The 144,179-nt window shown below is 38.6% G+C and overlaps 3 protein-coding genes and 2 pseudogenes across 4 annotated transcripts; 1 reads left to right on the top strand and 4 right to left on the bottom strand.

Annotated features, from left to right (window-relative positions):
• Window positions 1–9,530: 9,530 nt before the first annotated feature.
• Window positions 9,531–10,781, bottom strand: LOC149196757 (leucine-rich repeat receptor-like serine/threonine-protein kinase BAM1 pseudogene; annotated as a pseudogene).
• Window positions 10,782–14,182: 3,401 nt separating this feature from the next.
• On the bottom strand, window positions 14,183–15,449 carry LOC149196756 (leucine-rich repeat receptor-like serine/threonine-protein kinase BAM1 pseudogene; annotated as a pseudogene). The gene is made up of 2 exons (XR_016254677.1): window positions 14,987–15,449; window positions 14,183–14,825 (listed from the first exon to the last, which is right to left on the bottom strand). The product of XR_016254677.1 is annotated as a leucine-rich repeat receptor-like serine/threonine-protein kinase BAM1 pseudogene (transcript).
• A 6,656-nt stretch (window positions 15,450–22,105) lies between these two features.
• LOC149196755 (inactive leucine-rich repeat receptor-like serine/threonine-protein kinase At1g60630) lies at window positions 22,106–25,294 on the bottom strand. The gene is made up of 2 exons (XM_089405620.1): window positions 24,640–25,294; window positions 22,106–23,081 (listed from the first exon to the last, which is right to left on the bottom strand). The coding sequence occupies exons 1-2, from the start codon at window positions 25,292–25,294 to the stop codon at window positions 22,516–22,518; spliced, it is 1,221 nt and encodes a 406-aa protein (XP_089261746.1). The 3' UTR covers window positions 22,106–22,515.
• A 33-nt stretch (window positions 25,295–25,327) lies between these two features.
• On the bottom strand, window positions 25,328–25,921 carry LOC149196754 (leucine-rich repeat receptor-like serine/threonine-protein kinase BAM1). Its single transcript, XM_089405621.1, has 2 exons — window positions 25,635–25,921; window positions 25,328–25,473 (listed from the first exon to the last, which is right to left on the bottom strand). The coding sequence occupies exons 1-2, from the start codon at window positions 25,918–25,920 to the stop codon at window positions 25,328–25,330; spliced, it is 432 nt and encodes a 143-aa protein (XP_089261747.1). The 5' UTR covers window position 25,921.
• An 11,695-nt stretch (window positions 25,922–37,616) lies between these two features.
• Window positions 37,617–129,144, top strand: LOC149196753 (SUPPRESSOR OF GAMMA RESPONSE 1-like). The gene is made up of 6 exons (XM_089405619.1): window positions 37,617–37,896; window positions 55,322–55,457; window positions 127,326–127,512; window positions 127,610–128,091; window positions 128,422–128,859; window positions 129,007–129,144. Exons 1-6 carry the CDS (start codon window positions 37,889–37,891, stop codon window positions 129,043–129,045), a joined length of 1,290 nt encoding a protein of 429 aa, XP_089261745.1. The 5' UTR covers window positions 37,617–37,888; the 3' UTR covers window positions 129,046–129,144.
• The last annotated feature ends 15,035 nt before the right edge of the window (window positions 129,145–144,179 follow it).

Genomic DNA, 144,179 nt, shown 5'->3' with positions numbered 1-144,179 from the left:
ATAGTTGTTGTCCCACACGGGAGAAACCAAAAGCAAGAGACAAAATGAGTAGCCTTATTGAACTACAAAGTTTGAGACAACGGGAAAATTAAACTAAGAAAAGAATCAAAGATAAACTTGACTATAGCGCTGAGAACTAGTTGTAATAACAAGAATTGAGATGAAATTGCAAGGAACCGAAGCATCATGATGATAATGAAGTATCCAATAAGTTGTTCTTCAACCTTCCATGACAGAGGAATTGGAGAGCCGAGTGGAGAACACATCTCATGCCTGGCTAACTGACCTTCATGTTAAGCATAAATTCTTTGAGTTCATCTAACCTATATAAGAGACTGACTTAGGATTCTCGCCTATCAACTTGAATTTTACCAAGCAGCAACTTGACATGCCAACATAAATCAATAATATGCAGTTAATGATATTGATGGCTTCATGAATTACCTGTATCAAGAACCCAGGGTGCAATGGTAGTCATGAAGTCTAAATTGAGAGTGACCTACCTTTCATGACAAATTTCTTCGTGAATTCCCCATGAATGTCTGGGGGCATGCTGGCATGGAAGCTATGCGCTGAAGACTTTACTCAGAGGCATGCCCAAGATCCCCTTGAAGCACCGCAACCACTACTGCCACGTCAATAATGAGCTCTTAGATGTATCGTGGCCACTAGAGGTAGCAAGACATCACATGGATTAGGGTTGAGATGAGAGGGGAGTTGCATGAGGTGACATGAAAGAGGGATGCCATAACAATTGCCTAGCTTGGCTGCACCGTCGTTGAACTTGAGACAATACCTTCTTCCTCGAAAGAAACCAACAACAGGGGGGAACTTGGCGATGTGGATGGGAGGCAACCCACCTAAGCAACTAGGCGAGAGTCTGGATGCATGGTGGGAAAAGATAAGAGTAGAAGCAAACGAAAAAGGAGGAAGAAAAGCTCAAGCCACCAGCTAGGGACGAAGGACATGCTGGAGAGTTCATAGATGTCGTGGACACATATACAAGAAGCTTTCCAAGGGGCCTTGACTTCCCTCCTTGAAAGGTAAGGCCCCATAAATGTGCTTTGGGTGGATGACATGATCAAGGGATGGTGGCGGGAGGTGCGTTAAGCTCTGAGCCCATTTAAATTACCACATGACACCCTCATGGGCGCGAGATTGAAAAAAATTAAATTGACAAATGTTTAATAAATTTATATGTATATCGTCAAAATTGGATTTGAGTCATGTTTATTTGTGGGGACGAACCTTGTTGACATGTATTCCAAGAGTGGGAGTTTCTTGGGTTATTTTCTATTTTTGTCGTTAACTCCACCGAACCCAAAACATAATCAACGACTTAGCTTGCAATGTATAGGGTATGACACAAATACAAGTTGGGGGGAATAAAAGATGATTACCCTAAATATGATCAGATATCAACAACCAATTATCTCTGAAGACCTTAATCTCGCTTTGGTGCAGCGATTGGGGATGAATAGGAAGTCGATGAGGATCGATCTGCTGCCCTTTTCAAGCATACGTTGGGTTTTCAAGTATTGCAAATGCAGGAGAGACCCAAGAAAAATCATGGAACCCAATTAATCAAACACAACAGGGGTTGGAACTGAGAAGAAAACAAATGCCAACGTAAAAATAAACATGTTCACTGCTGATCCGACACAACAAGAAATGTAAATTGATGGAGGATTAAACAATTGATCGTGCATCGTGGAATTCAATGCGCAAACTAGAATTCGGTTGATGATTTTGCCAGGGTTGTCTAGAGTTGCATACAGACAAAAAAAATGTGTTCTACCAGCATAGATTCCCCTGTGAAGAAAGGAAAAGAAACACGAGGCATGGTTGCGTGACTACTTGGTACCCCGTAGAGAAAGGAAATGAAACATGAGGTGTGCAAGGAGTTCCTCTGTTCACACGGATTGTATGGTGATGGGGATGTTGATAGAGGAAAAGTGTTGTTGTCATACCACAAGACAAATGTCAGCGCAATACAAAGATTAGCTTAACCATTTTCAAGAAAAAAACATCTATCAACATAAAAATATAATTGTATTAATTATATAACTATATATATATATATATATATATATATATATATATATATATATATATATATATATATATATTTAAATATTATTATTTATTGTATAAATAATTAAATATATTTGTAAGAAGAGCTTCGGCGTAAATCACATATAGAAAGAGATCTTTGTCGACGCGTTTCGAGCCAGCAAGTGTGGCTCATCGTCAGGACAAGTTGAAGAAACAGATCCAGCTTTGCAAGTTAAATAGTCTGAGCAGGGCCTCCAACAGCTATCTAGATCAAATCTAGCCGTTGATCTAGATAGCTGTTGGAGGCCCTGCTCAGACTATTTAACTTGCAAAGCTGGATCTGTTTCTTCAACTTGTCCTGACGATGAGCCACACTTGCTGGCTCGAAACGTGTCGACAAAGATCTCTTTCTATATCTCTTTCTATATGTGATTTACGCCGAAGCTCTTCTTACAACTGTTATGGATCACAGAAGTCTCAATTTAACAATTAAATATATTTATAACATATTAGAATAATAATATAAATAAATATAATATAAAAATTAACATAAATAAAATGTACGAAATAAATAAAATGTACGAAATATGATATATTAATATTTTTATAAATAATTATAATGCAAATATTAATAATATATATATCATATAAAATATAACCATTTACAAATAAATAATGTCACAAATAATATTTTATAACATGTACTAATTTATAAATTAGCACTTCATTATAATATCGATTTTTATTTTCATTGTTTGAATTTTTTTTGAAAATAATTTTTGAAAGGATAAAAATAGAACTTTTAGACTGGCTTGTACAAGAATATGGTAATAAAAGAAATCCAAAGCTTCCAGCAAAATTGAAAACTTCTCACTTCTCCAAATATAGCTAATTAATAAATCATTTAAAGTGACCATTTTCTTTATAATAATCATAAGCTAATCTATATTAGCTAGTAAAATTAAATTATGATAAATATTATCATTTTTAAATGTATATTTTCGGCGTTTATCTAGGTGAAGGAATTGTAGGGACAGTTAAAAGTGACTGGAATCTGGGCAAAAAAATTTCAAAAACTCTTGTAGAAGCAGTGTTTGAATAGTGTTTTTGATGGTGGAAATAGATTCAGCACCATCAAAAACTTCTAAGACATCTAAAATTTTAAATTTTAAAATTTAACAACTATAATTTGGATTTGCAAAAATCCTTACCAAATTTTCTCTAAATATAACTAGAATTTCCATAACTTTTCAAACAACTCTTCGGCATCATTAGACTACGGTCATATTTTCACCTTCTTCCGTCAATGCTAACCATCATTAGACTACGGTCATATTTTCACCTTCTTCCGTCAATGCTAACCATGAACAGGATGAGAATCAATTGTGCATCATGCCTAGAAGAAAGAAGAGAAAAGGAACGAAAACGAACTGGGTCAAAGCGCCCAGTAGCGGTCACTTGCAGAGATTTGGCGTGTTCTATGTGCATGGTTCTCGTACCCCAACTCCGGTTAAAAATCCCCGTGAAAATTACGATAATGGAATTCAGTACGACTGTTCTTGTTTCAGGGAGCAGAAATGGCGGGGAGGACATGTGGAACGTCGGTGTCGCTGAGCGATGAGAAGGCAATCCCCGAGCACCTCATAATCATGGTGAATGACATCACTAGAAAGTAAGTTTGGGTTGAATTTCTAAATTATTTGTTCAAAAACCTTAAGAATTTTGTTGAAGGACACAAAATTTATACAATGCAAGGTTTGAAAAATGAAGAATTAATGGAATGCAAGTGTTGTAATGTTGAAGTTTTCAATAATAATAATTATTATTATATAACATGTTATTTATAAAAAAATTAATTTATAAATTTTTATAAATAGATTTTATTATAGTATTATAGTTTATTAATAACATATGCCCAAAATCTATAACTTATTTCCAAAAGATATTTTTATATAATTATGGATTTTCTTGTGGAGAATTTGAGCTTTTTATTTGTATGACATTTTTTTTTTACTTAAGTAATTTAATAAAAATGGTAGAAAGAACATAACTATTTTTAAGATAAATCTCAACCTTTGATTTGTGACTTCTATTAAGAATATTCTAGAATATTCTATGGAGACTAAATCCATACCATTCACCTAATAATTATTGAAAATTAGATTATAATTTTGGAAGCCAGTGTAAAAATAATAACAATGGTAATAAACTATTTTTGTATAGAAATGTGATTGCTATAAGTAATAATTATTATTGTTAGTCATATTTGATTATGTTTATTTAGATCATTCATCATCTTTTATAATGGTTGATTGCATTTGAGAATGATACATAATAGTTGACTATGGTTAACCATGTTTAACCATGATTGACTATGGTTTAATATGTATGATTGTGATAGTTGACCATGTTTGACGATTCCTAACCATGGTTGATATAACCACCCTTCCACCCTTTAAGGATCTCGAGTTGTGGAAGGTGTTACTCATTTGACCAAATGGTGCAGCGTGGCATTGCCTCTTCTTTTCTTTAAAAAAAAACCCAAAAAAAAGCTCAGAAATTTTTTTCCTTCTCACTTCCTGTACCAAAATCCCTTTTTGACCTTTACTTTTCTTTTTTTATGAATTAAAATAAATGTTAATTAAACGTCTACATTCCTATGAGCATGTCTTTACACTTTTAGTACAAATGCTAATATTATTAATACTAAAATTTTAAATATATAATATAAAAATTGCTAATAAATATTAAAGTGATAAAGTGGAAACCATTAAAACAAATATTAATTAAAATAATATTACACTCATATCCACATATCTTTACACTTTTTAGTGTGAATGCTAATATTATTAATACAAAAATTTTAAATATATAATATAAAAATTGCTAATAAATATTAAAGTGATAAAGTGGAAACCACTGGAAAATGATAAAGTGAAAACTGACACATTAATGAAATATATTTATCTACTAAAAATATAAAATATGTTTTATATTTTTAAATATATATTTCAATAGTTATCATCTAATATAATTTTTTAAACAATTTTAACATTAAATGGTTATTATTCTTTTTATTAATCATATATATAAGTAAAATAATAAAATTATTATTACTTAATTAATTTATAATGACATATTTATCAGTCATAAGAGTGAATAATCATATTTATTAAGATCATATTTATGGATTTTGAAAGTCATTATGATAGTATATTTTAATCTAATATATTAATAATGGGAATTAAGGTTGATGAAAAAGATACAAATTTAGATCATTTAAATTTAATTTAATTAACCATATCTATAAATTAATACAAATGCATTAGAATATAAAAATATATTCTAAATAATTATAGATAAACTAATATAAAGTAAGTGAAATTTTGGAATAACCCATTCACATTATCTATAACTATATATAAATTAATATAAACTTATTTACAAATTTGAATTTATTATACATTTAAAGGGAAAATATAAATAATTACATATAGATTAATATAAAATTATCTAAGTTTTGGAAAAATATTGAGATTGAATTTTAATTGTTTTTCTTTTAAGTTGTTTTTGCATTGTAATAACAAATATTTACATAAGATAAGATGATATAATTGTTTTTGGCTTTGCCATCTTGGAAACTAGACCAAAGAGAGCTAAGCAAAAAGTCAAGAACTAACAAAATTAACGGAGTGTCCACAACTAGCAAGACCTGAAATAGTTGTTGTCCCACACGGGAGAAACCAAAAGCAAGAGACAAAATGAGTAGTCTTATTGAACTACAAAGTTTGAGACAACGAGAAAATTAAACTAAGCAGAGAATCAAAGATAAACTTGACTATAGCCCTGAGAACTAGTTGGAATAACAAGAATTGAGATGAAATTGCAAGGAACCGAAACATCAGGATGATAATGAAGTATCTGATAAATTGTTCTTCAATCTTCCATGACAGAGGAATTGGAGAGCCGAGTGGAGAACCCATCTCATGCTTGGATAACTGACCTTCCATGTTAAGCATAAATTCTTTGAGTTCATCTAACCTATATAAGAGACTGACTTAGGATTCTCACCTATCAACTTGAATTTTACCAAGCAGCAACTTGACATGCCAACATAAATCAATAATATGCAGTTAATGATATTGATGGCTTCATGAATTACCTGTATCAGGAACCCAGGGTGCAATGGTAGTCATGAAGTCTAAATTGAGAGTGACCTTCCTTTCATGACAAATTTCTTCGTGAATTCCCCATGAATGTCTGGGGGCATGCTGGCATGGAAGCTATGCGCTGAAGACTTTACTCAGAGGCATGCCCAAGATCCCCTTGAAGCACCACAACCACTACTGCCACGTCAATAATGAGCTCTTAGATGTATCGTGGCCACTAGAGGTAGCAAGACATCACATGGATTAGGGTTGAGATGAGAGGGGAGTTGCATGAGGTGACATGAAAGAGGGATGCCATAACAATTTCCTAGCTTGGCTGCACCGTCGTTGAACTTGAGACAATACCTTCTTCCTTGAAAGAATCCGACAACGAGGGGGGGGGGTGGGGGAACTTGGCGATGTGGATGGGAGGTGACCCACCTAAGCAACCAGGCGAGAGTCCGGATGCATGGTGGGAAAAGATAAGAGTAGAAGCAAATGAAAAAGGAGGAAGAAAAGCTCAAGCCACCAGCTAGGGACGAAGGACATGCTGGAGAGTTCATAGATGTCGTTGACACATATACAATAAGCTTTCCAAGGGGCCTCGACTTCCCTCCTTGAAAGGTAAGGCCCCATAAATGTGCTTTGGGTGGATGACATGATCAAGGGATGGTGGCGGGAGGTGCGTTAAGCTCTGAGCCCATTTAAATCACCACATGACACCCTCATGGGCGCGAGATTGAAAAAAATTAAATTTACAAATGTTTAATAAATTTATGTGTATATCATCAAAATTGGATTTGAGTCATGTTTATTTGTGGGGACGAAAATTGTTGACATTTATTCCAAGAGTGGGAGTTGGATTATTTTCTATTTTTGTCGTTAACTCCACCGAACCCAAAACATAATCAATGACTTAGCTTGTAATGTATAGGGTATGAAACAAATACAAGTTGGGGGAAATAAAAGATGATTACCCTAAATATGATCAGATATCAACAACCAATGATCTCTGAAGACCTTAATCTCGCTTTGGTGCAACGATTGGGGATGAATAGGAAGTCGATGAGGATCGATCTGGTGCCCTTTTCAAGCATACGTTGGGGTTTCAAGTATTGCAAATGCAGGAGAGACCCAAGAAAAATCATGGAACCCAATGAATCAAACACAACAGGGGTTGGAATTGAGAAGAAAAGAAATGCCAACGTAAAAATACACATGTTCACTCTTGATCCGACACAACAGGAAATGTAAATTGATGGAGGACTAAACAATTGATCGTGCATCATGGAATTCAATGCGCAGACTAGAATTCGGTTGATGATTTTGCCAGGGTTGTCTAGAGTTTCTTACAGAGAAAAAAAGGTGTTCTACCGGCATAGATTCCCCTGTGAAGAAAGGAAAAGAAACACGAGGCATGGTTACGTGACTACTTGGTACCCCGTGGAGAAAGGAAATGAAACATGAGGTGTGCAAGGAGTTCCTTTGTTCACACGAATTATGTGGTGATGGGGATGTTGATAGAAAAAAAGTGTTGTTGTCATACCACAATGTTAGTGCAATACAAAGATTAACTTAACCATTTTCAAGAAAAAACATTTATCAACATAAAAATATTATTGTATTAATTATATAACAAAATATATATATTATTATTATTATTTATTGTATAAATAATTAAATATATTTATAAAATATTAAAATAATAATATAAATATAATTAAATATAAAAGTTAACATAAATAAAATGTAGAAATATGATACTATATTAATATTTTTACAAATAATTATAATGCAGATATTAATAATAACCATTTACAAATATTTTTAAAATATAACCATTTACAAATAAATAATGTCACAAATAATATTTTATAACATGTACTAATTTATAAATTAGTACTTCATTATAATATCGATTTTTATTTTCATTGTTTGAATTTTTTTCGAAAATAATTTTTGAAAGGATAAAAATAGAACTTTTAGACTGGCTTGTACAAGAATATGGTAATAAAAGAAATCCAAAGCTTCCAGCAAAATTGAAAACTTCTCCAAATATAGCTAACTAGCAATTGTCCCAAAAGGTACAAAAAGATGCCGATAGGATTATTAAATTGAAATTGTTGAATTTTTCTAGAAGAGATAATTGGTTTGTGGAAAACCTTGTTATCTTGCATTGAATCATTGTGCGATTACTTTTCTTTAAATCTTTTGTTTATATCTAGATTACAAGGTACACATTGAATGTCTTATTTCATTTTAGAGTAAGTTAATTACCCAAAATGAAGAGGTTAAGTTAATACCCAAAATCAAGAAACCTCTATAGATGGCCAAGCATATACGAAGAATACATCTCATTCATATGCAATACCAAATCCATCTTTTCTTTTCTCTGAGTAAAATTTCAAAAGCATGAACACATGCCATTTCATATGCACAATAAACCCAACTTCTGAAATTTCAATGCTTGGATGCATCCCATTCATATGCTACAATAAACCCATATTTTCCTTAAATTTCAATCCATAAACGCATCCATTCATGAGCCATAACAGAACCACAAAAAACAAAACCCCCTGACCCGTTAATACATTATCTACTCAGAGAGAGGTAAGATGAAAGGACAGCACTGTCTACGGATCCTCCATGTCTCTGAAGGAGATGAGGAGCGTCCCGTGACCCATTGATGCATTGTCTTCTCAGGACTGCGAGGTAAGACTAAAGAAAATCACTAGCTACGGATGTTTCATGTCTCCATAAGGCCTTTGATAAATCTTCGTTTATTTTGTAAATACAATAATTTGATTGCATTTTAACACTGTAAATACTAAAAATAAGCTTATAAAGAGCAGATAATCAAGAAGGAAATGCTTCAATCACAAACTGGAAATCAGGGATGATGATTATTTTATAACGACCGAATCCACCTAATAAAATCTTCTTCCATTCTTTCTATGTTCTTTCCTTCCCACCAGAGCAGTGCGCCACCATTCCTAGATCAAATACTAGAACTAAATTAGGATCCACAACCGGCTTCTGTTTCTGGCCACCATTATTATTATCACCACCTCTGTGATTAGAGTCCACCTCTGTGATTAGAGTCCAGCGCCACTACGTCAACAATAATGAGCTTCCCCGTCTCCGGGATCGCCTTCCTGCATCTCTTCAGTATCTTGATACAGTCTTTGTCGCCCCAGGCATGCATGATCCACTGATGATATCGCACAAACAAATTGTATAGTCAAAACGTGCTCTCAGCTCATTCTAATTGAATTACATGACAGCTCAGCAAGTTCAAGACTTACCTTCATGAATATGGCGTCTGCAGAGGGCATGGTTTAAATGGTGTCTCACTAGAGGAAAATGAGTGAATAAATTTCACTCCCACAACAAACAACAGGACTCACAGAATGCATCTGAGTAAAGTAATCACCCTCCTGAAAGGAATTTTGAGGTGGCGATTGCTAACTGATATTCTGTGTATGAATTTTGACAACATTAACTGGCACTGACCATGTATCCTAACAATGAAAATTTGAAAATGGATTCAAATAGAGAGGAGATCAGGAGGGTGGGCAGCACCGGCTTGTTGGGGGGATTCATCTCCTTCTGAAGCAGGTAGGGGATTTTCAGAAGGTTTGATCTTTGGAATTTCACTGGGCATCTGAACAACCTCTCTCATGGTAGCCTCTCTACGCTATTTTCTTCAACACATGCCATTGCCACACAGAAAACGTGGATAACGTCGTGCAAAGGAACTGAAGACAGCCTCTCGTCCAAAATGTTTGAAACTCCTTCCTTGGTTGAGTTAAGTCATCTTGTTTACCCATTGAACAATATCTACACCATCTCCAAACTCCCCCACCGGCCTTCTACCAGTGACTAGTTCCAGCAGCACTACTCCAAAGCTATAAACATCACTCTTTTCATCCACTTTCAGCGTGTATGCATATTCTGAAAAAATAACAAAAGAAAAATACTGTATGAGAACTTACATATAAGCATTCGATCCATCAGCAGCCTTCATATAATTGATTCTCTTCAGAGAAACAAAGGGCATGGAAATTTCACATTGAAATAATATTAAAGGCAAGGAGATAAGCTTGATTGTTTACCTGGAGCAATGCAACCATAGGAACCTGCAATGGAAGACATACATTCCGAAGCCCCAGAATCCTGCAAAAACTTTGCAAGGCCGAAATCGGCTACATGGGCCTCAAAATTGGAATCCAAGAGAATGTTGTTGGACTTTACATCATGGTGTATTATAATCGGGCTGCAATCATGGTGTAAATAGCAGAGCCCTTTAGCTCCCTCAACAGCAATCTTGTATCTGGTAGCCCATTGTAAATGCCCACCTTTCTTCCCATGCAGTAACTCTCCCAGGCTTCCGTTTGGCATGTACTCGTAAACAAGCAGATTGATTTCTTGATTTGAGCAAAACCCCAACAGTCTCACTATATGGCGATGTCGAATCTTGCCCAAAGTCTGAATCTCTACAGCAAAACCATGGTCGTGAGAAGACCCTCTTCCAATCCCAGGCAACCTCTTCACTGCAAATTCCTCACCGCTCCGCATCGAACCCTTGTACACTGTTAGGATATTCCGACACATAGGATATAGTTAAGTTCAACTTGGTCTAGTATAGAGTTAGGTAAAGTGTGTTTCTTTACCGTTGTACATTTTGTAACTTACAATCCGACGGTCACGATATGTAGTGATCCGACGGTTCACTCTCACCTCGGTATTACCGACACTTGATCCGTGGCTTGACACCCGATTGGTCCATGAGTTCTATTTAAAGCGCATGGAGGGTCATTGTTCGGGTAATCCGTGCATGAGAGAAGCTTATGTAAATTTTCATTCTTTGATTAATAAATTGCCTGTAGTACCCACGTTGGGACAGGCCGTGGACTGTTTCCCTCCTTGCACTCTGAGGGTTTTAACCACGTCAAAAATACTGGTGTATTGATTTTAGATCTGGTTGTGAGCGGTGTCCTTTGGTATTCTTTCTGTGGAACTTACCCTGTAAATTCCTACATGGTATCAGAGCTATTTGAGGGCCGCGTCCGTTGGTGATCCAAATCTAAAGCTGGTAGAACTGCATGCGGCTGTCGTTTCCTAGATCTGCTGTTTCTGACTGCTTTCGGGCCGAGAGGACTGCTTTGTTGCGTTCAGAGCATCTGTTCTAGTGAGGAACCCCTTTCGTTTCACGCGAAAAGGTTTCCGGTAGCCCTAGCTGCATCATTTTTCAGATCGGGAGGTATATAGTGTTTTTTTTTGCAGATTACTGTTATTTTATCTCTGCTTATTTCGGTCTCAGTTTATTTAGCCTTTTTTTTAACCGGATCTATACGTTTCATTTCTGCGTATGCTCTTTGCCCTGCGACTCTGTGCGATCTGGGCAAATCAGAAACAGAAAGGAAGGATTTTTCTCATGCATATGCTCTTTTCCCTGCACCTTAGTGTGATATCGGAAAATCAGAAACATTGAGAAAAATATTTAGTTTTTCGGCTAAAGCTAACTTTGAGATTTTTTTTTTAAATTTCTAGTTTTTTGGCTAAAGCTAACTTCGAGCCGCAAGGTTCGTTTTTCTTTGCATATTCGTGTTGGGTTTTGTGTTTTGTGTTTTGTAGGGAAAAAGAGCTTTCTCAAGGCAAGCTCAACAACCAATGATCTCTGAAGACCTTAATCTCGCTTTGGTGCAACGATTGGGGATGAATAGGAAGTCGATGAGGATCGATCTGGTGCCCTTTTCAAGCATACGTTGGGGTTTCAAGTATTGCAAATGCAGGAGAGACCCAAGAAAAATCATGGAACCCAATGAATCAAACACAACAGGGGTTGGAATTGAGAAGAAAAGAAATGCCAACGTAAAAATACACATGTTCACTCTTGATCCGACACAACAGGAAATGTAAATTGATGGAGGACTAAACAATTGATCGTGCATCATGGAATTCAATGCGCAGACTAGAATTCGGTTGATGATTTTGCCAGGGTTGTCTAGAGTTTCTTACAGAGAAAAAAAGGTGTTCTACCGGCATAGATTCCCCTGTGAAGAAAGGAAAAGAAACACGAGGCATGGTTGCGTGACTACTTGGTACCCCGTGGAGAAAGGAAATGAAACATGAGGTGTGCAAGGAGTTCCTTTGTTCACACGAATTATGTGGTGATGGGGATGTTGATAGAAAAAAAGTGTTGTTGTCATACCACAATGTTAGTGCAATACAAAGATTAACTTAACCATTTTCAAGAAAAAACATTTATCAACATAAAAATATTATTGTATTAATTATATAACAAAATATATATATTATTATTATTATTTATTGTATAAATAATTAAATATATTTATAAAATATTAAAATAATAATATAAATATAATTAAATATAAAAGTTAACATAAATAAAATGTAGAAATATGATACTATATTAATATTTTTACAAATAATTATAATGCAGATATTAATAATAACCATTTACAAATATTTTTAAAATATAACCATTTACAAATAAATAATGTCACAAATAATATTTTATAACATGTACTAATTTATAAATTAGTACTTCATTATAATATCGATTTTTATTTTCATTGTTTGAATTTTTTTCGAAAATAATTTTTGAAAGGATAAAAATAGAACTTTTAGACTGGCTTGTACAAGAATATGGTAATAAAAGAAATCCAAAGCTTCCAGCAAAATTGAAAACTTCTCCAAATATAGCTAACTAGCAATTGTCCCAAAAGGTACAAAGAGAGGCCGATAGGATTATTAAATTGAAATTGTTGAATTTTTCTAGAAGAGATAATTGGTTTGTGGAAAACCTTGTTATCTTGCACTGAATCATTGTGCGATTACTTTTCTTTAGATGTTTTGTTTATATCTAGATTACAAGGTACACATTGAATGTCTTATTTCATTTTAGAGTAAGTTAATTACCCAAAATGAAGAGGTTAAGTTAATACCCAAAATCAAGAAACCTCTATAGATGGCCAAGCATATACGAAGAATACATCTCATTCATATGCAATACCAAATCCATCTTTTCTTTTCTCTGAGTAAAATTTCAAAAGCATGAACACATGCCATTTCATATGCACAATAAACCCAACTTCTGAAATTTCAATGCTTGGATGCATCCCATTCATATGCTACAATAAACCCATATTTTCCTTAAATTTCAATCCATAAACGCATCCATTCATGAGCCATAACAGAACCACAAAAAACAAAACCCCCTGACCCGTTAATACATTATCTACTCAGAGAGAGGTAAGATGAAAGGACAGCACTGTCTACGGATCCTCCATGTCTCTGAAGGAGATGAGGAGCGTCCTGTAACCCATTGATGCATTGTCTTCTCAGGACTGCGAGGTAAGACTAAAGAAAATCACTAGCTACGGATGTTTCATGTCTCCATAAGGCCTTTGATAAATCTTCGTTTATTTTGTAAATACAATAATTTGATTGCATTTTAGCACTGTAAATACTAAAAATAAGCTTATAAAGAGCAGATAATCAAGAAAGAAATGCTTCAATCACAAACTGGAAATCATGGATGATGATTATTTTATAACGACCGAATCCACCTAATAAAATCTTCTTCCATTCTTTCTATGTTCTTTCCTTCCCACCAGAGCAGTGCGCCACCATTCCTAGATCAAATACTAGAACTAAATTAGGATCCACAACCGGCTTCTGTTTCTGGCCACCATTATTATTATCACCACCTCTGTGATTAGAGTCCACCTCTGTGATTAGAGTCCAGCGCCACTACGTCAACAATAATGAGCTTCCCCATCTCCGGGATCGCCTTCCTGCATCTCTTCAGTATCTTGATACAGTCTTTGTCGCCCCAGGCATGCATGATCCACTGATGATATCGCACAAACAAATTGTATAGTCAAAACGTGCTCTCAGCTCATTCTAATTGAATTACATGACAGCTCAGCAAGTTCAAGACTTACCTTCATGAATATGGCGTCTGCAGAGGGCATGGTTTAAATGGTGTCTCACTAGAGGAAAATGAGTGAATAAATTTCACTCCCACAACAAACAACAGGACTCACAGAATGCATCTGAGTAAAGTAATCACCCTCCTGAAAGGAATTTTGAGGTGGCGATTGCTAACTGATATTCTGTGTATGAATTTTGACAACATTAACTGGCACTGACCATGTATCCTAACAATGAAAATTTGAAAATGGATTCAAATAGAGAGGAGATCAGGAGGGTGGGCAGCACCGGCTTGTTGGGGGGATTCATCTCCTTCTGAAGCAGGTAGGGGATTTTCAGAAGGTTTGATCTTTGGAATTTCACTGGGCATCTGAACAACCTCTCTCATGGTAGCCTCTCTACGCTATTTTCTTCAACACATGCCATTGCCACACAGAAAACGTGGATAACGTCGTGCAAAGGAACTGAAGACAGCCTCTCGTCCAAAATGTTTGAAACTCCTTCCTTGGTTGAGTTAAGTCATCTTGTTTACCCATTGAACAATATCTACACCATCTCCAAACTCCCCCACCGGCCTTCTACCAGTGACTAGTTCCAGCAGCACTACTCCAAAGCTATAAACATCACTCTTTTCATCCACTTTCAGCGTGTATGCATATTCTGAAAAAATAACAAAAGAAAAATACTGTATGAGAACTTACATATAAGCATTCGATCCATCAGCAGCCTTCATATAATTGATTCTCTTCAGAGAAACAAAGGGCATGGAAATTTCACATTGAAATAATATTAAAGGCAAGGAGATAAGCTTGATTGTTTACCTGGAGCAATGCAACCATAGGAACCTGCAATGGAAGACATACATTCCGAAGCCCCAGAATCCTGCAAAAACTTTGCAAGGCCGAAATCGGCTACATGGGCCTCAAAATTGGAATCCAAGAGAATGTTGTTGGACTTTACATCATGGTGTATTATAATCGGGCTGCAATCATGGTGTAAATAGCAGAGCCCTTTAGCTCCCTCAACAGCAATCTTGTATCTGGTAGCCCATTGTAAATGCCCACCTTTCTTCCCATGCAGTAACTCTCCCAGGCTTCCGTTTGGCATGTACTCGTAAACAAGCAGATTGATTTCTTGATTTGAGCAAAACCCCAACAGTCTCACTATATGGCGATGTCGAATCTTGCCCAAAGTCTGAATCTCTACAGCAAAACCATGGTCGTGAGAAGACCCTCTTCCAATCCCAGGCAACCTCTTCACTGCAAATTCCTCACCGCTCCGCATCGAACCCTTGTACACTGTTAGGATATTCCGACACATAGGATATAGTTAAGTTCAACTTGGTCTAGTATAGAGTTAGGTAAAGTGTGTTTCTTTACCGTTGTACATTTTGTAACTTACAATCCGACGGTCACGATATGTAGTGATCCGACGGTTCACTCTCACCTCGGTATTACCGACACTTGATCCGTGGCTTGACACCCGATTGGTCCATGAGTTCTATTTAAAGCGCATGGAGGGTCATTGTTCGGGTAATCCGTGCATGAGAGAAGCTTATGTAAATTTTCATTCTTTGATTAATAAATTGCCTGTAGTACCCACGTTGGGACAGGCCGTGGACTGTTTCCCTCCTTGCACTCTGAGGGTTTTAACCACGTCAAAAATACTGGTGTATTGATTTGAGATCTGGTTGTGAGCGGTGTCCTTTGGTATTCTTTCTGTGGAACTTACCCTGTAAATTCCTACATGGTATCAGAGCTATTTGAGGGCCGCGTCCGTTGGTGATCCAAATCTGAAGCTGGTAGAACTGCATGCGGCTGTCGTTTCCTAGATCTGCTGTTTCTGACTGCTTTCGGGCCGAGAGGACTGCTCTGTTGCGTTCGGAGCATCTGTTCTAGTGAGGAACCCCTTTCGTTTCACGCGAAAAGGTTTCCGGTAGCCCTAGCTGCGTCATTTTTCAGATCGGGAGGTATACAGTGTTTTTTTTTGCAGTTTACTGTTATTTTCTCTCTGCTTATTTCGGTCTCAGTTTATTTAGCCTTTTTTTTAACCGGATCTATACCTTTCATTTCTGCGTATGCTCTTTGCCCTGCGACTCTGTGCGATCTGGGCAAATCAGAAACAGAAAGGAAGGATTTTTCTCATGCGTATGCTCTTTTCCCTGCACCTTAGTGTGATCTCGGAAAATCAGAAACATTGAGAAAAATATTTAGTTTTTCGGCTAAAGCTAACTTTGAGATTTTTTTTTTAAATTTCTAGTTTTTTGGCTAAAGCTAACTTCGAGCCGCAAGGTTCGTTTTTCTTTGCATATTCGTGTTGGGTTTTGTGTTTTGTGTTTTGTAGGGAAAAAGAGCTTTCTCAAGGCAAGCACGCAAACCAAGCCCCCCCCCCCCCCCCTCTCTCTCTCTCTCTCTCAAATTTTTTGTATAGATCAATTGGTTCAAAGCTATTTTAAGAGAGTAGAGGTCTTGGGTTCAAGTCTCCATTTTGTGGGGGCGGATTTTTTCATTCCCGCACATTCGCGCACTTTGCCGGCAACGTCAACAATTTTTTTTCAAAAAGCCATAACTTCTTCATCCGGAAGCCTTTTTCAGAGCCGTTTTTTTTTAAAACCGCCTATTTTTTCGAGATCTATCCATTGGAACACTTACTTTCAGCATCTTCAGCTTCAGTTTTTTTAAAAAATGGAAAGTCCATGCCAAGTCATTCTTGACAGCACTAACTACTTCCAATGGGTAGCCTACATGGAAGATTTACTTAGAAGTAAAGGTCTCTTCAGAATAGCCACAGACCAAGAGAAGAAACCAAAAGATGAAGACAAGGTGGCAAAATGGGAAAATAGACAAGATCAAGCACGTGGTTTGATAGGGATGTCTATTTCTCCTGATCTTAGATTCCACATTGCAGAACTTGAGACTCCTCATGAAGCATTAGAAAAACTTGCTAAAGTTTTTGGGATTAAAAATGAAATTAGAGCCCATCAACTTGAAAATGAGCTGCTTACTTTGGATCCTAATAATTTTTCTTGCATTGAAGATTTCTTGTCCAAATTCAAGACCCTTAGATATCTCTTGGAAGGTGTTAAAGTTAAGAAAGAAGATGGTAACCTTATTTATTCCATCCTTACTAAGTTGGGACCAGCCTACTCTGTATTTGTTTCCACTTTCCATTCTACAAGGGAAGCTTTCATTTGTCAAGGACAAGACTACAAGGCCCCTTCCTTTGACTCCTTTTGTGATTCCTTAATAAGAGAACAAGAAAAACTCTTACACCTTGGTCTTCTTAATCTTGGAAACTCTTCCACGAAAGCGTTAGCCGCCCAGCAGCAACCAAATTCAAAGAATCCTAAGAAGTCATATCCTCAAAAGAATGGTCCTAAACCATCTCAGCCTCAAAATGAAAGATCATTTCAGCAAAATGATAAGACCAATAAAAACAAATGGAAGAAGACTGATAGACATTGTAACTTTTGTAATCGAGATGGCCACTTAGAATCTAAATGCTTTAAGAAGATGGAAGCCTTGGAAGCCGCAATGAAGAAACATAACATCCATGTGGAGCCTACTTCAACTTCAACTTCCGGAATGGCACTTTCTGCATGTCATTGTCAATCATCTCAGTCTGGTTATGCATTAAATGTATCTTCTTCTTCTTCTCATTCTCATGAGTGGCTCATTGATTCTGGAGCCTCTTGTCACATGGCCAAAAACCAAGCCATGTTTTCTTCTTTAAATGATTGTAACACCAAAAATATATATATTGGTGATGATAGATCTCTTAATGTTGTAGGGACTGGAACTGTTCATCTAGACAATGGTCAGTTTAATGATGTATTATGTGTTCCAACCTTATCCTGCAACCTTCTATCTGTCTATCAGATAACTCATTCAGGTGAAGGTAAAATTGTTGAATTTTCACCTCATGATGTTGTAATCAAGGATCTAAAAGATCCTAAACAGATTCTAGCTACTGGTCTTGCTGATGATTCCAAAAGGTTGTATAAGTTTCACAACTTTGGGTCATCCAATCTTCCCTCAGTATTTGTTGCTCATAATGATGAAGTGAGCAAACTTTGGCATGAGCGATTTGGTCACTTAAACTATCGCTCCCTTCAGCATCTATGTAAAGAAAATATGGTGACAGGTCTTCCTATGGTATCTTGCAGAGATGGTGTTTGTTCCGGATGTGTACTCGGAAAACATCATCGGGACAGTTTTGACAAACGTGCCTCTTGGCACGCCTCAGCCCCTTTACAGCTTGTGCACAGTGATTTATGTGGTCCTCTTCCTGTTGCTTCATTCTCTGGCTGCAAGTACTTCTTAACTTTCATTGATGATTTCTCCAGACGCACTTGGGTATACTTCTTAAAACTCAAGAGCGAAGTATTTAACACTTTTTTGGCCTTCAAAGCCTTTGTTGAAAAACAATCTGGACATCAAATTCTTAAGCTAAGAACTGATAATGGTGGAGAATATGTTAAAAACACATTCATCAACTTTTGCACCGAAAATGGAATTCAAATGCAACATACTGTTCCATACACTCCACAACAAAATGGTGTAGCTGAAAGGAAAAATCGCACCTTAAAGGAAATGGCTAATTGTATGCTGCAATCTAAAGGACTCAGTCTTAGTTTTTGGGCCGAAGCAATTAATTGTGCAAATTATATAATCAATCGCACTCCTACTAAGGTTCTAGAGAATATCACTCCAGAAGAAGCTTGGAGTTCCATTAAACCAGATGTAAGTCACTTTCGTGTGTTTGGAAGTGAAGCATGGGCCCATATTCCAGATGAAAAGCATAAAGCTTTAGAACCTAAGAGTGAGAAATGTACTTTTGTTGGATATTCTGAAGATGTAAAAGGTTATAGACTTATTCCATTTAAGTCCAAAAATGTTATCATTAGAAGAGATGTAAAATTTGATGAAAATAAATCGGCCTGCGAGCCTAGTCCGGCGGATGTGCCACCTCTTCCTATCTCTTCTACTTTTGAAAACATTTCTTCTTCAGATGATGAAAGCGAGGATGATAATCCTCCCCCACCTTCTCAGGATCCTCAACTTCCAAGATGGGTCCGTGCTACTCGGGATGCAGCAGGTGATCTTGCCGGTGATCCTACAGATCAGCGACGTACACGTTCTCAGTTTGAAAGAGCCTCTTCTTTACTGGCTCAAGCTCCAGTAAATCATGATCCTGACACTTTTGCAGAAGCTTCAGGCCATCCACATTGGGAAGCAGCTATGAATGAAGAATATCATTCATTGATGACAAATGATACATGGGATCTTGTTCCTCTACCAAAGGGACGCAAACTTGTTAGATGTAAATGGGTTTACAGAACCAAGTATGGACCAGATGGGAAAGTTGATAAACATAAAGCTCGTCTCGTTGCTAAGGGCTTTTCACAGGTTGAAGGCATTGACTACACTGAAACCTTCTCCCCTGTTGCCAAAATGAACTCTATCCGCCTTGTTCTTTCCCTTGCTGCCTCTTTAAAATGGGAAGTCCATCAGATGGATGTTAAATCTGCCTTCTTGCATGGGGACTTGCAGGAAGAAATCTATATGGAACAACCCATTGGCTTCATACAAAAAGACTCCAGCCTTGTTTGTCGACTTAAGAAATCCCTTTATGGCCTCAAGCAAGCTCCTCGGGCTTGGTATGCCAAAATGGATAGCTTTCTTTTAGAATCTGGCTTTTCTAGGTGTCATTCTGACAATACTGTCTACACCAAGAAAGTGGGCAACTCTCTTATCATCCTTGTTCTTTATGTTGATGATCTTATTCTTACTGGTAGTGATCCCAACCTTATAAACCATGTGAAGTCCAGCCTTAAAAAGAAATTTGAAATGACAGACTTAGGACACTTACACTATTTTCTCGGTCTTCAAGTCTTGCAATCCCAAGAGGGTATTTTCCTTTCCCAGTCCAAGTATGCTTGTGATATTCTTCGTCATTTTCACATGGAAGACTGTAAGCCAGCCCCTTCTCCCTTTCAGTCTGGAGTCAAACTTTCAGTCTCTTGTACTTCTCCTGAAGTTGATGCTACCTTATACCGTCAACTTGTCGGAAAACTCTTGTATTTAACCCATACTCGTCCTGATCTTTCCTTTGCTGTTGGCCTTGTTTCTCGTTTTATGCAAAACCCCCGTGAAAGTCATTGGAAAGCAGCTAAAAGAATACTTCGTTATGTTCGAGGTACAGTACAGTTTGGGATTCATTACAGTGCCAAAGCAGCTCCTCTGTTAGTTGGTTTCATTGATTCTGATTGGGCTGGTGACCCTGATGATCGGAAGTCTACTGCCGGTTATGTCTTCACTCTTGGTTCAGGACCTATTACATGGGCTTGTAAGAAACATGATGCCATTTCTCTTTCGTCAGCAGAAGCAGAGTATCGTGGTGCCGTGGAAGCTAGTAAGGAAGCCTTGTGGCTTCGTCAGATCCTATCAGAGTTTGGCTTTGAGCAGCAGCATCCAACCACACTTTGGTGTGATAATCAAAGTGCCATTCAGCTATGCAAAGATCCAGTCCAGCATCAGCGCAGCAAACACATTGAACTACACATGCACTTCATCAGAAAGCTCATTCATGACAATGTTCTTGAAGTGCAATATTGTCCAACAGATGATCAGGTTGCAGAAATCTTCACAAAGGCTCTCACAGAGGCGAAGTTCACTAAACTTCGATATATGCTTGGAGTTCAGGAAGTTGTCACTAAGGGGGGATAGGCTCTAGTGCCTCCTTCCTTCTCCTATTGTGTCATATTTGTAAATCCTTCAATCCTATCCCAAGTTGTTCTTAAGGGGGGATGTTAGGATATTCCGACACATAGGATATAGTTAAGTTCAACTTGGTCTAGTATAGAGTTAGGTTAGAGTTAGGTAAAGTGTGTTTCTTTACCGTTGTACATTTTGTAACTTACAATCCGACGGTCACGATATGTAGTGATCTGACGGTTCACTCTCACCTCGGTATTACCGACACTTGATCCGTGGCTTGACACCCGATTGGTCCATGAGTTCTATTTAAAGCGCATGGAGGGTCATTGTTCGGGTAATCCGTGCATGAGAGAAGCTTATGTAAATTTTCATTCTTTGATTAATAAATTGCCTGTAGTACCCACGTTGGGACAGGCCGTGGACTGTTTCCCTCCTTGCACTCTGAGGGTTTTAACCACGTCAAAAATACTGGTGTATTGATTTGAGATCTGGTTGTGAGCGGTGTCCTTTGGTATTCTTTCTGTGGAACTTACCCTGTAAATTCCTACATACACAACCCCTGCTCCTCCCTTTCCAATAATATTTTCCTCTTTCAAACACTCCAAGACATCTTCACAGGTGAAGTCCAGCCTCTGGAATGTTGTTAGCTTCCAGGATCTTGAAGCATTGCTTTTCTTCAAAGCCCTGGCTTTGATGATGGCAGCAGAGGCAAAAACCAGTGAGCATAATAGCAAACCTATGACCAGAACCAGCTTTACAGTGGAAGAAATCAAAGAACCCTTAACATGAGCATGCGGCGAATTGGGCTGAACTGTGCAAGGTCCCAGATACAGCCCACACAATCCAGGGTTCCCAACGAAGGAAGTTGCATTGAAGAAAGTGAATTGGCCACCATTCGGTACAACAGCAGACTATATATGTACATGTTAAAATATATATGTATGTTGAAAAACTATAAAAACATGCATATATCTAACCAATATAAAGTTATAAACCCTTCGGAATTGTATAGCACCTCAAATCATGGTAAGAGAGAGAACAAACAACGATGGCAATTGCACTTTTGTTGGACTTGTACTAGATGGAAATATAGAATTCCATTTTTCAACTTGATACACAGGAAAATCCCATTTATATTTTATTTCTAATTTTGTTTATAAATCAAAGTCTCTATGCCTGTGGTAAGTAGGCTCTATGATCTTCATAGCAAAGCGCTCCTGGTTGTTTGCAAATCAAACTATGCTTTATATAAATATAAATTACTGAAAACCACAAATACAAGTTGATGATATATCCATCATCTTCTGCCAAACCTGCACCAAATACAGTGATTACCAATATAACCACATTTAAAGTTGTGGTTGATGTGATAACCATGTTTGATCAGCCAGACATGGAAGTTTGAAGTCTGTGCACAATACTTCCAACCAGAAATATGAATTGTTCTCAGTGAGTTCAACGGATAAGTTGAATACCTGAAGTCATGATATAATAGAACTTCTATAAGCTAGCCTCAATACATGGCATTCTATAAAGACATTGAGCCATGGATACATAATATACTGGGGATCCACCTCTCTATGAAGAAGCTGAATGTTCCTTGACCTCCTCAATCATCCTCAAAACCTGCCTTATTGTTGGCCTTCTTTGACCTCCTCAATCATCTTCAAAACCTGCCTCATTGTTGGCCTTCTTTCTGGAGCTGGAGCTATACAGGCAACTGTTAGATCTAGAAGTATTATTAACTTATCCTCAGGGCAGTCAGTGGAAGAGACAGAGCCATCAATAACACCCGATTCAAGTTCTTCTGCTCGAACATAATGAACCCATTTTTGTAGATCCATGGCTTCTCCATTGAGGATGGACTGCAATGGGATCTTGCCTGTAAGAAGCTCAAGTAACAGTACTCCAAAACTGTAGACATCTGCTTTGGGTCCCATTCTCTTGTTATATTTGAGGCATTCAGGAGCCTTGTAGACTAATAGGGCTGTGTCCTCAGCTTGCTCGGTGTCAAACACGGTAAGGCCATAGTCTGTAATACAAGCTTCAAAATCCCCTCCTAGTAGAACATTGTTAGATTTGAGGTTACCATGAATTAATCTGGATGCTTGATGCAGGTGGGCCAAGCCACGGGCTACATCTTCAGCAATCTTGAAGCAGGACGTCCAGTGCAGAGGCTTCCCCTTTGATTTTGAGCCTGAGAAACCAGTCAAATTACATAAATCAGACATGGAATTCCACATACAAAGTTGTCTCTTTGAATTAGATGATATTATATAATTATATAAACCCTGTGTAATTCAATGATCCCCGTTAGTTTTGCATGCAATCCTTATTGAAAGGGTAACTCTTCAAAAAGTTGGCCTTGACAAGTCTTACTGGCTTGGTCCTGACTAGAAGTTTAATCCCCCTTAACCAGTTAAGGTTGTGCCAGTGAAGACTTTCTGGGTTGATTGTGACATAACAAGCAGTCCATTTCCTTGGAGAATTGCATATGCTGAGTTTAGACAACCATCTTGGGCCATTATAAACCTCTCTTCTCAGTTCATCACCTCAAATTATGTTTTCTGGTGATTTTCTGGAAACACCTATATTCATTGTAGTTTCATATCAGTTTTCTAAATATGTGGTCTGAAAGTCATGTTATTAGAAAAGGATGACTTATGACAACACCATATAGGGTTTCAGATTTGAGACTTCTGCGAGATGAGTTCTGTTGATAAATTGTCTTGGGATCCATTGCATAGTGTTATTAGTGTTATTCTTTTTTCTTCGACCTTTGGAACCAACATATGTGTCTCATCCTGATGATGATCGAAACATCGAAGAAAGAGAAAAATCCTATGCAATGGATCTGGAAACAATTTATCAACCATATGGGGTTTCAACATATTGGCAACGGTTTAAATCCTGAGAATCAGTATTCAGACTACAAGCAAGCTGAGGGTGGGGGATGATTTTGAGCTTTATTTGATTAACTAGTTACAAACCAATTTTTTTAAATTCACTGCAAGTTTGTATTATTTAATTAAATTGTCTATATACGAAATTGGAATTCTGATATCAGAGACCCCCAGTAACCAAACTAAGTTAATGGGACTGGAATATCTCTGGTAGACTTCTAAGGGAAAAGAAAATAAAATAAACAAGCAAGTCCAAATGATACCCAGAAAGAAAGCCATAGAGAACCCTTCAGGTATAAATGAAACCTAGAAAGAGAGCCATAGAGATTGCCAAATGGTCAAGGGAATGGGATACAAAGAGGTCCAAACCCCAGCTCCTGAGGACAAATAATCTGTTAATATCTGTGATGTGTATTGTGACCTTGAGTTTGTTATGATCTAAGGGTTCTCAGAGCACAGAGGGAGACTCCTAAGGTACTTATTTTTATCCAGAGTCTATTTGTATGCTGGTCTATTCAATGCCGAGCTTGTATATTCAACACAATTGCAACTCGTCAACATGGATTGCAAGCAATAGTAAAGATCTTGGGTTCAAATAGATGAGAGCAATGTTCAAACCCCATGGAAGACATGAGTGGCTATCAGGCTAAGAAACAAAAACCATGGACAAAATAAAAATGCTCTACTTCTATTTTGACAGCTTGAAGAGAAGGCATTTAGAAGGAATTATGCACATACCGTGTATGAGAGAAAACAGGCTTCCATTAGGAAAGTGATCATAGACAAGAAGCCTCTCCTCCTTGTCCTGGAAATAAGCTCTCAGAGAAACTATATTCTGGTGTCGAAGCTTACCCACCATCTCCATATGCCTCTCAAATTCATCCCTAGTCATCTTGTTAGAATTCTTCAATCTCTTCACAGTTACAGTCATTTTGTTCTCCATCAGAGCCTTATAAGTAGTCCCCAGCGTGCCTCTACCCATAATTTCAGCAGATGCGCGGAGCAGATCCTCCAAAGTGTACATCTGAGCTTCCCCACCGCAGAACATAAGAACCCCACTCCGTTGTTGCTCATACTGAAGGCTCTTAGCATCAGTATTAGCATAATACAGATCAGAACCAGTTTCCTCGATCGAAAGCTTCTCACCTGCAACGTTTTCAGCCTCATCCCCAGGCTTCTGCTGTCTGTACCTCTTACCATAAAAGCTAATAAGGAACAACATGACAATCACCCCAACAATGGATCCCGCAACAATTCCTGCTATTTTTCCCCGATTTAGCCTTTCATGCCTCTTAACAGTTGGCCTAAAAGATTGCTCCATTGGCAAGCTTGTAATAATAGGACTTGGAGAAGGGGTCACTACTGCATTAAGCACGCAGGGCCTGGGCAATGGGCTCCCACAGAGCCCAGGATTTCCTGTGAACGAAGAAGCATTGAACATAGCCAGAACTGTAGTAGCCGGTATTCTTCCATAGAGCTGGTTATTAGAGACATTGAATACTTTCATGCCAGACTGATTAAAACTCCTTCTTTGGTTGAGTTAAGTCATCTTGTTTACCCATTGAACAATATCTACACCATCTCCAAACTCCCCCACCGGCCTTCTACCAGTGACTAGTTCCAGCAGCACTACTCCAAAGCTATAAACATCACTCTTTTCATCCACTTTCAGCGTGTATGCATATTCTGAAAAAATAACACAAGAAAAATACTGTATGAGAACTTACATATAAGCATTCGATCCATCAACAACCTTCATCTAATTGATTCTCTTCAGAGAAACATAGGGCATGGAAATTTCACATTGAAATAATATTAAAGGCAAGGAGATAAGCTTGATTGTTTACCTGGAGCAATGCAACCATAGGAACCTGCAATGGAAGACATACATTCCAAAGCCCCAGAATCCTGCAAAAACTTTGCAAGGCCGAAATCGGCTACATGGGCCTCAAAATTGGAATCCAAGAGAATGTTGTTGGACTTTACATCATGGTGTATTATAATCGGGCTGCAATCATGGTGTAAATAGCAGAGCCCTTTAGCTCCCTCAACAACAATCTTGTATCTGGTAGCCCATTGTAAATGCCCACCTTTCTTGCCGTGCAGTAACTCTCCCAGGCTTCCGTTTGGCATGTACTCGTAAACAAGCAGATTGATTTCTTGATTTGAGCAAAACCCCAACAGTCTCACTATATGACGATGTCGAATCTTGCCCAAAGTCTGAATCTCTACAACAAAACCATGGTCGTGCTTCCGGGATTTGTCCAGTCAGCTCATTGAATGAAAGATCCAACGACTTGAGGTTTCTCAGATTGCCGAGCTGGGGAGGAATGGGGCCTGACAGGACGTTCAAGAAGAGGAAGAGCGAGTCGAGCGAGCTCAGATTGCCTAGCTCCGCGGGAATCGAACCCGTGAGCCCGCAGTTAGACATGTTCAGTCGGATGAGCTTCTTTAAGTTCCCAAACTGAGGCGGGATCTCGCAGGAATAATTGTTGTAGTGGCCGATGAAGAGGTATCTCAGCTCGGCGAGTTTGCCGAGCTCTGGCGGCAAGTTACCGGTGAGGCCATTTCCGTTGAGGCCCAGGTAGTGGAGACTCGTCAGGTTTCCGTAGCAAGCGGGAACCGAACCCTAGAAATAATTTCCGCCGAGGTGGAGGTACCGGAGTCTGGCCAGTGACGCAACTTCCAGAGGCAAGGGGGCGGAACCCAAATTTTACGCCACGTGTCAACCTGAATGCGCATTTCGCAGCACCCAAATTTCACGCCACGTGTCGACCCGAGAATGAAAAGGACGACGAAACTTTGTTTCAAAGGAAGGCCTATCGGCCTAACTAATCAATTAATAAAAAATCATTTAAAGTGACCATTTTCTTTATAATAATCATAAGCTAATCTACATTAGCTAGTAAAGATAAATTATGATAAATATTACCACTTTTAAATGTATATTTATGGAGTCGTTTATTGAGTTGAAAGAATTGTTGGGACAGTTAAAAGTGACTGGAATCTGGACAAAAAAATTTCTAAAACTTTTGTAAAAGAAATGTTTGAATAATATTTTTGATAGTGGAAATAGATTTTAAATTTTAAAATTTAACAACTTAACTTGGATTGGCAAAAATCCTTGCAATTTTTTTTCTAAATATACTGAAATTTCTATAACTTTTAAAACAACTCTTATGGAGTACGACCATATTTTCACCTTCCGTCATCATGCCTAGAAGAAAGAAGAGAAAAGGAACGAAAACGAACTGGGTCAAAGCGTCCAGTAGCGGTCAGTTGCAGAGATTTGGCGTGTTCTATATGCATGGTTCTTATACCCCAACTCCGGCTAAAAATCCCCGTGAAAATTACGATAATGGAATTACGACTGTTGTTGTTTCAGGGAGCAGAAGCAGAAATGGCGGGGAGGACGTGTGGAACGTTGGTGTCGCTGAGCGATGAGAAGGCAATCCCAGAGCACCTCATAATCATGGTGAATGACATCACTAGAAAGTAAGTTTGGGTTGAATTTCTATTTTATTTGTTCAAAAACCTTTAGAATTTTGTTGAAGGACACAAAATTTATGCAATGCAAGGTTTGAAAAATGAAGAATTAATGGAATGCAAGTGTTGTAATGTTGAAGTTTTCTTCTTTATTATTAATAATAATAATTATTATTATTATATATATAACATGTTATTTATAAAGATTTTTAATTTATAAATTTTTATAAATAGATTTTATTATAATATCATAGTTTACTAATATGCTCAAAATCTATAACTTATTTTTAAAAGACATTTTCATATAACTATGGATTCTCTTGTGGAGAATTTGAGTTTTTTTATTTGCATGACATTTTCTTTTTAGTTAAGCAATTTAATAAAAATGGTAGAAAGAACATAACTATTTTTAAGATAATCTCAACCTTTGATTTGTGACTTCTATTAAGAATACTCTAGAATATTCTATGGAGACTAAATCTATACCATCCACCTAATAATTATTGAAAATTACATTATAATTTTGGAAACCAGTGTAAAAATAATAACAATAGTAATAAACTATTTTTTGTATAGAAATGTGATTGCTATAAGTAATAATTATTATTGTTAGTCATATTTGATTATGTTTATTTATGTCATTCATCATCTTTTATAATGGTTGATTGCATTTGAGAATGACACATAATAGTTGACTATGGTTAACCATGTTTAACCATGATTGAGTATGGTTTAATATGTATGATTGTGATAGTTGACCATATTTGACCATTCCTAACCATGGTTGATATAACCACCCTTCCACCCTTTAAGGATCTCGAGTTGTGGAAAGTGTTACTCATTTGACCCAATGGTGCAGCGTGGCATTGCCTCTTCTTTTCTTTAAAAAAAACCCAAAAAAAAAACTCAGAGAATTTTTTCCTTACTTAGTGTACCAAAATCCCTTTTTGACCTTTACTTTTCTTTTTTATGAATTAAAATAAATGTTAATTAAATGTCTACATTCCTATGAGCAAGTCTTTACACTTTTTAGTACAACTACTAATATTATTAATACTAAAATTTTAAAGTGGAAACCATTAAAACAAATATTAATTAAATGTTTACACTCTTATCCACATATCTTTACACTTTTTAGTGTAAATGCTAATATTATTAATACAAAAATTTTAAATATATAATATAAAAATTGCTAATAAATATTTAAGTGATAAAGTGGAAACCACTGGAAAATGATAAAGTGAAAACTGACACATTAATGAAATATATTTATCTACTAAAAATATAAAATATATTTTAATAGTTATCATTTAATATAATTTTTTAAACAATTTTAACATTAAATTGTTATTATTCTTTTTATTAATCATATATATAAGTAAAATAATAAAATTATTATTACTTAATTAATTTATAAAGACATATTTATTAGTCATATTTAAAAGAGTGAATAATCATATTTATTAAGATCATATTTATGGATTTTGAAAGTCATTATAATAGTATATTTTAATCTAATATATTAATAATGGGAATTAAGGTTGATGAAAAAAATACAAATTTAGATCATTTAAATTTAATTTAATTAACCATATTTATAAATTAATACAAATGCATTAGAATATAAAAATATATTCTAAATAACTATAGATAAACTAATATAAAGTAAGTGAAACTTTGGAAGAACCCATTCACATTATCTATAACTATATATAAATTAATATAAACTTATTTACAAATTTGAATTTATTATACATTTAAAGGGAAAATATAAATAATTACACATAGATTAATATAAAATTATCTAAGTTTTGGAAAAATATTGAGATTGAATTTTAATTGTTTTTCTTTTAAGTTGTTTTTGCTTTGTAATAACAAATATTTACATAAGATAAGATGATATAATTGTTTTTGGCTTTGCCATCTTGGAAACTAGACCAAAGAGAGCTAAGCAAAAAGTCAAGAACTAACAAAATTAACGGAGTGTCCAAAACTAGCAAGACCTAAAATAGTTGTTGTCCCACACGGGAGAAACCAAAAGCAAGAGACAAAATGAGTAGCCTTATTGAACTACAAAGTTTGAGACAACGAGAAAATTAAACTAAGCAGAGAATCAAAGATAAAATTGACTATAGCCCTGAGAACTAGTTGGAATAACAAGAATTGAGATGAAATTGCAAGGAACCAAAACATCGAGATGATAATGAAGTATCTGATAAATTGTTCTTCAATCTTCCATGACAGAGGAATTGGAGAGCCGAGTGGAGAACCCATCTCATGCTTGGCTAACTGACCTTCCATGTTAAGCATAAATTCTTTGAGTTCATCTAACTTATATAAGAGACCGACTTAGGATTCTCGCCTATCAACTTGAATTTTACCAAGCAACAACTTGACATGCCAACATAAATCAATAATATGCAGTTAATGAACCCATGGTGGCGGGAGGTGCGTTAAGCTCTGAGCCCATTTAAATCACCGTATGACACCCTCATGGGCGCAAGATTGAAAAAAATTAAATTTACAAATGTTTAATAAATTTTAAATTTATATATTATATATATTATTTTTTATTTTTATTTTTATTTTTCCTAAAGAAGAGAATAAGGAAAAACAATTTATATTCCCTTAATCGAAAATATACATTATGAGAACCCTCGAGAGGTCTCTCCACATAATGTTATAACAATTTAGTAATGAAACATTCTATCTAGAAAAAAACTTACAAATACAACACACTACTTCATATTATGAAACTCGGTAACCACAACCTCCAAGGATTCATCATCCAAGAATTATGTGATCTCCAAAGTCTCAGTGTGGATTTGTAAAGCTTCCTTGGACGATAAGCATGTTATTCAACTCTCTCTCTCTATATATATGCTTTACTTCATACCATTAAATTTAAATAAATTTATATTAAATAAAATATAATTTTAAATAAATATAATTTCATTTTTATTTTATAACTATATAATAAACTTAAATAAATATGTATTAAGTAAATTGAAATTTAAATAAATGTATATAATATTGATGAAAAATCACTCATTTAGAAGTGTACTTCATCATAAGTTTAAATTTATCAATTAATATAATGATTATATAATTTATAATTCAATGAAATAGTAATTTAAAAAGTATAATGACTTAAATTTGTTGATATAAAATTATCTATTACATTATTATGTCACTGGTACGTAGTGACATCTAGTATCGTCTTAGATGCATTTTTATGACTGTACTAAAAATCAATTAAGAAATTTTTTGTTTTAGCTAATGTTAACATTAGCCTTTTGGTTTCCCCAAAGCATTGAGGTAATCGCGCCGCCGCATGTCGGGCCATTCTTCGAGGGTTGACGTCAATGGACAATAAGCGTCAGTGGTCACCTGCTTTCCGTTGGTCCTTTGTACGAGAGATTTGTCTCCCTGATCTCTGCTTAAAGGAATTAAGCACACCATGAATGTACACTGCATGTTTACAGTGGGTGTGTTCGTGGAATCATGTAGATCAACCATCATTACTACACTTTATTTATATTTTTATTGGAGTGTCTGATATGAACTTGGAGCTCTAAGCATGTAGAACTACTGCTACCGTGACTGAAACCTTGGTGGATGAAGGGCTGAAATATTGAGGGAGTGCAAGTTACGAGAAGAGATGACAAGCTCTGCCATTTATTTGAGAATGATTTTCTTGGGGTTTGTAGTGAGCGTGATGTTCATTATTTTCGTAGAGAAGGGCAATAGGTTAGAAGGCATCACGTGGTCGAGTCACACAAGTTCCCCTGCCAAGTTAACCTGACTCTCGCTCGCAAAATGCTAGGGCTTAGAAGCTCTTCAGTTGCTCCAGGAGATCCTATTTGGAACCTTCATCTAAAGGCCTTTAAACTCAATGTAGAATTCATTCTTTTGATTGATTCAATAAAATCAAGTTTTAGTTCCTTTTGTTGAAGTCGCTTTCTAGCAAAGACACCTTTCTTTCCTTGTAATTCTAGATATATAAAGCTTTATTCGTTGCCTTTAAGCTCCATACATACTGCATTTGGGTTATTGGGAGTTGGGCATTCTTGCAGAGTGGTACATACATTTGTTGGGCATTCGTGCAAAGAGATTTTACTTTCTTGGGCATTCGAGATGGCTGCATCAACAAACATAGGGATGATGGACAATGCCTATTTTGTAGGCAAGAATGAGATTTTGTCATGAATCATCTCAACTTTGCAACTCAACCTCACGAAAGTGGAGGAGGTATTCCTCACCCCAATTTTAAGTTACTCTTTTTATTTTCTTATTCTATCTGTTAAACCAAGAAATGGGCGAAGGTGGGTTTTGTTTACATTATCATCTCTTTTTTTTTTTTTTCTTTTGTTGAGATTGTACTTTTTTCAGCAAATAGCGAAGAATTAATTTTTATGTTGACGCATTATCAGTCTTGGGATTCTTGTATTCAATGTGAGCTAGATCGAACCTAAGCATTGATGTAGAAAATTTTCATTGTCATGGAGGGTTGCTTACTTGCATTTTTAGGATCATAATTATTGAAATGTTATCCATCATACATGATTGTTATAAACCATTAAATTCCATAAGAAACAGGGGGCTTGTATGGTTACTGATATTATATAATGTGAGTCCTTGGTCTGGTGGGTTTGTTGCTAATTATGAATGAAGGGTTGTGTCCTAAGTGGCCTAGTTTTAGATACCTCACAATGTTGTCTCTGAAAGAATTATTGTGATGATAATGGTAGGGCATATAGGGATGCAGGATATACCAATGTGTCATTCTTTTAAGAGATCTACTCATCCCTAAGAACATTACGATTCTGGATCAATGTGTCTTAATGCTTGAGCTCTGTGATGATACTCTAGCCAATATCAAAATTATGCAAATCTCGATGGGGCAATTATACAATGTATTTTTTCACTCATTATTGATATGGACCCAATTCCAGACACACCTACCATTTACTTTTACAAATATTTCCTTATATTGCTAAAGGGTCATAACAAGCTCAATGTGTGCTTTGTGTGTGATCCAGTACAAAATTATATAGGGTGCGTGAATGTCAAATTGTCAGTTCATTTCCGTCATGGTCTATTGCTCATGTAAGTCTTTCCTTCCCCATGAAGGTTTTTTGGTGGCAATTATGTTTGATTAATGACACTGATATTAGAATCGGAATTTTACACCCTCGAATTTGTTATTGTGACTGTATAGATATGGGTGGTCATGATCCAATTTGATTTAATAACATGACAGACGTGAGATTTTCTAGGTTCAATGAATATGAAGATACATGCTCTGTAATTCATGACTGTATTATCTGTTTTCTTGCATTTCTTCATGTTTTTGGTTAGATGTACAATATTTAGATGTACATGGGTTAGATGTACATGGGTTAGATGTACAATATTTTTGTCTAACCAAGCGTTCATTTCCGGGTGAACTTGATAGAGTCTATACTTGAATACTTTGTCCTATGAGTTCTTATTTTTTTGTAATGTAGTCCTCACAAAATAGTCACTTACTTTAGAAGATCTTGTGGAATTTACCCTACCATTGGTCTTGGGCATAATGCTACTTTGATTTATGTTTCTCTTATTTGATATTTTTAGCTAACTCCCTTATAAGTTTCAATGGTATAAACTTTCTGCATATGATGGTGGCTAAAAGGTGTTAGCATCTAGTATAGCCAATTGTAGTACAATTGATTTGACATTTCCTTTCAATGGAGGTTTATGTGACTCTTAATATTTTTTTTTTCGTTTGAAATTTAATTGGGATTAGGAAGGCTGATTTAGTATCGTACTTCCAACAGGGCTTTAGGAAAGTTGATCCAGATCAATGGAAATTCATAAATGAAGATTTTGTTTGGGGATAAAGGAATTTGTTGAAAAATATTCACAGATGCAAGCCTATGCACACTCATTCTCAAAATATCCAATAAGGAGCATGTAACAATGCTAGAAAATATGAATTAGAGGAGGAAATTCAGAGGCTCAAGAGGGATAAGGGTCTGCTCATGATGGATCTCGTTAGAATTAGGAAGTAACATCAAGGTACCTAGATGCATATGCCGACCTTGGAGGAGTGTTTGCAAACCATGGAACACCGTCAATAACAAATGATGGAATTTATGGCTAAAGTTGTATGAAAGCCTAGATTTTTGGCACAACTTGTGCAACAGAGTGAAAAATAATAAGCTTCTTGAAGTAAATAATAAGAGAATATTACCCAAGCAAGAGAACTATTTAGAGGATGCAAAAATTGAGTTGATAGACAATCATATTGTGAAGTATCAACATGCTTTTGGTGATGAATGTAGTGTAGTTCCATTGAGGATTTTAAACACCAACCCATTCAATAGAATGTAATCATCTTTAAACACTTTAGAAACCTTTTTCCAGGATGTGGGTTAGGCACGTGGTGAAGTGATGGATAGTGGAAATTCATCTTAAGCATGTCTTACAAGGATGCATGGAACATGTTTTCCAAGTATATGTATTTCACCAAAAATTTCAGATATTCAATGATCACGTTTGTTATCTGAGATGCATTCTTCATCTCATGCTTCTCCATAGTTGGTAGAATCAATTACTTGTGAAATTCCTTGTTAGATGAGTTTTGGACTTTCTCTTTCTCAATGTGAAACTTCTAAGGGTGTTGAGACTCTTAACCAGAGTGGAAAAGATGAGAGAGAGGCTTACATGGGATCCAAGACTAGTGGCATAGATGTCAAATCATAACCAATAGCGATGGAGATGTGAAACAATGAGAGGGCTATAGGGAAAGTCACCGCTAGTGGGAAGGTAGCTTCTGGAGTTAATGATTTATTTTGGGAACAATTTCTAACAGAGACTCTAGGCTCGACCATAAATACACAATAAGTTGAACAAAAAATTCAAGATAGTAGAACTAGGGATCGAGATGAAAGGATTCATGAGAATGGGAATTGTTGGATCAACAAGCAAACATTGGATCAACTTACAAAAAAGATGGGCCAACTAGCATCAGGGACACAAACTTGAAATAATATTGTAGAGGCTGCTAGCAGGTGGATATCACTGTCATTTATGCTAAATTTTCTGTTTAGCAATGGTCACTGTTTATGTGTCCTAATGAATTGCTCCAAATAGATTCTCTGTAAGCTGCTATCATTGTCTGCTAAATTGAAAATGTAAAAGGGTTTAACCAGTATTTTTGTAATTCAATGTAATATTTGCACATTCACTGAGAATGAGAGAGCATATGGACATGGATACTAGAAGTACAATATTCTAAGAGTGATATATCCTTCCTCATGTGGTGACAACACTATTGTAGCATATATTTTACAATATTTTGTATTATTATTTTTCACAATTCAAAGATTTTTAGAAGTCCTGCGTCTTCTTAATAACATTTGCCCTAGTTTTACTGGAAAATAGATACATTGGATTTGTCTGCTGCTATACAGAATTTTAAAAAATGTCCAAATTACCTTCTACATGGAATAACAACCAAAGAACACCATGACCAATTAATTGTAGAATTGTACAAGATAACTCAAGAAATAAAATGGTATGCAATTGTTATAAGACTGACAATCCCCTATCATAGATATATTTAACCTGCTGAAAATTGGCACTTACCCATTCTTTCTGAGAAGGAACATCATGTGACCATAATGTAATCTAATCTTCAGTAAGAACCAAGAAGAGTGCAATGTAATGTTGTTAATTGAGTCATCTTTTGCTCTTACATTTTGATTCTTGCTACCGTTATCTCATTCAAATGTGTCTCACCTATTTTATTTTGCTAATTATATTCATTCCAACAATATTATTTGATATATTTCTAATGCCATGTCCAAATCATAATGAATAATTTCAAGAATGCTTTGATGAGATTTTGTAAGCCTCTAATTTCAGTGAAAAAGCTAAACTTTCTGATGGCTATACTAGTGTCACTTGCACTTAAGTAGGAGAGCTTCATTACACTATATATTTAGTAAGATGGTTTCAAATTCGAAAATTAATAGTTCGGAATTCTTAAAAATATTCCTTGTTTGATGATAAGGTATCGATGTCCTCTTCTTTCCATGCAAGCGCTCTAATTTTTCATCCAGAGTCTTTTTAATTAGGTCCTCTACCATGAAGTTCTTAGTTTATCAGAGTGATGTTGGGACAACAATTTACACCTTTATATTTACACATTTGAAAATGGCACACCACATTGGTTGATTTTGAAGTATTGACCACCGTTTTAGATAGACAATGCAATCACTCTAATAATCCAGTCTAAAATTATTTTAGTAGTTGCCATTGTAAAATTTGGTTGTGATAAATTGGTTAAAGAAAGGTTATTATGGAATTAATTACGATGACACTAGCATTTACATAACTTGATGTGCTGGGTTTAGGTGCTTCATACTTTTGATATGTGCTCATCTTACTTCTTCATATTTACATGATAAAAAATGGTGCAATGCCTTTCTTGATTTGAAGTTCTAACCATAATTTTGGAGAAGCAATACAATCTTTCCCATGACTATGATACCTAAGTGAAAATTACTATAGTAGTTGTTAATGTAATAATTAATTATTAAAAAATTGTTAATTAGAGATTATAATAAAATTAAGGAGAAAAATGTTAATCTTCCAATGTATATTATTATTTTCAACTATTTTAATTAGTGTGAATTGTAAGTTTATATAGAAATTTTTATCATCTTAGTTAGAATAATTAGCTCATATACATATGGGATTCTATTATGTATTCAAAGTAATAGAGGGTTTTTAATTTGTTTAATTTGTAGTATTCTTGATTTTTCAGATTTGATAGGAGAGAATTTCAAATTTATTTTACCTCTAAAAATTTGATGACAATTATTCGATTTTCTACTTGTAATTTAAGTGTTATGTATGTTAGTGAGTGTGAAACCTTTTTATTATTATGTCAACCATAGACATAAGGTACTTAAATGATACTTTTAGGGATGTGGAAAATTGCTTATCATTTCAAATTGGACATATCCTAAGTTTTGCAAAAATTGCATTAGTTTTTTATCCCAACATGTTCAAACACATTAATATTTTTGTGTGTTTTGTTTAATATTTTGCAAATTCATAGCATGTTCATGTCCCAAAAATACAATGAAGAACACTTGCAGAAAAATAAATTTATTAATAGACTTGGAATGAACAACTACTTGCTTTGTTAGAAGTTTCCCAACATTTATCTTTTAAAATAAAAAAAAGTTAACCAACATAAAAACGAAAATTAATCAAGTTACAAAATGCAATATAAAAATGCAAATAATGAGATTTGGCTACCACTAATTTAATGTGAAACTACTTATTTAATTTGGAATTTTTAATATATATAAAAATTACAGAGTGTTATTAATTATTTTTATATTTTTAATAATAAATATATAATGGATGTATAATAAATAAATAAATAAATAAACCAATATTCAAGATAATTTTTAGAAAGTTAAAACTTTATTTTTAGAATATAGAAAAAAACTATTAAATATAACTTCATGTAAATTTTTAAATACAAATTTTTATTTCAAATAATATTATGTTAATATATATCATTTCAACCAAAGAAACTAAAAACAATATGCAAACAAAGAAACTAAAAACTATATACATAAAATTCATGTATACAAATACATAGTAATATGCTATGTTGTAGCTCTTATTAAATATAATCATAACTCTGATTAAATATAATATAAATATAAAAATAAAACCAAACCCACTAACACTACTTAAATTTAATAATTCGAGGAAATGTGATTAAAAATATAATATAAATATAAAAATGAAACGAGACCCACTAACACGACTAGAATTCAACCATATAAAATTATATGTTTCATAATTTGAGGAAATGTAGTTAAAAATATATTATAAATATAAAAATGAAACAAACCCACGATGGATAACATTAAAAAAAGACACACATTAATATAATATATGTATAATTTACAGATTAGTGGGTTTCACATGCACTTATAATCCATAATTATAAAGCAAAGCAAGTTAAACTTATAAGAAAAATATTTTCTATTAAAATATTTATTTTTAATATTTTACAGAATTTTGAAATCACTCGGAAATTTTCGAACTTACTTTTAATCCTCTAAAAGTATCTTTTTTCCTGGACTACTCTGAATAGTATCTGGTAAATTTAAAGTAATAAATAAAGCATTAAAGCTGATTCTGTCCCACAAATAAGTCCCACAAATAACTCTGCCCAATCAAGTCTTAATAAAATGACTAGACCATGGTACGTTAGATAAGTTAACTTTAAGCTCTCTCAATAATTTACTTCCTTGAAAATGGAGGAAGGCAGGTGGGTGCTGGGAAGCTCGGTTAAAATATTCAAATTGATGCGACAGCATGGTTTTAGGTTGGATTCTTCCCCAGCCTCAGGCTCGGAGAACCCGACAGTCGATGCAATGATTTCAAATCCATCTTAATCCTTACTTTTTTCGTTTGTCCTATGATGCTCAAGTTGCTGCACTGCCCGTTTTTAAAGTTTCCGTCATTCATCGCGATGTAGTAACGGGAAGAGTGTTGCTGCTGCTCCATTGATTGATTTGCAGATTATTCAGAAATGGCCAGGTATGCTACTGTGCTGATTTCACCTATTCTTTTCCATATGTTCTCTGTTGTATGCCATAAGTTAGTTAAGTAATCCTCTACATTTGTATCTTCTTGCTTATTGTTCTGGCCCTTCCCAGACCCTTCACACGGGTAGGGATGATTTATTGAAAATAAATTTTGAAATCTATGGCGAATCACCGTGCTAAACTGCTTTAGTTTGTAGAACTATAAAGTCTGCTGGGTATAACCGCGAGTCAACTGATTCGATGACATCCTCTAATTACTCCCTTTGGGTTAGCATTTGATATGTACAGTTCGAAATAGAATGCATTCAAATGAGGAATTGCACAAATCACATAAATAAGCAACAGAAAACTACCAAACCAACTGGGCTTTTGCTCACGCTTTATATTGTGTTACGAGCATGACAGTGCATCTGATGGGTACGGCATTACTGCTTTCCTCCCAACTATAGACAATTTTACAGGGAGAGAGCCACATCGAAGTCGAAGTCAGAGCAGGGATACGACGAGTACATACCCATCTGAGCCTGGATTTGACATGCACCTCGATGTGGCATATCTCGAATTTCAATACTTATGCATTGGTCATTTGTATGAAGTTGAGATATGCATTCTTGAGCTCCATGCCCTTGAGGTGTATGTATATATAGTTTGATATGTATTTTCTCCTAAGAGGTAACATGTTCAAATCTAGAGAGAGTAGAGTATGTGTGACTCTGTAGACTTTTAATATATATATATATATATATTTTATCAGAATTTCAATAGTTAATGTATTAGTTATTTGTCTGAAGTTGAGATATACTGTCTTGAGTTTCACACCTTTGAGGTGTATATATATACAGCTGGAGTGGGTCTAATAGTTAAGAGCACGTGTTCCCTCGTAAGAGGTCACAGGTTCAAATCCAGAGGGGGTAGAGTATCTGTGTGCCTCTATAGACCCATTTTTTCTAATATTTAAATCAGGATAATTGTTAGACCTGCTGCCTGTCACTGAGGAGACCCAGGATCGAGTCAGTGGGACTGCCACTATACTCCTTAGCCTAGTGCAACTGCCCAGGTCACAGGTTCAAATCCAGAGGGGGTGGAGTATGTGTGCCTCAGTAGACCTTTTTTATTTTATTTTTTATTTACATCAGGAGAATTGGTAGACCTGCTGCCTGTCACCAAAGAGACCTGGGATCGATTCAGTGGGACTGCCACTATATTCCTGAGCCCAGTGCAACTGCCCCCAAGCCTTGTTAGACAGGTAAACCAAGTTTCAAACCTGTGTAGGGCCCTTATATTGGTTGGCAAACTCCTTCCAGTGCAGGATGTCCACCATGTGCCTCCATAGACTTTAGCAGTGAAATTACTGTATGGAGGTGAGCCCCTTGTCCCACAAACAAGATCTCATACATCAATTTGGTGTTGGACTTGGCCATGACCTTAAAAGTAGATTATAATTATTTTTTTATATCAAAAGATAGATCTCTATTAGTGTTCACATTCAATGCACCCATGCATTCTTTACATTCAGTGCTCAGTTACACACATGGACTGTTGACGGATTCTCCACTCAACCCCAACGTCAACCCACTCTCGCTGTAAAACACTTTATACTCTCATTACATCTTAGATCGGGCAGCCCTTTCAATGCCCAACTCAGGGAAGGTTCATAGATACAGATAGCAACATTGTAACAACATTGTAAATTGCTGGCCAGGATGGGAAACTCCTAAGTATATCAAATAAGCTGTCATCGTCGACAACCACCAGATCAATGGGCTCCTTTGCCGGCCATTACGACATCAATGGGGAGTCTATTCCAAATTTCTAACCAAATTGTCGCTAGTCCATGAGAACATGTTGGCCACTATTGGACCATGGTTTCCTTACTGTTCACCACATGGTTAAGTGAACAATTACTAGATAAAACCCTTATAAATCAGAGTCTTGTATTTGTTGACAATCGTCAATCGCCTTGTCCCTGTTGTCGTATTGACATTCAGCAGAGTATATCTCAAGGGAGAGATCATGATGTGTGTGCTGACCACTATTGGATCATGATCTCCTTTCTGGTCAGTGCTAGATTAAGTGAACAATTATAAGGGTGGAGCAATTACTGGCAACTCTAAAATGAATGCTAGGGATGTTCTCTGACATAAGGCAGTAAGAATTCCTAAAGTATGGTGTGATAACTCATCTTTCCAGAACAATGTGTATGGTTCAGTATTCTTGAAAGAATAACGTATATTATGAACATAATGGGGAGGCGGTTAAGAGATTGATACATCCCCATTACGGAAGAAAGCATATTTTGCCTGTGGTAGAAGTAGAAACCTTCTTGCATTAAGTAAAGTCATGTCAAGCACGGGCATGTTTAATCACTACTCTATCTACTTCAATATATCTTAACAACGGAACTTTAATCTCTCATAAATAAGGATTTTGATATGAGATGTCCATAAGGTCAAGCACTTATAATCCATAAAAGAACTTCATAAAATTAAAACATGATCTAGATATTGAATATATCAAGATTTTGATATGCGATGTCCATAAGGTCAAGTGATTATAATCCATAAAATAATTTCATAAAATTTAAAACATGATCAAAATTTGAATATATAATGCAACTGCAAACTGCAAAATGGAGTCGAATATATGCTTCAAATTTCAAAATTTAAAAAGAAGTCCATAATGTCAAATAATTATAATCTGTGGAATTGTTGCAGAAAATTTAGAAGATGGTCGTAATTTCAATTCTTGTTGCCTACTTGTAAAATCATAAAGCTCTAATTCATCAAAAGAACACATGGGGTAGGAAAGGCCCCAGGGTTAATAACTTATTTATTTATTTTTTAATAAATTATAAAAAATGAAAAGATGAATTAAAAACCCATGTAAGATAAAAATTTGTCTTTTGGGTTTACCATTGGTTTCACCCTTCATGTTTGAATTCACCTTGAGATTTGGCAATGAGGTTCATTGAAACTAATCAAACTGAAATTTCTTAGGTTCGTCAAATTTTGAAACTCAAGTTGAAGTTCAGCAAACCTTGTGACTTAGGTGTTAATTGCTCTATGAGAATAGTGGCTTTTCCCTGTTCCTCTTTCCATGTGAAATGCACAATGTGAAATGATTATTCACTATAAAGCATGGTATTGATACATAGATTTGGACACAACAAACATAAGATGCAAGAAATACATGAGTATCTTAAAATCTTCCATTTGACATAATTAACCTTAGTTTTTAACTTGTATACATGAGTATCTTAAAATCTTCCATTTGACATAATTAACCTTAGTTTTAAACTTATTACTTAATTAACTAGCCTAAATTAGTTTTCGTTTTTACCGGGGCCTAGCACTTAAATTTTATTCATGTACACAAGTCAACATTGGTCATTATATGATATCATCCCGCTCAATGATCAATTTGTTAACTTTTACACCTAATTTGTCATGAACTTTTACAAATTTTTTCCCTTGACAAAACCTTTTGAAACACATCAACTTTGGTCTTGAGAATGACAACACAAAATTTCAGTTTCCTTGTTTGAACTCTCCTGGATAAAGTGGTGGTGAATCTTTATACGATATTGGCAAATTAATTTTTTCACTAGCTTTAGTACTTCCTGATTATCATAAAACAAGGGGGTTTCTCCTCTTTGATGGGCTTTTGTTTCTTCAACGATCCTCCTAAGACATACCGCCTTGTATGTAGCTGTGGATGTTAGTAGAACTACAGCTTGTTTCTTGCTAGTCCATGAAATAGCAGGTAGAGTTGTAAACCCAAATTGAACACATACCTTGAAGTGGACTTCTTGCCATTTAGTGATCTTGCCTAGTCTGAATTTGTAAACCCTGACAAACTGAAATCATCATTCCTGACAAACTCCACACCAAAATTCAATGCCCCTTTTACATACCTTAATATCCTCTTTGCAGCTTTCCAGTACATTACTCTTGATGAAGTCATGAACACAGAAACAAGACCTGCTGCAAATCTTGTATTTGGCTTGGTATTAGTAAGATAGATCAAACTTTTTATCGATTTTCTATAAAAGGCTTCATCTACTTTCCTTGGGTCCTCATTTGCTGCTAGTTTCAATCCTGTCTCGATTGGTGTTGTCTGTGGTTTGCAATCTGTCATCTTAAATCTCTTAAGCATTTCGCTTACATACTTTACTTGAGAGTTAAAGATGCTCTGTTGCTGCCAAACATCAATTCCTACACTTAATATGGAAGCCCTAAATATCCCATATCAAAAGCTTCTTCTAGATCCCACTTCTCTTTAGTAATCATGTTTGCATCACTCCCAATGATTATGAGATTATCTACAGAAACAATAAGGATATCATTGCCCTTACTGCTTCCTTTGATGTATGGATTAATATTGTATGCAATCCTCTGCAAACCCCTTGCTCTTAGATGATTGGCAATCTTCAAATACCATGCTCTCAATGCCTGCTTCAAGCCATACAATGCTTCACCCACTTGCAAAAACTACCTACTTTTTACCTCTCCTCAAACCCTTTTGCCTGTGTTAGTGCTCCTTTTCTTCGACATCTCTGCTCTGCAACACACTCTCCGCATCCATCTGGTGGATGTTCAAAGCAAATTGCCTTGCTAACACTAGCAACAACCTAATTGTTGTTAGTTTTGCTATTAGGGTGAGATCCTCCTCAAACTCCTATCCTTCCCGTTGTGAATACCCCTTCACTACCGGCCTCACCTTACGTCTATCTATGGAGCCATCTTCCTTGTACTTTGTTCAGAAGATCCATTTTCAGCCAATGGGCTTCTTCACCTTAGACAACTTGACCAACTACCAAGTCTTCTTTTTCCACAGTGCTGCATACTCTGCATCCACTGCATCACTACATTCCTGATTATTCCTTGCTTCCTGAACAAAATTGGGCTGAAATGAAGAAGGATTCACTATCTCACTTATAAGTGGAAACTTATCAGAGTTTGTCTCTTTCTACTGCATTTTTGTGTGACAATACTTGCAGATCTCCTAAACATTAAAGACTTATTTGTTCTTCTCCTTGCTGTTGCATTCTCTCATTTGGCTTCTTTTCATCCTCCATTGAATTTTTCTCTCCTCTTGTAGGTGATCATTTGCTTATCCGCAAAAAATTTCAAAGATCTATAGGAAGCTTAGTACCGCTATTTTCCTTGTTGTCTATCTCCTCTGTTGTCGCATCTACAAGTTCATAAAAAAACAACAGCCTCATTGACAAGCACCTTCTTATCAACATGAGCAAACTTGTATGTTTTTGGCATCTCACTATAGCCAATTAAGATGCACTTCTTACATTTGTCCTTCAAATTGTTCCTGTTTTCTTTGAGAACATGCTCAAAGGCATTTCCTCCAAAAATCCTAAAATTTTGAATATTAGGTTTCTTATCTGACCACACGTCTGCAGTAGTCTTCTCTTATGTGCTTTGGTTGCTAATTTGTTCAATCCATACATTGTTGTGTATATTGCTTTCGCCTTAAAACTGTTAGGTGATTCTCTTCTCTTCAATATGGACCTAGCTATTTTGATTATTGTGCACATATTCCTCTCTGCCACCCCATTGTGCTCAGAAGCTGAGTCAACAATTTGCTCCTTCTTAATCCCAGGTGCCTTACGATGCCTTTGAAAATCTGTAGAAGCTTATTGACCATAATACATATTGATCATTGTTGAGAAATCTGTAGGGCTATAATTAGGATGATTTCTCTTAAACTTGATAATTGCTTGTGATGTATTTTTACTTTTTCTTGATTATTAGTTTTTTCACTGATTATTATGTTGTTTTATCATCAAACAACTACCAAAAACATGAAGATCAACAGTACACAAGAACACAGGATGTAGGCTGCAAGACAGGGCCAAAACCTCTCCTCTTGAGAGGAAAACCCACAAAATGACAAATTCCAAGACCTCTAGACCAAGACCAATACCCTTCCAATACCAAGCCATACCTCCTTGATTATGTGTTTTTTCTATCCAAGTCAAACCTAGTCAAATCTCTTCCAGCTGCACAATTGCAAACCCCAACTACAGAATTTCGGCCCCCACTGCAAGTCTGAAATTTTTGGCCCCTGTAATAATTGCTGCTACCACACATATGAGGGAAATTAGGGCTTCCAAGGCTTCCTTGCTCCTTCGCTTGGGTTGTTTCTCTTTCTAGGGCTAGTAGGTGACCTAAAAGTCCTTTCTTCGACCTTCTTTCTGCAGTTTGACAACTTCAACATTGTAGCTGCAAAACCCTAGCCTTATCTTCGCACGTGAGAGAGAGAGATGTTGAGAAATCTAGTGCAGCTAGATTAGGTGATTTCTCTTATACTTAGAGAACTGCTTGTGATGTATTTTTACTTGATTAACTTCTTCTTTCACTTGATTATAATTAGTGTTCTTATTATCAAACAACTACCAAACAGTAAAGAACAATGAGACAAGAAGACACAAGATATAGGCGATCATCTAGGGCCAAAACCTCTCCACTTGAGAGGAAAACCCACAAGAATTCTTTTCTTTTTATAAAATCTTCAAATGACGAATTCCAAGACCTAAGACCCTTGACAGAGACCCCTCCAAGACCAAGTCAATCTTTCTCCTTGATGAGCTTTCTTTCCAGCTATTTCGATACCAACAACTTCTGCAACCTCGACCTAGCAATTTCTTCTGCAACTTCGACCCAGCAGTTTCTTCTGCAACTTCGACCCAACAATTTCTTCTGCAACTTCGACCTAGAAGTTTCTTTTGCAACGTTGGATTCTTCCGCAAATTCAACCCCAACAAGTATCCAACACTACGACTTGTCCAACAACTTTCCACTGTCCAACACTTCGACTTACCCAACAATTTTCCAGCAACTCAACTTACTCAACAACTTTCCAACAACTCGATTTTCCCAACAACTTTCGAAACCTTAACACAGGGGAGAGACAGAGAGAGAGACCCAAAACTTCGATCTTGCTCTTCTTCTTTTTTGTCCTTTTCTAGCTTCTTTTTTGAGGAGATCGAACTTGTGTGTTGTGTGTCCAAATGAGGTTGATTTCCTTCTTATTTATAGGCTTTCCAAGGGTATGAATTGCTTCCTTGAGGCCGACTTGATCTTTCATGTAGGCCAACTTGTTTGAGGCATCATGATTCATGAGAAGGTCTTGGAGGGTCTTTGACTCTACTTTGACTCAAATAATTTTTTCTTTACAATATGTAACATGCCCAAAAGGGTCTTCCATACATGACAATGACTCAATTGACTTGTAGACTCAATGACAAGCCCTCAATTGGTGCTTGACCTATAAAATAAATTTCCCTTGAGCATGAAACCCATGCCTCAAGAATGATAATAATGAATTTATTTTTCTATTTACATAAAATATATAAAATCATGATTACATATGTCATTATGAAGACCAAACCTAGTTACATATTTCAACAAGCAAGAGAGAGAGAGAGAGAGAGAGAGAGAGAGAGAATTAACCCACAAACTTCGTCCTTCTTCCTTCTATCCTTCTTCGCTTTCCTTTCTTCTTTCTCTTCTTCACTTGGATGATGAGAAGTGAGTGAGCATCCATAGGAGGTCGAGTTCTCTCCTATATATAGGCTTCTAAGGAGGACGACATGCCCTAATGAGGTCGACTTGGTCTTGGATGGTCTTTAGATCAATCCTACACCTCTTGATGAGAGGAATCTAGGAAAAATATCGGTAATCACAAATAAGGTGATCCACATGGAGTTTGGCCCTAGTTGCTAATTTTAACAAGATAGGATTGCGATTCTCTTCGCAACAAAAATTACTAGCTTGTTGATTTGTTGTTCTAGCATTGAAATCTCCCACTAAAAGAACTTCTCCTTATTGAGAATATACGACAATATCTTGCTTTAAAGCTGCATATGGGTCTTTGCTATCTAGCCCCTTATTTTTGTAAGTTTTTGAGACTTGAGGTGCGACATAGCATGCTGCAATTCTTATGTGGTTCTCATTCTCTATTATTGTGACGACTTTCTTTTTCTTTCACTAAAACCAGTATTCCTATGCTGCCTCATTCAAACTGGTAATTTCAAATGACCATCAAACATCGGAGTTTTACAACGATCATGTTCATGAGTCTTTGTGAGACAAATTATGTCTCTACTTTCTGTAATAGGCCCTATCCCAAGTCCCCTCCTCCAAAGGTAACCTTTACAGTTCCAACAAACTAGATTTACGTAGACCTGTGTAAGATTTGATTGCTACACGACTTGACACACAAGGCTTAAATTTGAGTCTTCACCTTTTTCATCCATGTTGATCCTGTTTTTCTCCTCCCTATTATAGAATTAACTGTTTTTTCTTTACTGCCAGCTTGTTGCCCGGCAAAAACATTGCAATAACTGTTTTACTATTGTACAGCCACACACTTTTCCCTTCTTTTCTTGCTGCTCTAATTTTCTCCGCTTCTTCTCTTCTCTCCTCTTTTGTTTCCTAGTTATTTCTTTAAGATTTATGCTACAACAAATCTGTAACTAGATTATGAGATTTTCAAAGTTCAAACTTTTGGAAGAGAGGACTGTAAATGATTGTTTCTTTCTCCTTACTAAAATTAATGAACAAGATAAAGAATGCTAGTGCCCTTCTAAATGGTAATGCTTTAGTTCGCGCATATTGTGATGTGATTTTATATTTAGAATGTATAATCATTTGGCACTTGGATTGGCGTATTTCGGCGCATACACATTAGTCTAAACAATATTGCCCTTACATGTGAATCAGTGCTGTGTTTTCTGAATGAATGGTAACGCTTGTGAAAGTGAGAAAACCTGACTAGGAATGCCTATGACCAAACACAATTCATCAGGGTGTAGCCTATTATTCCTTTGAAGTATGAATCCTTGCTCATATAATTTGGGCATTGGGCTGTAGAAATCACCCTCAAAATCATTGTTTATCCTCCTTTACAAGTTTTAAACCTAGTCTGGGCCGTAATTTTTTTGTGTCTTTCCCGGATTTAATAAGTTTAAATCTCTGTTATAGTTTACTCATGAAGTGTTTTGACTGAGCAATGACTCGGCAGTCAATCATTTAAATCTCCTATCAGCACCAGTAAACTCCTTTATCATAGGTGCGTTGATTCCGTCTCCATATCAGTGTGTGGATTCGTCTTTGAATTCGTCCCCCTAGCCTTTGCTATCGGTGAATTGCAAGAAAATGTCTTCGGCGACGAGGCAGATTTTGCCCCAGTGACAATCTACACAAAATTTTCCATTGACGATTGGAAGAATTATGTTCCATCGGCGATCGGTAGGAATTGCTCTTCCCTCGGCGTTGAAATAATCCTCCCATTAGTGCCTGATTAGGCCAACGATGAATTTCGGCACCCCATCTAGTCTTTTAGTAAGCGCCCTAACCTTTTCCTTGCCACGGGCGCTCGAAGAGAACTGTCCCGTGGATGCTCGGTGGGAAACTTTTCCCTTTTGCGCCCTAAGCTATCTCCCCCACCGGCGAACTAGATTTTCCTTGACCATCAGCGATCGAAATGCCATTGGGTTCGATGGCCTTGACTCTTCATTTCATCGAGGCCCTTGATTTTCTGCCATCGACTCTTGCATATGTTTTACCTTGTCGGTGCTAGGAGTTGACCTTTCTTTCAGCACTTTGAATTTTTCTTGGACTTAGGCGATTGAAATACTTTTCACATTGTCGCTCAATACTTATCTTGGGCTTTGGCGATTGAAAATACCTTTCTCCTCGGTGCCTTAAAACTTTCTTTGCATCAATGCTTAGGGTGAACATTCCATTGACGCCATGGAAAACTTGCTTAAAATGGTGCCATGTCAACTAGCATGTGCTGTGCCCTGTAGGCCTGAGTGTCACATAGGGATGTTGAGGTAGATTAGTGGAAAGGGCTTAAGAACTTCAGGGGGTCATAGCTTTTCGCGTTGAGCTTAGAATTCAACAAAAAAGAAATAGACGTTGGAAAGCTCTCGAGGAGTAGAATCAATCCAGGAGCTCAGGAGTAACTAAATAGTGCATCCACGGTAAATAGCTAAATAAATAACAAAAACGCCCAATCCTATTCCCATTGCTTGATGGAGGTGCGACAAACTGGTATCAGAACTGTGTCAATAAAGGGGAAATTGATGAAATTTTCTGATATCCCAGTAGACCAATGGACAGGGGGGGCGATTGGATATGTTACATACACCTTCTCCCATAATTACGAAAGAGGAGGTCTAAACATATCAAAGGCAAGAAATTTGCTTTAAGTCAACCCAATTCGAAAATAACAGATCCTAACCCTGGGACAAATTTGACCCTTGCTCACTCATGAGATCACACCATCTTCTACCTAATTTGAAACTCAACAACCAATCCACAATTGCACATTGGAACTATGGCACTGTTGTTAGAATAGGGAAATAATGAGAAAAGAAACAGTTATATATTGACCAAGAAAAGAAACTGAATTCAAACACACACAAATAGACACACAAGATTTACATGGTAAAACCTTGACAGGGTGTCAAGGAAACATTCACGGGGCAAGGGATTGGAATCTCTATTAATTCAACAATGATTCTCCACGATTACATTTCTCGGGCATTCACTAGTTTTATACCAACCTCCCCATTACATAACTGCTATTTCGGTATACAACTAACTAGTTACATTTTACCCAAAATTACATAATTCGTTGTCAAACTAACAAACTCCACCTTGACAACAATTTTCCTAATCCCTTGCCCATGCCCATTCATCATCTTTTCTGCAAGCCAAGAGAAGCTAAACACCATCGCAGCTTCTCTACTGTAATTGGCTTTGTGAATATGTCTGCACAATTCTCTCGCATATGGACCTTTTGAAGAGCTACTTTTCCGCCATCGATCACATGTCTCAGAAAATGATACCTTACATCAATGTGCTTGGTTCTGCTGTGATACGCAGGGTTTGTAGCCAAGTGAATAGCACTTTGACTGTCACAAAGTACATTCACTTTCTCTTGCGTCCTTCCAATCTCATCGCGTAGACCCTTTAACCAGATTGCTTCTTTACTGGCATCTGAAGCAGTTATATATTCAGCTTCGGTAGTGGACAACGTAATTGTTTCTTGAAGCTTTGACATCCAACTAATTGCTCCACCTGCAAGAGTAAAGACATAACCTGTAGTAGATATTCTTTTGTCCAAATCACCTGCATAGTCAGCATCTACATATCCGCAAACTGATTCTTCACTACCATTAAAGATGATGCAATGGTCACTTGTGCCTCTTAGATATCGAAGCACCCATTTCATTGCTTGCCAATGTTCTTTACCTAGATTTGCCATGAACCTGCTGACAACTCCAACTGCATGTGAAATGATTGTAGCTACCATCGCATACATTAAGTTGCCTACAACATTTGCATATGGTACATGAGACATATACTGCTTTTCTTCATCAACTCTAGGACTCAAAACCAAAGAAAGCTTAAAATTGGAAGCTAGTGGAACATTAACTGGTTTCACATTGTTCATAGAGAACTTTTCAAGTACTTTCTCCACATACTTCTGCTGTGATAACCAAAGCTTACCATTTTTCCTGTCCCTTGTGTATCTCCATGCCCAAGATATGTTTTGCTGCTCCAAGATCCTTCATATCAAACGTCCTAGAGAGTTGAGCCTTTAACTTGTTGATTTCTTCCATGCTTTTTCTTGCAATAAGCATATCGTCAACATACAAAGCTAAGATAATGAATATGCCATTGAAACTTTTGAAGTATACACAATGATCATACTCACTTCATACAGTTCTGGCTCACCATGAAGGAATCAAACTTCTTGTACAATGATTTCCTGAGCTTGCAAACTAATCTTCTGCTGCGACCTTGTACAAAACCTTCTGGTTGTTCCATATATATCTCTTCATTCAAATCACTATGTAGAGAAGCTGTTTTAACATCTAACTGTTCTAACTCAAGATTAAGTAACGCAGTCAGTGCCAACACAGTACGAATAGAAACAAGTTTTACAACTGGAGAAAAAATCTCATGAAAGTCTATACCTTCAACCTGAGAATACCCTTTTGCTACCAGTCTCGCCTTATACCTTTCGATACTTCCATCAACTTTCCGTTTCAGTTTGAAGACCCATTTGCATCCAACAACACTTCTCCCTTCAGGAAGCTCTACAAGATCCCAGGTATTGTTCTTGGCTAAGGAATCCATTTCTTCTTCCATAGCCGTTTTCCATTTTTCGCTATCTGTATCATCTACTGCTTCCTGATAACAAGAAGGTTCCCCATCTTTAGTAATCAAAGCAAAAGATGAAGCAAAATCTTCATACCTTTTGGGAGTTTTTCTTTCCCTTGTAGACCTTCTTAGAGCGACTGGTTGCTGAACTGGTTCAGAAGCTTCAACGGCTTCCTTTGTGTCTTCAACACCTTTTTCTCCAGAAGTCTCTCCTTCCTTTCGACTGTCACTGAAAGGTCTAGCCTCCAACTGAACTCGTTGATTTGGCGATACCTGTTCCTGTTCAATTCTTTCAATATTTGATTTTAAAAGAGAGGATTCATCAAATGTTACATCTCTACTAATGACTATCTTCTGCAATGTAGGATCCCACAACGCTGATTTTTCGGAATAAGAGAATAAACATCACAGCGAAATCTCCTCAAATGTGAATAATCACAAGACTGACCTGTCCAAACTTCTTCAGGAATTTTACAATTAATTGCTACTGAAGGTGATATGTTAACTAAATAACAAGCAATAGATACTGCTTCTGCCCACAACTCCTTTTGCAAGTTAGCATTGCTGATCATGCTTCTGGCTCTTTCCATAAGAGTCCGATTCATACGCTCAACAACACCATTTTGCTGAGGAGTATAAACAACAGTTTTGTGTCTAATAATTCCCTCATCCTTACAGTATTGTTTAAATTCAACTGAAGTGAACTCACCACCATTGTCAGTTCTTAAACATTTAATGGATTTGCCTGTTCTTTTCTCTACCATTGCTTTAAATTGTTTAAAGGCATTGAATACATCAGCTTTCTTTTTTAGCATAAAGACCCAAACTTTATGGGAGAAATCATCAATAAACGTTAAAAAATATAGAGCACCTCCATATGACACAACAGGGGATGGTCCCCATAGATCAGAATGAATATATTCTAAAACATCTTTACTATTATGATTTCCAACTTTAAATCTCTGTTTACACTGTTTTCCATACACAATGTTTATAGAAATCTAACTTCAAGGATTTCAGATCGGGAAGAGATTTACATTTCATCAGTATCTGAAGACCTTTCTTGCTCATATGACCTAATCGCTGATGCCATAGACGAGTACCTGCTTCTTCCTTTTCTGACGCAATTGCTGCTTCGCTGACCTGAGTACTTCCTTTTAACCTGTAAAGATTTCCGACCTTTTCTGCTATCATAACCACTAGGGCTTCTTTAGAGACTTTCAAGACGCCATCCTGACCTGTAAACTTATAACCATTTGAATCCAACACTCCCAAAGAAATCAAGTTTTTCTTCAAATCAGGTACATGTCTAACACTAGTTAATGTTCTAACTGTGTTATCATACATCTTAATCCTAATATTTCCCATCCCAACAGTCTGACATGACACATTATTACCAATAAACACAGAACTACCGTTTACATTTTCATACGAAGTAAACCAATTTCTATGTGGGCACATGTGATGAGAAGCACTAAAGTCTAATAGCTAGCTATCTAAACCCCGAGAGACATTACATTCAGGTGAAGTTTCATCTATCATACATAATTCTTCAGCAGATAAAACTTCGTCTATCATACCTGAATCGACCTGATTCGCTTCCTTCTTCAGGTTGTCAGATTCATTTCGTTTCCAACAGTCTTTCTTCAAGTGTCCAATTTTATTGCATTGCTAACATTTTGCCTTACACTTCTTTCCCTTCGATTTCGATCTGGAAGACCCCCTTGGTTTTTCTCCTCTTTCCTTTGAGCATCCTCTAGCTACCATGGCTTCTGATGCAACTGTTTTAGTACTGGATTTCCTTCGTACTTCTTCAGACAAAAGAGCTCCCACGAGTGATTCAAACTTCAAAGAATCAACAATGCTCAAGCTGATTGAAGTTACGAAGTGATCCCATATTTCGGGCAGAGAACATAACAAGGTTATGGCTTTATCTTCTTCCTGTATTTTAACTTCCATATCTGTTAATTGACATATAAGTGTATTAAAAACATTCAAATGTTCTGCAACGTTTGAACCTTCTTTCATTCGAAAACTGTATAACTGTCTTTTCAGATAAATTTTGTTGGTTAATGACTTTGTCATATAGAGTTTTTCTAGTTTTCCCCACAATCCTGAAGCTGTAGTCTCTTCAACAATATTGAAGAGAACTTCATCCGCTAGGCATAACCGGATGGTACTGAGAGCTCGAGCATCCAAGTCCTCCCAATCTGAAGTAGTCATGGTTGCAGGTTTCTTAGTTGCCCCATCCAATGCCTTGTGCAACCCTTGTTGCACAAGCAGATCCCTAACCTTCAGTTTCCAAAGAGCAAAATTGCTCTTTCCGGTGAATTTCTCCACCTCGAATTTTGCATTCGACATCTTGGCCATTTTCTAGGGTTTCAATCTTCAGTCTAGAGTTTTTCCTTTTCAAAAAATAATCTCAGCCTTTGAACTAGGGTTTATCTGTTTTCTTTCTTCAAAAAACTTAAAAATAATTCCCCAAAACAACCCTTGGACAGATTTTTATTAAAAAAAACCTTTGTTTTCTTTTCTTCAAAACACATCCACCCCTTTATTTTCAGAATTTAAAATCTTTATTTTCACAACTTTTTGAAAAAAAATTCTGAGACAAAATTTCTTTCAAAAAATACCCGGATCCACCTTTGCTGAATAGGTTCTAGCAGCACGCAAGGCAAAGGGTCTTCCTCTTCGCTAGACAACAGCTCTGGCCTCTTCCACACAGGTCTGGCAACTAATTTTCCTTGCACGTAGTCCAGATCAACAACACACAGAACAAAGAGTCTTCCTCTGCGCTGGATAGCAGGTCTGGCCTCTTCCACGCAGGTTTGGCAGCTAATTTTCCTTGTACGTAGACCGGATCAGCAATACGCAGAACAGAGGGTCTTCCTCTTCACGCTGCAGGTCTGATAGTGTCAACAACAGAGGGTTTGGCGGCTCAGCAATGGCCTCACGCTGGTCTGGTAGCGTCCTCTCACGCAGGGTCCACGCAGCTCTTCACGCAGGTTCAGGACAGCCCTTCACGCACCTTGTTTTTGCAGACACGCAGCCACCCTCAATGCTCCTCACGCCAGCAAAGAACTCCACACGCAGAGTTTCTGCTCTCCACAGCAACGTGACAGACTCTGCCAGCCTTCATGCAGCAAAGGACTCCACCTCACCGCAATCGAATGCTGCAAAAGTAGTAGGGGTTCTCAACTCGCACCGCCTTCCAAACCAACGGTTTCATCTCCCTCCACGTCGCCGATCACGCCAAAAACTTATGGCTCTCTCCCCGTCTCGAGAAGCAAGGGTACTGCCAGGTCTATATGCAAGATACCCAAGTTGAAATGCTCAAATGCTCCAACCGCTCGGTCCTCAGATCTCAATGCCCGCTCCACGAAAACATTTGGGCATTTTTAATTGATTCAGGCTTTGATACCATTTGTTGTTTGAATAGGGAAATAATGAGAAAAGAAACAATTATATATTGACCAAGAAAAGAAACTGAATTCAAACACACGCAAATAGACACACAGGATTTACGTGGTAAAACCTCGACAGGGTGTCAAGGAAACATCCACTGGGCAAAGGATTGGAATCTCTATTAATTCAACAATGGTTCTCCACGATTACATTTTCAAGCATTCACTAGTTTCATACCAGCCTCCTCTGTTACATAACTGCTATTTCGGTATAGAACTAACTAGTTACATTTTACCCAAAATTACATAATTTGTTGTCAAACTAACAGGCACTGCACCTGCCAAATAATATAGACCTGCTAAAAATAGCAGCGCCTTGCATGTCAATGAAAAAGGCTCATTGGCATCATAAGCTCACAAGGACCAATGTTATGTAGAAATCTTTGACACGTGCCTCGATTTTTGGCTCTTAAAAGGAAGAACGGCTAAAAATTGTTGTTTCATGGAATCTGATGAAACTGACTCTGTAGCAAGGTTTGATTGCTGTGAAAACTTGGATGTACTTGTAGATGGAACCAGTATGATGGAATCTAGCTGGATCTTAACTCTCAATTTGCTCAGACAATCTGGGGATTAACGGTCTACACAATGACTTGATGGCCTGTGCTACTGTTTGTTTAGTGACCTGTAATTTGCTACCGAAAAACACCCTATTTGTCTATGTGTTTGTTACACTGGCTATGCAACCTGGGTTGGCCACGCTTGATTTTGCTAGGATTAGCCTTGGGCCATGTTGTTTTTTGCTTGCTTTGGTTTCTTTTGGCTTTCAAATCAGCCTTACAAATGGCATGAAGACAGTCTGAAAACGACTGGTACCCATTTGCTTTGAGGCTGTGAGGCAATTTATCTCTACCTGCAACCAAACTGCTTAATATGTAAGGAAAATTTTCTAATCTTAAAATCCAAAAGTATTTGGCCTTGAACAATGACATTGTTGCTTACTCGAATGATGACACTCATGTGTAAATTATGCACAGTAACACATATTTTAGAGAAATATTTCAAATAAGATAAGGAAATGAACGAGTTATTTGAAAACAGTATATGTGTTTTATAAATACACTTGTGCGACATGCTAGCGAGCCTACCTTTATCTGATCTATAGATTTAGTCATAATTACTCAGTTTAGCCTACATAACCTAGCCCCCACATACTGAACTAATGTTCATTACATGAGTTACATAGGTGCGGGATCCCAACAAGCTTTAATGTTGTTGAATTTTATTTTCCATAGGTCTTTTTGACCTCAGTAGACATTAATATATTAACTTGTTCATTTATTTGAATATTTAAGGTTTGAGATGGTTCACTGCTAGTCCCTTAAATTGTTATGGATTTGTTGTTGTGAGGCACTGGTCATGCAATACTTCGTGATATTCCCTAACTAGAGCTGTAGGATTAGTCAACCACTTAAGAGGAGTCAAAACACATCGTCACAAAAATAAGAATAAAATAAAATTAAGCACCACATGGAGTTATGATAGTTCTTTTGCATAGTCAATGATGTGTTGATGTGTTATAAATCATTAGTAACTCCAAATAAATCTTAAGTTCTATTTTCAACAGTGTATCTGAATTATGAATTTTAATTCAATTCCAAAGTTACGGAAAAATATTTAGTTCTTACTATGTTTTTCTTCCAGCTTCAATAAAAACTTATATTTTCTGTTTTTTATTGCATATGTCAAGAGTTTGGCAATTTTGTTTGTTGACTTCGGAGAAAATAACATCTCTTTTGTATGATTGATGATGTAGGGCACCATGGCTTATTGATAGCAGGCGCTTTGCAACAAAAATCAAGAATCCAACATTTGATCCTTCAAAAGAAGATCGAAATGGTGGTCTAGTTAGAAAATGCCCGAATTGCAACTATGAATTTGATAATAGTGATGTAATACTTATACTTCCCTATCATGATTTTGTTGAATGATTGTAAATTTGATTTCTTATAGATGGGATTGTTATCTTTTATCCTCTACCAGTTTATCATAATAACATGCATTAATTCATTTTTATAATCAAATTAACTTATCACATATGAAACATTCTTGTTATTTTCCTTGGCCACAAGGTTCTAAAGCAAGTTTTTTTTTTTCTTGATCCACGATCTGCTTTGTCATTTTAATGGGTTGTCGGCTTGGTTGACAACCCTGTATCAATGGGTTTCTTGTGTTCGGAAACCCCTTCTTCAAGAAGAAGTTTACATTTGGCCTTGTGCTCATGGCTTCTTTGTCGAGGACTTTGATTCCACATTATTCTGGACCTTGGATTTTGGGACATGTTAGCTTATGTGAAACGTTGGTACCCTATCTTTGATGCCTCCATGCATACTATACCTTCAACTCCAATGTGAGTGAGGCTTTCCAACTTGCCTTTTGCAATTTTGGGACATTTAATTCTCTAACCTCCATTGAAAATGCTCTAGGGAAGTTTCATTACTGCTCCTTGAAAATATTAAAAGACATCACAACCTATGCAAGGTTGTGTTTTGAAGTGGATTTCATAAATGGTCTACAGGAAAATATCATATTGAGGAGGTCAATAAGGTCTAGAAAAAAATCTATACGACAAATAGGTTGCCTTTATTTGAATTTCGTGTTGTTCCTATGGACATTTGTTTGCTTCTTGTCTAAAACAATGTGTATAAACTGTTAAAGATCCATATATCATTTGTAAGGAAAAGCAGAAAGTGGAAAAATCACAGGTCCACTGAGTGGAAAGGTACTAAGGAACATCATTCAGTGGAGGTTAAACCTGTTACCTGAATAAGGATGTGGACAAAGAGAAATGACCAATGATAAACCTATGCAAGAGCAGCAATGCTAACAACTTTTCAAGGAAAGTTGAAAGAAAACGTTGGGACATTCATGAATTACAGAAGATTTACTCCGGAAACTTGAAATGGGAAATTGGCTTTGTTACAACAGAAGCTACCACCCAAGGTGTAATAGTCCCAACTGCCAAGGTGAAAGCCTTGTGTAACTCAAGAAAGCTAACCACTGTCACCTCAACAGCTCTTCCCCTCACTTCATGTTGGCTCTTCTCCAACACTGAGGGGGCTTCCTTAAGGTAGGATTGTCAAGGCTATGGAGTGGAGGCATTAGGTGATGTTTGGAGAGTAAGTTTTAAGAAAAGAAAGGGTTGTAGAATAGTATATGGAAATGGAAATGGGGAAAGGAATATGGAAAAGAAATAAATGGGAAAGAGTAAGCAAGGAAATGAACTGGTAGTGAAAGGGGACCAGTGCCTATGAATCTATTGGGCTAATGGAGTAATGAAGTATTGCATAATGGAAAGAGCTATTTACTACATTCACAACTATTTCATGGAAAGTCATTATAATGGAGGAAAAGACTATTTGCCACATTCAACCTTAATGGATGAAAGAACTAGTTTGATACATTCATCATTTTTATTAGATACTCAAGGAAAAAAGGACTAATTTGTTACATTCAACCTTAGAGTGTTTGCTGGAAGTTATTGTGGAAATTAGCTTTGGAGAGTTGGAGGTGCCACTCATCAATGTTAATATGGAGGTGTGGTTTAATTTGGTTATATTATTAATCAAATCAACCACTTATTTGTTAAATGAAGGATAATAATGCAGAAATAAAATGGCAAGGAAGTCAAGAGGGAAAGGTTCCTCACATTGATTTATTCCTAAAATAAAATAAATGGTGTTTTCATTAATAGGCCTTCATATTAGCATGACAACAAGAGATTATAAAAAATTCACAACTAAAGAACATAAAATAAACCTTACAACAAGTAGATGCAATATGTCACTTCTTCATTAAGTCTTCAAGAATGATTAACAATAGAACCCATCAACCTTCAATTTCAAGCTCCTATTTTCTATCTTCCTACCTTCTGAATCACTAGCCGTATCACTTCACTCCCAATTTGGTAATAAATAGAGAGCCATATCACTTCACTCCCAATTTGGTAATAAATAGAGATAAAGCTACTTCATATAGAGAGAGCTTCATCTCTCTTAGAATAAGATACAATATTTGATAACTACATGACAAATCAAACAATAATAAAATAGTGTAGTAGTTAAGAAACCTCCAAAAGAGGGAAAATTTCAAGGACAGAAGTTTATCTTAAAGTTTAGAAACCTTGGCAAATCTCACTAGTCCATAATATGCAAATTTCAAAATGTTTGCCGATATTTTTGTGAAAATATTTAGATTTCTAATTACTTTATTTTAATATGTATAAAATTTTGGTGATTTTTAAGGTCAAAAAAATTATATTATAAAATTTGGGTGAATCATTTAAAAAAAATGGAAATTGCTAAATCTTTTTTTTGGGAAAAAGCATGGAAAATTAGCGCACCTACAAATATTAATACTAAAAATTTTCCTTGCTCCAAAAATAACATAAGAGGTGGGATGCCTCTTCTAAATGAATGGTTGACCATGTCATGTGCTCCATAAAATGATAAATCAATGTCTCAATGGTGTACCCTCTAATACAATGAATAGTCTAGGCAATAATGCATTCCACAATTTATGCAATAAATCATCCAAAGGTGGTTGACCATTTCAACAACATCCAAAAATTAGCAAGTAGCATCCTCTTAGATCTCCTCCAAAGTGGATATGCAATCAGTATATTTACAATAAATGTTGCAACAAATTTCTCAAAGGTAGACACCTTTGTTGATTTGTGGTAGCATCAGATGTGCTCTAGCCATGAAAATTGGTGGAGAGGCTAAGGCACATAAGATCTCCAAGACCCAAAAATGGTTTGGGGAAATTCCACCCGGTTGGAGAGATATTAAAATAATTAATATTTTTAATGGGGTTCCTAAGTCTAAACTTAGGAAAATTAAAATATTAATGAGTATTAATATAAAATTGGGTGAGAATGTTCTAAATGACATGGATCAAGCCAAATCTAATTTTAGCTGCTAATTAGGGACTTAATCTCGACTGTTGAAGACTCAACAAGAAAAGTATAAGAGGAGGCTTGAGGGTCAGTTGGAGATACACCAAATTGATTAGTCAATTCAATTTTCTAGAGCGGGGTTTTGCTGAGAGAATCGAGCTAGTGATCTGTTGCAGCGAGGGGCAGTTCGACACGAGGTCGAGAATACATCGCAGAGAGGCAGAGATAGTGCCAGAGAGACAACATAGAGCCCGGAGAGGCTAATGCAGACGCAACTGGGACTTATGCAGACGCTGAAGAGGCTAGTGTGGGTGACATAGAGGGCCAGAGGGCTGACGCAGAGAGCCAAGAGGCTGATGCAGAGGCTTCAGTAGCTGCGCAAAGGCTAGCGGATCTAACGCTGGGCCAAGAGGCAGTGCTGGAGATTTTTCGTGGCGCAGACTGAGTGCTGGTGAGCTGAGAGGGTGACGTAGTCCCTATTAGAGTGACGCAAAGTAGTGGAGAAGCTTGGAGAAACTTTCGTCGTCCAGTTGGGGAGCTGTTGTAGTTGCTGCAGAATTGTTCATCTGGTGATTGATCAACCAAAATATCTATCTTTGAGGAGAGGTATTACTCGTTGAGGACATTCTCTGTTGGGCGAGCCATTTTTGGCACCCTAGTTGTATTCAGAAACTGCATAATAAAAAAACCCTCATATTTGCTGCACTGGTTTTCCCGCATTGGGTTTTTCCGAGGACAGTTGTCCAAAAATAACAGTGTCCCTTGTGTGTTTGTCTCAGTTATTTCGGTCGCTAATCTATGTATGAGTTAAGGTTGCATTTGTGTTTATTTTAGTATTTATATTTATAAATAACTTGTTAATGGAATGAACAAGTAGGAGAAATTAAACCAGATAATGCAGTAGGGATTTCTAACGTGTCAGACTTAGAAATTTTCAACATGGTGTCAGAGCATTGCAGATCACAGGGGAACTGAGGGCACCAATAGTAAGCTGAAGAATTTGTAGCGATAACAATTGTCCCGAGAGACAATGTCGTTCCAGAGTAGAAGCAACAGAGAAGAAGTGATGTAGAGGGCCCATGTCATCATTTCGAGCCAGGAGGAGGGTCAACACAGAGGTAGAGAGGGGCAGATCAGACCTACGCAGTGCCTGGTCATCTTTCTCAGCCAGGAAGGATCGACGTTGTGTCCAGGGGGAGAAAATCTTGTTGTAGCTGGGATTGCACTGAGCCTGAAAGGCTTAGTTTCTTCAGTTGTCGAGGCTTGGGGAGCTGTGGGCAGATTGTGATTAAGAAGTTGGTGGGGTGTTGGTTCTATCAAAACAGAACAATGCCTAAGGAGACAGAACCAAGGTAGAGGGAGTCACTACCCTAACGAATTTCTAGCCAAGAAATCCAGATCTGAGTTGCAGTTGAAACGAGGATTGGAGAGGAGCCGTTCGACAGTTGGCCAGAGGATTTCCAGGAGGGAAATCAGGATTTAGATGGAGATTTCCAGGAGGGAAGTTGAATCTCAGAGGGAGTCCAGAAGAGGAGTTGAAATGGCAGTGAACGGACTAAGGGATTAGGATAGGTTGGACGGGGCTTCCAACTTTGTCATCTGGAAGGCCAGGATCTTCGCAGTCTTGGATCGACATTGCATCAAGGACTTTGCCTTGAGAGTCGTGGCTATCCCGGTCGACCCAACTGAGAATGAGAAGTATGAGGATGCAATGGCGAGGGCAAAGTGCATGATCCTAGACGGGGTCAAAGATCATGTCATACCACATATTGCTGAAAAGAACACAACAAAGGAGATGTGGGATACTTTGACAACCTTGTATCAGGGCACTTTCGTACAATGGAAGATGTTATTGGAAAATCAACTGCGATTATATCAGATGCAGAAGGGAGAGCAGATAGATCCATTCCTTCTCAGGTTGTAGGAGATTTGTGACTAACTTACTTTCGTAGGGTCTACACCGGATCCAGAATTTATGGTCAGGACTGCCCTAAATGCAGTCTCCGAGGAGTGGGAGACATTTGTCCAAAGTATTCTGAGCAGGGCTACTCTTCCAGGTTGGGAGGAGATGTGGGTAGCTTTTCGCCAAGAAGAGATCAGGAGGTTGACCAAGGCAGGGAGTAGTGGCAAGGGAGGTCGAATCAAGAAAGAGGAGTAGGAGGATGTGGCTCTAGCATTTGTGGGAACAAGGGAAGAGGAAGAATAAGGATATCTCCAAGGTGAAGTGCTTCCATTGTGGGGAGCTGGGACATTATGCATCCCAGTGTCCCAGGAAGAAAAACAAGGGAGAGGCTTCTGATTCTAAGGCAGCTCTAGCTAAGGCGAAGAAAGAGGTCGATACTGATGACGACTGTGCCATGAGTGCTCATGCACCTCTAGAGAAGAGGTGGGGAGACATCGAGTTGTAGTTAGGAGGACTACAAACTAGGGGCAGGATGCTTGAGGTGTCCAAACTCTTAGATCATATCCGGCTATGGGAGCCCTTAACAACAGTAGCAAAATGACAGATTTCGGGTGGAGCAAAGTGTAGTGAAGTAGCAAGGTAGTGCTTGGGTGCAAAATTATGAAGCAGCGCAATGAAGGTTGCAATAGTGCGAGAAGCACAAAGTTGTATGCAGCAACAACAGAGGGAGCACAAAATAGCAGCAAAGGAAGCTTTAGTTTCACGAGGCTTCCAGACTGATTGGGATGTCAGTATTTGGGAGAAGTCAGTTACCTACTGCTCGGAAACTAAGTTTCAATGCAACAGTTAGCAGTGGCAGTGATAGGGGCAACATGGGAAACATATTGAGAGGGAGCTGCAATATAGATGTAGCAGTGGTAGTCGCAGTGTCATGGGCAGCAGTACACGAAGCAACAATGCAGATGATGGTGAGGCAGCAGGCCAAGCATTAGCACAGGTACTGGTGCGGAGGATCAGTGTGATGTTTTCATGGTGAAACATTACTAGAGCACATTCCTCGCTTCTAGCCATGAAAATTGGTGGAGAGGCTAAGGCACATAAGATCTCCAAGACCCAGCAATGGTTTGGGGAAATTCCACCCTGTTGGAGAGATATTAAAATAATTAAAATTTTTAATGGGGTTCCTAAGTCTAAACTTAGGAAAATTAAAATATTAATGGGTATTAATATAAAACTGGGTGAGAATGTTCTGAATGACATGGATCAAGTCAAATCTAATCTTAGCCATTGATTAGGGACTTAATCTCGGCTGTTGAAGACTCAACAAGAAAAGTATAAGAGGAGGCTTGGGGTTAGTTGGAGATACACCAAATTGATCAGTCAGTTCGATTTTCTGGAGCGGGGTTTCGCCGAGAGAATCGAGCTAGTGATCTGTTGCAGCGAGGGGCAGTTCAGCACGAGGCTGAGAATACATAGCAGAGAGGCAAAGATAGTGCTAGAGAGACAACGTAGAACTTGGAGACGCTGATGTAGATGCAGTTGGGACTTACGCAGAGGCTTAAGAGGCCAGCGTGGGTGACGTAGAGGGCCAGAGGGCTGACACAGAGAGCTAAGGGGCTAATGCAGAGGCTAGAAGATCTGATGCTGGGTTAAGAGGCAGCGTTGGAGATTTTTCGTGGGGTAGATTGAGTGCTGGTGAGCTGAGAGGGTGACGCAGTCCCTATCAGAGTGACGCAGAGCAGTGGAGAAGCTTGGAGCAACTTTCGCTGTCCAGCTGAGTCGTTGCTATAGTTGCTGTGGGATTGTTCATTCGGTGATTGATCAGCTAGAATATCTGTCTCCAAGGAGAGGTATTACTTGCTGAGGACATTCTCTGTTGGGTGAGCCATTTCTGGCACCCTAGTTGTATTCAGAAACTGCATAATAATAAAACCCTCATATCTGCTGCACCGACTTTCCTGCATTAGGTTTTTCTGGGTACCATTGTCCAAAAATAACAGTGTCCCTTGTGTGTTTGCCTCAATTATTTCAGTTGTTAATCTGTATATGAGTTAAGGCTGCATTTGTGTTTATTTCAGTATTTATATTTATAAATAACTTGTTAATGGAATGAACAAGTAGGAGAAATTAAACCAGATAATGTAGTAGGGATTTTAAATGTGTCAGGCTTAGAAATTTCAACAATCTCAACATCACATGTGAAATAAAGCCTCAAGAGTGGAGGAATTAGGGTTTTAACCAAGTAAAAGCCTTTCAAGTGGCATGTTCCATCAAAATAATTTGCACGTGTGAATAAATGCTCCATAAGGATGGACATTCCACTAACAAGAGAGGTGGGGAGTTATGATGGTTTGACCATATGTCAAAGATAACAACTAGGGCGAGGGCACAGTCTTATCAAACTCCACAGCATAGCCTCCAAAATTGTATAAAGAAGCAATCAACAACAATATAATAATTATCCACCTGCACAGTCGTAATGATGCTCAGTTAACCTCATATAGGTGTTCCCTAGAAAGGTGTGTCAATGTACACATCCATGTGGTCGACCAAGAAGAATGGTGAATTCCCTCCAATAAATCATAAAATAATGTAACACTATTGGTTGGAAAGCGAAACTAAGGGTAAAAACCACCCACATCTCCCGCATGCCATAGATCCACATGACAAGTCATAATGCAACCCAACAAACTCCAAGAAGAGGAGATGGCCCCAAAATGAGACACCTCAACATGTGTTCTAGTGAAGAGGTGTGCTCCATAAAAGTGTTGTACCATGTAAACATAAGTTGTGCTCTCTAGTAAATCGGCCACATGGTAGCAAGGTTAGAATAAAACATTAAAGCTCAACCTAGGCGTGAACCTAGGGCACACTACCACCAAGGAACTTTACATAATAGAGTATATCATTCAGCCTTAGAAAGGACAGATTGCCATGTAATACACCCTCCCGTGCCATGAAGGTATTGTTGTCGCTCGAATTGTATTGGTGAATTGCGACAATGCTCAGGACACAGCCTGTCACTTTGATCCCCGCCCTCTTGGTTCTAGTTGTCTCCCTACAACAGGGTATGGAGGGTAGTTTCTATGAAATGTGAGGATGAAAGACTTGTCGAGAACCAACAAGTTCGGGAGACACAACTAAATGGCCTAACAACTTGGTTAATGATGATTAACAAGTTTAACTATTAGCATGATTCAATTAGATTATTTGAGAGACCAATGTCTTATGGAGTCAAATCACTTGCACAATATAAATTAGTTATCAAGTTACGGGATAAACAATCGCTGCTTAGGATGCACACTATCCTATATGAGATGTGACACCTAGAACTAAGTGAAATGCAAACTCTTGTTTAATTTAGATTAGATGCCCCCTTTTTCTTAGTTGTTTTGAAGTTAGTCCCAAGTGTAGGTTGTGGAGAGAAACCAAGGGGAAGAAAGCTATGGCTTTATTAATGATACCTCCCCTGGTTTTCTAACCACTTGAATGCCTCTGACGCTGTAGAGACTATGGCTCTGACAATTGCAAGGTCGCTGTGTTAACCACAATTGAGCGTCTAAACTTCGCAAGATGGGTGAGAAAGGTGGTCCTATCCTCTTTCAACCAAGCTTATGCTTGGAGGTAATTTGATTAATGCACAACTAATAACTGGGGTGAAATGCAAGATTATGAGTGAATGCCTTATGTGAGATTACTATATGATCCTCTTTATTACTTTCAAGTTAGATTATTTATGGTTAGATGCTTATGATGTTTAGTTCAAGAGCACAAATAAGTACTTTAAGAGAGCAATTGTACAAACAATCTCAATATAATAAATGCTTCAAATGCTCAAAGGAAATTGATGTGACAAGATTACCACGAGATTCCTCAACAATGCTATCTAAAGACAATAATGCTTCTAATGAAACAACAATAGCAAGACAATGAGCAAAAGATTTACCCAATACACAAGTTATCTTATCAATCACAAGAATGCTCTTAAGTAAATAAACAACAAAATTTTCAATGAGACTAGCAAATTAACTTCACCTTTAACCTTGTTATTTGAGTTGATTAGAGAGAGAAATTTACTTACTCGTGTATTAGGTGAGATTACTAACATCAAAGATGCAAGGATGCAATTATGATATGCAAATGAGACAATCAAGAGATCATGGGATGAGTCCACTTAACACTTTCAAATAAGCTCCAAATGCACAAGAAAGACACCCTTAAGCTAGAGAGATCATTTCTTATGACTTTAAGTGTCTCTTGTGATGATTTCTTACTGCTGTAGCATATATATCAGACCACATAAAATGATTTAAAACACTTTTCCAATAGCATAAGACAATGGAAATGCAATCTCAAAGGTGAGAAATGAACCGTTTTTAATGCCAAGGCTTCTTCGAGTGATTTTTATCGCTGTTATCCTTATGATCAGACTTTTAAATGCTTATATCAGATTTTACATCAGACATATCAGACTTCTGAAATCATCTAGAAAGCCTTCAAATGACAAGTCTATGAATTACTTAGCCTTTAGAGATCAATGAGAAATGTTCTTAAACTTTTGCAGATGTGTTTTCGGGTCTATTTAAAATAATTAGATCAGATTTATGCCACTCTAAATGAAATGCTTCAAATCTGATTTATAAACGGTAAGGAGAATATCAGGAAAGACAGCAAGCCCTAGAGGCCTAGTTTGATGACTAGTCAACCTTCCAATGGAGTGGTACTTATTCAAACACCTGCAACACAATTATTAGCCTTAAGAATGAAGGATTAACCCTCTTCTCACTGAAGCTAGGGCTTCTAGGGCTGGTTGATGGTGTGTTTGGCAACTTTGGCCCTTGAAACCCTTGCCGAAGAGGCTAGATAATCTGCAAAACCAATTGTTAGCACAGAAAGCTCAAAATTTATGATCGCAAATCAATAGAAATTAGTCCTAAATAATTTCCACTGATGCCCCAACCCTGCAACCACAAAATATTAGTCAAATCTTGATACCCAAATCCCACAACTATGCCAAAAATGACTGCGGCTAGGGAAAAAACGCCCAATGAGGCTAGCGGCTAAGAGAAAAGCCCCTCTAGGGGCTGTGGCTAGGGGACAAAGGTTCTCTAAGGCCTGCGACCAAGAGGGAAATCCCTTAGGAGGGTTGTCGCTGACAAGAAAAGGCCTAATAGGCTTGCGGTAAGGAGAGAAGAGGCCTTTAAGACCTATCACAAGCCAAAATAGGGTCGAGGCTTGAAGGAGGGAAGCCCTAAGGGATACAACCAGCTTCAAAGAGGCTCGTGACTTGGAGGAGAAGCCCTAGGAGGGTTGCGACAAGGGAAAGAAGGCCCCTAAGGCTTGTGACCTAGGGAAAAAAATGCCCTAGAGGGTTGCGACTAGCCTCTAGGAGGCTTAGACCCCTACAAAACAAGAGAAAAACCCTCGAAAAAATGATGGAACCCTCTTTTAAGGGCTGTGGCTTCCCTTCTTTAGTTGGACGTTGAGTTTTCGGAAGCTGGAGAGGTAGATCTTACCCTCAAGGGCCTAGATCAGCCTTCCTCTCTTGGATGAATAGCCCATAAAATATTTGCTTCTTCAAACCTTTGAGCTAGCACCTGCACAAATGAAAAGAAGAAAACCCTGGAACCCAATATATACAAAAATTGAAATAAAACCCCAAAACCCCAATAATTATTTACAAAACTTCAAAAATAAACAAGGGTTAGGTTTATTTAAAATATTCACAACATTTACAAAATTAAAATATTTTGCTCTCATTAGCAGATTAAATCTTTATAACATAAAATTACAAAAATAAATTTTGAGATTTTAGAGTAGATAATATGGATGAATAATTTCGAAAAATTACTGGTCAAACCTCTCCTTCAAAATCATTCATCAAAATGAAAGCCCAAAGCTCAAACAAGGTCAATCCTTCCCCATAGTATCTCAACTCGGAGTCCAAGGGCTAGTGTAACTGTAGATCTCTATTTAATCTTGAAAATAATTGTTAGATCATAAGGTGAATCAAATCACCTAAGGCAAGGTAACTCTACCGATAGAATATTCTTATCACCAACAAATAAAGTAACAATTATAAACTTTAGCACAATATAGAGCATGAAAGAACAAAATACTAGCACATACCACAAATCAACAAATAGAACACCATGAACTGAAACCCCAAAGTCTTTCTATTATGTGAAAAATAATTCCAGCAGAGCAAAGTTCAGTACATGCATTGAAGATACAGCAACCAACGATGGAAATAAGAGCTTGATAGCTTCCTCATATGGAGAAAACCCCTCCAAGTGGAAAATAATGGCTAGTTGTCTTGATCCTTGTCAAACTAATTCCTTCTATTGAAAATAACTTGATCTTCTTTTAATCTCCATCATCAATTTTTATTTTTTATTTTTGAGGAAAAATTCGAATTTCTCTTGAAAACCATTTTTATTAATCCAAGAATTAAAATTCTAGATTAATTTTCTCTAAAATTTGATTTTGACTTAACCACAAAGGTCCAAGGAGTCAAATTTTCTTAAAAAATCCATCTTTCCCTTGGTAGAGGACCTCCAAAAACTAATTCTTTTTTGACCCACGAATTTTTGATTATTTTCCACTTGGGGAGAATTTAATTTATTTCAAATTAATTTTTGACTCCAAATTAATTAATTTTCTGGCTCATGATTTTTATTTAATTTTTCCAGAAAAAATAATTAATTGACTTTGGAGGGGATTATTTAACTTTCCACCCTCAAATATTTTAGCCATGGTGTCTAACTATGGATAACCATGCACTAAAGTATTTTTTACATCAAATTATTGCAATATCAATCCATAGAAGGAGAAAACATTTTTAAATACATACCCCCAAGACACTACCCAATTCTGCGACACAATATGATCTAGTGCGAAACCAGTTGTGATTATAATAAAATAATTTAGCCATGGTGTCTAACTGTGAGTTATCATGCACTAAAATTATTCCTAAACACACTTTTACATAGACTCGATAAACACTAGGACTCACCTAAGACCTCGTCAACAAATTCCACTCTAGCTTTGGGGTACATCTAGGAGAAAAACTTTGCTGATTATGCGTGTTTACAAACACACATAATTCGGAAAGGTTAAAAAAAATCCCTAGGATAAAACCCTTTGACAAAAATCATAGGCTTACCTAGGTGTTGTTACATAGATTTATGGTCATACTAGCATCATTTACAATAAACTTTTGCAGAAATTGGGTTTACAATGATAATATTAACAATGATTGATGACTTTGATCTTTGAAAATTTTTATCCACTTCCTTGTACTCGCCTTTTTGGATTGTTGACTAAGTGTGGTCAACAAGTATGAAATGTTGAAATTTCTAAGTCTAACCCATTAGAAATTATTTCTGCACTATCTAGTTTATTTCACCTACTTGTTTAATTTCTTAACAAGTTATTTAACCATATAAACACTGAAAAATAAACACAAATGCAGTCTCAACCATCTACAGATCATCAACTGAAAGAATAGACAAACACACAAGGGACACCATTATTTTTGGACAATCGTTGCTGGAAAAACCCAACTTGGGAAAACCGGTGGAACAGTTCTGAGGGTTTTATTATTAAGCAGCTTTCTTGAGTACAACTGGGTGCCAAATTGGCTCACCCGATTGAGAAATCAATCTAGCAGTGATACCTCTCTTCGAAAGCAGATATTTGGCAAGTCTGCTCCATGAAAAACTCTCAAACGCCTCTCTGAGGCTCTGCGTCAACCCTCTTGGCCTTTGTGTTAGCCTGGAACCCTCTATGTCAACCTTCTGATGCTTTGCGCAGGATCTCTGGCCCTCTACGTCATTGATGCAGGCCCCGGTAGCCTCTGCGCAATATCTCTGGCCCTCTACGTGGCTCCTGCTGGCTCTGCGTAGCCTCCTCTGCCTCTGCGCTGGTCCTTCGGCACTATCTTTGCCTCTCTGCTATGCACTCACTGCCCCTCGCTGCAACTCAGATCACTTGTTCGATTTCTCTCAGCAAACCTCGCTCTAGAAAATTGAACTAACTGATCAATCTTGGTGTGTCTCCAACTGACCCTCAAGCCTCCTCTTATATTTTTTTTCTATTGAGTCTTCAACGGCCGAGATTAAATCTCTAATCAACGGCTAAGATTAGATTTGGCTTGATCCATGTCATTTAGAACCTTCTCACCCAGTTTTATATTAATACCCATTAATATTTTTATTTTCCTAAGTTTAGACTTAGAGACCCATTAAAAATATTAATTATCTTAATATCTCTCTAACTGGGTGGAATTTCCCAAACCATTTCTCGGTCTTGGAGATCTCATGTAATTTACCTCTCCACCAATTTTCACGGCTAGAGCACATCCGATGCTACCCCAAATCAACTCTCCCTCTTAGCGAGGAATGTGCTCTGGTAATGCTCCAACACTGAACATCACCCTGATCATCCGACACCTGTACGTGTGTTGATGCTTGACCTGCTGCCCAACATGCTCTGCACTGCTGCATCCTGTACTACTACCCATGGCTCTGCCACTGCCACTTCTACATCTGTACTGTAGCTCCCTCTGCATCCGTGCTGCTGCTAGTCCTTCCTCCCAACACTGCATCTGCATTGCAACTCTCTCTCATCATGCTGCATCGTGCTGCCCATAGCACTACCACTGCTATTGCTGCACTACAACTCAGTTATTGAGAAGTAAGTAACTGATCTACCCAACTACTGACATCCTTGTCAGGCTAGAAGCCCTCCTGATGCTGAAGCTCCCTTTGCTGCTATCCTGTGCTCCCTCTGCTACCTCTGTGCTACTGCAACAACTCTGTGCCTCTCGCACTACTACAAACACCTTTGTGCCTTTCTGCACTGCTGCAACCTCCTCTGTGCCTCTCGCACTGCTGCAACCCTCACTGCGCTGCTATAGATCCCTGCACTCTAGCGCTGTTCTGCTGCTCCATCTGTATCTTGCTTCTACCGACATCTGTTATCCTGCTACTGTCTCTCGTGGCTCCCGTAGACAGATACTATCCAAGAGTTTGGGTACCTCAAGGATCCTGCCCCACATCTTCTGTAGTCCTCCTGACTACAGCTCGATGTCACCCCACCTCTTCTCTAGAGGTGCATGAGCACTCATGGCACAGTCGTCATCCGTCTCGACTTCTTTCTCCACCTTAGCCGGAGTTGCCTTGGAGTCAGAAGCCTCTCCCTTATTCTTCTTCTTGGGACACTGGGTTGCATAATGAACCAGCTCCCCACAATGGAAGCACTTTACCTTGGAGATGTCCTTCTTCTTCCTCTTTCCCTGCTGTTCCGCAAATGCCAAAGCCGCATCCTCTTCCTCCTCTTTCTTGATTCGACCACTTGTTTAATGTCTTAACAAGTTATTTAACCATATAAACATTGAAAATAAACACAAATGCAGTCTCAACCATCTACAAATCATCAACTGAAAGAATAGACAAACACACAAGGGACACCGTTATTTTTGGACAATTGTCCTCGGAAAGACCCAACTTGGGAAAACCAGTGCAGTAGTTCTGAGGGTTTTATTATTACGCAGCTTTCTTGAGTACAACTGGGTGCCAAGCTGGCTCACCTGACAGAGAAATCAATTTGGCAGTAATACCTCTCTTCGGAAGCATATATTCAGCAAGTATGCTCCACGAACAACTCTCCAACGCCTCTCTAAGGCTCTGCGTTAGCCTTCTTGGCCTCTGCGTCAGCGTTCTGATGCCCTGTGTAGGCTCTCTGGCCCTCTACGTCACTCACGCAGGCCCTGGTAGCCTCTGCGCAATCTCTCTGGCCCTCTGAGTGGCTCCTGCTGGCTCTATGTAGCCTCCTCTGCCTCTGCATTGGTCCTTCGACACTATCTCTGCCTCTTTGCTATGCACTCATTGCCCCTCGCTGCAACTCAGATCACTTGTTCGATTTCTCTCAGCAAACCCTGCTCTAGAAAATCGAACTGACTAATCAATCTTGGTGTGTCTCCAAGTGACCCTTAAGCCTCCTCTTATAATTTTTCTGTTGAGTCTTCAACAGTCGAGATTAAATCTCTAATCAACGACCAAGATTAGATTTGGTTTGATCCATGTCATTTAGAACCTTCTCACCCAATTTTATATTAATACCCATTAATATTTTTATTTTCGTAAGTTTAGACTTAGGAACCCATTAAAAATATTAATTATTTTAATATCTCTCTAACCGGGTGGAATTTCCCCAAACCATTTCTAGGTCTTGGGGATCTCATATGCTTTAGCCTCTTCACCAATTTTCATGGCTAGAGCACATCCGATGCTACCCCAAATCAACATGAAACTCCAAATCCATATAAAATCTCCATTGGTAGTAGTTGCAAACCCCATCAATTGGGATGAAAATCACAATATGAAACTTCATACTACATGAGGTATAACATTAGGCTTCATTTGGGGACATAATGCATGAGAACATGTGCTCTAGGATAGAGTGCATGAGAACTTTAGAAATCTCTACTTGACCTCATATTGTATAAGTTTTGCATTGTGACTTTCATCACATTTGATAGGGTTTGCAACTACAACTAATGGAGATTTTAGATGGATTTGGGGTTTCGTACCTCCAACAATCTTTTGGTGTTTTAATGGAGCATATTCACTTCTCTATGGTGGATGGTCATATACCAATTTGGTGCTACTTTCAGGCCTTTGGTTCACATATATTTCATGTATGCTTGGGCTTCAATTTGTCATGTCCCCAATTAGAAATTTTGTCAAGGAAATTCTCAATTTTGTAATTTTGGTGATCAATATAGTATTAGATAAATACAAATTAAGAGAAATAAATCGTTGAGATGTTAAATAAATTTTGGAGAAAAGGCAATGGTTGGGACTTAGGAATAAAATAAAATTAAAGTGAAGATAAGTTGTGGAGGTTCCCAAAAAGGGAAATCGAACCATGGGAAGAATCAAACCATAGTATCAAAGCATAGTGTGAGAGAAATCGAACCATGGTATGAGGAAGGGAAAACAACAATAAAAGGAAGCCTAGAGCCTCATTTTGATCATCCTATCTTGGCATTTCATTTTTGATTTTGGAGGGTTTGCTTGCGCTGCTGAGCAAGTGTCACCCTAAGAGAGAAATTTGGAGCTGATTGGAGATTTCTTTCTTGAATTTGTGAGCCATTTCATCTTTGCAACAGGTGGTACGAATTTTTCCAGGATGTAGTAGCAGAAATATAGTTGCATGGGCGTGGAAATTGACGGGGATAATTGCCTCAAGAATTTGCAGGAATTTCGCTTGGAGGTGGACTAATTTCCTTGAGAATTTTCGGTGCTGGCAGTGATTGCATTTGTGAGGGGCAAAATTTCCTGTCGGGGGCCTGCACATGGGTTTGACTAGGCCCTTTTGCTGAAGTAGTTGTTGTAGTCTTGTGCTGGGGAAATAGCCGAAATCTCAATCCATTATTTCAATGCTATTTTCTCAGTGGTTTCCTCAGCTATTTTAGTGGAGGATTTTGGATGGAGTAGCTGCAGATTTTTCGGTGGGATGCAGAGCTGGGTAGTGGGTGATTTCACAAAATTTTGGGTAATTCCAGGAGGTCGGAATTAGCCCAAAAGATTTCTGGGTTTTGTTGGTCTGGGCTTGGAGAGCCTTGCCCTAATTTTCCAAATATTTTGGAGCAGATTTGAGGCCTCTAATATTAGTTTGCCTCCAACAGTAGCAACATTGAATTTCTGGGCAAAGTGTACAACTAGTGAACCTATTTCAGTGTGGAGTTTTCCTAATTCTCACTTGGGTTTTTCATGCTTGCTTTAACAAGCCTCGGTGCACTCATTCCACTACATTTTATACTCAGATTTTCATTGGATATTTAATAAAATGGCTCAACTTTGTTGTTTATGCTCAACAATGTTCTAAATTTGTTGTTCTTGTGGAGATTTCAGATTGCATGCGTATTTGTTTGTTGTAGCTAGTTTATGTTTTGATATTTCATTGTATTTCTCTAGTTAGAATATTATAGTGGTATCAGAGCATGTTCTTGGCCAGCTGTGGGCTCAAGAGCATGTCATGACAAGACCGTTTGTTGGAGCTGTGTATCGTCCTAGAGGCAGAGACAGAGGTAGAGGAAGAGGTTGTGGTAGAGAAGATGAGCCTGAGCATTTTTCTAATACAGAGTTAGAGAATGCCAAAGACAACATGGGGGATAATGGTGAAGAGCAGCCTAGGCAGGGTGGGTGTGACTCACTACTGGAGGAGTTGGTAAGATTGAACGAGCAAATGATAGAGATGATGAGGCAGATGATGGCACTATAGATGCATAAAATGCAGGGTGAACCTCAAGCTGGTGGAGGAGGAAACAATGAAGGAGAAGGAGGTTATGGGATAGGGGAAGGGAGCCATATACCCCAACGCGTAAACCATACGTATGGTCAGATTCCTAGGCCTACTATGCCTCACTTTACAAAGGAACCATATTGAGATAGAGGGACTGATTCTTTCACTGAGTTGATCAGATCATTTATAGATAGTGTTGATGACTATGAAGCATTGGATCCTAGAGGCGGGAGGATAATTACTTTGTAGACTATTGCCATTTGAAGGAGAAGTATTGGCTCATATTAGGGACCTCTACTAGAGGAGAATAGGAGAATCATAACTGGGATAATCAGAAACTAGCAAGGAAGGTGACATTGCCCGGGGTTGGTGGGTCAGTTAGGAGTTTTGCGAGGTCATTGGTTTAGAAACTAGACACTCACCTTAATCTAAATCCCATGTGGGAGGCAGATGCCATCAGATTTGCTACATTGTGTTTGGAGGGTGATGCACAAGAGTGGTGGTATCATGGATTAGTTACGCTTGGGCATGCGTCCATCACATTTTATAGTGAGTTTACTCGCAAGTTGGTGGAGAGATTTGATAGGAAGGATCTAGAGTTGCACTCCAGGGAGCTAGCTAACCTGAAGCAAATAGGTAGCGTAGAGGCTTACATAGCAGAGTTTCAGAGACTAGTAGTGATGGTCTCAGATATTTCAGAGGCAAGGTTGATCATGTTGTTTATTGAGAGTTTGGCCAAGCCACTGCGAGGTTGGGTTCAAGCTTATAGACTAACATCATTGCAGGATGCCATTAGTTGAGCACGAGACATGCTAGACGATGTTCCAGAGCCAAGGAATCCAACACCTACTAGACCTTCTCTCCCTCAAAAGGAGTGGATCGAGAGAGGGCAGCTGGATGATGAGACCAGGAGGGAACTTCGGAGGAGGAAATTATGCTTTACTTGTCAGGAGCCATGGGCACCAGGGCATTAGTGTACCAAGGGAAAGGCCCACTACATAGAGGTATTTGCAGATTGGGAGGTAGAGTCAGGTGAGGGTGGACCTCAGGGCTCAGAACGAGGTGGCCCACCGTCCCCACCTAGTGGAGGAGCTTTCTTGCCTACTGGAGGAGTTATTGCTTCACTTCGGGGAGTTCTGAAGTACTTGACACTACGAAATTGGGGTATTGTCTATGGACAACAAGTGTCAATATTGGTGGATAGTAGGGCAACCCACAGTTTTATTGATGTATTGTTGGTGGAGAGGAGAGGCATACAGACAAAGACTTTTGAGGGATTTTCAGTTTTGGTGCCCGGTGATAGGACTATGCAGTGTACGCGAGGTATGTTCCTAGCATGAAGTTGACCATGAGGAACTACTTGGTGATAGATCACTTCTTCGTGGTTGACGTTTCAAACACCAATGTAGTGGTGGGAGGATAGTGGTTGTATTCTTTAGGATGTGTCACTACAGATTGGAAGAAGTTGGAGATGGAGTTCATTGGCCTGGGCAGGAAGATGGTAGTGTTGAGAGGCATGCATTCATGCCCACCTCAGACAATATGAGTGCACGAGATGGAAGCTAACTTGAGGCGTCGTGACATAGAGTTGGCTGTAGAGTTTGAGGATCTCAGAGACAGGGGGTCGAAGCAACAGACACATCTGGACATATTGGCTCTCTTGAAGAGGCATCAGGCAGTGTTTGGAGAGATACCACTAGGCAGGCCACTCGATAGACGGTTCAAGCACACCATTGAGCTAGAGGAGGGGGTACATGCAGTCATCACCACTCCCTTCAAACATCCCAAGGCATATTGGGATGAGATTGAGAGAGCCATACAGGAGTTGTTGAGTTTGAGGCATATTAGGCCTAGCTCGAGTCCTTTCGCTTCTTCTATACTGTTGGTGATGAATAAGAATGAGACCCTTCGCATGTGCATCGACTACATGGCCCTCAACAAGAAGACGTTGAAGAATAGGAATCCCATTTTGTGCATTGATGAGTTAATGGACGAGCTTAGAGGAGCCAATTACTTCTCTAAGATAGATTTGCGCTTCGAGTACCACTAGATTCGGGTGAGGGAGTAGGACATCCCCGGACCCCAATACCATTTTTCGCTGCCATTCTGGATACTTTGAGTTCTTGGTGATGCCCTTTGGGCCAGCCAATGCACTGATCACATTTCAGTCTTGCATGAACCATGTGCTCTGCAAGTAGTTGTGGCGATGTGTCTTGGTATTCTTTGATGACATCTTGATATATAGCAGGACTTGGGAGGAGCACTTCCAACACTTTACGGAGGTCTGTGCATACTAGAGGAGCAACAACTGCATGCAAAAATGTCCAAGTTTGAGTTCGGATTGACGAAGATGTTATATCTTGGGCATGTGATTGGGGAGTATGGGGTATGTGGGCATCAGGAGAAGATTAGGGCCATCCTAGATTGGCCTACGCCTAGGAATGTGATAGAGTTGAGGGGCTTCGTGGGCATCTACACATATTACAGGAGGTTCGTGAAGGTGTTTTCCCAGTTAGCAACACCCCTTACGGATTTAATGAAGAAAGGGGCTTTTGAGTGGACTGATGTGGCGCAGGAGGCTTTTGAGCGCCTCAAGAGGGTGATGAGTAGTTGTCCTGTTTTGGCCTTTCCATATTTTTCACACCCATTTGTCTTGGAGTGCGATGCATCAGGGGAGGGTATTAGAGTAGTTTTGTCATAGAGAGGTCACCCCATAGCATTTGAGAGCCGAAAAATTCAGCCACATGAGATATTATTGTTAACACCCAGGTTGTTCCCTTTGACTCCCAAGGGAATACGACCGGGGTAACCACTAACCAAGCTTTGGATTACAGGTTCTAGCCCGCCTGTAACCAGAGAGGGCTCTCTCTATTAGATTTAGCTTTGTTTTGTGAAGATAATAGGCTAGTTATGATGCAAGTTTTGTTTGAAGTTTTGGTTGTGTACTGTTGTTCTGAGAAGGGCATGAAAGCTTCAAAGAGATGTTAGTCCATTGGGCATATGGAGTCCAAGATTTAAGAAAGCCTTGGTGCCTATGATGAAGAAAGATTTACCGCAGAGCTAGATAGCTATTTATGACACATATTTTGATTTTGGAAAGGGAACAGTAAGAAATACTGAAATAAACCAGGAAAGGCAGCATAGAATTCTTTCACAGTGTAATCAACAAGTTGAATAATCAGATTCCACTCAGTAGCCTACTAGAATTACTGAATAGAAACTGTCATAGATTTAGAGTGAGTTGGAGCATTTAAGAATTCCAACCAAACAAACCAAAAGTTGAAGAAAACATTTATAACAAGAAAGATTGAATTCAGGGTGTCTCCATGGACAAGTCCTGAGCTATTCTTTTTCTTTCTTCCTAAGTTCAGATAACATATATCACATAGAGACTAAACAGAAGATGAAACATAAACACAGTTAGGAAATACTTATTGTATCACGCTATAACACCAGAATTTTGCAGCAGTCAGTAGTTTCAACACAGCACGCATCAGCTAACCCAATTTTAGAAACCAACAGCTTCTTTGTATTATATTTCTCTGAAAAGTGTACAGCCGAGTTCTCTCTTGAATCACTGAAGTAACAACAACCCCCAAAAGAGCTGCGCGGGGGTGAATATATACAAAATATCATAAAAATATCTGAAGTATCAGTTATTGAGCAATAACTGCTTCCTACCAACTTTACAAAAATAGTGGTTACAGATTTTAATGCCTCTGGCATAGGTACACAACAGCTGTCTGCTGTTTATCAGATTTATTTGACTTTTGGGCCCATGGGCCGGCTGAGCTTTTCCCCGACGGTTCCCGCTGGCTTATGCCTTTTTGTTGACACGTCATGGCACGGTCACCTTTCAAATTGCTGATCTGTAGTCTACAGGCCGTGACTGCTGATCTGTAATCTCCTCAACTGCTTGCTGGTTGCTGTGGGATGCCTTTAATCTGAATATTCAATTTAATCAAAGCAGAGTCCTGATCATATTCGTCCACCATTCATCAGTAGGCATTTGGTGTCTCTGCATCTTGTGTAATGTTTCATCAGCATCTGTATATTTGAAGTAATTAGGGGGTACTGCAAACAGATGATTGATTTCATGTTCTATATAAAACAGATTTTCTAGTTTATCATACAATTCTTGTCCTGTAGGTGGCCCAGTTCCCTCTGAAGTGCTAGATGGGGCAATCAACTGATCAGTGATGTAGTTGTTGACTCTTTTTGCATATTGCTCATGAGGCAATAGCCTTCCTGCGCTGTTTACTAAACTGGGGAGTCCCCTGTCATATAATGCTGTGACCTTGGCACCAAAAGTATTTACCTCTGCTTGAATATCCTGACATTTTCTTTCTAGTGCCTGTACATAGTTTCTGAGGGTGAGTACCCTTTTGATCAGTAAAATTGTATCAGTTCTATCTCTGATACCCATTGTTGCTAGCTGTATGCCAGTTCTGTTGTTCAACACATTGATCATTCTAGTAGCTACATCTGGCATACTTCCTAGAGAAGCTCTGGCTTTTTGATTTTCTGCATAAGCCCTGCCCAGCAAATCCATTTGCTCATGGATGGTCTCTATATATTGCCATTGGTCTGTGATTGATTGACCAATCTTTAGCCATATGATTTTCTTGAGCTCCGTTATTGCTTTGCCCATGGTCATCTCTTTCTCAAGCTCTTTGATTTTTCTTTCTAGGGTCTTTGCTTCCCTTGTCTTTTCTGCCACCTGTTGCTTAGATTTATCATATTTTTCTTCTATCTGGGCCAACTTTTCCTTGGCATCCTTCAGCTCATTCATTTGGGCTTCTAGGACTTGAATCTCCTTCATCATCTTCTGCATGTCTAGGCTTGGAGCCTGTTCTGGTGCCGTTGTTGGTGCTGATGTTGATGGAGCTGTTTCAGCTGTTTGCCCTGTGGGAGGAATGATAGTTTGAGGGGACTCCTCAAGGTTTATGACTTGCTGAGGGGGCTGAGATGTCTGGCCTCCCTCTTTCTGCTTTAGTGCCTCCTGCAGTGTCGCCTCTGTTTCTACCAATTTACCTTCTGTTTGGACCAGTTGCTTATGTAGTGTTAGCAGCATGGCTGCTACATCCTGGTCTTTCCTTTGCTGAGCAACCTCTTCTGTTTGAGGGTGAAGGGTTGCTGGGATCTTCACCATCTTTCTCAAAGCTGCAATATCTGCATCTCTTTCTTTTAGCAGTGCCTGCACAGCTTTGGGATCCTTTGGGTCATGCCCAAGCTCTATAATTATATCCTCCAGAGACCTGATCCTGTTGTCTTTAGCCTGGGAGGATGCCTTTTCTAACTCAAGTTGGGCAGTTGTATTATGCAGATTGTTTTGTAATTTGTTTGTTAGGAATGTCTTGTCTGCCAGAGTTGTATAGACCATCTCACCCGTTTGCTTGTGAAGCTCTATTTGGTCCATTGGGTGGATGTCCTTTGCAAATATTTCCAAGTTTGTCCTTATGTAGTCTGCAGCTGACTGTGGCTGTAGCATAGTAGGCATAAAGTGGCTCATGGTCATCTTGCCTTCAGCGATATCATATGCTGACATAAGCCTCTGCTGGTTGGTGGGAGCCATCTTAAGTAAGTGATTGTAGAACTGCAACCTCACTGGTTCATTCCTAGCCTTAATGTCTATGAATTGTTTCTTGATGCTAGATTCTGCTTTTCTTTGCTGTCCTGAGGAGCTGACCTCTCCTCCCAGTGGTCTTTGCTGTTCCTGTTGAAAGGAACTTGCTGATGCCTCAGTACTTGGGGGGTCCATACCCATGGATGGACCAACGGGCATCTCTTCCTCTGAGAAGGGATTAAGCCTTTGTCTTTTCTCCCCTTGCTGGCTTGCTGATGTGGTGGGGGGAGTGTCTTCTTGTCTGTCTCTCTTTTTTCCCCTCTCTTCATTGATGGGAGTTTGGAGCACAGAAGTTTCCACTGCTGTATTTTGTGCTTGGGGCTCCTTTTCTTGAGCCTGTTGCTCTGTAGGACCAGGGGCTTCTGCCATTTCTTCCTGCTGCTCAGGCTGATCCTCTTGCTGTCCTTCAGGGGGTGGCTGCTCCTGCTCTTTTCCTTTTTCTCTAACTGGACTTACTGCTTGTATGGTAGTCTGGGCTACCTTTTGTGGAGCTGTAGATGATGAAGCAGATGCTCCAACTTGAGTGCTGGGGAGAGAGAAGACCTGTGCACAATGTTCCAAGTCAGCCTCTTTTTCAATGTTTTTAGCAGCTCTTTGTGCTAACTCTTCTCTAGTGGTTGCTTCCTCTAGGGTACCTTCTTTCCATATCAACTGATTGGCATATTTTTCAATATGTGGCAACCTGAGGTGATCATAACTAGCCAATCTATATTTGACCCTTCTAAGGCTGATGAAATGATTGGGATCATAGGGTACCCAAAGGAAACTGGTTTGCAATTGGAGGCCCTCTAGGATGCTATCTGCTTCTTTCCATCCTTCTTCCCTTTTGTTATACAGAAAAGGGCCTAGCTGGTTTCTGATTTTGAGCTGTACCTTCTTGTTTTTGCTGTGGAAATGGACCATGTCTGCATTTCCAAACTGCCTGAAGTATTCTAAGGCAAAGAGTCTCATAGGGACATATCTTGGCAGCCTATATGGGGCCAACTCACAGCCATATATTCTGATCACTGTATGGTTTTGGTAAAAGTACCAGTCCCCAATGCTGTAGGCCTTTGAGAGCTGGAGAATCCTTTGCATCTCATCTGTCAATCTTGGAGGAGGGGTACCCAATAGCAAGGACATAGCTGGATGGATAAAGAGGTCTATGAACTCACAGTAGCTGTATGGTGAGTAAGAGGTGTGGTGAAAGACTGAAGTCCAAAATACCACGGACCTTGGGTTTCCCTGAGCATCAAACTTCTTGAGAGGAATAGGGAAGCCATCAGGTTGATAAAATAGAAACAAATGATAGATGTATGAGGTGTATCTGAACACCTTTTCCCTCTCTAGATTCATCAATTGTTCATGAATCTTATTAGCAATGTATGCAGCATAATCATAGTGCACAGCAGGAGGTATTCCAGCGGAGAAGATAGACATCATTGCCAGAATGGTTTCATCAGCATCCTCAACTGATCTGTAACCTAGGACATAACTGATCAAATCCACAAGCCACCTGCCCAACTCATTGAAATATACATTTCCTATAGGAGGGGTCCTCAGAGTTTCAGAGCCTGATTCAATGAATAACTGATTTATCTTTAAGATTTGGGCACTAGACAGCTTGCCTCCTTTCTTTAGTAAGTCCATCATGGAGAGAGGAGTCAATGGCTTTGTAGAGTGAAAGTTCAGCATCTGATTTATAGCCTTAGGGGTGATATGGAACAAAACTGCACCTGAGGTATTGAGGACAGCTCTTTGACATGGGTCATAGTTGGCACTGCATCTGTGAATTAAATCCGGAAGGACATTGACTTGAGGGAGGTTATAAATGGGCAAATTGGAGTCCCAAATCCCTAGAATATCAGTTCCACTGAGGTGCTGGGTCTTCAGCTCATTGAGTACATGGATATTATATTTGGTGTTCATTGAGAGTGTCTCTGTCATCTGGTAATCCCTATCTGCCAGGGCCTGCCATTCCAGCTCTCTGTGCGGGGCATTTAAAGGGGCAACATTCAAAGCCACCGGTGTTTCCATGGTCAGAATGTGTTTTTAACACGATTTATGACCAACTTCGGGCGAATGCAGTTCTGCGCAACAGTTTTAGGTAAACTTGCAGGTTTACGGTCTTTTTAAGGATAATTGAAGTGAAATTGGGCACAATTGGCCGGTGTAAGAGTAATTGACTTGTTTACAAGGCGTTGCAGGTCGAATTCTCCAGCGAAAATGGGCAATTCACAGGTTTCTAGCAAATGCAGGACGGAACAGAATAAGCAGGCGGAGAATATGGTAAGTACCTGGTCGTGGAGCGACAGCAGACCTCGGTTGAAGTCAATTTGGAGGCGGCAGCAACTGTGGAGTGACCTTCAGTAGGTTGGCGGCAGCAATGGACGTAAAATACATGTAGAGGGCAGAGTGTTATTTTGTGAAAAGTGCGAAAAAACGATGAATTTCGGCCAAGTATGGGCAATTTTGGCTTTGGCACGCTTTTTCCGGATGACGTCATCGGGTGGGGTCAAGTACGGAAGGGTGACGTGGCGGTCTGTGAGTGGTCCACGGGGACTGCTGAGGTGGCGGACAGCTCGGATCCATGGCGGGCGGGGCGGCGATGCGATGGTGAGTTGGCATGACGTGGACGTGACGTGGAAGTGACGTTGGCATGACGGGGTAAGCGGTATACGGAAGGCGGTAAGTGGTTTGATCAGACCGCTCTGGATACGGTCGTGGTATTGTCAGAGGGTGGCCCGATCCAATAGTTTTGAGACGCGCGTCCTCGCCCATACGTCAGCCTACGTCAAATTTCGGGACGTAAAGGGGGGACGTTGGGGCCGCTCCGAAATGGCAGAGAGCCGTCGGATGGGAAAGCCCAGATCCGACGGCTGGCGGGAGGCCAAGATAATAGGACGATACGGACGGGCGGCCAGATTAAATAAATAATATTTATTAATATTTGCGCCCGGCGGAACTTTAGGATTTGATGAAAATGTGGGTTTTTCAGCGTTACGGGTAAAAATGGGTTAAAGGGGTTTATTTACAAAATGATGATATGGCTATTAAACCAAGCAGGCCTTGGTTTAATCCCAGGATTTAACCTTTCGGGGCCTTTTAACCGCGCTCTAATGTTTTAGCGCTGAACCACTTAAAACGTTGCATAAAGCTATATGGCTTGGGAAAGGGGGATATATACAAATTTGGGGTTTTTATGTAGGATTAACATAGTAATAGGGGAAATGGGGGTATAGGGAGTTAAATAATAAGAAATTAGGAGTTAATATGAATGGAAGAGGTGGATGAGGGGATAAACACTAAGTTTTATATGAAATCAACTTAGTATAGGGAGTAGATCAGAATGAAAAGATTTTTACACAAGAAATGTGGATATGGCATATAATACAAGTGAAAATAGGATGTTAGCAAGACTTTTGATAGGGAAACTTGGGAAGTTAGACATGCTTCATCCTGATGCTGTAAAATGATGGAGAAGAGGACCCTCTCTATCCAATGATGTCTCCTTTGCCTTAGACCAACAAAATGAAAGAAATAATACTTCTGCAACCCCATCTACCTACCCATCTACTTGCCTAGCATTTTTTGTTTCTTCATAGAGGGTGCACTTGGACTAGCAAACCCTCATGTGCCTTTTCTTTTCCTTTGGTTTTTTCTTTTGATTTTCTATCTAAGGCTACCCTTATCACTTCCAAGGCCCCAGATTACATAGTTGGGAACCTTTCATTCTCTACCTAACTACTAGTCTGCCAAGATTAAACAGTTTGGACAGACTTCTTTCTCTATTCTATAACAAAAAATTGAAACATGGCATGATTCAGCTTAGGCTGTTGGATCACCCATCCAAAATTGGGGCAACATCAAGCTATGTACAAAATGCTTTTTCGTAGAAATATGAGATCTTTGCATCACCAAAGCAGAGCATATTTGGAATTTCCTTGCCAATCATGAAAGATGAAACCTATTGGTATAGGTAGATAACAATTATATCTGATATATGATAAAGAGATGCTAGCAGTCATCAATGTTTTTAAAACCGGAACCGGTGACCGGACCAGTCCCCCTAATGAACCGGTTTACCGACCGGAACCGGTCTAACCGGGACTGGTTTGGTCTAAACGAACTGGTTTTAAAAAAGTACATTAAATAATTAATTTTTAATGAAACAAAACTATTTTTAAGATGTAAAACCATGATTCCAAGCCAATAGAGACAAAATATGCAAAGTTTGCTAATTTATATACCATGTAAAGGTGAATATATCAAAATGGCACCGAGTACAATACATATCATCGACAAAATAACAAAATACATAAGAAATGAGGCTCTAAATGGCCTATAAAGTCCAAGCTGTTGAAACTTGAAGCTTTGGAAATGTGTCTAAATGGATAAACAACAGAGATAGAACGTCATGTTTTTGTCAAATAGGTCTAACTCAGGTGGTTGAGAGAAGAAACTGTTATCTTCCCCACCATAGTTCAAATCCTGCAGATGACATGTTCACTATTTGTGAGGCAATCGACATTGAGGCTCTTCATAAGCTATGAGGAATGCCTCTCGCTTATGGGCTGGAGGGTGGGGTGATAAATTGGATGTAAACAACAACAAAAAATTGTCATTTTTTTGGTAAGGATAAAGAAAGAAAAAAATTATCGGTGGAGAGTTATGAACCCCATGTCCACATTATCTTAGTCCGAGTTCAATGTAGGGAGCTGTCAAATTCAGCCAAAGCATGCTCTGTTCTATGGCTCTATGCCCATCAAGGTATGAACCAGGATCATTTGTGTTAACACCCCATTTTAACCATTGACCACAGCCCAACAGACCAGACATACGATGTCATCTGCTACCTGAGCACATTTCATAATCCTTTCTTGCTATTTATGGTCTAGGTCAAGGTTAAATTTGAGCTTCTTAGTGCAATGGGGGCACAATCAGCTTCCTTGACACTGGGAGATAATCAGAGAGATGTGGCAGAAGCAGGCTCTAAAAGATATTCTGAAGCAGCCAACATATGTGAGGCACTTACCAAAGGGGTCCATGCAGGTTACAGGGAAGGCTAGGCTCTCAATAACTTTGGCAACTATCCCTTTGAAGAATTTTTTTTTGCAACTTTTGTGAAAGAATTCATTTAAAGGGGCATGAAAATTGTTGTACTTTTGACAGAAAATCTCAGATGTGTAGTAGTTAATAACTTAATACCAATACAGGCATTCGAATACAAAAAGGTAAAATGGTTATGCAAGAACAAATATTAAGGATCTTTATCAAACCAAACTACACATAAAAAAAATACTACTGCTTCATTCAAGAACACTTTGGATGGACTTTCAGATACCTGTGTGCCAAATTAACAAGCTTTTCATTCACAAGACCATGGTAGACTCCAATGACCTCTGCCCCTTCCATACGTAGCAAATCACTTTGAATTCCAGTTACAGGATCTTTCATAACAATATATCCCACCTTTACTTCCCACCCAAAACCCCTAAACCATAGTCAAAATCTGCCTTTTTGCATGTTTTAGTGGGTGTGCCTAAAATCGACCGGTTTAGGACAGAACCGGCTGGTTTTCACCGGTTAGGGCTAAAAAATGGCGAAATGACCTATCAAACAGCGTTTTTTGGCCGGTTCGGACCGGCAGCCTTGCTAACCGGCCGGTTTGACCGGTAACCGGTTTTAAAAACACTGGCAGTCATGCATGCGTTGGCTAAGTTTCGACAATACTCAGTGGGGAACAGGTTCAAGGTTAAGATTGATCACAACAGTCTTCAATTTTTCTTGGAGTAGTAGAACCTGGAGGAGAAACAACAAAAATGGTTTAGTAAGATCCAAGCATATGATTTTGAGATTGAGTATGTCAAGTGAAAGCAAAATATAGTTGTTGATGCATTATCACGGAGGCCTGTGACACTCTCTTTGATGGATATCACACAGGTTTAGAAGGCACAACTTTTGGTGGAGTACTCCAAGGATCGATAGGCATGTGAGATCTTGGATGGTACTCATGGGGATGGTAGGTACTGGGTGATGGATGATGTTATCTATTACAAAGACAAGATTTATTTGGTGTCAAGATCACAGTTGAGGGAGAAGATCCTAGGCGCAGCTCATGACTCACCTTTGGCAAGGCATCAGGGATTCTACAAGACTTACAGGGCCATTAGGGAGCGTTTCACTAGGCGGGGTCTTAAGGAGGATGTTTTGAGGCATGTTAGGGAGTGTGATGCATGCCAAAGGAATAAGGGAGAGCACACACATTCGACTGGGTTACTATAACCTCTTCCTATTCTTGAGAGGAAGTGAGAGAGGATATCGATGGAATTTATTACAGGATTGCCGACAATAGAGGGGAGAGATTGCATCTATGTGGTTATTGACAGGCAGACGAAGTTTGCACACTTTTTTGCCATTCCAGCTCGATACTCAACGTCACAGGTGGACGAGTTGTTTTTCCGAGAGTTGTTTAGGTTGCATGGGCTGCTTAAGGCGATTGTCAGTGACATGGATGCCAAATTTATGGGAGGATTTTGGCCGGAGTTATTTTGCCTTGTGGCCATGGAGTTGAGTCCTAGCACTAGCTACCACCCTTAGACAGATGGGCAGCAAGATAGTGAATAAGTGGCTAGACTTTGGAGGGATATCTGCACAACTACGTCACTGGACAGCAAAGAGCGTGGGTGAAGTGACTACACCTTGCGGAGTATTGCTACATGTTGGAAAATATAACTAGGTTTAGTCTTCATTAATGTATTTGAGTCATCATGAAATGTACTTGTCAAAAGAATAAAGAAAAGAATTTTATTATTATATCAATGACTTGATGAAGCATGGATTTCATGCTTGGGTCATCCTTATATTAGTCAAAGCCCCCATTGTGGACTCCTAGGATTCATATTGAGTTTATAGAGTCATTGTACATTCAAAGAGACCCTTCTTGGGCTTTTGAATCATGTAAAAAGGTTTCCTATTGAGTCAAATATAATTTATGTATCCTCCACACCAAGTTGCCCTAAGGACACTAATTCGACCTCACTTGAAGCTTATAAATAGAAGCAAGTTGAATTCATTTGGAGCATCTCATCTCAAGCTAGTACGATATCTCCAAAGAAGTTGGAGAAGTGCGAAGTGGGTCTAAGGAAGTAAAAGGAAGTGCGAGTTGGGTGGAATCTAAGGAGAAGAAGAAAATCAAACTTTTGGTGCCTCTCTCTCTCTTTTTCGTGCCCTAGTTTCGGAGATCGAAGTCTTCCAAGTTCTACAGCCGCGTGATGCTTGAAGCTGCTGCATAGTTGAAGTTGTTGGGAAGGAAGTGTTGTTGGAAAGAGGTCGAAGATTTGGGAGGTTGACTTGGTGTGGAGGGAAGGTTTGGTCTTTGTCTAGGGTGAAGAGTCTCAAAGAATACTATTGAAAGGAAGAGAATTTTTGACTGGGTTTTCCCCTCGAGGGGGGTTTTGCCCTGGCATAGTGCCTACATCTTGTGTCTTTTGTTTTGTGATCTTCATACACACATAATATGGTAATTGCTTGATGAAAGATAAGATAATAAAGAAGTAATAGAAGCCAACATAACTCACAAGTATTTATCAAGTAAGGAGAATTAAACCCTAATGTATTTGCATTGATTTTCCAACATGGTATCAGAGCTAAGGTCAGGTGAAGTCGAAGATCACTTTGTTGGCATGGATTCTCCCTCTTTGATGAACTAGATAAGAATGGGTGTCAACACTATTGGAAGCTGGATCAAGAAAGTCATCTACTACTTATTCAACAAGGTCATAAGTCAAGGATTCTTGGCTGCCCTTACAGGTTCTCTTAATGAGAACAATGCATGGATCATTGATAGTGGAGTATTGAGGCACATGACAGGAGAAAGTAAACAACTTCATACACTATCAAAGGAACCATCTTCTCATGCAGTGGAATTGGGTGACAATAAAAGCTATGTTGTTAGAGGCCTGGGATCAACATCGTTGAAGCTGGAAAATGGATCGAAGCCGCACCTCAACAACATTCTATATGTTCGAGGTTTGAAAAAGAATTTGCTTTCTATTTCTTGTTTAGAAGATAAAGGGGAAAGAGTTGCTTTTGTTGATGGAAAAGTATTTGTTTGGGGAAAGACTCGAGCATGTTGGAAATACTAGGGGGAGGGTGGGTGAATCAATATTCCTTAGCAATTAACACTTTTAAATCTTTTCAAAGCATTAGTTAATCTTCAATTATTATAAATATTTATGCAGTAATAACAGTACATAAAAGAACACAGTAGGCACAAGAATTTTAGGTGGAAAACCCCCTCTGCATCAAAAACCACCGAATGCTTTTCTAATAAATTCTTTAATCTTCAGCCCCAACTGAAATGAAAGCAACGACTTCGTAGAATTCTAGAAAAGCATTATTCTCCAGCTCCCAGTGAATGGACGCCCCAATGCCCTGGTTTCTTTAGTAATCAAATGAATGGATGCCCCAACACCCTAGACCAACCTACCACCCTGAAGTGTTCACAGGTTTCAACCAGTAGGCGACTTCATGCACCTGCCTAGCACCTCTCTGCCACCCTATAATCACTAAAATAAGACAAGACTGTGGATTCCCAAACCGGGGACAACAATCCACGATACAATAAGATGTACAATGATTTTCATGTACTTGACCAAATACTTAATCACTCTATGACCTGCAACCCAATCATGACATCATCCCAACAGTGACTCCTATACCTCCCAACTCTGCCTCTTCGACTCTAGGCAAAATGACTTTCATAAATCACTGTTTTACAATCTTTACAATGATGACCCTTTTACAAATGACTCTTTTACAATGATGACTCTTGGCCTTAACAATACCTCACGATATCTGGATTGCTGTCATGTCTTCAAGGATGTCTCGCTGCAATGCTTCCTTTGATTTGATACCTATGCCCTTGAATTCTTACTTGATGTTGTACTTGAATCTTCTTCTACCTAAAGTGTGCTTGTCACTTTTGTTGTTGACTTTTTGCAGCAGTAGACGAAGAATCCCATTCTTGATATAGGCCTGGACTCTATGCAAGACTATATCCAAAATTGACCTAAAGATATATACAATAAAAACTGATGACAAACCCTAGACTTGTGATGGACCAAGTTCTAAGTACAACAACAAAGACCATTCTATCAACAATGACAAGACAAGTAACATGAATTTACAACACCATATAGATTTAGCAGACTTGGTGTAGCATCAAGAATATGTAGCGTCAAATGTGTAGTATCAAGAATAGGACATCCGAAATGTGGTATCAATACTAATTGTGACATATAGAGACATAGAGATATAACAGAGACCTTGAATATACTTATGTTGTCCTGCAAAAACATATGTCATAGATGATACTCAAAATTCAAATGTAAACACTAATCATACATACCTTGTTGTAGGATACTTACCCTTGACTGTTGATGTGTGGTCCTTACTGCATTGATCCTTGAATGCATGCTTTTTCTTGCCTTCTAAGAGCTCGATATTGAATATATTGTATCTATGTAATTTCAGATCTCCAGGGTTTGAAATTTCGTCCTATGGTAGCCCTCTGAGTCCTCTTTCCAACCCCACAAGTCTGATCAAAATTGGATTCTTCAAGAAAGGGTTATGCCCAATCTCCCACGATGACCTGATTATAGACTGGTTCAGTATAGCGAACTTGTACAAAGTGCCAAGTGTCATTGCTGCGACCTTCGGCCCTGAAAACGATACCCAACAAACTACATTCCATCCTCTTTTTGTCACTATTTACGAAATTTGAATCCAATGCTCAGAGAGAAAGTTATGACGATTTTTCCAACATCACCTGTTTGACATGGAATTCGGGAGCCTGCAAAAACCATGACTTCTTCAGATCATATCTTCGAAAATATAGCGAACCAAGATCTGAAGTTGGTCACGAGGTTCATCAAGATTTCGGCTCCAATGGGTTTTAATTGCAGCTTCTGAAGCTTCGTAGAAAAAAAAAGTTATAGCAAAAATGCCACGATGACCTTGTTTGAAACTATAAAATCCCTACTAGAGGAGGATATGAGGGTCACTATTTATATGAATGTCTTGAGTTGAGAGGGTCCTCAACAAGTGAACGTTGGAGGGATTTTAGGACCAAAAAAAACATTATTAATTATTGACTATTCAATGACCACAACCAATTATGAGGGCCATGACATAACCCCATAGGGTTTTAGCCCGCTAACTGGGGTTACTAACTTCAAACACGAATATCTCTCAAACCGTGAAGACTTACGTGGTGTGTCATATATGAACGGAAACATCTCAACGAGTAGAATCCATCTAGAAGATCCTTGACTCAGACTAGATTAAGTTGTCAAGTCAAAATGCCCATGCAAGATTGGGGTAGCCCCTGGTGCTGCTTGGGTTGACATCAATGACAACCACTGATCAACATAGCATTAATAAAGCTAGGGTTATTGGAGTTCGCGAAGGAAGTCTGTATAGACTCTAGAGTCATTACACCACATCCTCAAGTGTTGGTTCATATGGAAATCAGTCCCATTGAGCTATGGCATAGGTGTTGATTTCTAGTAGCATCATATGTGCTCTAAGTCTCAAATTTTGTAGGGAGGCTTGGGCATATGTATTCCAAAGAACCAATAAAGTGTTTTGAGAAGTTTCACCCGAAGACAGTTTTATTAAAATAATTAATTATTTTTAATGGGTCCCTAAGTCTAAACTTAGGAAATTAAAATAATTAATGGGTATTAATCTCACTGTGGGTGTAACTTCTAGAAGAAGACGAGGATCAAGCATAAATGATCTTAGCCATTGATTAGCTTCTACTTTGGGCCACTGAATGTCAACGAGAAGGTTATTTAAGGAGGCTTGAGGGTCATTTGGAAGACACATAGAGAGTTGATCAATGAGAACGAATTGCTGAAGCTAGAGTCAATGCAGTGATTTCGTAGTGATCACGCAGAGAGGGGCAGAGAGAATTTTGGTTGGAGTATCTTCTCCGGAGCCAAGAATACTCAGCAGAGAGGCAGAGAGACACACATAGGAGGCAACGCAGTGCCCAGAGAGGGTGACATAGAGCCAGGAAGGGCTCACATAGAGCAGCACAGAGCCTCCCACACAGAGGTCCGAAATTTGCTGGAGGGTTTGACATTCTCAATTGGGAGGGCTGGAGTCAACTCCTGAGAGCAAATCGATTCAGCAATAGGTGACGCAGTGCCTTGGAGGCTGTGACTACTTAGGGCCAGCGCAGAAGTAGCTGGGGACTCTTTGGTTCAGTTGCCGAATTAGCCGGGATTTGCAGTGTAGAGTGAGGTAATCTCACTAATTTCTTCTGCCGAGTGATAATTCTCTGTACTGGATTGTCAACAAGGCATCCAGAGGTTGTATTTAGAAATAAATTTTGCTTAATAATAAAAACCCTCAGATTTGCTGCATTGGTTTTTCCGCATTGGGTTTTTTCGGGGACACCTGTCCAAAAATAATTGTCATTTGTGTTGTCTTTCTATTGTTTAGTTTCTTGTTTCAACATATTATTTTAAATGGTGTAGGCTGCAGTGTATGTATTTCAATGTTTGCTGTAGAAAACTGCAAATAACTTGTTCATGTAAATCTAACAAGTAGGAGAAATATCATCAATCGCTGTAGTAGGGATTCTTGTTTAGGAATTTTCACATGGAATTAGAGCACATGTGAAGAAAGAGGGTAGAGCCAGAAGAGCCCAACTCTGAAGAGAAGGAGAGAAGTCGAAGTGCTGCACAGGCAGCAAATTGAATCCCCAGAAGGATTGTGCAGTCTAGGCCAGGAGGGCAAAATTTTCGAGGAAGGTCTCTCTTTGAGTGAGTCGACAAAGTGATAAGACTTCTAGATCGATGTTTGCTAGTGTCAGAGGGAGCAACACAGAAGCTTTAGCGAAGAGGGGGTTTTTGGTGTGATGCAGTTTTTTGCAAGCGATTGTTGGGTAGAAAGACGTCAGAGGGAAGAGAGAGACACGATTGAGGGAATTCTTCCTTAGAGTACTTCCAGCCAAGGAGTCCGAATTCTCACTAGCTGAGTAGCAGCAGGGAGTAATGGATCTACTGATTCCATCAGGGAGTGCGTAGGCTAGTCCAGCAGTTACGTAGAGGAGAGGGAGCAATTCGATATTTTAACAGAGATGATCACAGATGGGCAGGATCCATGGAAGAGAAGCAAATTAGATCCAGTTGCTGCAAATTTCTCACATGAATCAGTATCTTTGCTACAGGAGCCCAAAAAAATTAGTAGCAAGAGGATCACAGTGTCAGGAGACGCAACTAGTCATTCAAATGACAGTTGCATAGCTAGTTGCAGTCAGGTTTTGGAAGATAGTTGCAGTCAGTTTTCGAAAGACAGTTACAGATCTAGTTGCAGTGAAACAGGCAATGTGAATTGCCCAATTGCAGTATGTAGGAGCAGTTCCAGCTAGGAGATTCCTAGCACAGAGCTTCACAGTGCAGTTTCTAGTGCAGGAGGATTGTGAGTTGCCAAGAGAGAGAAGAGAGATTTCCCATAGGGAAATCGAGACTCAGAGGAAGTCTAGTTTCAAAGGGAGTAGCCCTATGGAAGGTAGTACTTCTGGATCTGAAAAGATCGGACTCATTATTGCATTAGTTGCATCAACAATGTATAAGCATTAGCAGAGTAGTAGAAACCGCAGTATGAGTATATCATATTTTTCCATGATAGCCCAAATACCTCTAGGAGGGAGGTGGGGTGATCTAGAGCTGTAGTTCGAAAGAGCTACAGATGGGCAAGATCTCTGAGGAGCCCACCTCTCGGATAAATTCCTTGCTATAGGAGCCTAGATCAGAAGTAGCAGGATGGATCAATGTCGGTGCAGAGGAGTGTTGGAGCTACAGATGTAGTGGCTAGAACGCCAAGTCTGAGCAACGTAGTGAAAAGTAGCGGCAACAACACAGTGGCTTTAGAGGGATGGCGTGGGATTAGCAGCAATCAGATCTTCAGCATTGAGATGCATCTATGTTGAACACTTGTTCAGTAATTTGGGATGTTTTATCCATTTCCGATGCAGTAGCAACAAAAGTTTGTAGTGTAGAGGCAGTTGGCAGTGGCTGTGCCAGTAGCAACACGAATGCAAAAATTCAGAGGAAGCTATAGTATGGATGCAGTGTTGACAGTGGCAGTGTCAGCAATAGTACAATTGTAGCAACAACGCATTAGTTGGTGGATAACATGCCAGACATCAGCAACGCAGAGGATGATGTTATGAAGTCAAGGTGATGCTTTAGTGGGAGGCATTGCTAGAGCACTTTCCTCGCTAAGAGGGAGTGTTGATTTCTGGTAGCATCAAATTTGCTTTAAGTCTCAAATTTTGCAGTGAGGCTTAGGCACATGTATTCCAAAGAACCCAGAAAGCGTTTTGGGAAATTCCACCAGGAGACAGTTTTATTAAAATAATTAATTATTTTTAATGGGTCCCTAAGTCTAAACTTAGGAAATTAAAATAATTAATGGGTATTAATCTAACTGTGGGTGTAACTTCTAAAAGAAGACGAGGATCAAGTAGAAATGATCTTAGCCATTGATTAGTTTCTAATCCAGGCCGTTGAATGTCAATGAGAAGATTATTTAAGGAGGCTTGAGGATCATTTGGAAGACACACAGAGAGTTGATCAGTTAGGATCAAATTGCTAAAGCTAGAGGTAACGTAGTGATTTCGTATTGATCACGTAGAGAGAGGCAGAGAGAATTTTGGTTGGAGTATCTTCTCCAGAGCCAAGAATACTCAGCAGAGAGGCAAACAAACATAGAGGAGGCAACGCAGTGCCCAGAGAGGGTGACGCAGAGCTAGGAAGGGCTCACACATAGTAGCACAGAGCCTCCCACGCAGAGGTCCGAAATTTGTTGGAGGGTTTGACGTTCTGAGCCGGCAGGGCTGGAGTCAGCTCTTGAGAGCAAATCGATTTAGCAAGAGGTGACGCAGTGCCTTAGAGGCTGTGACGCAAGCCAACGCAGTGACCACCTAGGGGCAAAGCAGAAGTAGTCAGGGACTCATTGGTTCAACTCCTGGATTAGTCGGGACTTGCAGTGTAGAGTGAGGTAATCTCACTAATTTCTTTTGTCAAGGGATATTCTCTGTACTGGATTGCCAGCAAGGCATCCAAAGGTTGTATTTAGAAATAACTTTTGCTTAATAATAAAACCCTTAGATCTGCTGCACCGGTTTTCCCGCATTGGGTTTTTCCGGGGACATTTATCCAAAAATAACTGTCATTTGTGTTGTATCTTTCTATTGTTCACTTTCTTGTTTCGACATATTATTTTAAATGGTGTAGGTTGCAATGTATGTACTTCAATGTTTGCCGTAGAAAACTGCAAATAATTTGTTCATGTAAATCTAACAAGTAGGAGAAATATCATCAATTGTTGCAGTAGGGATTCCAGTTTAGGAATTTTCACAATAGGAGGTATGGTCATCTACATTATAAGGTCATCCCTACTCTTAGTCAATTGGTTCATGGTATTCCCAGTATGAAGTTAGATCACGGAGGTGTGTGCAAGGGATTCTCTTTGGGAAAACATACAAGAAAGCCATTTCCGAATAATGAAACTAGGTCTAAAGAGATATTAGACCTCATCAATTCTAATGTGTGTGGGCCCATGTCTGACAAATCACGTGGAGGTCATCTCTACTATGTGACATTCATTGATGACCTTTCTAGAAAGACATGGCTCTACCTTCTCAAAACAAAAGATGAAGTATTTGATAAGTTCAAGGAGTTTAGATCCAAAGTGGAAAACTTAACCGAAGGAAAGATAAAAACTCTAAGGTCTGACAATGGTGAGGACTACGCTTCTAAGGAATTGATTGCATATTGTAAGGAAGCATGTATTAAGAGGGAGCTCATTGTTCCCTATTATCTTGAACAAAATGGATTGGCTGAAAGGAAGAATAGGTCGATTGAAGAAGGCATTCAAGCTATTCTCCTTGATCAAGACCTACCAAAATTCTTATGGGGAGAAGCAACAATGACAGTTATGTACATTCAAAATAGAATTCCTCATAAAAGTCTTGATAATACAACACAATGTTGCTTGGGAGCGGGAGCGGGAGCGACCATTTTCAGAAGCTCCCTGTTTGGGAGCGAATCCGGGAGCGATTTTTTAAAAATATATATATTTTTTATATTTTTTAATTTTTGATACATATATGTCAACAAAAACATGTAGAATGATGAATTAGACATAAAAAAACATAAAAAAACATAGATTGATCATTGAACCATATCACATCAATCATCTAGAAATTATAATCGTCATCAACCATGTCCACAAGTTAGTAAAATACATATTACAACTGCAACATATTGAGTCTCATGAATCATGATTCATCAAATTCAATCTTAAAGTTTCAACTTCAAGCTTTCAAAATTGAAAATTCAATAACATAATACATTTATCATCACTAATCACCAAAGTTGTACTTGTAAGCTAAGTTTAACCATTACAAGAAGTAGTATCTAAGATATTTCTAAGTCCTAACTTCTAACTGTTAACATGATATGAAATGTTATAAATTTATAAAATGAAACATGAATAATGAAATGAAATGAAACAACTTTAGTCTTTCACGAAGCATCATATTCATAATTCACATCATTACCAATGAGTTATAATTGCCAAGGCCTAACTTCAAACTTCAAATTTTCATTGTCACAGTGATATATTGTTTACAAAAAATATCATTATGATATGAAAGAGTCAAGAGTCAAGAGTCAAGGACTCAAAACTCAACAGTTATGAAAACTAAAGTCTAATAGAAACTAAAAAAGACGAGTAAACTGTAAATCTACATGTGGCCCTTGCCACGAGAGTCTCCAGGAGTATAAGCAGGTCGTGGTGGTCTTCTAGGAGTCTCCCGCACAGACCAACGACCAGAACTAGAACCTCCACGTGAGGGTGTAGATGGAGGTGGCGACAGCAAAGGAACAAGACTCGGACCTCGAGCACTATTACCGGATGGTGGAGGTGGAGGTGGAGGTGGCATGGCTACTGCAGCTGCTTCATCTTCATCCCTTACAAGTTCCTCTTCCAGTTCTTCAATATGTACAATGCCATCCTCCAAATTGTCATCCTCTGGGTGATTGTCCCAAATTTTATATGTGGGATCCTCATAAGCCCGATCACAGTAATGACTCAACAACCTCAAGTTGTAGTGCACATAAACCAAGCTTTCTGCTCGGTTTTCATTGAATTTGTTTCTTTTCACATTATGTATATAGCTGTAGGTGCTCCAACACCTCTCTGCAGAAGAAGTATTTACAACTTGTGAAAGAACTTTTTTTGCCAATTTTGGCAAAAGTCTGTGGCAGCCATATGTTTCCCACCATGTGAGAGCATCAAATCTATCTCTGTCGTCCATTGCATGGAAGTTACCATACAAACCAGTGCCATTGAAGTATCTGCCTATTTCATAGCTCACAGTTGCACATTCTCCCTGTGAGGTACCAACTTTTCTAATGCTTCCAAATATCCTCTAGTTACCTCTGGATCTAAATGGGGTTTGTTCCTAACCCCACTGCCTGCTGCAGGTTGGCACAACCAAGATGTAGAGTAGTATTTTGGCGTAAGGATATACGCCAAGCAATGTAGTGGAAGATTAAGTTTATTCCATCGTTCACACACATAATCATGAATTAGTTTGTACAAGTTGGGATCTCTGTTATGAACAGTATCTTTTATTTCCCCCAACATGGTATCCATCTGCTCATACACCTCGCCAATCACTGGTTTGTCTGTATTTGCAAACCGAATCATGTGATAAATGGGTTTGGTGAAATCCAATACTTGCCTCACACTTGTCCAAAACTGACCATCAAGAGCGGCCTCCTCCACCATTTCAAAACCTCCCATGTCAGCTGCATTTGTAGCCCTTTCCTTTAATACCTGCCAATGTGGACTTGATACCATGCTAGCCAATGCCTCTCTTACCTTCAAAAGGCACCTGAAGGTGAGGTAATAGCTACCAAATCTGGTCTTCGCAATCTTCAACAACTCCAATCTCGAGTGACTGCAGAAAAGGCCATGGGTATTGCTATGATTTGTAATAAATTTTATCATTTGTTTGCCTTTCTTGTACAAATCACCAATCCATTGGTATTGTTCATTTTTGTTCTTGACAATATCATGCAACAAAAGGTTCAATGTGTGAACCAAACATCCAGACCAAAATATGTTGGGGTATTTATCCTCAATAATTGCTCCCGCTGCCTTACAATTAGGAGCATTATCAGTGATGACTTGGATGACATTATATGGGCCAATACGCTCAATTGTTTCAAGTAATGCTTCTGCAATGTTGATGGCGGTCTTGAACTTGTCTGAGTAATCATGTGCAGCTAGAAAGATGGGACCACTAACAGACACAGCAAGAACACTTATCAATGGCTTGCCTTTTACATTTGTCCATCTGTCAGATACAATGGACACCCCATGGTCAGTCCAAGAACTTGTCATTCTATTCAAAGAATGTGATATTTTTGCTTTTTCATGATCAAGGCCAACGGTTCTTGCCTTGTCATACCCAGGGCTCTTGTATCCTTTAGGGGCATCATTTATGGTAGAAACCATTTCGTGCCAATAAGGTGAGCGAAGAACATTGAATGGTATGCCACATGCATAGAGAAACCTGTCAACCTTTCAATCCACATCATTCCTACACCCCTCATCAAGGAAATCTGATATGGTTCTACGCCTTAAAGATGATGACCCTGTGCCTCCAAGTCCATATCCACTGCCTTGGGAGGATGTTGAAGGAGTTCTTTGTGATTGTGAGCTTGGTTCAAAGAAACCCCTTGATTTTTTTGATCTGTATTGGGCTTCCTCCTCTTCCCTTATGTATTTGGCTCTATCCGCTGCTGACACTGCTGTACAAGTTTTGATTCCTATTTGTTTGTCTCCATCCCATGGCCTTTTCCCGCAGAGGTGTCTTCTAGCATGGGTGTATGAACCTGTGAAATCAGTGTTGCAATGGGGGAAATGAAATTTAGTGGTTCCACCCCCTCTCCTTGTTTCAGCCCTGTTAACATATTTCCACAATGGAGTTTGGTCTTGTTTAGTTTTTTGAGGGTCATGTTCACCCTCCTCCAGCTCCTCCTCACTGGGGTTTTCATCAATTTGACTTTCTCCACCTTCTTCATCCCCCTCTTTAGTTTGGCCCCTCCGTTTCCTACTCTCCAGCACCATAATAACCATAAAAGGGACCAGGAAGAGGAAAATGCTAAGAAATATAGCCAGGTCCATGGTGTTTGATGTTTGTAAGGTTTTGATTCTTGAATCTGCAAATTAATTTAATTTATTAATTTAATTTAAATTCATGATTTTTAAACTCAATAAACTAAATTAAATTAACTAAATTACTACCTAACTAACTAAACTAACTAAATTACTAAGTTACTTACCTCTGCAGGCTTGCTCCTCGCTCCTCGGCACTTGCTCCTCGCTCCTCAGCACTTGCTCCTCGCTCCTTTGCTCTTGCTCTTGCTCCAAACTCTTGCTCAATGAAGTAACAATGAAATTTTTTTAGGCCCATTGGCCTTTTAAAACCCAAAAAAAATTTTGAAATTTGATTTTTTTTTTGGCGCCTGCAGAAATTTTTTCTGCCGGATTGCTCTCGGTGCCTGTCGAAACGCTCCTGGAGCGATTTTTAACGCCCGGGAGCGATCAGGGAGCAATCGGGGAGTGATCGCTCCCGGGCGTTAAAAATCGCTCCGGGAGCGACGGAGCGATCGCTCCTGTTCGGGAGCGCAAATTTTTTTTAGGGAGCGCGCTCCAGAAAATCGCTCCCGTTCGGGAGCGATTTTGGGAGCGCGCTCCCAAGCCGCTCCCGCCCGGAGCGCGATTCGGGAGCGGGTTCGAGGGGGAGGGGGGTGCTCCCCCGCAACTATGATACAACACCCGAAGAAGTATTCACAGGAAAGAAGCTGAGTGTGGATCACCTCCGAATCTTTGGAAGTCCAACATACATCCATGTTCCAAAGGACAAGCGAAAGAAATTGGACTCTACAAGTATCAGGGGAATATTCATTGGATATGGTCTCTCCTCAAAAGCCTATAGAATCTACATTAAGGAAGGAAGACATATTGAAGTAAGTAGGGATGTCATATTTGATGAAAATCAAGCATACAAGAAATCAAAAGATATTCCTATTGATTCTAATGATGAAGAAGTTTCCATATTTGAAGAAGAAGAAGTTCATCATGAAAACCCTACTACAAATCTGGAAGAAGAAGGACCAAGTGAGCCTATTCAATAGGTGGTCATCCCAACCATAAGGAAATGACCAAATTGGTTAAAAACTACATAAGAAGATGCCGAAAGACATGAAGCTGCGAAAGGAACCTTCAGGGAAAGTAGAAGACTGAAGAGATATTCTAGTTATGTTACATATATGACAAAGTTAATTGAACCTGAACCATCTACATTCAAGGAAGCTGCTCATCAAGAGGTTTGGAAGAAGGCGATGCAGGAAGAATATCAATCCATCATGAAGAATGGGTTTTGGGAAATCGTTCCTAGACCTAGTGACAAATCGATTGTCACCTCCAAATTCAATAAGATCAAACATGCTATTGATGGAAGTATAGACAAGTACAAAGCAAGATTCATTGCAAGGGGTTTTTCTCAAAAGGAAGGCATTGATTATGAAGAAACCTTTGCTCCCACAACAAGGTACATTGCCATTTGATCTTTGGTTTCATTAGATGCTACAATGGGTTGGAATATCCATCAAATGGATGTGAATACTGCATTTATGAATGGGACCATTGATGAGGAAGTGTACATCGAACAACTCGAAGGCTTTGAAGTTAATAATAGGGACTCTCATGTTTGCAGACTTAAGAAGGCCCTATATGGTTTGAAGCAAGAACCTAGGGCATGGTATTCAAGGATGGATGCATATCTACTTAGAATTGGGTTCGTGAAGGGTTTTGTTGATCTGAATCTCTACATCAAGGTCGTGAATGATGAGCCTGTCATTATTCTACTATATGTGGATGATCTATTCATCACAGGTGTGGAGCGAAGAATTCAAGAATGCAAGAAGATGTTGGCAGCTGAATTTGAAATGAAGGATCTAGGACCGATGCACTATTACTTGGGTCTAGAATTATGGCAGATACCTGGGGAGATATATTTGGGTTAAGGAAAGTACATCATCAAGTTGTTCCAAAAATTCAGGATGACGGATTCCAAGCTGATGGCTACTCCTATGATCACCAATCTCAAGAAATTGAGGGACTCTGACTCTAGTCTCGTGGATCCTACCTCTTATCGACAGTTGGTGGGTTCCCTAATGTATCTAGTAAATACTAGGCTAGATATATGTTTTGTAGTAAACATTCTTAGTCAGTTTCAGCTGGAGCCTCGTCATGATCACTGGATAACTGCCAAACATATATTGAGGTATCTTCGTGGCATTATATATCATTGCCTAAAGTATGATAGTAAGGAAGTCAAGCTAATTGGCTTCACAGATTCTGATTGGGGTGGCAGTGAGACTGATGGAAGGAGCACTATCGAAGGATGTTTTAGTCTGGGAGCTGCTATGATCTCATGGATGAGTAGGAAGCAAGATCCTGTTAGTTTAAGTAGTGCTGAGGCAGAATATGTGGTTGCATGTGAAGTAGGAAAAGAGGCTGTTTGGTTAAGGAAGCTTCTGATAGATTTGTTCGAGAAGTCTTTGGGTCCTACTGTGATTAATTGTGACAATCAAAGTTGTATCAAAATGTCTGGAGATCCCGTGTTTCATGCTAGAACGAAACATATCAACAATAAGTTTGACTTTATTAGGAACCTGGGGTAGGATGGGATCGTGAAGTTGGAGTATGTCTTGACAGATGGACATGTAGCAGATATATTAACAAAGGCTCTTCCCAATAAGAAGTTTGAAAATCTGAAGAACCTGCTTGGTTTGGTAGATATTGCTGATTGTATTGATGATAGGAAATTGGAAGAGATTTGTTGAGGCTTTGCGAGTGAAGCATTGCTTGGGAGGACATTTCGTTGACACTTTGTGTTGATGTCTAGGTCCCAAAGTAGCGAAGCCGGCGTGGGTCGTAGAGTTCTAACCATGGATATAGACCTAGGTCCCTGGGTTGGTGGTTAGCAAGTAAGCCTAATGGTACCTATAGAGGCTGAAAGCTTGAGTCCACTGTCCACCTTATTCCCACTTGGATAGATTGCCCTGGTCAGGAATCTAGTCTATGGCATTGCAGTACCTAAATTGATGAGAACAATGGATAGATTGCCCTGGTCAGGAATCTAGTCCATGGCATTGCAGTGCCTAAAGTTCTTTATTGTTTATATAGTTTGAGATCTTCCATTGTATTTGTATATTATGAATACCTCCCTAGTTAAGAGGGAGTGTTGGAAAATGTAACTAGGTTCAATCTTCATTAATGTATTTGAGTCATCATGAAATGTACTTGTCAAAAGAATAAAGAAAATAATTTTTATTATTGTATCAATGACCTATTAAAGCATGGGTTTCATGCTTGGGTCATCATTATATTAGTCAAATTTCTCATTGTGGACTCTTAGGATTAATATTGAGTTTATAGAATCATTGTACATTCAAAGAGACCCTTCTTGGGCTTTTGAATCATGTAAAAAGGTTTACTATTGAGTCAAATATAATTTATGTATCCTCCACACCAAGTCGGCCTAGAAGAGATCAAGTCGGCCTAAGGCCACTAATTCGACCTCACTTGAAGCCTATAAATAGAAGCAAGTTGAATTCATTTGGAGCATCTCATCTCAATCTAGTTCGATATCTCCAAAGAAACTGGAGAAGTGCGAAGTGGGTCTAAGGAAGCAAAAGGAAGTGTGATTTGGGTGGAATCTAAGGAGAAGAAGAAAATCGAACTTTTGGTGCCTCTCCCTCTCTATTTCGTACCCTAGTTTGGGAGATCAAAGTCTTCCAAGTTCTGCTATTGCTTGATGCCAGAAGCTGTTGCATAGTCGAAGTTGCTGGGAAGGAAGTGCTGTTGGAAAGAAGTCGAAGATCTGGGTGGCTGACTTGGTGTGGAGGGAAGGTTTGGTTTTTGTCTAGGGTGAAGAGTCTCAAAGAATACTATTGAAAGGAAGAGAATTTTTGACGGGTTTTTCCCTGGCATAGTGCCTACATCCTGTGTCTCTTGTTTTGTGATCTTATCTTGATGAAAGATAAGATAATAAAGAAGTAAAAGAAGGCAACATAACTCACAATTAATTATCAAGTAAGGAGAATCAAACCCTAATCTATTTGCATTGATTTTCTAACACTACAACACCACATATCACATGTCCATAAGTATTATATGGTTATGATGCACTGACTTTTGTTGATATGGCTTTTGGAGATAACAGGGCCCCGGGGGCCAAAGATTGGATACAAGAAAGCCAAGATATCCTTAGAGCACTCAAGGATAACTTTTAAATGGCACAAAATCAACAGAAGTTGTATGCAGACAGGGGTAGAGTAGAGCGACACTTTGAGGTGGGAGATTTGGTTTTCGTAAGACTGCAACCATACAAGCAGTCCACACTGAAGTAGAAGGGAGTTGAAAAACTCCAACCTCGCTTCTATGGGCCATACAAGGTGATCCAACGAGTTGGAGAGGTAGCTTATGAGTTGGATCTTCCACTAGGAAGCAAAGTGCATAATGTGTTTCATGTCTCTTGCTTAGAAAAGGCTTTGGGACAATGTATGGTGACTGCCACTGAGCTACCACCATTGGATGATGAGGGGCACTTGGTTTTGATACTAGAGACTATTATATAGGAGAGGGAGAGAAAGATGAGAAGCATGACTATTAGAGAATTCCTTGTCAGGTGGAAGGATTTGCCTGAAGAGGATGCCACCTAGGAGGGAGAGCAGATTTTGCAGCATCCAACACTACAGTTGCTTGAGGATAAGCAACATTTGGGAGGGGAGGATTGTCATGTCCCCAATTAGAAATTTTGTCAAGGAAATTCTCAATTTTGTAATTTTGGCGATTAATATAGTATTAGATAAATAAAACTTAGGAGAAATAAGTTTTGGAGATGTTAAATAAATTTTGGAGAAAAGGCAATGTTTGGGACTTAGGAAACAAATAAAAATTAAGGTGAAGATAAGTTGTGGAGGTTACCAAAAAGGGAAATCGAACCATGGGAAGAGTCAAACCATGGTATCAAGGCATAGTGTGAGAGAAATCGAACCATGGTATGAGGAATGGAAAGAAACAATAAAAGGAAGGCTAGAACCTCATTTTGATGATCCTATCTTGGAATTTCATTTATGATTTTGGAGGGTTTGCTTGAGCTGCTGAGCCAAGTCAACCAGTGCTGCTTAGCATAGGGATTTCCAGGTGGAAATTCCAAACTCTCTTTCGGTGAACCAAGAGTGTCACCCTAGGAGAGAAATTTGCAGCTGATTGGAGATTTCTTTCCTGAATTTGTGAGCCATTTCATCTTTGCAACAGGTGGTATGAATTTTTCCAGGAGAACACAGTAGCAGAAATAGAGTTGCTTGTAGGTGGAAATTTCCGGGGAGATTTGGCTCAAGAATTTACAGGATTTTCTCTTGGAGGTGGAAGAGTTTCCTTGAGAAGTTTCGGGGCTAGAAGTGATTGCATTTGTGAGGGACGTAATTTCGTCTCTAGGGCCTGTGCAAGGGTTTTACTAGGCCATTTTTCTGAAGGAGTTGTTGCAGTCTTGTGCTGGGGAAATAGCTGGAATCTCACTCCATTATTTCAGCGCTATTTTCTCAGTGGTTTTCTCAACTATTTTGGTGGAGGATTTTGGGTGGAGCAGCTGTAGATTTTCTGGTGGGACGCAGCACTGGGTAGTGGGTGATTTCACATAATTTTGGGTAATTCCAGGAGGTTGGAATTAGGCCAAAAGATTTCCGGGTTTTGTTGGTCTGGGGTTGGAGAGCTTGTCCTATTTTTTCAGAATTTTTGGAGCAGATTTGAGGCCTCAAATATCAGTTTGCAACAACAATGAATTTCTGGGCAAAGCATACAACCAATGAACCTATTTCAGCGTGGATTTTTCCTCATTCTCACCTGGGTTTTGCATGCTTGCTTTAGCAAGCCCAGATGCACTCATTCCACTACATTTTGTACTCAGATTCTCATTGGATATTTAATAAAATGGCTCAGCTCTATTGTTTCTGCTCAACAACGTTCTAAATTTGTTGTTCTTGTGGAAATTTCAGATTGCATGCTTATTTGTTTGTTGTAGCTATTTCATGTTTTGATATTTCACTATATTTCTCTATCTAGAATATTACACAATTGGGACATGTGCTCTAGGACAGAGCGCATGAGAACTTCAGAAATTTCTAGTTGACCTATCAAGAGTACTTCCAAGAAAGCAATGTGACTGAATGGGTCAGCATTCACATTTTTCATAATGAGTCTTTGTTGTCCATTACAAAAACAATAGCTCAAAATTGGCTTTACAAGGAAAAGAGCATCAGCCAATACTGCCAAAGACAGCATGAAAGTAAACCACAATGCCGAGTACAAAACAATTGAAGATATTGCCAATAACTATGGATATGAACCAGTCACTTTGCACTATCTGCCTTTCTCTAGAGATCACATGTAGCCATTGAGTAGTTAGTGAATTCAATAGGTCCATAAGGGTAATGTAAGGAAAAGTGTGTACATTCATAAAATGTCCTTGGATCTCATCAATCATATGTCTGGAACATCTATAGATGTTTTTTACATATGATAAGGTATGTAGAGTCATACACATACATCATAGTGGGTAACAAAATATCCATATAAATTCTAGTGATCCTCATCACAACTATGATTTCTAAAGTGAAAACTCTCATCTCCTTGGCTGCTATTAGATAGATCTTAACATGCCTCTTCTTTCAAGTGTTTGTCTTAATTAACCTTCTCAACACCATAAGAACATACACCAGCAAGATCATAGTTTTGAAAAGGACCATAGCTTACCAAATCCTTGTTTTCATGGGAAAATGTAATGGCCACTTCGTCGCCAGAATTGTCTTCTTCATGTATGGCTGCGAAAAAATCTTCAATGGTTTCATGAGGGTCTTCTTCATCTACTTGATCTTCTATGGGAAATGAGGTGGATGCTTGGGTGCTCTTATCACCAATATCATCTAGACCTGAGGCTTCCACAAGAACCTCAAAATTCTTCCCATACTTTCCATTTTCATAATGAGGATCCCAACACTTGAGATAGACTTTGGCCAACTCTGTAAGAGAAGATATTCCTTTTCTACTAAGATTTTCAAACTATTCCAATGCCTCATCTTCCAAAGGTACATGGGAACATCATCATCATAATATACTCATGAACAACATTAAAATCTACCATAATTTTCATGAAGGATGTGAATGTGATATAGTGGAATTAGAATACCCATGAAATGACCCAATATGATCAAAACCAATTTGGATTATAGCCCTCATTTGCAAATCTCGAGATCTTTGACAAATCAAATGGAGCATAGAACTCAGCCAACCATGGAGCCAATGACTCTTCACAAATTTGGAAATTTATAATCTTCATAACAAAATACGAATGGTGTGGAGTCACGAAGGTGAACCTTCAAATGCCTTCAAAATGTGGGATACTTAACCCTACAAATGACAAATCTTTAAAATATGCATGGAATAAGGGATTTTTTCTTCGATGGAGTCACTAGATGAGGACAAGATCTTCAAAACAAAACCTCGTCAAGAATGTAGTTTATCTACAAAGTTTTTGGAAAATGGAGTCTATCTTTAGCAACAACACCAAAATGTTAAAACAAAAAATAGCAACCAAGTTGTAAGTCCCAACCACCAAGGTGAAATCTTTGTTTTATTCAAGAAGGCTGTGCACTGTCACCTCATCAACTATTCCCACACTTTAGGTTGGTTCTTCTCCAATACAAGGAGGCTTTACCAAGGTAGGATTGTTAAGGCTATAGAGTGGAGCCTTTAGGTGAAAATTGAAGAATAAGCATTAACAAAACAAATGGTTGTAACATAGTGTATGGAAATGGAAATGGGTATAAATATATGGCAAAGTAGGAGGCAAGGAAATGAAATGATAGTGAAAGAGAACAAGTGTAAGTTAATCTATTGGGCTAATGGAATCATGCAATTTGCATGATAGAAAGAGCTAGTTAATACATTCACAACTACTTCGTGGAAAGACATTATAATGGAGGAAATGGTTGTTTGCCACATTCAACCTGAATGGATGAAAGAACTAGTTTGATACATGCATCATTTTTATTAGATACTCAAGGAAGAAAGAGTATCACATTCAACCTTATCGTGTTTGCTAGAAATTATTGCAGAAACTAGTATTGGAGAATTAGAGGTGCAACTTATCAAAGTTAAGATGTAGGTGTTTTTTTATTTGGCTAAATTATTAATTGAATCAACATCTCATGTGTTACATGAAGGGTAATAGTGCAGAAATATATCAGCAAAGAAGTCAAGAGAGAAAGGTTCCTCACATTGTTCTACTCCTTAATGAATGTTGTTTTCATTAATAGGCCTTCACATTAGCATGACAACAAGCGGTTTCTACAAAAAATTCACAGCAATTGAAGAAGCATAAAATAAACCTTAGAATAAAGTAGATGCAATATTTTCACATCTTTGTTAAGTCTTCAAAAATGATTGGCAACAAACCCTATCAACTTTCACTTCCAAGCTCCTATTCTCTAGGTCCTACCTTCTCAATCACTAACCATATCATTTCACTCACAATTGTCGATGAATGGAGAGAAAACTCCTTTTATATAGAGGGAGCTTCATCTCTCTTACAATAAAATGCAATATTTGCCAACTCAATTTGTAATAATCAAACAATAATAAAATGGTGTAGTTAGGTCTTATCTCCGTTAAAGTTGAATTGTCAACTATGATGATGTGGCTTCTATTCTCTCTAAGAGAGGTCACCCTATCTAAAAAACACTGGAATAATATGTGTTGCCTCAAAATATAGCAATCCTTGTGAGAGGCCTCACAAGGCAAAGACCAAACTTTGTTGCAACAATGAGGTGGATTGCCACTATCACCTCAACAATCCTCCTCCTTCTCTTTAGTGGAATTACACCACACAGGAGGCTTCCCAGTCTTCACCTAAAGGATATTCTAAGTTAAATAGTTCAAGATGATATGAATCAAAGGGTATGTAAAGGTAACTCTTCAATGGACAAGGGCACAATTCTTTATGTGTTCAAGCAACGTACCATATACAAAGCCCTAAAGAATGACCTAGGGTTTTAAGATGTAGATCAACAAAGGGATGCTAGGCATACAAGCACGAAGAAAAGGTTTGCAAAAGATGTAAGCAACAAAAGGAGAGGGAAAACCTTCAAGTTAAGCCCTAAGTTGAAGCCCTAGCTAAGTTTAGCATTTTTCTAGGGCACAAATTGCCTAGGGTAGATGACATCATCCCTACTAGGACAAATTCAACCATAAAATGAGCCAAAGATCAATCAAGGTGAATTCAAGCTACTAAAGCCCTAGCCCTAGCAACTTGCCTTAAAGGACTTAAAAAAATAGAATAGGAGAAAATATGATTTTTTTTTTTTTGGCCACGATGAGGATTCCTAGTGTCTTTTCCTACTTGGGTGATGGAGTGTTTAGGGATAAATTTAAGAGATTAAATTTATTCGTGGAGTAAGGGGGAAACCCTAGGTTTCACTTGATAAACCCTAGCTATCTTTTTATGAGGGGGAAAATTAAATAAAGGAAAGCTCTCTAGGGGGTCCTTTATGGTATTCAAGGAAGATAAGCTTAACATGCAATAATTAAGCAAGATTTTCCCTAAATATGTGTTTAGAAATTGAATAAGAAAAACCCTAAAACAATTTTATCACATGAAGAACAAAAAAAGTCCGCAATTACATTGACAATTCTTTCAATCCCAAAAGATATCTCCAAGACACAAATCATTCTTCAATAGCAATAGCTCCAAAAAAGATCACATCTCTATAATTAGCGAGTTGCATCTAGGCGAACTCGAGCTGTCTAAAGGAGGTTGAAATCCACAAGTGATGATGGGAGAACATAATGGAGTGATCCTCTATTTAATGTGGCCAATCCCTTCCATTAATTTGCCTAAAATCCCTATAACAAGTTTAATTTGAATATACATGAAGAAAATGGGTTACAAGGCAACTTGAGAGCTCAATACAATAAAATAAGCCACTAATTTCCCACACTTGTGGGTCGAAGTTGCTCCTAAGCATGACGTCATGCCCTTTTAGGGCTAATAAAGCTTCAAAAATGTAAGATAAGGGCTAGATGCATGTCCAACCATCATAATCAACCATGAATTGAGGAAGAGTCCTGAAATCAAGCCTTAAAACATTTCCATGTGTCCAAAAGCCAACTTTGGGTGTCATGCGCCATCTCCATGGGTGCCATCAAGACAACGTGGTGCAATCTCTCTCCAACATTGGGGCTCCATGAGTTGATATGAACCCTTCGTGATCATCTTAGGGATGATCATCATCTTTTGGACTCTTGACGATGGCATGCCCATCAAATAGTGTCAAGGCTAGCATGGGGGCATGTGGGGTCCATTGGGTACATTATCTAGAATCTCCAACACTAAGCAAGGCGAGCTTAGTGTTTTAGCATCCAAGGGTGCTCTGAGGTGTCAATCAATTGCTAGAATCATCAAAGTGCCCAACGCTTTGCTGTAGAGGGGAAACATTGCATCTGCAAGGTCATCACTGCTCTTTGTGAGTGTAGTATAACCTAGGCATCATGTGGAGTAGGCATGGAGTGAGTGTGCCCATGAGGCCTCTGCTACTCTGTGAAGGACCACTTGGCAAATTCATCTCAAACTCAAGTGAAAGCAACCACTCATTAGAGACAATGACCATAAATGCATCATAGTGGACCATACTTAATTGTTAAGGGCATAATAAGACTTCAAACCAGGATCACCTTCAAATATCCAACTAGACCAAGTCTCGTAAAAGTGTTCCCTACCTTGTTAGAGTTGGTTAGGTAATTAACCTTATTAGGTCCAAGGTACTTGGGTCTTGTCTAACTTATTCCAAGCACGGGGATCAATTGAAGGTTTGACGTGTCCAAGGTCAACCCTTCATTTAATAGGTGTTTGTAATAATGGTGGCAACAAAGGGTAAGGACTTCATGGTTGAGTGCCATGGCCATGGGACCAGTTTATGGAGTCCCATCATCCTTAGTGTATAGATGTATGGAGGGAGAAATCATGGAGGCATGAGTCACCCCTTTCCTCGGCTTGATTTTTCCACCCCTCTGGTGCTCCTTTTACTTCTTTTTGATAATGCTTTGATATGGAACATAACTTAGTTGTCCAATTATGCTTTTAATGATATATCATTTATTTATTGTTTAAGGATGAGCCAATTTCTCACTCATCAAGGTTGGGACATGCAAGGTTTCCTTATGTTGCAATGGAGCATCTAGTGCTTAGGAACCAAGTGATGGCTAATGAGGGGGGTAGAGATCGTGCTAGGATTTTTCCCACATGCGAAATATGTCCCAACCATCTTTGCATTTTAACTTTTCTTTTTTTGGTTGTAGCTATGTTATGCTTTTATGTTTCTTTTAGCTTTATCAACCTCTAAGGCAAAGTTTTCCAACCCTGACTCAAGGACGTGGATGTGTGGGTGCCAAATCCCAATGAACCAAGGATATCAAACCCGAAGGATGGATGTGAGGTAAAGGGAATGGTGAAAGGTGGTAAGTATGGAATGGTTATAGACATGTTATTTCAATTGAGGTTTTCTAAGTAGTGCCCCACCTATAACACTAAGGCCTTAGAGGAGGTCCCATTGGACTAGGGCTAAAGTCTAAGCCCCTTGGTAGGGTGAGAGAACAAGCTTACAGTCAAGATTGGTCAATTATCCAGATCACCCCTTTATCCATGCTAGAATGCCCAAAACATTAAGTAAAAACACTTGATTGCAAAATGGTTCAAGTACTTGCCGAGTGGTAGCCCACCTTCATTCAAGAGGAATGTGGGATTGTGAGAGGTGTGTGACCGGTGCAAATGGCGGAGGAATGTGGCATATCATCATAATTGAGCATGTATAGGGCTGTTGGCTGGCTGACTGTCGAAGATAAGGGAAATTTTTTCTCATATTGGGTTACCCACTTTTGGTGGATAACAATTTGCAAGATAATGCTCCATGAAAGAAATGCACTCTTCCAGAATAAGCTTTGACAATGTCAAGAAGATAAAAGGTATGCATCAAGTGTGCCTCTCAAGATGCATGGTCAACAAGACATTAGAATATTTCCAGTGTGCCCACCATTTAAGGTGATCAAAGTTGACCAATTCTACTTCATCTTTAGTTATCAACTTAAATGCAATGGACTGATTTCCAGTAACCATGGGAGCTTGTTACAACCTAGGCCAACTTTATAACTGCCTCATTAATGGCAACCTTATCTTGTATCTTGTATAAATTTGCATCATTTATATGTAAATGGAAAATGCCCATGCAAACTTTGCTTTTATTACTCTCTGTGATTGAGCTCCTTCATAATTGTTTCCTCAGTTCTAAGACACAATGATTATCTGCATCACTTTGTTCCCTGCTATTATTTGTAGCTCATTTTGTTGTACTAGGTATAGATGTACAGTTGAGCATATCTTTTGCACACAAATCTTGTTATCTATTTGGGTTGTCTCCATGTTATTTTCCTTTTCCTGCTTCTTGTGTTGTGCATCACACTTAATTGCTTAAATTGATTTGCACACTCTATTGATTGAATTCTAATTCATTGAGTACGTAGATCAACCTAAGGAATTAAGTGTGATGCTGATAGAGAGACAACACAACAGATAGAAAAATTGATGCACAAGATATTGGCTCAACTGTATATCTATTCCCGATACAAAAGAATGAGCTACAAAGAATATTAAAGACCAAAGCGATGTGGAGAACTGTTGTGGCTTAGAACTGTGGAGATAGTTGTAAATGAGGTTGATCTCACTTATGGTTTTATATGTGTTGATACATATTTAGACAATATACAAGATAAGCTTTCCATTAATGAGGTATTTACAAAGTTGGCATGAGTTGTAACAAACTCTCAGGATTTCTAGAAATTAGATAGCCGCCTCTAAGTTGATGACTTGGTCAACTTTGATCACCTGGAATGGCAGGCACACAAGAAATAGTAATAGTATGATTCTGCCTGCTAGGTTGGAAAATCTGGAGCTGAGAAAGTACCAGTGGATAGATGTTGATCTATCAGAGGTTCATTGTGGATGTTATAGGATTGATGTTGCATTGAAGATTGGGCTTGGGTAGTAGTTGAACTGGCTGGTCTGAAGTATGTGGCAAGGAGTAAGAGTCAATTGTAGCAGGAATTGGAACAGATCCTGAATAGGGCACATTCTTGGTCACATTGAAAGCTGAGAAAAACTTTTTGCAGACCAAAATTGCATTGACATGCAGATGAATAATGTTGACTTGTTGGCAGAGATGTATTTCTTCCAAGTAAGATTTATATATGCTAGTATATTGTCAAGTCCATTATTGCAAAAGCTAGCACCTTAGTGCAAAGCCTTCACAAGGTGCCAAGACTTAGTGGAACATTGGAAGTTTTACTACTATCACCTTAGCAATAACTTCCCTTATTTAGTGAAGGATAAATCCAACGAAAAGGAGGTTTCCCTAGTAGGACATAGGACACCTAAGGAAAGACAATCAAGTCCAAGTCTTCCTAGGTATCTACCCAATTCACCACCAAAAAGAAGTATCAAGCAAGTCAGGGCTAATGAAGGTCAATTCCATATCTGGTTTAAAGATGTTCTAGGTTGTGTCACCACATTCATCGATTTTCAAGCAAAACATTTGAAAATTGCATTAATTTGGAACAAATTCGCCCAACTCAAAATCAAATTTCATTTTGACTTCCAACTCGATTTTTGGACGAATGAATTCAGTGAGTTTGGAGTTGGTGTGTGATGAAGTTCAGCTGTGGTGTTGAAATTCGGCAAAGTTAGCAAAGGCTGTCTATTATAAGTTATAGCAGTTATAGGCCTACAGACTTATTATACATATATTTGGTTACAGACTTACATATATAGATTTAGAGTTTGGTTACATATATTTTTATTTCATTTTCATTTTATACACACACATATTTTAAATTTTTTAGTATCTTGAATTTAATGTTGAATTTTATTCCAAAAAATTTTGCTGTCAAATTTTTGTCGAACTTCAAGGTCGTCGAACTCGAATTCGAGTTCAAACCAAGTGACATAGGTTCTAGGGCTGATCTAGGGGGTTTACGAAACAACAATCTCATGCAAAACTTATCCCCAAACCACTGAAATTTGAAAATTACCAATGGCTGTTGTAAAGCTTGCATAAAAGGTAGTGAATGACAACAATGAACAAGTTACAACAGCAATGCAATTTAGCACTCACAAAAATGAACAGGCTACAACAGCAATGCAATTTAGCACTGACAATGAGTTATAAAATTAGTAGAGAATAGGGCTAAAATAATGAATAAATCTAGGGTTTGATTAACTTTTAAAATCTGAAAACTATAAGTCCTATAATGTTGATTTGGGGTAGCATCAGATGTGCTCTAGCCATGAAAACTGGTGGAGAGGCTAAATCACATGAGATCTCCAAGACCCAGAAATGGTTTGGGCAAATTCTAACCGGTTTGAGAGATATTAACATAATTAATATTTTTTAATGGAGTTTCTAAGTCTAAACTTAGGAAAAATAAAATATTAATGGGTATTAATATAAAACTGAGTTAGAAGGGTCCAAAAGTCATGGATCATGACAAATCTAATCTTAGCTGTTGATTATATATTTAATCTCAGTAGTTGATGGACCAATGATAAAAGTATAAGAGGAGGCTTAAGGGTCAATTGGAGAACACACCAAGAGAGATCAAGAATTTGATTTTTTGGGGCAGGGTTTGCTGAGGAAATCGAGTGAGTGATCTGAGTTGCAGCTAAGGGGCAGTGAATACATAGCAGAGAGGCAGAGTTGGTACTAGAGAGGCAGTGCAGAGCCTAGTGAGGTTGGCGCAAAGGCAGCGAGGATCTGCGTAGAGCCAGAGAGGCCATCGTGTGAGATGCAGAGGGTCTAGGGGCTGACGCAAAGGCTCCAGAAGTCGATGCAAAGGCTTGCAGAGCTGACGCAGGGCCTAGAGGCAGTGCTGGAGGATTTCGTGGGACAGACTGGGAGCTGGTGAGCCAGATAGGGTGACACAGTCCTTATCAGAGTGACGCAGAGCAATAGAAGTTACAATTGTTGTTGTGGGATCATTCATCCTGTGATTTATCAGCGGAAGATTTATCAGGCAGAAATTTGTCTCTGAGGAGAGTACTACTGCAGAGGGCATTCTCTGTTGGGTGAGCCATTTCTGGCACCCTGGTTGTATTCTGAAAACTGCATAATAATAGAACCCTCTGAATAGCTACACCGGTTTTCTTGCATTGGGTTTTTCTTGGGACATTAGTCCAAAAATAACAGTGTCACTTGTGTGCTTGTTTAATTTCAGTTGATGATCTGTAGATGTTTATACTGTACTTGCATTTATTTTCAGTATTTACATGGTAAATAACTTGTTAAGTAATTGAACAAGTAGGAAGAAATAAATCAGATAGTGCAGGAAGAATTTCTAATGGGTTAAACTTGGAAATTCCAACATGGTATCAGAGGGTGGTCGCAAATCACATGAGAACTGAAGGCATTAACTAGCATAGTAGTAGCAACAGAAACAACTGTCTCGAGTGACAGAAGCTATTCCTAGCAGAATGCAGCAAGGAAGGGATGATGTAGAGGGCTCGCATCATTAGTTTGAGCCAGGAGGAGGATCAACGCAGAGGCGAGAGGAGTAGACCTGACCTACGCAGTGCCCGATCATCTTTCTCAGTCAAGAAGGATCGATGCTGTGGCCAGGAGGTGTAGATTTTGCCGGTGCCAGGATTGCGCAGAGCCTAGAGGCTCAGACCTTCGGTTGCTGGGGCATAGGAGGCTGTGGGAAATTTGCGGAGCAACGCTGATGGGGTACTGTGGTTAGAACAATACCTAACAGGGAAAGACCAAGGTTGAGGGAGTTGCTGCCAAGGTAGATTTCTAGCCAAGGAATTCAGATCAGTGCTGCAATTGCATAGACGATTGGAGTGGGGCAACTCGACATTGGCAGAGGGATTTCCAAAAGGGAAATTGAGATGAGAGGGAGTCAAACCGAGTATTTACAAACGAGAAGTTGAGCGACTCAGCAGGAGTCGATCAGAGGACTTCCAGAAGGGAAGTAGAGAGACTTGGAGGAGTCGAAAGAAGAGAAACAAGATGGTAGTGAATGGGCTGAGAGATTAGGATAGACTGGACGAAGCTTCCAATTTCGTAGTTTGGAAGGCCAGGATCTTGTCCATTTTAGAGAGATATTGCATCAAGGACTTCGCCTCGAAAATTATAGTGATCCCAGTTGACCCAGCCGAAAATGAGAAGTACGAGGATGCAATGGTTAAGGCGAAGTGCATCATCCTTGATGGGGTCAAGGATCATGTGGTACCACATATTTCCAAGAAGAACACGACAAATGAGATGTACGAGGCCCTGAAGAAATTTTAGTAGCATACTTCTGTGCAGAGGAAAATGTTACTTGAAAATCAACTGTGGTCATAACAGATGTAGAGGGGAGAGCAGATAGATATTTTCCTCAGGCGATTGACGGAGATCTGGAACTAGTTGACTTCCATAGGGGCCACACTGGATGAGGAGATGTTGGTGAGGACCGCACTGAACACAGTCTCAGAGGATTGGGAGGTATTTGTCCAGAGCATATTGGGCAGGACGAGCCTTCTGGATTGGGAGGAATTGTGGGCAGCTCTTCATCAAGAAGAGATCAAATGACTGACCAAGGCAGGGAGTAGTGGTAAAGGGGTCAGAATCAAGAAGGAGGAAGAAGAGGATGTGGCTCCAGCGTCTGTGGGAAAGCAGGAGAAGCGGAAGAAGGACCTCTCCAAGGTCAAGTGCTTCCATTGTGGGGAACTGGGTCATTTTGCGAACCAATGTCCTAGGAAGAAGAGCAAGGGAGAGCCTTTTGAGACCAAGGTAGTGCCAACGAAGGCGGAGAAAGAAGTTGAGACAGATGACGACTGTGCCATGAGTGCTCATGTGCCACTTGAGAAAAAATCGGGAGACATCGAACTGTAGTCAGACAGACTATAGGCAATGAGGGGCAGGATCCTTGAGGCACCCAACCTCTTGGATTATACCTTGCTACGGGAGCCCCAAAGAGGAGTAGCAGGACTGGTGGATTTCGGTAGAGACGGATGCGGATGGAGCGACAAAGAGTGCTACAATGCAGGAGTCCTGGGACAATGCGAGGCTAGCAGGATGCACCAGTGCGAGAAGCACGAGAGTGTTGCACGAGTGCATGATGGCACAAAGACCCAGAAATGGTTTGGGCAAATTCTAACTAGTTTATGAGATATTAAAATAATTAATATTTTTTAATGGAGTTCCTAAGTCGAAACTTAGGAAAAATAAAATATTAATGGGTATTAATATAAAATTGGGTTAGAAGGGTCCAAAAGTCATGGATCAAGCCAAATATAATCTTAGATGTTGATTAGAGATTTAATCTCGGACGTTGATGGACCAACGAGAAAAGTATAAGAGGAGGCTTGAGGGTCAGTTGGAGAACAAACCAAGAGAGATCAAGAATTCGATTTTTTGGGGCAGGGTTTACTGAGGAAATCAAGTGAGTGATCTGAGTTGCAGCTGAGAGGCAGTGAATACATAGCAGAGAGGCAGAGTTGGCACTAGAGACGCAGTGTAGAGCCCAGTGAGGTTGACACAAAGGCAGCTAGGAGCTGCATAGAGCCAGAGAGGCCAACGTGTGAGACACAAAGGGTCTAGGGGTTGATGCAAAGGCTCCAGAAGTTGACATAGGGCCAAGAGACAACGCTGGAGGATTTCGTGGGACAGACTAGGAGCTAGTGAGCCGGATAATGTGACGTAGTCCCTATCAGACTGACGCAGAGCAACAAAAGCTGCAATTGTTGCTGTGGGATCGTTCATTCGGTGATATATCAGCTGAAAATCTGTCTTCGAGGAGAGGTACTACTGTCGAGGGCATTCTCTATTGGGTGAGCCATTTCTAGCATCCTGGCTATATTCTGAAAACTACATAATAATAAAACCCTCTGAATGGCTGCATCGATTTTCCCGCATTGGGTTTTTCCGGGGACATTAGTCCAAAAATAATGGTGTCACTTGTGTGCTTGTTTACTTTCAGTTGATGATCTGTAGATGTTGATACTGTACTTGTATTTATTTTCAGTATTTACATGGTAAATAACTTGTTAAGTAATTGAACAAGTAGGAAGAAATAAATCATATAGTACAAGAAGAATTTCTAACGGGTTAAACTTAGAAATTCCAACATATAACAACCAACCAAATAACATGTCTATCCCTAATAATGTGGCAATATAAATCAGCAAGGCATATTCTATCCTATAAAATGATTTTAGGTTACATATATCTAGGACTTTAGGTCAAGAATATGAAAAGAAACCTTAGATTTTTAGGTCAAAAATATGCATGAAAACCCTAGATGTATAGGGTTTTTGATGGCTGAAAATTAAATATAAGCGAAAAAAACCTGAAATTAACCCTAAAACATAAAATAAAATTTGATTTTATAAATTATGATTAACTAAAAGGGAGAAGACTAGTGCATACTATTTTTTTTTTTTGGGGGGGGGAAGGTATATGGGGCCCATTAAGGACTCCTTTGAAGAGATGTCAGTAGATCTAGGGTGATATCTAGGATTGCCCACTACAAACCCTAGAAAATCCACCTAGTACCTTACTAAAAACTTCAAGATGGTTCAAGGGAAGGTACTCCACTAGTAACTTTCAATCCTTTTTGAAAAGAAGGGTTTGTTCAAGAAGAAACCAAGAGAATGCACCACCACCACTAGAGAAGTACAATTATACTTATCCATTCATTCATAAACAAAACTAGAAGATAAAGTGAAATCACTTATTGAAGAAATATTTCATCCTCCAAAACCCTAACAATGAGCATCCTTGAAGTTGTAAATCCATCCACTAAACAATCTCCTCAAGAAGTTGCTCTAGCTAGCTATCCATAGCCATTTTGAGAGAAAATATAAGAATAGGAGACTAGTAGTGATTTTCACCACAAGTAGCAATGATTTACAAGTGAGGAGTGATTCTCTTATTTATATGAGAGATCAAGCACCCTCATCCAATAGAGGCCCTAGAAACATAAATTAATTCCATTATCTTCTACAAACCCTAGGGATAAGGCAACAACACAAAATATCCAAGATACAAGAGTGGATAGGTCACTAAGACCTTCAATGATATCTCAACAATGAAGTAACAAGGACCTAAGGACCCAAGTGTGAAAATTCCAATATGGAATCCTATTGTAACAAATGGTATTATTTCTCCTAATTATTAATTAATTTAACAATTTATTTGCGACGACAAATATCAAAATAAACACATTGCAACCTTCACAAATAAAATACCGTGGAAAAATAATGTGCTGGAAACTGAGAAATGCTAGCACACATAAAATATGAGACAATTATTTTTGGACAAATGTCCCTGGAAAAACCCTACTTGGGAAAACTGGTGCAGTAGTGAGGTTTTTTATTATTATGCAACAGTGAAAATATGAGTACAATTTGGATGCTTGAAACTGAAAATCAACATCAAGAAAATTTGCGCAAAATTATTGAAGAGAATCTACCTTTCCACCACAAGCAATCCCGACACAACTTTCCTATAGAAAACTCGGCCTCCAGAAGCTTCTGCGTCACCCTATGTGCTAGAGTGCATAGTCACTATGATGTCTAGCCTCTGAATGGTTTCTGATGAAGTCGTTCTGCCTTCTGTTGTTGAGAAATTCGTTTCTTTGGCCCTCTGGATCCTTTGTCCGACCTTTGGATCTGAGAATGATTTTCTCTCCCGCAAATCGAACTGGCCTCTTTGAAGCTACTGCATAGAGCTCTGTGCTGCCTCACTGGGATAACTCAGCCCTCTTGCTGCTGCCTCTCTGGATCTGGAAAACTTCCTCTGGATCACTGTGTTTGCCCGTCCCTGCTTTGATCTCTGGCTCTCTTTGGCAACTGACCGTTGCCACACTGGAAATCAATCTGGCAAGAAATCAAACTGCTCAAGTGTATTTTCCATCACCACATCGATCTCTTCTTATAATCCACTGTTGGAGCACCAACGACCAAGATTAAAACTTAATCAATGGCTATCATCATCTTTGGATCGATTCGTGTGAGTTTCTAGATGATTTTCACCTTATCTCAATTAATACTGATTAATTAACCATATTTCCTCAGTTTAGACTTTTAGGAAATATTTAAAAATCTGTTAATAATCTAATTGTGATACTTCTAGGTGGAATTTCCATAAACAATTTTTGGGTTTTGGAGATCTCATATATTCTAGCCTCCCCACCAAATTTTGTGGCGAGAACACATTTGATGCTACAAAAACTAACACTCCCTCTTAGCGAGGAATGTGTTCTAGTGCTGCACGCTTTGCCACAACACTCTTTTTTGACTCTCTATATCACCTTTGTCACGCTGTTGATGTTTGACAAGAAACTCTACTGGAAATCACTGCACTGCTCCCTTAGTCACAATGTTGTTTCCTTAGTCACTGCGTTATTTCCTCAGTCACTGTGTTGTTCCCTTTGTTACTCCACTATTCCCTCAGTCACCGTCCATCAACCACTTGTGAAACTTTGATATATGTTGCATATGTGCTGCTACTGACATTGCCATACTGCTGCCAACATTGTATCTGCACCGCAACTCCCTCTCATTTGTTGCTCCTGCAACTGCAACATCTGCAACTGAAAAGCATCCAGAATACTAAATCAACTGTGTTTAGAATGATGCATCTGTCTCCCGAGTCTCTGGCTGCTACTAGCAGCTGCACTGTCATTGAAGAATCTGTGCTACTGCTGACTCTGCACTGTGCCAACTGCACTGCTGCCAACTCTGCATTGTGCTCCCCAACATCTGATTGTCACTAGTCTCTGCAATTGTCACTCAGTCTCTGACTGCATCAACTGCCACTGATCCATCTTGCTATTGAATACTGTGGGCCCTTGTAGCAAGGTATTGATCCATGAAGTGGACTCCTCAAGGACCTTGCCCAATCTCTGTAGTTCTCTAAGACTACAGTACCAAATCTCCCCACCTCACCCCTGGAGGTATATCTGCAAACATTGCGAAGTCTTCCTCTAGCCTAGAGGAAAACTTGTCGATCTCTGCTGAAGCTTCCTGCTAGTCCCGCTTCTCCTCCTTGTCCTTCTTCCTAAGAGGACACTAGGCACTTTAGTGGCCAAACTTGCCGCACTTGAAGCACTTGACCTTTGACAGGTCCTTCTTCTTTCTTCGCTCCCCCTGCCCTTGATTGGGACCCTTGGATGCAAGGGCCACACATTCTCATCCTTCACCACCTTCGATCCACTGCTGTTGCTGCCATTGATGGAGCTCTTTAATAGAGCTCGTCTCAACTCCTCCTGCGGAAAATCAGCCCACATCATGTCCCACTCTGGTAACCTATCTCTGCCCAATATGCTTTGGACAAAGACCTGCCAATCCTCTGAGACACTATTGAGTGCCAATCACACTAGCTTCGTGGGTTGAGGCGTTGCCCCAACAATTGACAACTGGTTTCAGACCTCTTGAATCCTGGTAAGGAAGGGATCTATGCCTTCCCTCTTCTGCATCTAGATGCATCTCAACTTCTCCTCAAGAAACATCTTCTGCTACTCGGAAGTTTCCTGGTATAACGTGGAGAGAGCATCCCACATCTGCTTGGCAGTATCTTTGCCAACTATATGTGATACTATATGCTCCCTGACTCCATCTAGGATCAACTGCTTCGCCCGTGCCATCTTGTTCTTGTATTCTTTCTGTTGATCTGCATCTTGGGGAATTGTCGCTACATTATTAATGTAGGCTTTTAGGTCATATTCATTTATAATCATTGACATCCTAGCCTTCCAGATGACATATTGGAAGCTCCATCCAACCTATCTTGATCACGAAGCCTTGTAGTGGCCATCTCAATGAAATGTCGAAAACTCCCTCTTTCTTTCTGCTTCGCTTCTGCTATGCTACTCGCACTCCCTTTTGGAATGAGAAGATCTGCTCACAACTACTGCCAATCTGCAAGGAAAATCAGACTTCTGAAACTAGAAGTTCCTTGAGGAATTTTTTCCCTTAAGTGTGTGTGCTTCTTTCTCTACCACCCGACACTGGCTTTGCTCTAGTGAACTATTGCAAAACCCTTTGTGTCCAGCTAGAGATCTGCCCAACAAAAAATCTGAGCTGCTCCCTCTACCTATGGAATCACTCGATCTGGAAAATTGAATATTTTTGCTTCTCTGCTAAGAAAAATCGAACTTCCTCAGGCAACTTGACCTCCTGGCAAAGGACTGCGCTGCTCCTGTGAATTTCGACCTATTGCTCTTTACTGAACAACGAAATTCCTTCTTTCGCCTCTGAGCTCCCCAACTAATCAACTACACTTTGATATGGTGTGAAAATTCCAATATGGAATCCTATTGCAACAACTGGTATTATTTCTCTTAATTGTTAATTAATTTAACAATTTATATGCTATGGCAAATATCGAAATAATCACACTGCAACCTTCACAAATAAAATACTACGGAAAATAGTGCGCTGGAAACTGAGAAATGCTAGCACACATAAAATATGAGACAATTATTTTTGGACGAATGTCCCCGGAAAAACCCAACTTGGGAAAATTGGTGCAACCGTGAGGGTTTTTATTATTATGTAGCAGTGAAATATGAGTACAATCTAGATGCCTGAAACTGACAATCCACACCAAGAAAATCTGGGCAAGATTATTGAAGGGAATTTACTCTTCCTCCATAAGCAATCTCGGCACAACTTGCCTACAGAAAACTCATCCTCTTGAAGCTTCTGCGTCACCCCTGCGCTGGAATGCACAGTCACTATGACGTCTAGCCTCTTACTGGTCCTTGATGAAGTCGTTTTGCCCTCTGCTGCTGAGAAATTCATCTCTTTGGTCCTTTGGATCCTCTGCCTGACCTCTGGATCTAAGAACGATTTTCTCTCCAGCAAATCGAGCTTCCCTCTCTGAAGCTACTACGCAGAGCTCTGTGTTGCCTCATTGGGATAACTCGACCCTCTTGCTGCTGCTTCTCCGGATCTGGAAAGCTTCCTCTAGATCATTGTCCCTACCCCTCACTCATTGCTTTGATCTCTGGCTCCCTCCGAAAACTGACTGCTGCTACTCTGGAAATCGATCTGCCAAGAAATTGAACTGCTCAAGTATATTCTCCATCAACACATTGATCTCTTCTTATAATCCACTGTTGGGACACCACTGACCAAGATTAAAATTAAATCAATGGCTAGGATCATTTCTGGATCGATCCATGTGAGTTTCTAGATGATTCTCACCTTATCTCAATTGATACTGATTAATTAAATATTAGGGAATATTTAAAAATCGTTTAATAATATAATTAAGATACTTTTAGATGGAATTTTTAGAAATGATTTCTGGGTTTTGGAGATCTCATGTATTGTAGTCTCTCGACAAAATTTCGTAGCTAGAACACATTCGATGCTACAAAAAATAACATCAAGGACCCATCTCTTATGTCCTCATCACGTTCATGCAAAATACATCATCCGAGGAGGGGCTCCAAGTGTCCAAATGTCACCATCCAAAGCATGTACACAACTCAATGCAACATAGAAAGCAAGTCATGTCCAATGTAAAATCCATTAAGTAGATAGCATTGGATGTCATCTTCAAGCTTCACACCAACCTCATGAATTTATGCAAGTTACCAAGTTTAGATACACGAAGATCATCATTAATCCCTATTAGGTGTGCCGGTACCCAATAAGAGGAGTATTTCTCAAGAAATCCATCAAGGAGTAAGTATAATAAACATATGATATAGTTTGGGGTTTACTTCATGGGTGGTCTCATTGACATGCAAGCTCACATAAGATATTCATCCACAAGTGCCTTTGCCGAGGGAGTGCTTATGCATTAAGTTACCCTCCTCAACAATATAAATTGCTATTCCTTTTTTTATTTTTTTTCCTCTTCTTTTACTTTGTTTCACAAAATATGTTATGGATTATATATATATATATATAATGTAAACAATAATAATAATAAAAAATAATGATTAATTAACTAGCAATTAGTTAATGAAGAGGTATGTCCCTAAAGACATGTCCATTGGTGAAGCGGTATTTGCCTAGGTATATAAGCAGGTCCTCACTCTCATTGTAACTATCTCACATCAATTCTTTTATAACATTCAATATACAATTACTTGTCCTAGAATGGATGTCTGTCTTTGAAGTATTTTGAAGATTACTCCGCTGTGTATGATCCGAGTTGACTCAACTCTTGGATTTAAGCAAGATCTTTTGCTTTCGTGATGTGATTAGAATTGCATTTAAAATAGAATAAAGGAACATATATGCATGTTGTAAAGAAGAAGGAACGTGACAAGAATCAACAACATAAAACACAAGACGTTGATAACGGAGTTCGTCCAGGAGGGACTACATCTCCGGGCTCCATTGTGAAGATGCTATAGGCCGCTGCATTAAGTGCTGGAAAGAGTGATGATGTATATGCATGTGTTTTCTCTATCGTACAAGGAATATGCACTCACACAGGAGTGGCTCCAAGAGATGTTCCGCTGCAGGAACTCTTATTCAAAAAAGACTCCTATCAGCATGACATAATTTCACGTATGTTGATAATGAGCATCCCGCCAACATGGCATCAAAGGGATCTCAAATCGAACATACATGACGACACATGAGTATCCTGTCAACATGATGACAAAGGGATTTCAATAAAGACATGACAATAAGTACATCTCACATCAAGAACAAAACAAGATCCCACATCAAATATCAAACAAGGATCTATACAACATAATGCATCTCAAGCAAAGAGACAAAGAAGTACATGATCGCACTGCATATACCTCACATTAAGGAGTTATCTGAAGAAGAGGATGAGAAATTGTTGGATTTCGCTGCACTAGCAATCTCATAGCATTGAATCTCATGGAAATGACTGCTTGCACATTGAATGTTGACAACTGCACTCCACTTTGAAAAGTGGCTGAAAAATGGAATGATCAAATGAAAAATTTGATCACACCATTAGTTTCGTGGCGTCGAATAGTATAAAATCGACTGTCAAATTTCTGAATTATGACAAAGTGAAAATCTGGGGCTACAGGAATCTTTTAGTTTCCCCTAGATTCCTCAAAGATTCCCTCGTCTGGGTCATTTGAAGATCTGCTGCTTAGATCAAAATTCTGTCTGCGCCATCAGGTTGGTGTCGGTGAGAGATGTAGCATCGACATAAAGTTTGTCCAATTTGGACACTGGCAAAATTTTGCTTTCCTGAAAATTGGGCTCAATCATGGTTCCCCCTGCGTCTACTCCCTGCGCATGGTTCCACCTGCAATTAAAAAAATACTGTCTCGATTTCCACGCTCTGCCTTGGCCTCCGTGCACTGTGGAAATGAGGGTTTAAGTATTATTTCGTCGGCAGTCTTTCCAACGGGCACGTTGGTTGAAACAGTCGGACGGTTGAGGAGGGTCGGGGGATCAAATCTCGCCCCTCCCTTTTTTCTATTATATCGCAGTTAAACATTGTAATGGGAGTTAGGTCTGCCAGTACGGTGGTCCGTTTCCCCAAACCTTTGCCGGAATTTATGTCGTAAGATTTCGGTGTGATAATCATTGTGTGATATTATGGGGCGTTTTATTGATGTTTTGGGTTGGGCCACTCGTGGAGCAGGCCAGCTACGTGGCCGAGCGTGTTCGATTCCCATCGGCCCATATTTATATATGGCACATTCTTGTTATTTAGTGGGTGGGGGCGTGGGCCGGGTCCACTGGAGGTGGCCCACCCACAACCCATATAATAATTGTAATGTGTGCTGGTGGTTGGGGGTCCGGTGGGGTCATGACCGCCGACCCGTTTTTAATATTAGTTTTGTTATGCGGTTGGGCCGGGTCCACCGGAGGTGGCCCACCCACAACCCATATAATAATTCTAATGTGCGCTGGTGGTTGGGGGTCCGGTGGGGTCATGGCCGCCGACGTGTTTTTAATATTAGTTTTGTTATGCGGTTGGGCCAATGGGGGTCATGACCTCTCGACCCTTTTTAATTAAAAAATGTTTTTATGATATGGTTCGGGATGGTGGCGAGGGTCATGGCCTGCCACCTCATTCATATTATTTTTTGATTTTTATTGATAGAGGCATTTCTTAATTTTGTCAAATATAAGAAATATTAGACAAATTAAGTATCCAACAAATTCGCCCGCTCCTCGGGAGTCAGATTGCATGTCCGGAATTCTATCAATTTGTAGGACCATTAAATTTGGCCCACATGACAACTTTGACCAAATTTTTCACTGGCTCTTTCTCCCTCATAAGAGCTCTTTCTCCCTCATAAGAGCTTGGATGTGAGTGCTGTTTGCACCGTTGGAATCAGGGCGACGAACACTTCGATCTATGCTGGTTTGGGGAACAATATGACTACTTTGAATTTTGACCCTTTTTGAGTCCTCTGAGACTTTTCTCTGTCTGGAGGCAGTTGGATCCGTGTATATGAACTTTGTTCATTACATTGGTATCAGAGCCATGTTCTCCGATCTCGGCCATTGGCCATTAAAGTCTTCATCAACAGAGTTATCGTTACGATCAAGCGTTTCACTATATAGTTGGAGGTTCTCCAATTTACCAGAGTCGCTATCAGGGCTTTCACCATAAAATTATTAAAAAAAAAGTAAAAAAAAAAAAAAATCAAAATATAAAAAAGAAAAAAGTAAAAAAAACAAAAAAAAGAAAAGTCAAATAGATGAAAAAAAAGAGTTCATAAAAGTTATATATATATATATATATATATATCTGAAAAAAATAATAAAATAAAATAAAAAACATTATAAAAAAGAAAAATAGAAAAAATATATATATTAAAAAAGCGTATAGAAAATAGAATAGAAAAACAAATTATACAAGAAAAATAAAAAATAGATAATCATATGAAAATTATATATATAAAAAAATAATAAGCATTAAAAAGACAACAAAAAACTTACCTGTCGGCTTCGACGCACAGTCGATTGCAGTCGCCGCATCCCTAACTTACCGCTTGTAGCAAACAGATTGCCACCGTAGTGGTTTCCCCTCCCCTGGCATCGAACCGGTGGTCATAACCAATGTCGTTACTGGCTTTTCTCTCCACTACCATCTACTTGGCACCCGACCAATTTCAGTGTCGTTCCTGCCTCATACATCATTCACAGTCCACAACTTCTCATTGCTGCCAACGTAACCCCTTTGAAGTCATTGGGTGTCTTGAACAACCACCTTCTCATTTGCGGTCGTCAGCCGCCAAATGCAGCCTAGCTTCGGGCCACACACCTTGCCGTTCATGTCGTTCAAGCTTGGTTGAGCCACTACCACTGCCACCAGGTTATTCTCCCATCTTATCCCCAAGTTATTCTGCTCCTTCGCCAACCTGTCCCAAGTTAAAACATTTCGGCGTATCGTTTTCATTTCTTACATGCTTGTTCCATATCCAATTCGTACAGTCGTCTTGTTAATCGATTCCATATGGTGGCAAGTCAAAAGACGTGACTTTTACTGTGTGATTTTTTATTAATACATAATATAATATATAACTAAGTTTTACAAGCTAGATCTACACCGTAAGAGATAGAAAAGAATATAATAAAAAAAGTTATTTAAATTATATATAAATATAATAAAAATAAAATAAAATTCAAAGTTTCAAAATATATATATATATATATATATATAAAAGAAAGAGGGAAGGGAAGGGTATTTTTTAAGTTGGAATGGAAGGGGCACTTTAGAAAAAGTGGAAAAGGATAATTACTACTCAATTAAAAAAATTATTATTACAAAGGGTGATTTAAGAAAAAAAGATATATTAAATATTATGGTATTTTGATTAAAAAATTATTATTACAAAGAGTGATTTAAGAAAAAAAGATATATTAAATATTATGGTATTTTGATTAAAAATAGAAGTGGGGTCAATTTTTGAACCAAAAAGAATGGATTATAATCAACAAATAAAAGAAGGAAAGATGAGTCTTATAACCAAGTCAACATTTTGGACTAAATGTCCATTTTTTCTAAACGAAAATTGGATATACATATATTCAAAAAAATTACAAATTAAGTTGTCGAGCGTGTGGAAGATTATTTAGTACGAAAGAGCATCAAGGTAATACATAGACACAAATAAAAAGATTAGAGAAAGAATTTGCAGAGCTTGAACAAAACACAATGCATTGGAAATGAAATATAAAGATCTCGAAAACATGTTTTACAATAAGTCGAAAAGGATGAGGAAATTTTGTGCCTAAGGGACCATAATAAAAAATTACTTGAATAAAGCAAGAAGTCCAAGGTTAAGAAGCAAAAATTAAAGCAAGAAAATAAAAGTTCTAAGAAGGAATTCAATGAGAATCTATTGAAGAAGGAAGAAGAAAATTTGCACTTAAAAAACCGTAATCAAAGGTTATTCGAACAAATCAAAGATTTAAAAAATGAAAATCTTGAATGTCAAAACTCTGAAAATAAGGTTGATAAATCAGAAACTAAAGAACTTGTACGTCTCAGAAATCACAATCAAAATCTACTCAGTCAAATTAACAAACTTAAAAATGAAAAGAAATCACTGAGAAACAAACTAGAAGAACTTATTATGAAAGAAGCAATGAAGTCCTCAGACGTAATAGTCCAAATTGAAGAAAAAGGAACGAATACCGATTTAGTTAATATCACTACTCAAGTAGAGAATAAATCAACTGAAGTGAAGATGTACTCAGAAGTTACAGTTCAAACAACAGATATTTCAAGTGAAGATTCTATAACTACATTAGTGCCCAAAGTAAATCAGGAAACTACCACACGCATGTTAAAGGAAGGTTAAACAAGAAGAACGCCTTATCTACATCCAAATCACAAGAATAGACACATCTATCAATCTACAAATCTATAGCACTTAGAACATAAACAACAAATTTATGTTCCGAAGAATACTAAAGTTTGCACCATCCAGTTTTGTGAAAACAATTCATCACAAGTTTCCAGTAATCGCAAGATCTTACAAAAGATTGATTTAGGATGGTCAGATATTTTTTTAGTTCAACAATTTTATTTATCACTCCAAGGATTTTATTGTCTTGTGTTAACGAAGATGACAACTCGAAGAATACCGAAAGATGAAAATAGTTTATAAGACAAAAATATATGACATGTCTTGTCAACAATAAGCTTTGAGGACAAAAGCTTTTTGAAGAGGAAGACAATGTTATGAATAAAATATATATATAAAATAATATAAATAATCATTAATGTAAACAATAATAATAATAAATAATGATTAATTAACTAGCAATTAGTTAATGAAGAGGTATGTCCCTAAGGACATGACCATTGGTGAAGAGGTATTTGCCTAGGTATATAAGCAAGCCCTCACCCTCATTGTAATCATCTCACATCAATTCTTTTATAATATTCAATATACAATTACTTGTCCTACAATGGATGTCTTTGTCTTCGAAGTACTCTGAAGATTACTCCGTTGCATACACAAACTTTGTTCGTTACATTGGTATCAAGACATTCTTTTGAGTATACGAATTTTGTTCGTTACAAAGCCCCCTTTTTCTTGTGTATGCATTTCACTGCATAGGGGTTTGAGATGATTTAACTTGGTGCTTTTTAGTTATGCATTTCATTGCATAAGACTTTAGGCAATGGCTTCATAGCGGGGGGTAGAGCTCAAGCTTTACTTTGGCTTTTGAATTAGCATTGACATTCCCTTATTTTCTTTTGCATTTTGAAGTTTATACCTTGCTCTTTCTCTTTTTATAAAGATGATCAACCTCTGGCATACCCCTTCTCATGGGGTTATGAAGCATGAAACTTTTTGGAAGACATGAAAATGGAGAAGGGACAGATGGAGCATGCTATGTATAGAAAAAGACGTGGGCACGTTACTCTTGATGATGACCACCAAGGTGAAACAAGGAAAAAGGCATAGCTTCCAAGCATTATGATTCATTGTCTAATTCGACACATGATCACTACTTTCATGTTAAATACATTGGGTGTCAACACTTGATATGAAGCAATGGATAACTGTACGTCATGTGTGTCGGACACAATAATCATCAAATGAGTGAGCGGAGCATGATGGAAGAGGCATCTGTGGAGAGTCCTGAAAGTCATCATTGTGACTGCTGTCTGTGATGTGGATCATTGGAGAAAAATCTCCTCTAGTTGTCCCCAGATATAAGGGGGTAAGAAAGCCAATGGACAAGAGATGTTCTAATCTGTTTTAAATGTTTCCGTAGTATTATCAGTTCCCATTCCTCTATCGTATGACCTCCATCATGCAATGAATCTGATGTAGACATATTTTCAGAGGGCCAATCTCCGTAAGAATTTAGAGGAATCCCTCAATCTGCTGTCAAGTATTATCAAGTGTATTTTATAAGTTTTGGAGAAATTAAAATGCATGCGTTACGCTGAACTGTCTAATTCAAACCCAAGTATCTTGGTATATATTGCAGACACAGACACCCATCCTTATTTAATCCACTTATGATTGGACAAGTCTCCTAAATTTCTGCCATGCATCTTTTCCTGTATAAAGGTATTTTGTTTCAATAGTTTTGGTGTATCTGACTTTCTGTTTTTTCACCAACGAAGATAATATAGGATGCTACTCCATTATAATTGCTTCGAATAATGGCTTTTTGTTTCCTTTGATGTGCATGGTAATCCAATTATTAAGTCACTCTTCTAAGAAAGCCTGGAAGTGCTTCTGAAATGCTAAGTAACTTAGCCTGATGTTTAACATGTCATTTGTAGGTAGCTCAACAGTGGCCAGGTTTACCTGCTGGGGTGAAATTTGACCCATCTGATCAAGAGCTCATGGGACACTTAGCAGCAAAAGTTGGAGTGGGAAATGGCAAGCCCCACCCATTGATTGATGAGTTCATTCCTACACTCGAGGAAGATGATGGAATCTGCTCTGCTCGTCCTGAAAATTTGCCTGGTAAATGGTGCTTCCTTTTTCTTACTGACATTTTTATACGTATGGAGACTCGATTGCTTTTTTACAACCAATGCATGCAATGATAGATTTTTTACAGGAGTAAAACAAGATGGGAGCGTGTGTCATTTTTTCCATACGACAGCTAAAGCCTACCATACAGGCAACCGTAAACGCCGGAAGATCCAAGAAGACCGTTGGCATAAGACAGGCAAAACGAGGCCTGTTATAGAAAATGGGATACATAGAGGCTGGAAAAAGATACTGGTTCTCTATGTGAGCACTGGAAAGGGTAAAATGTTTGAGAAAACAAATTGGGTAATGCATCAATACCATCTTGGTAGCGAGGAAGATGAAAACGATGGTGAATTTGTTGCTTCAAAAATATTTTACCAACAACAGCATAAGCAATCTGACAAAAATGAAGTACCTCAAGAAACGGAAGTTACGAGTTTAATCCCTATACCAGATCCATTAACCCCTGTCACATCAGCTCCAAAACTATCTTCTCATGCAAAGTCGCAAGCAGATCTAGATAGTGTGAGAGAAGAGCAATTGGATTGTATGGATAGTCCTGGCCAGGTAATTGTAACAAGATATGAATTCACTTGACATTACTTATCGAGTCTAAATTGAATAGTGGATGGTTACTTCTGTTATATTGCTCAATTAATGTCTGGTGACTTGTGGATATAGGTCGATTCCCTGTTGGACTCATTCATTGTTTAGCTTTATATTGTAGTGATTAAACAAGTACCTATTGGGTTGCTTTGTTGTGGCTCTTTCTCTAACTCTGTACCGTAAGGATAGAAGGTTGCAGTATTTCATGTGGTAACCATTGAGGGAAATGTAAGTTTAAATAATTTGACATGTCGGGAAGTAAATGACCAGGCAAATTATGATTCATTGCAGGGAGTAAGTCACCATACAAATGAAAATTTGGATTATTCAACATGGCAGGGGCTAAATTGTCAGGAAAATATAAGTTTGGATGATTCAATCTTGCTACCAAAAGAATCTCAGTCAAGGGTTGATTCACAACAGCTTCTAGATGATTTTTTGTTTTGTGCTGAGACTGTTCAGTGCTCTTCGCCTCAAAATCTCATTCCAGATGCGGTCGAACATGGTCGCATTAAAGCTAAAGAACTTGACAAATATGGAAATGTGTCTGATGCCATTCCATGTCTTGACAATACTGAACTTGATACACCTCCTCAAAATGCCATTCTAGATCTGGGTGAACATGGTCGCATTAAAGCTAAAGAACTTGACAAAACTGTGAATGCACCTGATATGATTCCATGTCTTGACAACATTGATCTTGATACACCTCCTGATATAGAGAACATTGTAAGTATTCAACTTGTGATACTCGTTTCCCACAAATTGTCATATTTAGTGCCCCCTCTCTTTGATTATATTCTTTTGTATTGCACAATTTGTAAAAACCAGAACAATGGATAGCTTTTACTAATTTTTGCAACTTTCTTTATGTAGGAACTAAATTTCAACTCCCAAGAGAGCCTCTCAGCTTGAACAAGGGGCACAACACATTGATTCAAAATGATAGAGCACTAAGAAAAGTATGAGAGTGCCACAGTACAGAAGGCCCTCTACTTGCTGGTAGGATGGAAATGTGGATATTGCATATTTGATCTGTTTTTCAAATTAAAATTGCACATCCAAGATTCATATGGAAAATACAGATTCATACAACCACATGCAGATTCGACATCTTTTTATTATAGCCAAGCAATATATACAGAAGAAAGCTTTTTAGTTCTTATTTTGTATCTTTTGATATTTCATACATAGCTATCTATTAGCAAAATTAGATTATCCGACTTCAACGGTATTCTGTCTAAGGAGATGCATTGTTAAATTAATCAGTATATAAGATCACCAGCCAGCATGCGGCTAATTTTGATGGATACCATACAGTTTTGATAAGTTGAAAGGCTAGTCTGAAGTCTGATATGTACTGAAGCACTTAATGTTTTGGCCATTTATTACATTCGAAATTCTCAACATTGCACCGCTGGTTATTTATTTAAGTATTTAATTAGAGTGAAATGGAGCTTTCCATAGTTACAATACTTTGTAGTACCTGTTGGGAATGACATTTTTATCTTGACTATTTTATATATACAATACTAGGAGATAATTGAAGCTTGCCTTTGTTCAAAAGAGGATAAACTGGTCCAAATGGATTGGATTTTTTTGGAGTTGATAAAGATCTTTAATGTGAATCCAACTTTAGGGGTTTATTGGGCCATTGGGATCACTTGATCACACCTTCATTTATATTGTTAATCATGTTTATTTCAATCCCTCCTTTTGGGGACTTAACTCATCCACTTTGGGTTATCTTAGGCAGATGTGTTATATTCTTTAAACTTCAAAGGTGTTTCTGAACACCACCATCTCTCTCAGTTACCATGGCTTCATCCTGAGACCTTATCATGTTATCAGAGCCGATGAAACATTTGGATTAAAACAAGTGCCTATGATCTTATGGATGCAATGTGAAGTATAATCAGAGCTTTGGTCTAATGGATAATTGTTTAGCTTTGGTATCGTTCATTCTTACTTCAGGTAGTCTTATTGATTTACAACATTTCTTACTACTGTTGGGGTATCGTTTGAATTCGAGATGAAGCTGCGGTTTTACCTTACAGTAAATCAAAGTTAGGGTTTTGCAACTATCATGATTTTATTATGAGCCATCTTTGTGAGCATGATGTGTTGCACAACTTGATTTTCCTTCAATGGTTGAATCCCGGGGAGACAATCCCTGAGCGTTCATTGGATTACATACATATCAGGTTGTGCAAGTATGGATCGACTCCTTAATTATTTGCAAGTCTGATGATATTTGCAATTATTTCTGTGTAAATAGGACACGTAAATTTTGCTGCTAGAAAAGGCCATGGTAGTTGAATAAAGAAATTTGTTAAGATAGTTGATGTTGTTACTAACCTGACGCCTCTCCCTAATTACCTGGGTGCCTCCTTCTTTGTTAAGAGGAATATTGTATCGTGGAATACATTTCTGCCAGGCTGTGGCCTTTCCTGGGCATTTCTGATAGAGTTGTTTGGGTTGGGCATTTTGATGCCTTATTTTCTTTAAAGAGAAATATTGCATTGTGGAAGGCGTTTGAATATTAATTGCTTTTTATAGGTGTAATCCTGTAGTTGTTTGTTGGGAATGATAAGTTAAGGGATCTATTTTTTTGTGTTGTATTGTGGATTACATATTTATGTGGTTTTTTAATATTAAATTTTTTTTTTCTTATAGGTATTTTGATTGAGTTGTTTGGTTGGTAATGATGGGCTAAAGATCTATTTTGCTTGATATTGTTGTTGATATATGTGTTTTTAAATTGATTTTCTGACATTATAGAAAATAATAAGGTTGTATTGACGGTGCTGGACCCGCCAACATGTCAGGGGATCTCCCCGGTAAGAAGTCCCAATTAGACCTCAGACCGTTTGGTGTAGGAGTGATTTGAAAATCACTCGTGAGTGATCCCAGTTAAATAATCAATGAACAAAGGTATTACAGACTCGTGCTGGTGTGTGTCTAGGTAAGAAGTCCCAATTAGACCTCAGACCGTTTGGTGTAGGAGTGATTTGAAAATCACTTGTGAGTGATCCCAGTTAAATAATCAATGAACAAAGGTATTACAGACTCGTGCTGGTGTGTGTCTATGTTATTTTAGGCAACAGATCGATCAGATTGCAAAATACACAGACACTGTAAAATGGAAAACAATAAGGGAAACACAGTAAGCAAATACAAGAATACACCACATTAATAAGGAGTTCACTTTATTCTCCAGAGCTACGTCTCCGGTCTAGCTTTCACTGGTGGCCTTCTTTTATTGTGTCTTTAAAACAGAGATTTACAATGAGGAGCTCAACTTGAGTCTCCTGAAGTAGATAACGCTTAGTAGGGTGGTTCTCAGATTCCCTAAGCCACTAGAGTACACAAACTCTTCCTTACCAAGTCTTGACTTCAATTGGTCTAAATGGGATGAGTCCAATTTGGTACTCAGTTCCCAACAGATATCCTCACACGGATCGCTTGAAACTCTCAAGCCTTCTGTCTGTTCGATGCTGCCTTACGCTGCAGGTCAGCTCAATTCTCTGTTTTTTCTGCCTCTTGCTTCACTGTCCCTTTCATCTTTTTTTTCACTGTTCCCTTCTTTGGTTCTTCCTTGTTTTGTTCTCTGTCTGTTCATGGCTTAAAGCCAATCTGTCCTTGACTGTTCGCTTCCTCTTCCGCCCCTTCAGATCGCCTACTGTTGTTCGCTTGGAGTTCCTTGCTTCTATGTCATTGCCAACGTTTCACAAGGAGGTGGCCACTTGTCCTCTCATGAACTGCGCCAGCGCTTTCTCAATGATTCGGTATTTCAGTTACACTGTGGAATGACTCATCCGCCAACTCAGTGGTCAAATCGGACTTCAGACTTTTATATGCCGCGGCTTAATTCCCCTATCAAATCCGGTTTCCCATTGGGCGCAATCTCCGCCGTCAGATTTGGAGCCCCCAGATCCTACGGTGTTTGCTCTTATCGCGCGGTTGACTTGCTCGATCATTAGCCTGCGATGAGAGGCGATTTTCTCTCTCATCCATCAGACACGCGTCGTGCAATGAATGGAATCGCTCGTTCTTTGCCAAATCCACTTACCGCCCAAAATGCCTCCGATATTTTGTTGGTTTTGGAGTGCAGGACCTGCCTTTCGCTTTAGCGCTTTTTCCTTACAGTTTCTCGGCTTCCCATGCGACCGAGCGCTCGAGGCCTTTCCTTCTCGAGGGGTTTTGCCCAGCGATGCACGATTAGCGCTAATCGCGCATCAGAGACGGCCTCCGTTTTCCGATTCAAACTTCCTAACTGCCAGTTTACGTCCTGCGCAGTCTCCATGGGCCTCGGTCAGCACGCTTTGACCGAGGTCCTCGTCGTTCCTTACTGGCTACAAACTGCCACTGTCTAGAGGTCTTCCTGATAGCTCTTTGTTCATAAATTTTGAAGTCTATCCTGATTTGATACAGTCATAGCACTTTGATAATTTTCATGGATCCAATTTGGATCACAACCTTCTCACTGAAAAGCTTTTGGACCACCAAAAGTTGGTTTTTAAGCATCGACTAAGTGAGGGTGCAATTGTCTAACTTGTCCAATCTCTATCCACTTTTCACTGCTTGCCTTTAAACCCTTGAGCCCAACTCTGAGGTATTCAACATCTCCCTTGCGCGCCGTCCTCACCTTCCTGTCCAGAACTATGTCTTCCTGCAATCTATTAAGATATTCAGGTAACAGGTCATCAATAGAAGACAATTGACTCTGCTCTTCGGGATCCTCAATTAGTGAGGGTTCAAACAATCTCAAGCAATTTGCATTCATGACTGAGTAGATGTGCATGTAAGCTAGTAGATCAAGGCGAAAAGCATTCTCACCAATCTTCTCAAGTATCTTGAAAGGTCCATACCTGATAGGCTTTAGCTTTTCACCTTCACCTTGCATCCTGTCCTTGTTGATGTATAGCCAGACTTGGTCACCAACTTGGAAACTATGCTCCATCCAATGCTTGTCATGCCGTGCGTTGTATTTGGCTTGGATCTTTTCTAGTTGTTCTTGTATTGCTTGGTGGATCTCTTAGATTTGTTCAAAGAACCTAGTTGCCTTGTCCACATCACTGTGTCCCTCAACTGTGGTGTCTTTACCAAAGACAAAATCCAAAGGAAACCTTGGTGTGAAACCAAAACAAGTCTCAAAAGGAGATTTCTGTGTAGAAGAATGTTTTGCTCTGTTGTAAGCATGTTGCACATAACACAAATGTTCATCCCAAAGCTTAGGATGTTTTCTGCAATGTCCTCTGAGTAACTGGATCACTGTCCTGTTAACTACTTCTGTCTGACCATCAGTTTGTGGATGAAAAGCTATGCTTTTCTTTAGTTTGGTGTCCATCAGTCCCCACAGACTTGACCAAAACTTCCCCACAAATTGGGTGTCTCGATCAGATACAGTGGAAGTGGGTAAACCAAAATGAACCCATACATGTTGAAAGAACAGTTTTGCAGTTTGTTCAACTGTAATTTGTTTATTACAAGGTATCAAAATACACATTTCGTTGAACCTATCCACAACAACATACAGATAATCATGACCTTTCCTAGATTTAGGCAGTCTTCCAACAAAATCCATGGAAACACTTTCCCAAGGGTGAGAAGGAACTGGTAATGGAGTGTACAAGCCTAGTTTTCTATCACTGGGCTTGATTTTAGCACACATAGTACACCCTCTTACATATCTAGAAATTGTCTCATTCATTTTTGACCAATAACAAAATCTTTGCAGCTGTGCAATTGTTTTACTTACCCCAAAGTGATATGATATTAGAGAAGTGTGTGCTTCTCGAATTATCTTTACTCTTTCAGTTTGTGGAATGCATAACTTCCCACAATGATATAAGAGTCGGTCCTTCAGATGATAATCCAATTCTTTTACTCGTTTGCCTTGACTTAAAGTTGCATATACATCTTTAAATTCTATATCTTGAGCATATTGTTCAATGTAACTCTCATGTAACATAAAATTATGCTTAAGTATAGTAGATGCATTTATAATGGGTCTAGATAACAAGTCTGCAACTTTATTATGTATGCCCTTTTTATATCTGATAACTAAATGAAACTATTGTAGAAAACCCATCCATTTATAGTGCCTTGATCGCTGCAACTTAGTTTGGGAGTGTAGATATTGAAGTGGTTGATGATCAGTGTGTATTATTGTCTCTTTGTCCACCACTTGTTCACACTCTGTACTAATGCATACAATTCTTTATCATATGTAGGATAGTTAACTAAGTTAAATACTGCAGAATTAAATGTCTCAGAATGATAACATATGGGTTTACCGTGCTATGTCAACACTGCTCCCATGGCATAGTTACTGGCATCTGTTTGGATCTCAAATGGTCTTTGAAGATCAAGCAGTGCTAGTACAAGTGTTGTACTAATATTTTCTTTCAAGGTGTCAAAGGCTTTCTATTGTTTGCCTCCCCACTGAAACACTTTGTTCAATCTTGTTAAAGCATGTAAGGGAGTTGCAATTAAGGAAAAGTTAGAAATGAACTTCCTCCAATATTGTGTTGCTCCTAAGAAGCTTCTAATTTCTGTAGCAGATTTGGGTTTAGGCCAGTTTACAATCACTACCACCTTAGAGGGATCTATCTTCAATTCACCACCCGCTACTGTATGACCCAAATAATTCAGAGATGTTTTGCCAAATTCACATTTTGAGAGTTTAACATAAAGTTTTTCTCTTTTCAAAACATCTAGTGTCTGCTTAACATGCTTTAAGAGTTCTTCCCATGTTTTGCTGAATATCAGAATGTCATCCAGATACACAATAACAAAATCATCAAGAAAATATCTGAGTACATCATTCATTAATCTCATGAAAGTAGCATGAGCATTAGTTAAGCCAAAAGGCATAACCAGCCACTTATACAATCCTTGCTTTGTTTTGAAAGCAGTGTTCCATGCATCTTGTTCTGCAACTCTGACCTGATGGTATCCACTATGCAAGTCTAGCTTGGAAAAATAAACAGCTTCTTTCAATTGATCTAAAAGATTATCTATGCGAGGAAGGGGATAATGATTTTTGATTGTTATCTTATTCAGTGTGTTATCTCAAAATCAGATCCTGATAGGCTGCTGGTCAGGTTGATTCTAAGTAACTATTTCAAACCTACTTTAGGCTGAGGCTTAGCCTCCTCAACCTGAGAGGGCTCTCTCTGGGTGTAATAATGATTTTGATTAAAAATAAGATGGCTAACTCTTGTAGAACAACTGTGACAAATATGAATGCTGGAAATACATTAAACAAGTATCCATTGGGCCTATGGAGTCAACAACACTTCAATATAACAAAGATCTTGACCTTACATGGAAGTCAGGGCATTCAACATTTGAATATTCAGAACATACACTCATATGGAACCACACAGTTTATAGATGCATACAGGAAATCAGAGCACATTCAGTGAATTCTGAGTGATTATACATCCATACCACTGTAAACAAAACTAAGAAAAGGACAACATCACACATTCTGAATATAAGAAATCCTTCATGAATCCTGAGAAGTAAAATCAAAATTATATTACTGAAAGTGAGTCTTTACATAAGCCAAATACTATGCTCTGTTATAAAGTTTTCCAACCCTCATTACATTGTTGTTTCAGCTATATATAGAACTCTTATTCTAACTGATCGAGATTCCTCCTCCAGCATGAGGGGAATTCGAAAACTACTTCTAATGACACCTATCAACCATTTAACTAACTAATAAATACAACAAAGTGCTGACTGGAGTTTTTTTAGAGATCTAAATCAACTATGACTCTAACTCCATATTACATGCATGATGGCTTCTCCTCGTTCTTTGACATCTGGCCCTCTTTTAGTTTAGCTGAGATGGATGTTTAATGCTCCATATTGACCTTGGATGTTGAACCTTTTTAACTGCTCAGAAATATTAGGAGATTACCCTTGCTTCTCGGCTTCAGTTTTCCCCAAAATATTCGAATACACAGAAGCATGACCTTTAGCCTTTAATTACCCAAAATGTAGAAGACTGCCACGTCCTTGATGCGTTGTAAGCTTTTCCCATGAACATGTGTGCAAGTAAAAGTTTCTTGCAGGCAAACCATTTGATATACCTTGAACTGTGGTAAAGGTGTTCACTTTACGACAAAAATTGGATTTGAATATTAAACCTTTTTAAGCGTCCACCTGTCTTGACTTAATTGACTGTTGATAGCTTCAGATGATGTCTTGCATGCCCTTTAGACGTTTTCCTTTCAAAATTCCCGCTTATAATTCAAACTGCTTGAATTGCGTAAAAATCACCACCTTTAGCAGTTTCGTAGCGCGCTACGAAATTGCTGAGTTTTTTTTTTAAAACAGCTTGCTTTTAACCCGAGAACTTTATTTGCCGAGTACGCGCTACGAAACTGCTGAGTTTTTTTTTTAAAACGGCTTGCTTTTAACCCGAGAACTTTATTAGCCGAGTATTTGATTGCCAAAAACTCCCTTAAACTTTCCACATGTCGAACATAAATTTATATTTCCTCAGAAAGATAAAATCAAGCAAATTTGTTAAAACTTTAAAACAAAATATTACTTGAAATGAAAACTTATTTAGCAGATAGCTGATTTCACTGTGCCTTCAGATCTTCTATTTGTTTCCTTATAGCCTTATTCCCAGCTCTCAATTGCATATTGATCCTTCTTATGTATTTGGCTTCTTTGATTGCTGGTACTGTCCATGTGTGAAATTGTGAATGGCCATCAACCACTGAATTCAGTTGAGCTTCTACAGCAGCATTTCCTTCCCATAAAGTTTTATAATACTTTGCATGGATAGCTGCATGTTTTCTAGCGGCTTTCTTTAATTTGGCAATTTCATATTTAGCTGATTCCAATTGTCTCTGTATGGCTGCTATATTATCTTCTTGAGATGCAATGACTGTTTTGCCCGTGTCTTTCTGTGTCTCTTCCCCTGTTTCCTCTGTTCTTGGCAGTGCTTCCTGTACTTGCTGGAATCTCCTTGTCATAGGTCTTCTAGGTTTAAAAACGAACTCTTCAGCTGGCACATCAAATCTAAGCCTTTTTGAGGCCTTGGATTTCTTGGTGCTTTCTTGTTCTGACTGCATCAATTCGATTTGAACTGGTAGACACTGCTCGAATTCAATAGCCTGTAATAAATCATTTAAACTTGCCTTGGACACTGGACTGTCTTCGACTGCTATAGCTTTACCTTTTTCCTTATTTATCTGGCTTCTTGTTCTTACCCTCGAGACTACTCTAGTTGTGCTTGTTTCAGGTACAGTCTTTTTACCATGAATTTTTTCCTTAGTTGATTGCTGAGGTTGATCTTGGATGATGAGTGGCTTCACTGGTTTTCTTACTTGTGATCTTACTTGTGACTTTGTAACTCTTTTAGCTCTTGCTTCTGTTTGGAGTTCAGCTATTGTAAAATCCCTGGCAGGTTGGGGAGTGAGGCCAGTCTGGCTTTTGAAGCCAGCCATAAAAATGAATGAATTCCAATCCCTGTCTATCTTTTGGAGCCCATCTAAAACCAGTAGTTTAATCAAACCATGATGAAACAAAGAGGTTTCACAGTCCTCTTTCCTCAGCTGTACCTTATCACACATCTTACTCAAACTACGGAACAGATAAAAAGGTAAGTCTATGGATACTTTCCCGGTGAAATGCAAAAGTAGTTTGAAATGGTAAGAATAAACCTTGTTATACCTTCCTTCACAAGTAAAATATTTCTGTATGCAGGTGAGTAAGAGAGCATAATGTTCTTTGACATAATTCTTGGGCACTGCCTTACTTAAATCTTCATTTACATAATCATCCTTCAAAAACTCCTTGCAAGGATTCATGTCAAATTTAAAATTTTTGAACCATTCCTCTTCTCCTCTTGGGATCTCTGTCACAGCAGATATCGCTTTTGGATAAACCTGCACTTCTAACATGGCTACCTTTGAATTCAAACCAGTAAAGTTAAGTGCAAATTCCTTAGTTACCTGTGCATGTCCTCCTCGTAACTTTTTGCAAAAGTTCCAGCACCCGGCCTTTTTAAACTCTTTCTTCACCTCTTCATTTCTCAGCGTTATATCCAGGCCTTCGGGTTCAGTCCTTAGACATTTGCCAGATCTGTGCTCTTTTTTCTCCATGGATTCTTCCAAATCCTCGCACACAAAGACTACCAGCTCCGGTTGGAATTGTGATTCAGTTTTTTTTTTAAATTCGGTCTCGCTTGATTATCAGCCTCGCTTGAATTTTCAGCCTCACTTGAATTTTCAGCCTCGCTTGAATTTTAAACTCTTCCGTTTAAAACCTTTCAAGATATAATCTTGTAGATTTGTCATTCATGCAGGACTTACGACCATCATTATGGTTTATGCACAGTAAAATTTCTTGGGAATAATAATTTGTGCATATCAACAGATCTAGTGGTGGTGATAGTGGCAATGAGGATTAAAATGTGATAAGAAAGGTACATGAGCTGACATGAGAAGACATGACTGATGACTCACCTAACGGATTTGACATTTCGGGAAATATTCGCTGCGGAATGTACGAATCCATGATTTCGCAGCGCTGTTAGTTTTGAATTTTAATGATGCGCTACGAAACTGCCTAATCATGAAGCGCTGCGAAACTGCCTAGTTATGATTGCGCTACGAAATTGGCGAATTGGAATAGCGCTGCGAAATCACAAAAAGGCACGGTGACTCACATAAGACAAGAGGTGGCTATAGAACAATGATGGGTAGAGGGGAACCAATGGGAGTTGAGAACAACTTGAGTTAAAAACTCTTTTAAAAACTCCAAATCCTACGGGAAGAAAATTAAAAATGAAAATTTGGAATTAAACTAGCACAGACCTTTGTCATCGGGCTAGGATTGAAAATTACATGTATCAATTTTTAGTTCTAAGTGATAACAGTGGCTCCACTTGGGATAGTGTGCTCCTGTAGTACACTAAGAACTCGTAGGTCCAGTGTTTTGTCCAATTTATGAAAACATAGATAGAGTTGACAAGCATTCCTTTCTAGCTTTGTGAGCCTTCACCTCGGGCTTGAGCTTCCTGTTCAGCTTGTCATTTATTTGCAACAAAGAAAGACTAATAAAACAGTTATATACAATGCTTGTGAGAAACTTAGCAGAGATTCAATCAATTGTAATGCTTTAGGAACCTGCCATTAACAGGTCCTCCAGCATATGGTGTTCCATCAATTTCTTGTAGAACGTAGGTGTTATTCCCATGGAAAGCAGAAATTTGATATGGCCATTTCCACAAATTTTTGAATTTACCATGTTTACCTTTCTCTTCAATTCTGGCTTCCCATTTCAAGACTTTATCATGAATCTGGAATGTAACTTCTTTGATCTTTTTGTCAAATGCTCTCTTGATCCTGTTCTGGTTTTGTTGATGACTGTCAAACACCTCATTTCTTTTCTCTTGTAAAGCTATTAGCTGGTTGATCCTTCGTTGTATAGCATTTGGTTCCTCTTCTAGTCCTTGAATCAACTTCATTACTGGTACTCCGAGGGATGTGGGAAATATAGCCTCTGCCCCATATACTAGCTCATATGGTGATGTTCCAATGGACCTCTTTGTGCAAATCCGGCCAGCCCACAAAGCATATTTCAGTTTCAAATGCCAAGCTTTTTTATTCTCTTGCAGCAGCTTCTTAATGATTCTCATAAGACTCTTGTTTGATGACTCAGCCAAACCATTTCCCTGTGGATAATAAGCAGTAGAATGTCCAAGGGAGATGTGATACTGATGACAAAAATTAATTAACCTTTTGGACTTGAAAGCTTGAGCATTGTCTGTAATGATGTTGATTGGGCAACCAAATCTTGATAATATATCGTTTTCTAAGAAAGAAATAATCACTGAATCATTTGCTTGCCTTGTAGGTATTGCTTCTATCCATTTTGTAAAGTAATCGGTGGCTGTGAGAATCCAGCGATGCTGTCCTGATGAAGGAGGATGGATTTCCCCTATAAAGTCTAATCCCCACTGCTGGAAAGGTACTTCAACATAAATAGGAACCAAGGGCATTGGCATAAGCTTTCTCCTTCCTTCAAAAACTTGACACTCAGGGCATGTGGCTATATTTTTATAGATGTCTCTAAACATAGTTGGCCAAAAATAGCCAGCTCTCAAGACTTTGTTTGCAGTGGCTTTCCAATAATGATGTCCTCCGCAATCCCCTTTATGAAACTCATCAATTACTTTATCAGCTTATTCTTCAATGAGGCAGTTTAATAATATTCCTCCTGCATCTTTCCAAAATAAATTTTGGTCATACACAAAATATCTAAGAGATTTCAATTTGGTAAACCGAGCTTTGGATTTTGAAAGATTATCAGGAGCTCTATTATGCTGCAAAACAAATGCTATATCCTTGTACCATTCTGAGACCAAAAATTTTTCATTTATCTGGACCAATTCCTCTTCATTTTCAGAAATTTCTGAGATTTCTGTGCTCAAATTAATATCAATACAATCCAGATTTGACTGGGTCAACAATTTGGCTAGGCCTTGACCCTTTACCAACTTGGTGGGTTTGATCTCAATATCATACTCCAACAGTTTTGCTATCCACTTTCCCATTTTTCCATCTGGATCAACTTGTGTAAGAATATCTTTAATAACAGCATTTGGGATGTATGCAACAATGTGAGAGTGCAAAATATAGATTCTGAAATCCTTAATTGCTTTCACCAATGCATAGGCTTGTTTCTCTAAGATATTATATTTCAATTCAGCATTGGCCAATGCCTTGCTAAAGAAAGAAATGCGCTGTTCAGTACCTTGACTTCCTTTTTGCAATAAAACTCCACCAATTGTGTCTTGAGAAGCAAATGTAAAGATAAGGAACTCCTTGGTAAAATCCAGGCTGATGAGTACTGGTGCTTGAGTAAGTGCCTTCTTGATCTCTTCAAAAGATTTCTTTGCTTCAACTGTCCATTTAAAATCTGCTCCTTTCTTTAACATCTTTGTTATGTTCTTGACAACTTCAGCAAAATTAGGAATGAATCTTCTAACAAAGTTAACTTTCCCAAGAAAGGATTGAACCTCCTTCTTACTCGGTAAATCCAATTTTTGAATTGCACTAACTCTATTAGGATCAATCCTAATTCCTTCTTCAAAGATAATATGACCAAGCAGTTTGCCAGAAGTTAGAGCAAAAATACTTTTGGTTGGGTTTAGAGAAATACCAAACCTCCTACACTTCAGTAAGACCCTTTCAAGGTGCTTTAAGTGGTCTTCTTCCTTTTTTGAAAAAACTGTGATGTCATCAAGATAAACTACCACTGATTTGTCCTTTTCTTCAGCAAAAGCAATATCCATTGCTCTCTGGAAAGTGGCTCCTGCGTTCATGAGGCCAAAGGACATCTTTGCATACATGAATGTTCCCCATGGTGTAGTGAAAGCTGTTTTCTCCTGATCATCTGGGTGAACAAGAATCTGATTGTACCCTGAGAAACCATCAAGCATAGACATCCTTTGTAAACCAACAATGTTTTGCAGAATGAAATCCATTTTGGGGAGGGGGTAATTATCTTTCAATGAAGCCTTGTTTAAGTTCCTGAAGTCTATACAAATTCTGATCTCTCCATTCTTTTTTCTGACTGGTACCAAGTTAGCAAGCCAATTTGGAAATTTGATTGGGACAATAATTTTAGCATCAAAGAGCTTTTTCACTTCTTTTTCAATCAGTGGCATTAGAAGATGATTAATTCTTCTTAGCTTCTGCTTAAAAGGCTTTTCATTCTGCTTAATAGGAATGGTATGCTGTATGATTGAAGAGTCATATTGTTTCAAGTCAGCATAGCTCCATGCAAAAACATCAATGAATCTTTTCATCATCTCAACATATTTAGTCTTCATATCAGTTGAAAGGAATTTGGAAATCTTGACTATTTTAGGCACAACCGAGTCACCTAAATTGCAGTTTTCTACTTCCTCTTCATTAGCTTGTAGTCTTGGTGCTTTGAACACATCATTTTGATCAAATAAATTTTCAAGGGGAATGAGGCCTTTAGGGATTAAGTTGTTTTGTAACTGTAAGACTTCAGAACTTTCCTTCGACTCTATTAACATATTCCGCTGATCTATCTGATTGTGCTCAAACTCTTCTTTTAATTCAATGAAGTTCCTTACCTGCTGATCATCCTCAAAAACTTGCCAATTTGTGATATTATCCGGTATGACTGGTCTATGGCGAACCTCCACTTCATAGCTTTCAGAAGAATGCTTAGGAATAATAAAGAGACTGGCTGAAACAACAAGAGAGTCTGCAATAGAGTTTTGATCTCTAGTTTTGATGCTGAAGGAATAGGATTGAAATTTTTCCAACATCTCCAACACTAAATTTCTGTATGCTCTCATCCTTGCATCCTTAGTTTGATATGTACCTTCTACTTGTTTAATTACAAATTCAGAATCTCCACAAACAACAATGTTTTTAGCTTTCAACTTTATCAAGGTTTCCAAACCTAAAACCAGAGATTCGTACTCAGCCATATTGTTGGTACAATCAAAGTTTAATTTGTATGAGAGAAACTTACTTTCTTCAGTTGGAATAGTGATCCAAATCCCAGCTCCCGCCCCTTCTTTTCCTGCTGATCCATCAAAGTATAATGACCAACAGCCCATGATGTCTCTTTCATCTCCTTGCTGCCCTTCTTGACACTGATTTTCCGTAGGTTTATCTTGTGATTCTCTTCCAACTGATTTATTGAAAATGATCGCTGATCCAAGACCAGTATCACATGAGTAAATAGGAAAATTCTGAGGCTTATCCTTGCTGCTTACCATGTAGGCCATCCTTGTTTCGCGATACAACCTCCTTTGTTCACCAAACACTGGGATGGTAGCATATGTAAGATCCATCTGCATTGTGCCCTTGATTTTTGCTGCCCATGACCTTGAAAGAAGCATCCCAAACTTTGGTGGAATGTCTACAACAACAATGTCCATAACAGTTGTTTTTGCTGGAATTTGTGTGAGCCCCACAACATCTTTTATCAAACCAATGCAATGGACTCTTTTTGAATCAAAGGAAAATAAATCTTTATATGGCCTAGTTACCTCTAACCCCAGTCTCTCCATGATTACCTTAGGCATGAGATTATGTGATGCCCCCGAGTCTAACATAGCATTATGTAGAGTCATATCATGAATGCTAATGCTTATGTAAAAGGGGGGAAACTCTTCATTTTGTTCATCCTCAAGTCTTGGACCCAAACAGATAATGGGATTATCTTCTTGTACATTTAGGATATCAGCCACTCCTCGTTGTGAATTAAGCATCTCCACAATTTTGCTTATGTATTTATCTACCTTGAGAATTTCATTAAAAGGGATTGATATCTTAATTTTTGCAATCTCATTCTCAAGATTAAAAACAGAAGTAGTCTTGTCAATTTCTTTAGGAGGAGGAAGAATTTGAATATCCTTTTTGACAAGAGAAGAATCATCCTTACCTTCAACCACCTTTGATTTTTCCTTTTTATCTTCAATTGCCTTGGAGGTATTCTTCTTGGGCTGTGCTTTGTTTGCTGTAATAGGAACATCTCTATTCCTTAGATTATACTGCTTTTGCATCTCAAAAATAGCGTGCTGATAGCCCTTTAAAAAATCTGAAGGCTCTTCTCCTGACTTTATCATACTGGACTCATCATGTTCCTCCTTAGTCAAGAAAATCCCTGACACTTCTTCATCAAAACAATGGATTGATTCCTCAGGGACTTCAGGTTCATCTTCTTCCTCTTCATCTACCAAATTTTGTTGGAAGGGAGTTCTCACTGGAGGATCTGCCCGCTGATTTCTGTTGTCTCTTGGCCTTTGCTGATTCTGAGGTCTTCTAAACTGAGGGTTCCTGAATTGAGGTCCCTGCTGTGCTGGAGGGGCAGAAGCATTCCCAAGAGCTAGTCGGTCCATCAATTTCTCCATGGTTTTCATCATTGTTTCAAACTTGTCTTCTTGAGCAGAGGTAGAAGGTTTCTCTTCTTCCTTTAGCTTAGTCTTTGCCATCTTTGATTTCTTAGCAGCAAGCATGTTT

This window comes from Pinus tabuliformis, chromosome 2_2, assembly GCF_031772625.1.
Source record: "Pinus tabuliformis cultivar Carrire ecotype Pingquan chromosome 2_2, CPIR1, whole genome shotgun sequence".
Taxonomy (NCBI): Eukaryota; Viridiplantae; Streptophyta; class Pinopsida; order Pinales; family Pinaceae; genus Pinus; species Pinus tabuliformis.
This window is presented reverse-complemented; position numbering and strand designations above follow the sequence as displayed.

What these genes read in the sequence shown, in the direction of transcription:
- LOC149196755 (XM_089405620.1), bottom strand. Translation starts at nt 25,294, where the DNA reads ATGAAAGTATTCAATGTCTCTAATAACCAGCTCTATGGAAGAATACCG. An exon ending in GAGGCATATGGAGATGGTGG is followed by an intron (nt 23,082 to 24,639) that starts GTAAGCTTCGAC and finishes CTGGTTTCTCAG; the next exon opens with GCTCAAAATCAAAGGGGAAG.
- LOC149196754 (XM_089405621.1), bottom strand. Translation starts at nt 25,920, where the DNA reads ATGCCAAACGGAAGCCTGGGAGAGTTACTGCACGGCAAGAAAGGTGGG. An exon ending in CTATGGTTGCATTGCTCCAG is followed by an intron (nt 25,474 to 25,634) that starts GTAAACAATCAA and finishes TTATTTTTTCAG; the next exon opens with AATATGCATACACGCTGAAA.
- LOC149196753 (XM_089405619.1), top strand. An exon ending in TCGTCCTGAAAATTTGCCTG is followed by an intron (nt 127,513 to 127,609) that starts GTAAATGGTGCT and finishes GATTTTTTACAG; the next exon opens with GAGTAAAACAAGATGGGAGC. An exon ending in GTATGGATAGTCCTGGCCAG is followed by an intron (nt 128,092 to 128,421) that starts GTAATTGTAACA and finishes GATTCATTGCAG; the next exon opens with GGAGTAAGTCACCATACAAA.